Source organism: Populus alba, chromosome 1, assembly GCF_005239225.2.
Source record: "Populus alba chromosome 1, ASM523922v2, whole genome shotgun sequence".
Lineage (NCBI taxonomy): Eukaryota > Viridiplantae > Streptophyta > Magnoliopsida > Malpighiales > Salicaceae > Populus > Populus alba.
This window is the reverse complement of record NC_133284.1, coordinates 37,686,465-37,830,643: the sequence shown is the minus strand read 5'-3', so window position 1 is coordinate 37,830,643 and position 144,179 is coordinate 37,686,465. Positions and strand designations below refer to the sequence as shown.

The 144,179-nt window shown below is 30.0% G+C and overlaps 8 protein-coding genes across 11 annotated transcripts; 4 read left to right on the top strand and 4 right to left on the bottom strand.

The window, feature by feature from the left end:
- Positions 1-4,078: 4,078 nt before the first annotated feature.
- LOC118058127 (AUGMIN subunit 6) lies at positions 4,079-14,237 on the bottom strand. 3 transcript variants are annotated; one of them, XR_004689102.2, is made up of 15 exons: positions 13,938-14,237; positions 13,792-13,848; positions 13,583-13,677; positions 12,915-13,065; positions 12,020-12,145; positions 11,773-11,929; positions 10,560-10,620; positions 10,190-10,478; positions 9,048-9,173; positions 7,709-7,864; positions 7,350-7,602; positions 6,724-7,194; positions 6,155-6,222; positions 5,959-6,027; positions 4,079-4,406 (listed from the first exon to the last, which is right to left on the bottom strand). XR_004689102.2 is itself a non-coding variant. In XM_035070833.2 (14 exons), the coding sequence occupies exons 1-13, from the start codon at positions 14,154-14,156 to the stop codon at positions 6,182-6,184; spliced, it is 2,202 nt and encodes a 733-aa protein (XP_034926724.1). In that variant the 5' UTR covers positions 14,157-14,237; the 3' UTR covers positions 5,748-6,027; positions 6,155-6,181. The 3 variants fall into 3 exon arrangements, 2 of the variants coding, with proteins under 2 accessions (XP_034926724.1, XP_034926723.1); XM_035070833.2 differs by lacking the exon at positions 4,079-4,406 and having other exon boundaries at positions 5,748-6,027; XM_035070832.2 differs by lacking the exon at positions 4,079-4,406 and having other exon boundaries at positions 5,748-6,222; positions 13,938-14,236.
- Positions 14,238-48,399: 34,162 nt separating this feature from the next.
- Positions 48,400-53,905, top strand: LOC118058125 (glucose-6-phosphate 1-dehydrogenase 6, cytoplasmic). The gene is made up of 16 exons (XM_035070826.2): positions 48,400-48,560; positions 48,830-49,055; positions 49,153-49,238; positions 49,501-49,546; positions 49,628-49,814; positions 50,464-50,621; positions 50,707-50,775; positions 51,015-51,073; positions 51,390-51,426; positions 51,716-51,787; positions 52,073-52,220; positions 52,394-52,489; positions 52,703-52,773; positions 53,028-53,143; positions 53,324-53,369; positions 53,452-53,905. The coding sequence occupies exons 2-16, from the start codon at positions 48,882-48,884 to the stop codon at positions 53,617-53,619; spliced, it is 1,533 nt and encodes a 510-aa protein (XP_034926717.1). The 5' UTR covers positions 48,400-48,560; positions 48,830-48,881; the 3' UTR covers positions 53,620-53,905.
- Positions 53,906-58,968: 5,063 nt separating this feature from the next.
- On the top strand, positions 58,969-63,344 carry LOC118058123 (F-box protein SKIP14). Its single transcript, XM_035070822.2, has 2 exons — positions 58,969-60,045; positions 61,631-63,344. Exons 1-2 carry the CDS (start codon positions 59,332-59,334, stop codon positions 62,156-62,158), a joined length of 1,242 nt encoding a protein of 413 aa, XP_034926713.1. The 5' UTR covers positions 58,969-59,331; the 3' UTR covers positions 62,159-63,344.
- Positions 63,345-68,286: 4,942 nt separating this feature from the next.
- Positions 68,287-70,883, bottom strand: LOC118058122 (F-box/FBD/LRR-repeat protein At5g22660). Its single transcript, XM_035070819.2, has 3 exons — positions 70,188-70,883; positions 69,128-70,110; positions 68,287-68,627 (listed from the first exon to the last, which is right to left on the bottom strand). Exons 2-3 carry the CDS (start codon positions 70,013-70,015, stop codon positions 68,439-68,441), a joined length of 1,077 nt encoding a protein of 358 aa, XP_034926710.1. The 5' UTR covers positions 70,016-70,110; positions 70,188-70,883; the 3' UTR covers positions 68,287-68,438.
- On the top strand, positions 69,241-89,599 carry LOC118058120 (cytosolic Fe-S cluster assembly factor NBP35). Of its 2 annotated transcripts, XM_073403733.1 has the most exons (4): positions 69,241-69,245; positions 85,793-85,844; positions 85,929-86,030; positions 88,477-89,599. In XM_073403733.1, the coding sequence occupies exons 2-4, from the start codon at positions 85,808-85,810 to the stop codon at positions 89,406-89,408; spliced, it is 1,071 nt and encodes a 356-aa protein (XP_073259834.1). In that variant the 5' UTR covers positions 69,241-69,245; positions 85,793-85,807; the 3' UTR covers positions 89,409-89,599. The 2 variants fall into 2 exon arrangements, with proteins under 2 accessions (XP_073259834.1, XP_034926708.1); XM_035070817.2 differs by lacking the exon at positions 69,241-69,245 and having other exon boundaries at positions 85,649-85,844.
- Positions 78,631-82,133, bottom strand: LOC118058121 (WAT1-related protein At3g28050). Its single transcript, XM_035070818.2, has 7 exons — positions 81,896-82,133; positions 81,710-81,775; positions 81,452-81,565; positions 79,924-80,158; positions 79,673-79,831; positions 79,419-79,570; positions 78,631-79,172 (listed from the first exon to the last, which is right to left on the bottom strand). Exons 1-7 carry the CDS (start codon positions 82,084-82,086, stop codon positions 79,001-79,003), a joined length of 1,089 nt encoding a protein of 362 aa, XP_034926709.1. The 5' UTR covers positions 82,087-82,133; the 3' UTR covers positions 78,631-79,000.
- A 9,339-nt stretch (positions 89,600-98,938) lies between the features above and the next one.
- Positions 98,939-106,208, bottom strand: LOC118058144 (glycosyltransferase family 92 protein RCOM_0530710). The gene is made up of 8 exons (XM_073407314.1): positions 105,769-106,208; positions 103,915-105,461; positions 100,783-101,264; positions 100,494-100,579; positions 100,239-100,390; positions 100,048-100,097; positions 99,730-99,804; positions 98,939-99,626 (listed from the first exon to the last, which is right to left on the bottom strand). The coding sequence occupies exons 1-8, from the start codon at positions 105,896-105,898 to the stop codon at positions 99,116-99,118; spliced, it is 3,033 nt and encodes a 1,010-aa protein (XP_073263415.1). The 5' UTR covers positions 105,899-106,208; the 3' UTR covers positions 98,939-99,115.
- Positions 106,209-135,761: 29,553 nt separating this feature from the next.
- On the top strand, positions 135,762-137,515 carry LOC118058148 (myb-related protein 315). The gene is made up of 3 exons (XM_035070859.2): positions 135,762-136,368; positions 136,482-136,611; positions 136,779-137,515. The coding sequence occupies exons 1-3, from the start codon at positions 136,236-136,238 to the stop codon at positions 137,374-137,376; spliced, it is 861 nt and encodes a 286-aa protein (XP_034926750.1). The 5' UTR covers positions 135,762-136,235; the 3' UTR covers positions 137,377-137,515.
- The last annotated feature ends 6,664 nt before the right edge of the window (positions 137,516-144,179 follow it).

Genomic DNA, 144,179 nt, shown 5'->3' with positions numbered 1-144,179 from the left:
TGCAAGGAAAGTTACAGTGCTTTCCTCACATATTATAACTGTAATTTTTAACCAGCTTAATATTAAAAGAATAAAATAAAAAAGATAATTTTTGGAGGAAACAAAAACGAAAACAAAGAAAACCATGTAGAGAAACACTGTAGCAATCAACAATGTTTTAAAAGAAAAAAATTACAAAACTAAATTATTAATTAGCTCAATATAAAAAAATTTAACAAATATAATTTTGAAAAAAGAAAAAAAGAAAAACTAATTAAAAAAAACACCGTAGCAATCCACAATATTTTAAAGGAAAAAAATTACAAAGCAGAATTTTTTAACCAGTTCAATATTTAAAAAGTAAAATCAATAAAGAAAACATTTTAAAAGAAAATTAAATGGAAAAAAAGAAAAAAAAAAGCAAAGTTGGAAAAAAAAAAGAGAAAAAAACGAAAAAAAAAATGAGGAAAAGTTGAAAAAAAAATGAAAAATGCAAAAAAAAAAAAGAAAAAAAAGAAAGAACTGTGGATTACTGTTGTAATCCACAGTGATTTAGGTGTGGGGGAACAGTGGTTCCCCCACACCATTTAGATAGTGTTATAATTGTAATTGCCCTAGCGTTCACACAATACAAGATATAAATCGGTTTGGTTAGTTTCATCTAAAAAACTAACCAAACCGATTTATTTATTCATTTTTTAATCAAAACCGAAACCGATCCGAAACCGGTTCAAACCGACTAATTTTGGTTCAATTCGGTTAATTGAAAAGAAAAACTGGAAAAAACCGATTTCATCTTGGCCAAACATATCGAGCAGGTTTTCTGAATCAGGAAGCCAGAAAGAACAAGATTCAAACGAAAATTTGAAAAAAATAATTATCACAACATCCATTACAGTAATCGCAACATGAATGACAAATCAACAACCTTGTAAATAAATATAGAAAATAAATACATAATAGATCTACAGAAAAAAAAAAAAAAAGTAAATAGGGACAAAAATTAAGAGATAAAGATTGAAGAGGGGGGCTCCAGAGCTGCTATTTGGTTGTTAATCCATGAACTTAGTCGACTATACTTAAAGAAAAGGATAAAAAAAATTGAGAGATGAGAGATAATGATGGTTCGTTCACCATATCTACTTTGGGGGAGGAGGGGGGTTGTGCTTAAAGCCTTAAGAAAAGAATGAGAGAGATGAGAGATGAAGATGTTGAGGGGGGGTTATGAGAAAGGTTGAGAGATAAGAGATGAAGATGAGGGGTTGTGAGAAAGTTTGAGGGATGAGAGATGAAGATGGGAGGGGGGGCTATGTTGAGAGATGAAGATTGAGAAATATGGGCGAGAAATGTTGAGAGTGAAGATAAGGGTGGGGGTTGTGTTGAGAGGTAAAGATTATGAAACATGGGTGGCGGCTAAGGTTTAGAAAGGAGAAGGGGAAAGCTAAAAAGTAGGTATTTATAGTACTATTGATTTTTTTATTTAAATCGGTTTGATTCGGTTTATTCGGTTTCAGCCTTTTAAAACCAAAACATAACCGAACTGGCTTGTTTTTTAATTTTTCTAATCGATTTTTTTTACGATTTGGTTTTTTTGGTTATTTTTTTTTTCTGTTTTTCTCGGTTTAATTGGTTTTTCAGTTTTTTTTCTCACCCCTACCCATGTCTTTGTTCAGGCTTGATCAAATAAAGTGATACTCTTTTTTTAGGTTTCTTGGATATTGCTTTTGCATATTCATCCTTTAAAACCTTTCAGAATTATTAATGTTTAGACAGTTTGCTCAAAGATTGCATTTATGTTTTAGAGTATGTTTGACAGTGTGGTAGCGGTTAAGGTTGTCAAAAACGTTTTTTTAACACGACACAGAACATTCAATTTAAACTCAACTCGTAAACTCGAATCGTAAAATCAAAAATAAAAATTTTTAACTACAAATTGTAAAATCGAAAGTAAAATATTTTAACTAAAATCGTAAAATCGCAAGTAAAATATTTTAAACAATAAAAATATCCAAACATATTAAAATACATAATTGAAATAAAATTAAAATAAACAATACAAATGCCTCCACTAATAATTTTCTGACAAAACTTGCAGTGCACTTTTCTTGAATTCTTGTCAACATCTATGCCATATTGCCATCCCATGTCAAGTCTATTGCCACTTGTAGTTTTTTTAGAAGCCATGTATCCTACAGTTCAATACATTATTCACAATGAGAAAGCTACGGGTATGCTGCAAACTTTGTAGCAATCACAATTCACAGTGTCATTTCGCAGAATGACACAAACAGAATGCAATTAGTGACAACCATTCAACCAAAACAGCCCTGGTGTCAATCACAAATTCACAATGAGAAAGCTACGGCCTACGGGTATGCTGCAAACTCTATAACAATCACAATTCACACTGTCATTTCGCAGAATGACACAAACATAATGCACTTTATGCAGATTATAAAATGAGCTTTAATATCACAAAGGCACAACGCCTCCTTTTCTGTTGGGAATTAAGCTTTCAATGCCTTTTATGCAGTTCAAGCTTCACAAAATGGCAATAAATTCAATGATCACAAGATGGGTATCAGGAATGGGGAGAATCACAGAAATCAAAAGCACGGTTATTCATCAAGCCCGGTGATCAAGTCACAGCAAAGCAAGCAACATCAAACAGAAAAAAATTCACACTTCACAGATTGCAGAACTTCAGCATGCCCAATTGCCCATTGCCCAGATCAAACCAAAAAAAATTCCCCCGATAGAAGCAAACCACTTAATTAAGCAAGATCACAGCATACCCAAATAATTTTTTGTCTCTAATCACTTAATTAGACAGAAAAAAAAAAAACAAAGCTTGGGATTGAGAATCATTGCTTACCTTCGTCTGGGACTCTGGACGACGTCTGGGACTCTGGACGATGGAGGCAAGGAGAGTGTGAGACAAGGAGTCAGGGACGATGATGAAGTCACAGACTCACAGGTGAGGAGTCTGGTTGTCTGGGGACCGTGGGGTGACCTTGAGACAGTGACGAACCGACGAAGTCGCAGGACTCAGGAGGGTGGTCGCCTGGTCGGGGACTTGGGTGGGAACTGGGAATTGGGAAAGAAAATAGATTAGTTAGTGTTAGTGCCCTAAATTCCTAATGCCCTGAGCCCCTGAGTTAAAATCTGTTTCATTTCTAATTTTCCATTTACGCCGCGTGACATTGCATCTAACTCGTGGAATCGTAACGTTTTTAACGGTTTTGTGCGAGTTTGACCCGGTTTTGTGCGAGTTTGACCATTTTCGAGTTTTGCTTCCGGTTCAACACGTTTTACTGGTTTTAACTCGTAAAATCGTACGATTTTACGAGTTAAAACGTGTTTTTAACAACAATGGTAGCGGTTATTTTTTAAATAACTTTTTGTGCCGAAATGCATACTAATGATATTTTTTTATTTTTAAAAATTATTTTTTGACATTAGCACATCAAAACGATCCAAAACATACAAACTGTATTAAATTTTTTTAAAAAAATTTAAATTTTGTGGGAACGTGGTTTCAACCGCATTCCCAAACGCTTCCTTAATTTCTATTACACAAATCAACTTATAGAGTCCCGTATATATGCATTGGGCATTTGGCATTGTGTTTGAAAAAACGTTTTTTGAAAAAAATTTAATTATTTTTTACTTTAAATTAATATGTTTTTGATATGTTGATCTCAAAAATAGTTTTTTAAAAAATAAAAAAAATATTATTAGTATAATTTTCTGCGTGAAAAACACTTTAAAAAGTAATCACAACCACACTATTGAATATGTTATCAAATTGTTTTATTTATTTATTATTAAAGCATAAATATGATGTTACTTCGTCCTTACTTTGAGCTCTTGATGTGGGAAGCCATAGAATATTGTTGTGCTAGCTCTTTGCTATAACCTGGCTTGTTGACTTTGAACGTTCAAAGCTGAGCTAGCTTAGAACCAACGGAAAAAAGGAAATTCTTGCGATGGAAACTGATGCCTCTGTTTTTTATATGCCTCTGTTTTCATCTCCCCTGTGTTAATTTCTTATGTTTGCTCTATTTCGATTGGATTGTTTTGGTTTACTTCTAGTGCTGTGCATTGCCCTCCATGAATGTCAACTTTGGCAGTTCATATCTCATTTTTTATTTAATTTAATTTAATTTTGTTTTAATTTTAGGTGGTATTCACGCAGCTAGCTGACTGTTACGAAACTCAAATGCAGGGACAATGACGAAGCTCTATTGACGTAGCATCTATACACGTGCGAGGACTTCTTTTTGTCGTTTCATTTGCTGCAGCAGCACTGTTGTCGAATTCCTTCCTTTCTTTCAGCAACCTCTTCTGCTCAAGTTTGCTTTTACACTTCTTTTTGTGTGGTGACTGGTGCTTTTGGTTTGAAAGTCTCTTACTGTTGATTGTACCTTTATTTTAAATTGATATTAAATAAAAAAATCATTAACATAACTAAATATCTATCCAAAAAAAAATATAAACTAAGATATTTCACGTAACATATATAATTTATTTGATTGTATTCAATAACTTTGTTTATCAATATCAATTTTTTTAATCAAATGATAATAAAATTAGACATATCTAAAATTAATTGAATAAAATCAAAGAGGTAAAAACATATCCCTACACTTATTATAAATAATGTCCAAAAATAAATCTTAAATATATAAAAATAAAAATTATAGATGAAGTGGAATAATCTTTTAAAATATTAAATAAAATATTTAAAATAACAATCACAATTTATAACAAGCTAAAAAAAAAAACCAGAGAGAAATGATATTAATTTAAATATAAATAATAAAATCATTTAATATATATATATATATATATAGAAAAAACATGATTTCTTTTTTAAAAAACAAACTTATAAAAAAACAAAAAGAAAACAAAGAGGCCAAGCCAATGCCCCCCATTAGAAAAGGCCTGTGCACATACTCTTAATTTTTTAATGCAAATGTTGTCTTTCCTAATATTTATTTTTAAAAAAGTTGTAGATTACACTTCTAGTTTTCTCATAAATTCAACCACTAATGACCAGAAAAATAAGATCAATGTTTTTTCAACCCAAAAAACCTAAAATACTAAACATAATCTAAACTCATGGATGACCTTAAAAACTACAAATTCAAAATCAATACAAAATAATTTTTTTTTAAAATAAAAAACCATCCAAGTAAAACTACCCTCAACAAAAAGAACTTGTTAACACTAAAATCAATTATTTTAGTAATTAGAATTAATGTCACAGCCATTCTCTTTTTCTACCGCTGAAATATAATGATCTCTATTTTGAAAAACAAAATTAAAAAAATAAATTTTTTTATCAAAATTAAATTGCAAAAATATTAAGGGATCAAATAGGTAAAATATATTAAATTTTAGGACTAAAATAAACTTTTTATAAAAACATTGAAACCATCAGTTATTTATATTGTCTTTTCAACTTCAGCCTTTCATCTTTAATTTTCTACTTGGATAAATTTGATTCAATTATAACTTTGTCAATAAAGAATGCAATCATAAAAAAAAAAAAAAGGTTCAAGAACTAAGATGAAAAAAAAATGAAGACGAAGAGACTTTTGTGTATGATAATCCAAGAGATAAAAAACATGGATATCCGCAATCGAAGAGACGTCAACTTCATTGGCATAAACTTCATGAATAATGCAGGGACCACTTGTATATTTACAACAAATTTTTACCTAAAAGATGCGATCACAATCACATTCCATAAATTAAAATACTTTTTCCGGACAACAAATTCCATATAATTTAGCACCAAAGACATTGTAAGATGTTCCAGGTACCCTAGCAGTACTGGTATTCTCTATACATTAGATGATTGCAAAGAAGCATCTCAAACAGTAAAGAGTTCCAAAAACAGAATATCATGCATTTCAACAAACAGGATGGTATAGCTGAAGGCTAGAAATTCAGAGTCTGTCGGGTGCAAACCTCTTAATTATCGTGGACAGGCACAAATGGGAGGGACTTCAGCAACCTTGGATACTCCACAGTTGAATCCTCAAAAAAAAAAAAAAAAACATATCCAATAAAAAACAGTAAATGAGAAAGGAAAACTCGCATAATGATTACTAGTTCCTGCTCTAATACACAATCAAATCCGTTGTTATACAAATCTATCACATACATAAAGAACAATGCTGAAAATTCTGACTCAAAGCTCCATCAAGGCCGTTTCAGTTTCTGAAAGTGGAGCTGCAACAAATTTAAACAAACTTCAAATCAATAACATGTCCCAGTTTGGAAAAAGATCCAACATGAAATTAAAAAATATGAAACAAGAAAAGGCAAAAAAAAAAAGAGGGAATATTTGTAAAAGGATCTCTAAACCTTTCTGAGAAAATGAGGGTCTCCAGTTGATAAATCCTCATTTACATAATTTTACCTAGATTCAAACAGAACTCTACCACAAAATAATTATAGTAGTTGTTTTGTCTAAGCATAATTAATCTTGGACGTTAAAAATAAATCAAGACTGGAATAATGGATTGCTGACCATGCAGCAATGTGACACATGCTAGCTTAATTACAGCAAATTGATGGCATATTTTGAGATTGAAGATCTGAAATTTTCATAGTTGATGGCATATTGAACACAAACTGCATCTAGAAAATCATTCAACAATAACTCATAACCAGATAATTAACAAACATATAAATGCCTATAACACAAGTGTTTCATCCACAGCAACGTACCAAGTAAGTCCTCGTACAAATCTGGTACAAGGGATGTATCTAACAGGAAAGGAGGTGAGAAAACTTGATCATGGGGTTCCTCAATGTCATTGAATAAGCTCTGACCATCAGATATCGCACCATTTGATCCAGCAGCTGTGAGGAAGCCATTTATGTGGTCATAGTCAGTAAGTGAACCCAAATCATTTAAAATTTCCGGTAATTCTTTGTACTTGCTTCCAGCATGGCCATCTCGAACATGTTTCTCAAGCAAATCAGAGTTCATTTGAGATACTGAAAATCTTTTACTTCTTGTTGAGACTGCTTTTTTTTCTGGGACAAAAGAAAATCCAGGCGATGAAAGAGGTAAAAAGAAGTGCTCAGAACTTTCATCAGACTGACTGTCGTGAGATGATTCTGAGTTGCAAGATTGCATTGACAGAGCAGCTTCTCTTACAGATCTCTTTAAGTTTTGAACAAAATAATCTCCATCTACAAATACACAAAATCAAGAATCAAACTCTCCAACTAAAGCTTTCAAAAACCAAAATTCTTTAATTGATAAATGCAAGGGCGCCTTCAGCATGCCAATAAGTGTGATAACATATGCAGAGGGATAAAGCAGGTGGCAGAGAGAATTAGCAAACCTTGCGATGGATTATCTAAACGATTATTTGATAAAGGCTGGTCCAGAGAGTTTCTTTCAGATAGATTTTCCATTTGGATGGTTTGGGGAGCTAACATTTGTCTCTTTTGCAAATTTGCACCTTTTCCAGAAGAGTTTGGGGTCAAACTGAATAACTGGGGTAGCTTCAAAGCAGGGGGGCTAGCAGATACCTTGTCAAGCTGAACTGTGGAAATTTTTGAAGTCACCTCTGCAACATTATCGGAGCTAGTTTCCTAACAGTTCAGGGGGGGGGGGGAGAAAGAGAACTCAGCTTTACATGATGAGTTATTCAACATTGGGCATTTTATTTTGCATGAACTTATCATTCATAAAAATTACCAAGGTCCTTCCACTGCTTTGAGCTTGTATAGGTGAGGTTCCACGATGCTTGGCCATTGGTGGCTGGCTGGAAGAAATATTATTTACTTTCTCTGTACACTCTGATATTGAATTTTGTATTGTTGGAACAACTTCATTAAGTTGGTCAATAAGCCCCTGTGGAAAAAAGTATTAGAGTGGAAAAATTATTCAAGATGGCCTCCAGTAAGTAGGAAAGCCTTGTGATCTCAAGAACATGATGCAAGTGCTCACAAATGATAAAAACGCAATCTAGTATCATCCCATTAAGACAATAGGGTTCTTAACATCAGTAATTCAGCAAATCTATGCCAATTTCGTTTATATAAAGGACATGTGTTGCTATTCATCATTTTAAGGGGTGAATACTCGTGGTTGAGGTTTTGCATCAGGGAAAGGTTTTGTGCACAGTCTAGTAAGTTTCAACACTTTGAAAAAGCATGGATTGGGTTCTTAACATCAGTAATTCAGCAAATCTATGCCAATTTCGTTTATATAAAGGACATGTGTTGCTATTCATCATTTTAAGGGGTGAATACTCGTGGTTGAGGTTTTGCATCAGGGAAAGGTTTTGTGCACAGTCTAGTAAGTTTCAACACTTTGAAAAAGCATGGATTGGTCCTCTCCTTTGCTGCAAAAAAATAATGGGGATGGAAATAAAAAAAATGAACAATGACAACTACTGTAACTCACTACTCACTGATGTCTGCAACAAGGAGTATCCATAACACTTGATTATATCCATCTTCTAAGTTATTATGGCATGACCACAAACTCTATGAGTCATTAATGGGGATGGCAATTTCACCCAGACCCAATGGATACTGACCTGAATGGGTAGGAAATTTTTAAACCCGATCAGGTGGTCAGGTTTTGGGTTAGGTATGGATATTGGTCTGCCCGACCCAAAACAAATAAATAACTTTTAAAGTTTTAAAAAATTACATCTGTATTGTATACCAAACTAATTATGTACTAAACAGTTGTAAATTATAGTATTTGAGTTCAGGTTATGGTTACACGATGGGTACTCGAAACCTAATCAAGTTGGGTCCGGGTTATGGATACCTGAATGGGGTACTTATCATTATGATGCATGCTCATTCTGTGAATGAAAGAGGACATTTAAGGAGGTATAAGCAACTATCTTGTTATCAATGCACATCACAAGAAAATAAAACACAGGCACGCAAATACCCAACATGTCCAGTGGCATTAAGCCATCATCAAGCTGAAACTGCAATTGTTAAATTGAAAGTCAAATTTGCAGTACTTCAGAGCTTACTCAAAGCTTGCTCAGTTCACAAAGATTATTTCATACCTGAAAACTACTCAGGTGTTGCTGATGTTCTGCAAGAGTTGCAGCTAAAGATTCAGCATGGCCACTAGTACCACCATCGAGTGCGCTTCTTAATATATCTGGACCTTCTCCATCATTAGCTTTTGCCTACAAAGCAATTGTTGCCCAATAGCAGTTCACTACATCATCAATGATAATTGACAAGCAAAATCCAATCAACTTGTAAGTTCTTGGATTGAAAATTCATAGACTTCTCTAATTCATCTATACTACCGTTGCACATCTGTTTTATACTTCTCTTGTATTAAGACATTTTAATGAGAAAAAATTGATTTTAATAATCATTTTCCATAACAACCACTTTCTTTCTCTACAGTGATATTCTTATCAAAGACAATTTTGTCGAATTCTCACATAATATCTGGAAAAACAAAGCAAATAAACATTAGGAATACTCAACAAAAGAGTGGAGGAAGTACTCAACAATATACTTTGCACATTTGCTTCCAAAGTAAAAATAGTACGCCAAAGAGTCAAGTTCTCACACAAAAAGACACTGTTCTGTATAATATAAGTATATGATCTACAAACAAATAAGAGAATATTCCTGTTTAAAAAATAAATAAATAAAAGCATCATCTAATAACAAATTGCTTCCATATATGAGTCATCCAGAGCAAAATCTCCAGCATATATGAGTCATCTAGAGCAAAATCTCCAAAATCTGAGATTCACTTATGATAATGCCATCCAAGAATGACAAATTGTGTTCTTTTCCAGATCTACATGCTCTTCCAACCCACTCAAAACAAAACACCTTGATAAATAGGGTGCACGTAAATCACAGAATAATCAGGTTGTGTCCATGTTGTAAAGAAAATCAACATAAGATTGCTAAGAACAAACATCAAACATGTCTTGTTTTCACCTAGTAAACTCAAACTTAGTATTGCACAAATATCTACAACCTCAAAACTTTGCAATACCAAACTTTTAATACATATATATAATCTCAATTTTGCAACACACTTTTAATCATATGCCATATAGCAGTTAATCATTAGCAAGTAATGAAGGCCTTGGCTTGGTATGCAGAAGGCATCTATTTTTACAAATTACCAATTAAATAAAGGAGCTCATGACCAGACAAAGAAATAGAATACCAGAAGAAGTGACTGTTTATGAATACGTTGCAATGCGTGTGTCCAACGCCTTATAATTTCAGCTACATCAACAGTGGGCTGGACTCTTCCACCTCTATCATCCACTCGAGAATGCATCTCATCATTTACTTGTAGATGGGATGAATCCAAACTGTTCTTCGACTTTTCCCTATTTCCATTAACATAAGATTCATCACTATGTTCTTTGTCATCTGAATGTTCATCTGAATAAGAAACCTGAGAGCTCTGATCCATAGCAGAGAGCAAAGATGATCCAGAGATGCGATATCTGTAAAGGAATATTACGCACGACGAGGAATAAGATAAATTGACATCTTCAGAATCTAGCACAATATACGATCTTAATTACCTATGCTCCCGATGAGCTATCAGGTCCTCAATTGGCCCTGAAGCAAGAACTTCATGTTGACCTGTAAATAAAGGTACTTAAAAAGTTACGGGAATAGCAGTAAAGTAGCAGTATATGTACAGTTTAAGCAGATATTAGCATCAAATTTTAAGAAGCATCTAATTAATGTCACAGAAATTTTAATCAAGAGGCCACACATTTTTTTGGGTAATAAGTGATTAAAAGTAACATAAGCAAGCTAAAAAATATTTTCATGTGCATATAAAGTGAAAGCAAGTGTAACAAAGTAAATGATAATTTCCTTTGATTGAAACTGATATCCAATCATGACAATGAGAGCATGAACAGTTTGGATCAAACTGTCTGTGACAGTCAAACATAGGCAAATGAAGGGAACAGTATTCATATACAGTTAAGGTATATGAGGTTGGATCCATCCCAGCAATGTTTTCTCTGCCTTTTACATATGTTTTTGAAAATGCCCATGGTAATCAAGAATCGGCAATTAGATTATAGGAGAAAACCATGTAAACAGACTGTTGAAATCAACATAGAAAAGATTAAGATTAGAAATTTACAAAAAAAGAAAGGTAAAAATCTTTTTAAGAAGTACAAGTTATGGCTAGTAGACATGGATAAATTACTCTTTAAGTAAAATGTCCAAAATAAGAAGATATAAACTCCAAAAGCGTATTTCCATCCTTTCTGACCATCCACAAAACTACTAGAAGAAAGAATAGTTTCAGAAAGCAAGCCTCAAAATCAATTAAGAGTAGATTTAGATAATCTAGAAGTCTATTTATTTACCTAAAAATCTGCAGGTCAAGCCCTAAAGGAATGACAAACTCGACCATACATGTTTCAAAGCACAAGTACCATGTCCATGGTAACTACATATCATCGTGGTATGCATCAAAATGTAAGTAATGAGTACCATCATGATAACAGAGAGGTACAGAAAAAATATGAACAGTGACCATTTGTTAAATCAACTAAACTCACCATCAAATGGAAACAACTTACTTAGATGGTAACTACTCTTGTAAACAAATGGAAGAACTTAATTAAAAAAAATTCATTTCAGAAGAAACCAAATGACCATCTCAATTATGGCATTATTTCCAAGAAAATCCTAGTTTATATATTCAAACAAATAAAATGGTTCAGCTTTTGTAAGAAAATAAAAAAGTAAACTTTGTTAATTTTGACTTACCTTTTCGAGCAAGTATAGAATCCCACAAGCGAGTAGCCTTTAAAACTAAATGTGAATTCTGGCTAGAACTTGACACTAGATCATCCCACAGTTCACCTTCTAACTTCACTTTGTTCCGCAAGTCATGTAGCTTTTCTAACTCTTGCTGCAAATAAGCCTGACATTCAAGTTTTCAAAAGGAAGTGTGAGGAAAACAGGCAGCTGCATCCTAAATCCTTTACAAGAAAGTAAATGAGTTTCCCATTACCTCTTCTGCACAAAGACCACGAAACTCAGCAGTCATCTCATGAGCCAAATTTGACCACATAGCCTGTCTCTGTACTGCTGTTTCTGCATTTTTAAGAAACCTCCTTCTTTCGAGAGCTATTCTTGCCTGTTTAAGGGGAGATTTTCAAATCACTGCTACCAAAATTGAAGTATAGTTGTAAATGAAATGTGTCAAAAGAGAAACTAGGGCAAAAGAACAGAAAACAGAGTACTCCTTTCTTAAAACCTTTCCAGCATTTGAATTGTTCACGAACATGCAAAGTTTAGAAAAGCAACCTTGAATAGTTCATATGGATTATAACTTATGATAATGGTAATTCACCCAAAAAGGAAACAAAGAAATGAAACTGCAGAAAAATGAATAGTCTTCCAATTTCTATCCAAAACTGCAATTATAATATGAATACAGATCATTCTAAAAGGAGAAAAAATATGTAACTTGGAAATTGTCAATTATGTTGTCCTTTTACTTTGTGTCCACATTGAGATCCACATCCAAGAAAGTTTCTATTGTATACTGAGTGAGAGAACCATATGAGATCTCACCTCTTTGACGCATTTAAAAAAAAACTGAGACCCATAGGAGTTCTGTAAGAGGCTTCTTAAAAAATCCTTTCCAAATTATGACCCACTTATAGTTACAGTTTAACAAAAGACGTTTCAACCTTTACAGAAGTGTTCTTTGATGTCAGTGCATTTAGGATCTATATACAAATGAAAGAACAATAGCTATGCATGTATTGCCTGATTGAAAGACTTTATAAGTGGATTTATACACCTTGATCACAATTTCAAATATCGCATTGCCTTTGACTGAGAATGACCTGAGCTTTGATAACTTTATACATTGATAAAGACCATGAAAATAGTATTACCTTCGTCACAGGAAGCAATGTAGCTGCATGTTGGAAGGCTACGTCTGTTAATGAAGCAGGAAGTGGGTTTGAAGCAACATCAGCAGCAAATGTCCGTCTGTGAACCTCTCTCAAAGCATGCAAAGAAAGTTGCCACAAGAGTTCAACAAATCTGCACATACATGAGAAACTTTTGCATTAAGCCAAAAAAAAATATCACTAAAGTTCTACACAATTCTATGCTCTAAATGGATGCCTTGAAAGTCGTTTTAAAAGGCAGCATTATGAACCAATTACAATTGTAGCAACTTGTGCAAGTAAATTTTCTTGATTATTTCACAAAGATACAAAACCCATTCAGAATATATGCACTCAAGAACATGCCAAAGCATATGAGTTCTCACTAGGAAACAAGCGTTCCAAGTCATCAACTTGCTTATGACAGACACACATTATCCTCTAGCGCTCCTATATATGAACAGAAAGCATCCATTTTACTAAGAAACCCAGATTCTCATAAGACAGCAGAACTTAAAACCAATACTGAATTTAACTTGACCCAACTATTTGGCTAAGTTGAGAGCAATGCAAGATGAACACATTTGGTTTATCTCTAGTTTCGTTTCTATAATTCAAAATTCACTTTTCAAAATTTTTTAAAAAAATTGACCAAATATCAAAAAAACTACCTCGGTCCACAACAAGTAGCAAGGGAAGAAACCCTTGAATTGCTCCTTGGAAGTGCCCCTTGCGATTCAAGCTCACTGATTATCCCTTGCACAACCTAACATTTCAACCACAACAAACAACAAAAGAACAAAAGCAAAAATAAAACACAAAAATAAAATCTAAGCTTTGCGGAAAATTCAACGAAATCACAACTAATCAAGTTACTAACCTTACGAAAATCACGTGACTGAGCGGAATCAAAAATCGGCCACACCTTATCAAAATCCTGACAAGATCGATCGCAAAAAGAAATTATCAACACTTGCATACAAGGAAGGAACATTATATCTAAAAAGGAGAAAATGAAAATATTACTTTGGCGGATTGAGCAGGACCGCGAAGCGAGGAGAGGATGAAGTAAAGAAGCTGTTCACCGAGTTTAGGGTTGGAGTGACGGAAAAGTCCGACCCGCGGAGTGCCATTTGATGAAGGTCCGAGTCCGATTATACTCGGATCCAGACCTAATAATAAACAGTTTGTATACATTGCACTCTCCAACTCTATCTCTCTCTCCTTCTCTCTGTCCATCGTCATCTACAAACTACAATCTCTCTCTCCCTCTCTCCCTCTCTCTCTCCCCCTCTCTCTTCGATTTCTTTCTGGTTGGTTTTTTGGTTTTTTAAAAATTAGAACTTTTATTATTTGTTTTTTCGACTGAGAGTTTTCTTTTTTGAACTGAAGGTCCTTGAGGAGTTGTTTATTCACGAAAAGGAAGTGAGGGGAAGGGGAAATGTTGCAAATTTAGGAAAAGTGAAAGGGTTGTTTGAGATTTTTGTTTTCATTTTTTTGAAAATGGGACCCGGAGAGATAAAGGAGGTCACGTTAGAGAGAGTTTGGACAGAGCTTGAGGGGAGAGGAGGCTGACGTCCGCTGATTAATTATTTATTAAAGTGATGCTGCGTCTTTGAGCTCTTGGCCGGCCATCTTCTAGCGTGGTTGAAAATGGGGTAATAGTTGTTTTTTAAATAATTTTTCATGTTAAAATATATGATAATAATATTTTTTTATTTTTTAAAAAATTATTTTAACATCAACACATCAAAACAATCCAAAACATAAATCCACATTAAATTTTAGCAAAAAAAAAAGTTTGAATTTTGTGGGAACGCGATTTGCACCGCGTTCCCAAATGCCCTCTTCAGATAGTTATTGTCCTGATTTTAGGGCGTGTATGGTATTGTAATAATTTTTGTAGTTGTAGTTTAAAATAAATAATTTGATAAAAAGTATTTTTTGTGAGATTGATTTTAAAAAAAGTTGGTATTTGGTTAAAACTGTGAGTGAAGTTATGGTTTTAAAAAAATCAGTTTCTTGTATTTGGTTAAAAACTGTGATTGAAATTGTGGTGGAAAAAAAAAAACAATTTTGTGTTTAGTTAAAACTGTGGTTGAAATTGTGGTAAAAAAAATAGTTTCTTATGTTTGTTTAATATGCTTTGTGTTTTAGATTTGATTTTAGAATTACTTAAAAGGATATATATATACACATAAATATAATTACAAAAGATAGGTGTTTTATAATTATGATTACATAACGAAATGAAAAATCCTTATACATTAATGTACTTCTTTATTGTTCCATCAAATTATTTGTAATTTCATCACGTACAAAATCCATACGTGAAGGCCTCTGTGATCCTTGAATAGTTTAGCGATGAACAATATCAGGTAAAATGTCATCTAGAATAAAATTGGGATCGCAATCATACTCAGAAAAAACTGCATTGTCTTGTGATCTCCTTCTAATATAGTTATGTAGTGCTATTGATGCAAATACAATCTCAACTTGTGTTTTGTATGGATAAGCAGACATGTTTTGCAAAATTTTCCACCTTTATTTCCATACCCCAAAAAAACATTCAATCACGTTATGTAATGATGAGTGTGCACGATTAAACACTTCTTTCCGACTACTTGGTTGTCCACGAAGCCTAAATTCTTGAAAGTAATACCTCTCGCCTTTGTAGTGACCCAAATACCTAGACTTGTTTGGATATCCAGCATTAACCAAATAATATTTTCCTGCAAATAATTACAACATGGTAATTAATAACAAAAGTTACAAAAATTATTATATTCCTTCAATTACTATATCTTTAATTTGGTCAAAATCACAACCTTCTGGAGGTTTTGGAAATTTGATATTGTTATTGTCAATAGCCTCAAGAAAAATATATGCATCGTGTGCATTGCCTTCATATCCTGCCCACACGAACATGAATTGCATGTCAAAACCACAAGCGTTTATGACATTTTGTGTTAGTACACTTTTTCTTCCAATAAATGGAATTTGATTTTCAGATGATATGCATGCACGAACATGTGTTCTATCAATTGCACTGATACAATTCTACAGGCCACAAAAACATTAAGTACTCATAAACATTTATAACATATTTCATACTCATTTAAACAACTTAATTAAACAAAAATTCATCTTACCTTGAAATGTGGCATAAATCTTGGATTCATAGCAATTTCTCTTGGTGTGCTCATAAATTGTGGATCTACTGGTTTTATGACTTCCATAGCAAACAAACATGATGATTTAAGCACTTCTTTAAAACATCTATTAATAGTTTCGCCTGAATGCTGGAATCTTTCCTACACTTGTTTATTTGACGCCCCAACTGCTATTGTAAATAGAAACATTGCCACCTTTTCAATAATGCTCATTCAATGCACAGACTCAACAAAGTTGTTGCGTCCATCTTGAACATGTTAACACTTCGTTTCCAATGACTTCTTAAAACCTCCGTCAACCAACGCATCCCTATGTTATACAAAACCATACATGGTTCTTTATACATATAATTAAGTTTCCATCACTGTGGTCTACAATATGGTTTATTACATTATCATAATTACCATTGAAATCCCCATTAAATATATCGTTAAACCGTGAATCATCCATAACTTCAATTACATGTATACAAAAAAAAAAATTATATGTTGTTAATAAAAATATTTAAATAATTAAATATCATTCAATAAAAAAGAACTATCAAAAAGTTGGTGTGACATAAGTTTTTTCATACCTGTAAAGCCAATAAAAACAGAGAGTTCCACTTGCTTGTATAAAATGCAGTTGATGTTTGAGAGGTGTGTTATGAAGTAAAATAGTTCTTTGAAAGTTGGCTTACAAACATTCCTCTTTATATGGAAAAAACTCAATGTTGTTTACGTCTTGTTTACAAGTTATTTAGCTTTCAACATAAATACATTATCACATGGACAACATTTTGACATGTATTTTTTCATTTTGTGTTCTCATTCTATTATTCAAGATTCCTTAGCCCATTTTTTTTTATTTACTTATCACTGTGATAAACAGATCACAACAGTGCAAACCGAAAAACATGTACCGAAATCATCTAAAAACAACAGTAACTGAGATTCAATTGACACCTCACAAAATAAACACAATTTATATATATGAACTCCAACAACAACTGTACCAAAAAGAGCATGTATTCCAATTGAATCGGTGACAAATCCGGTAGCTCAAACAACAATTACAATAGCACAAACATATATTTCATACATTGGCTCCCATGCACACAGTAGCTGAAACAATATTCACAACTCACTTGCACACAGTAGCTGAAACAATCATTTTAACAGCAATGAATAGCATTAACAGCATTAAAAAATAAGACAGTAGCTTCCATCAATCCTCATAACAAAAAAGAAAACAAATGCATATTTTACACCTTACAAGCACATGGGAGCTACACATGGTATATCAATTAATTCCAGCTTGACAAATAAGGCTACAGCTCCCATCACCTTATGGCATAAAAAGAAAATAAACCAATATTCACACAATAGCTGTACATGGTATATTAATGAATACAACTTCACACACAAGGCTGCAACTCCCATCACCTAATGGCAGAAAAGAAAACCAACAAATATTCACATAATAGCTACACATGGTATATTTCAATTACAGCTGAACACACAAAGCAATAGCTCCCATCACCTCATTGCAGAAAAGAAAACAAACAAGGCTGCACATTGTATATTACAATAAAACAAGCATTTTAACAGCAACACTCAAGATTCAAGACCTTAAGGGAACAACACAGTGAAGGAAAATTACCAACCAATTCAATCCAAGGGTCACCTATTTAACATTAATAAAATCCGAAGTGACAGTTTTCATTCATCAATAAAATACAACATTAAAAACCAGTAATATTCTCATACAAGTATATTAGCTCCCAAAAAGCAGTTTAATATAAATATAATAGTAAACAAATTACCACAAATGGAAATACTCGTATATCTCAACACGAAATGTGGAAGAATACAATGACTCGGATAAACTTCGGCAATTGGAAAGAACTCTTTTTAAAAACCAGCATCCCATTATTCTGCAACAATAAAATAAACTTGTATAAATACATTAAGAAAGTGAACATAGTTAATTGATTAACAGTTACGAAAACAAAATAATACCATGTCAACTAAGCATGTTTAATGCATGCATACATTTGTTGCAACCATCTCAACTTCTGCTCCTTATCACCCATACTAGCCTATATTTCTCTTTTCCTTCTTAAACTTAGATACTTTGTAGCAAAGTCATGGAACTCATCTTCAATTAAAACTCTAGGAATTAAGTGTAGTTCAGCCATCACCTCGCGAATATTATAGCCTTCGCGATCCATATTAACAAACATGGAATCACTTTTAGTCTACATACTCCTAAATAGTTGATTTCACCTTGATAGCAGCTGAACACCAATTCCAGACGTTTTCTTCTTTTTACCTCGCACCTCATAAGGATCTCGTTCTTTTTTTTTTGCCACCACTTTTTGTGTTATTGCTGCTAGACATATTTATCCCTCCAACCATTTGAGTTATGTCAGTCTGAAAATCTGGAATCACATCTTCCTCTGAATCACCGCTTCCTTCTTCCAAACCATCACGATTAATGTCAGCATTGCTTGTACCAGGATCGATATCACTGCAAACAAGTACTCTTGATGAAAGAGCCCATGCAAACGCTGCAGTTGTGACAATGTTGGAATACATTTGATCAAATTTATTCTTCAAAGACGACTCAATACCAACATGTCTGAATTTTTTAGCTCCTCTAATTTCTTGCATATAAATAAAATCAAGTATTGAAGGATCAAGACCAGTAAAATTTTGGTGTTGGAATTTGACAATAATAAAAAACATTGTTAGGATGACAAGGAATGTACTTGAATTTTTTGTTTCCACCACTTATCGCTAGCTGAAATTATGCATAATTTACTATTCCAGCCAACATTAGTTTTATAAACCAGCTTATTCCATATCCTCCAATCCTTTTTGCATTCATCCCATTTGTTTTTCAATTGTGTTTTAGTGAATGTATGGCCAATTTGTTCTTTGAATGATGTTATAATAAATTTCTACCATGTTTTATCGAAATGAGTATTAGGTCTCATTCCCATATCAATTGCCTTAATACATATATCACAAAATATATGCAACATTTCTTTTATCCAAGCAGCCTTATCGAAAGATTCAAGAACTTCCATGATATCTTTTAACACATTTAACAAAAGTTTAAAATCAATCAATGATATCAATTACATTATGGCACATGTATATATCGTGGACTTAACTAATAATAAAACACTCAATGTTCGACATTTACAAAAGTTGTGTGGTTAACAACAAACATTGACCATGCATTTATTTAAATGAGAATGTTCCAGTTAATTTGTAATGAAAACTAATTGAAACCCATTAATTTTCAACTGTTCAGAAAACTCAATTTTCGCCATGATATAATATTTGAATTATCAAGCAACACTTCATTGTCATCATGTTGTTTGGATGCTAAAAACAGAGGGGGAAAAAACAAAAAGTCAAGAATTTATTTCTATATTCAAAGTAACACAACTTTCTTTCGCAGCATGCAAGCATACAAATGCAAACTCAAAGTTTTGATTTTGACTTCAAAAGTAGAAATAAAAGTAATCCTACACGACATGCGAATAAGGCACTCATTACGATTACTATAAACACATGCACAGTAAAGAAATCTACAGTTGCTCAAACAGAAACAACATCAATATACATGGTTAACATATCAGACCATGAAGAACAATGCATAAATAAAATTTCTAAGCATCATATAGTTTCTAGTAAACAAATAATCCAGCAGCAGCAGCACTATCAGCTGGTAGTAGACATCAAAAACCAAACCAGATTTAAACAAAGAAAAACACTAATTACACACAGTACATAGACCATGAAGTAACACAGAAATGTAAGTTCAGCTTGAGTAAAAAAAAATTAAGAACACACAGTACAGGTCATGAAAAGCAGTACAGAGAAGCAATGAAATTTGCTATAAATTCAAAACAATTGACGAAGGCACAGTAAACAGAAGACAAACAGCAACAACCATGAAATTTGTAGATCAATTCAACAACTGCAGAACATGTAGTAATTGATCATGCAGCTGCACAAACATGTAATTTTTTATCTAAAAAAACAAAAATGAAGATGGAGATAAAGCAGGAACTTACCTCAGTCTCTCTCTTTAGGTGTCCAAACCAGCACGGTTCTGCAGCTTTGTTCTGCAAACAGATACAATGAAGACCCAAAACAGAAATTAGATTTTGAGCTACATTTTAAACAAAATTGACATGAGTAACGCATAATACACAGACCATGAAGCAACACAAAAATACAGGTTTAACTCAAGTAAAAAAAAAAAAACACAGTATGGGTCATGAAAAGCAGTACAGAGAAGCAATGAAATTTGCTATAAATTCAAAAAATTTGATGAAGGCACAGTAAACAGAAGACAAACAGTAACATCAATGAAATTTGTAGATCAATTCAACAAATGCAGTGTTAACAGTAATCGATCATGCAGTAGCATAGACATGCAATTTTTCATCTAAAAAAATGAAAATAAAGATGGAGATAAGGTAGGAACTTACCTCAGTCTCTCTCTTTAGTCCAAACCAGCACAGTTCTACAGCTTTATTCTGCAAACAGAAATAATGGAGACCCATAACAGAAATTAGATTTTTAGCTATATTTTAAACAAAATTGATAAGGGTAATGCACATTACTTACGGGTCTCTCGCTCGTGGACCTTTCCTAGCATGAATCTGTTGGGTTTTTCTGCAATGGTAACAATGAAGGGACAGATCGGTGAAGGTTTGTGTTTTCGATCTTCGTTTAGAAAGAAGAAGGGACAGAGGGGAAGAAGCTTGCTCTAGCATCGTCCTGTGCTTTGGTGGTTTTTTGGTTAAAATAGAAACGGGGTTTTTGTAGCAAGAGACGAGAGAGGGGAACAATTTGGGGAAGGAAATTGGAGTTTAGTAGATCAAAATTGATCTACAACTGTAACAGAAAAAATTTGGGAGGGTAGAGGATCGTAATTGACCGTGATAATGGGAAAGTGTCAGTGGTGAGAGAGAGGTAAAACACATAAAGGAACAGTGTGGGGAAGGTAAAAAATGAGAGTTTAGATCAATGGTAACATTAATCTACAAGTTTCTGTGAACAATTTGTTGTGAGATAGTGTTTGAGGGTGACAGATGGGAAATTAATTGGGACAGTTGGGAAAGTAATGGAAAATTGTTGGTGATGAGAGAAAGGAGAAAACACAAGAAAAGCAATGCGTAATTGCTTTTAACAGATTGGAGTTCAACCTCTATTTGAATTGGGACCCGCGTAAAAAAAAATTGTGGTTGGTGGTAACCAAACATGTGTTAAACTGCTTTTACTTTCAACCGCACCAGCATATCCAAACACCATCTTAATTGATTAAGGGGAGAAATTGAGGTTTTGAAGCTCAATTAAAAAAAAAAAGAGCCAGTATGTTTTTTACTCAAAAAAATATTTTTGAATTTTTTGAATTTTGAATTATTTTTTGAATTTTAGATTATTTTAATGTATTGATGTTAAAAAAAAAAATATTACTCTGATGCATTTATAAACAAAAAACACTTTAAAAAATAATTACTACCATAATTATAATTATACCTTTTGAATCATTGTTAATGTTAACTTTAGATGTAAACAAGGGGTTGGACAATAGTAAATTCCTAACTATATATTTATTTTTGTGGTTCCATTTGTTCTTAAAGTACTTTTCATACTAATTTGATATGTTAATGTTAAAAATTAAATAAAAATTTTGAAACAAATTATTTTTTTAATGCATTTTTATTTAAAAACATTTTTACGAAAACAATTTGCATCATATAACCAAACTCACAGTTATTCATCTCAATAAAGAATTTGGATTCACTAGAGAAAATCTATGTCTTATAACTCCATTTAGAGTGGTATATCTAGTTTTAATTTCAACATTGTCATTACTAATTTTCTTGACCTATGATTTTTTCATATATTTGCAAAAATAAAAAATTTAAAAAATATATCATCAATGAAGTTCAATCAATTGTTGTTGTTGTTGTTTTTTTTTTTTTAAAAAAAATAATGTTCATTTTTTTTGTGTGATAAGATAGATAAATGAAAATAAAGATAATAAAAAGATATGTATATTGGATGGAATAAGAGGAAAGAAAGAAAAATGGGGTACTAAGATGATGAGGAAGTATAAAATAATAACAGAGGTTATACAAAAGAGAAAAATAAAAATAAATATCAGAAAAAAAATAAAATTGAAAAAAGAAATCCTACATATTATGAAGAAATTTTTTTTAATTAATTAGAAATCTAGAATAAAGAAGAAAATTATAGAAAATTTTCTAACATTATTTTTCAGTTTAGTTTTTTATATTTTACAAAATATCTCAAGCATTATAAATAAACTAGAGCACAAACATTATAAGTATCTACACAAACAGAGATGACGAGAGAGACTATAGCAAAAGCATTAATCAAGAACAACAAAGAGAAAAAACAAAACACACATCCTAACCTCCTAGATTCACCAAAATTATCAACATCCTCACTGTAAAAATAGTATTTAGGAAGGAAACAAATATAGAGTCAGCTTAGAAACATAAAAATACTATCTTTAAGATGTTTATTTGTCCCATATAAAAATAACAGCTCCAAGATACATAAGCCCTTTAAAAGAATGAGAAGATAAGACCAAGAAAAGAATATATATTTTTATTGTATTTAGTTTTCTATGTAGTAACAGGTTTTTATAGACTTGAAACAATATGACTATATATAAAATAGTATGATTGTTCATAAAAGAGTTATACTTTAAATAAAACTAAATAGCTGCTATTCAGTTTTATCTCAACAATCACAAATTAATCTCACCAACGTTTAAGTTTCAAGTTTCAAGTGCCATCTTTTGATATTATAAATATCTATATAATAACATTAGAAAGCCTTCCACCATGACTTAATTTACTACACAATATAAACTCACACTTATAAATATTAGGAGGGAGTGTTTTTTTTCCGATGTGGAATATACTTCTTTTCTTTCTTTATTCATTTACAAACTACACCAACACTCACTGCCACTCATTGTCGCTGTTGGATTCTGACCAATAGTCTCTCCACAAGTGTCGAACCACCTACTATTCTTTCCACATATAGCATTGTCAGACCAGCAACGACAACAACAATGACCACATGACATAAATTAACAACCTTGAAAAATCAGTGTAATGTGAAAGAGGAAGAGCAATAACCATCTTTCGTAGCCCTGATTTCTCAGTACATGAGGAGTTGATCTATATTGTTGGTGAAGGAAGAAATAGGGAGAATATGAGTGGTCGGTTTGTAGGTTGACACACCTACCTAACTTGCCAGCATATACAAATAACGCCTGCAATCCAACATATTCTTCAACCCGTGCAGCTTACACACCGACATTGTTTATCTTTGTTCTAGTAACTTTGGTCTAATTCCAGCCAACTCACTTGACTCTTGTTGGTCAATTTTGAATCCCAATGTATGATTTATTGATTTGAGAAAATTTATAACCTATTTGTTATTTTTTGACTCATGAATTCGTGTTTGGTTTGTATGTCGTTCGTTGTATTTACTATGTGTGCTATTTTTGCTTGAAGTATACTTATTTGTGCTAGATAGGTTGTGTGGAGTTATTTGTAATAAATATTCTATTCTTCTTAGCGCATGGACATATTCATGGGACTACATTGAAACTTGCATTGTAATGGAGTTTACATGGATTTTATTGTCTAATATATGTTGGTTACTTATGGACTTGGAGATGGTATAATCTTTAAAAGGTTATGTCTCTAAGAGCATGTTTGGGGCTACGTTTGCAGCTGCGTTTTGCCCAAATTTGAAATTTTTTTTTTTAGCTAAAATTGAGTTCGGTTTGTACCTTTTGGATCGTTTTGATGTGCTGATGTCAAAAAAAAATTTAAAAAAATAAAAAAACATCATTGGCATGTATTTTGACATGAAAAGTTATTTGAAAAGCAACCGCTATCACACTGCCAAACACGCTCTTAAACTTTGCTGTTCGAAGATTGTGATTTCCTTAAAAAAGGACATGTAAATAAAATTTTGTTTAATTAAAAGAGTTGTGTTCCCGGAAAGTTGAGTTTTGTCTGCAAAAAAAAATATATCAAGCATAACTTTGCTTTTCTTTGAAAAATACATAAATAAAATTGTGTTCTTCTAAAATAAAAATATAGATTATGTAATCAAAACAAAAGGGGAAAAAAATCCTTATTTACCAATTACAGCTCTCTCGGATCTTGCTATACCAATTAGACTTTGATGTTAAACTTAGATTCAAAATCATTATCCCGAGGCTTAATAATTAGTTACCTTTACATACACATACACGTGTATTAGTTTAGGCAAACTCATGGTATATAAGCATAATTGATATTTTTATAATTAAAAATAAACATAAAATACCTTACCTAGGTAGAATATTTTAGGATGATTTAATTTTTTTCTTTAATATACCGAGTTTTTTTACTTAGAATTTATCAAAAATAGATAAGATTTTTAGTTATTATAAAACTAGAGAACAAATTATTTTTTTTCTTATGTTTACCTAATTTAAAGCATCAAGTTGTGAAACTATATGGTAGTAACTGGTACTAGTATAAAATAAAATATTTATACTTTCAAAATAAAAATTATAATTGAAGTAAAAAATAAATTAAAAAATAAATATATTTTACAAAGATATATAAATATTTTTATCATTAAAAACAAATACAAAATAACTTATTTTATGTAGAATATTTTTGGATGATTTAATTTTTTTTTAGCATAATAAGCCTTTTACCTAAAATTTCTGAAAAATAGATAAGATTTCTAGTTATAATAAATTTATATTTCTTATGTTTTTCTAATTTAAAACAGCAAGTTGTGAAACTACACAACTAGTTGTTGTATAAAATAAAATATTTATACTTTAAAAAAAATAATTGAAGTAAAAAATAAATTAAAAATAAATATATATAGAATATAGAATATATTAAAAAAATAAATATTAATAGAGGTGGGGCTGCCGGTCTAATCGAAACCAAATAATCTAACTACCCAGCTTGCTGGGGCTGATGTCAATGATTGGACACTCATGGAACTTTGTTAGGACCGATCAAAACCGGTAAAACCCATCCAAACCTGATTGGCTGGACAATCAGTGCACCTTTGACCTGTTTTTTTTTTTTTTTTTTCTAATAAAAAATAAAAAAAGAAGTTAAGGGTTATCCAGAAAAATAGTAATGCTTTAATTCTTTAGGAAATTGGGGTAAAAAAAAAAAATATTTTAGTGCATTTTTTCGGCTCAGCTTTAATTTTCTAGATTTTACTAGTTGGCTCTCTTTTTTAAGTTTCGTTCTTTCAAAGTTTTATTTTGTGTTCTATATTCCAGTGGTTTATTTTTCTGGGCCTGTTCTAGTTTTTTCAAGTTTTCTAAAAAGATTTAAAATTAATTTTTTTAACTTTGATATATATATATATATATAAAAGAATACATTCAGTCGGTATATGTGGGCGTGATGGCCCTTGAAATGGTAATATTAGCTTTGCTTAGGCGCCAAATAATCGCCAGAAGCTATTACAAGAGAAGGCAAGTGGAGGAGTAAAAAGAAGGGATGTTTGGTGGGGATGTTGCTGTTCATGTGGGACTTTAAATTATCGGACATATCATATTCTTTTATCGCCTCTTCTTCTTTTTTCCCCACGTAATGATGTCCAGAGCCGGCCAGCCAGTTAACTTGGCCTCTTTATGTGCTCCATAAGCTTAAATCAATTGCAATTGAGAGGCGTTTTTGCGTTGTCACTTTCTTCTTCTTCTTCTTTTTTTTTTTTTTTTTGGGGGGGGGTCAGATTTTTTTTAATTATTTTTTTATGGTTTAATTAGATGAAATTAGGCTTGAAATTGTGATAAATATATATATCGAATTAAAAAATAAAAGACCAAAAGATAAAACATAGAGAAAAAAATACTTAATCCTAGATTTTTGATCATTTCTATTTTGATCTAATTTTTTTTTTTTTTAGTCTTTATCTTTGAGAAATAAGAGATAAAGCCATATGAAAACAACAAGAAAAAGAAATAATCATAGGTTTAACCACCTTTTCATGATGAAATTCATGCTTTTGTATTATTGGGTTCATTCGACAAGAAAAGTTTAATAATAGTTTTTTCTCTCTCCAAATATCCATAAATGTCTTGATATTTTGGTTAATTTTAGATATTTTGATGTTGGTAAATAATTTATAACCAATTTTTATAATAATTTTAGAACCCCCAATTAAAATGACTCATTACCAAAACAAAACTATATTGACGTCCAGATCTTTTTGAAATTTCTAGGAACAAAGTGTATAAAGAAAACTCAAGCAAAATATTATGACTAAGGTTATTTATTTTAGTTAACAAAAGATCAATAATTTCTATTTTAATTTTTAATAAAAATAAATTCTTATTTTGAATTCTTATTTTTTAAATCAATCTTTTTTTATACTTTCTAAAAGCTCTAGTATTAAAAATGATAATTACCTTCACCACCTTATGTATGGTTGTTTTTTAGGTATATATCATTCAATTTTATGAGACTCTATCAATAACTACTTCAAATCTGGTATGTGAATGATACTTTTCATGTTTGATTTTTATAGTATCAATAATATATGGAGTAATTATTCTTGAAGTATCTTTAGATTTCTCATCATGTATGAATTTTATAAAAAATTATTTTATCTAAAAAATAAGAGTAAATCATGTTTTTGAAAGTGTTTTGAGGTTTTTTTTTTTTTTTTAATCTAAATATCCTTTTTTATATGTTTTCAACTACCATAGTGACTTGAATATGAATTATAACCCATCAATAATATATCATTTGCTATAGTAAGGAATGCATTATCTATTATTTAAAAAAAAAAAACAAATAAGAAACATACAACAAGTCATCCAATTCTTTACAAAAAAAAAAAGCCCAAATATGTGAGCTTATGTTTTTTTTTTAAAAGACTTAGATGTGCTCTGCCATCCAAGTTAGACCTGCTTGTCTAACTTTTTTTTTATTTTATATATTGACTTTTTAAGGGTTTTATTTAAATTTTTTATTTATAGAGTTTTCAAGTTTTTTAATTATTAATTTTTAAAAAATTCTTTTCTTAAAAAAATATTGGTGTAGCGAGTGACATTTTCATAAAAAAAAAATTATGACTTATAAGAGAAAATGTAAATATATAAGCACAAAGAAGTTTAAAATAATTTGTTTTTAATTTTATTACATTAGATATTTGAATTGCTAATTTGGTTTTCCTTAAAAAATATCTATAACAAAATACATAACATAATATATATGTGCAACCAAAGTAATTATTAAATATATATATATATATATATATATATTTAAATTGTTAAAATATAATTATTTTTCTAAAAACAATATTAAAATATCATAAACAATATATTCACCACTTGAAATGCATAGGCAAAAGACCGATTAGAGCATCATTTAATTAATTTTAAGCTATAATGACTAATTAAACAGTCTCAAGATGATATAAAAGCTAAATTATAAATAACTCTTACTTGTACATTTTAATATAATGAATAATTAATTTAATTTTGTTCCACAAGCATGCCTTGCCTAGCCTTTTTGTTTTTTTTCTTTTCCCTTAATTTTAGCCTTTAACATTATATTTTTATTTAATTCTTATTTTCAACTTATTATTTAATATTTATTTAATTTTAAATTGATCTTTATTTTTTTATCTATTTTTTCATCATATAATTATTATTTAAAAAAAAAACTATTGAACCAATGGAGTTCATAACCCCAAATTATAACTTTGGTAAGTTAATCCTGATTTACTTGGATTAATCTTATATATCATTGTTTTAATATTTTTTTAAAAAAATAAACAAGGATTTTTTATGCTAGTTTCTTTTATTTGACCAGCAACTAATCATCTAGTAATGGTTAGATAATTAATGATTCTGTGAAGAGTTTATATCCAATTAGTCTACCTGTAAATCTTATCCATTGTTAGTTTTTTTTTTTCAAAAAAAATATAAAGGTGATAAATTTGAAAGTGTTTACCTAAATATTAAAGTCACTATTTGTTATTCAATATACTATAGAACTGAGTGTTTCTTTATATGAATAATGAAGAATTTTTTTTTTTTTTTTTTTTTACCTCTAGTGTAAACAACATGTTTATGTTTATGAATTAGACTTCTTAACATATTCTTTTATTTATTCCAAAATTAACTTGAAATTTCACCTTTGGGGTAGAGAGAGTGATAAAACTAGTTAAATGACTATTGTGCAGTTTAACATAGTCAAGGGATTATAATTGAAGATAAATATACACTTCTGCGCTAAGAAGTTCAAACACATTAAAAAAAATTTCTAACAAAATATATATTTTTTATTTTGATAGTTAGATTTAACTAAAATTTTACTAGAACATTTAAAAGACCTCATTACTATATAAGTTAAAGAAGATAACTTTATCCGAGTTCACATATCCAAATTTGGACCGGAAGTTACTACTTATAATTTTTTTATTGATTTGTTATATTTAGATTTTTTTTTAGAACTTTCAATTTAATTAGAATTTTTCTGATTTAAATATTGTATTCAATCATCTTTATAAATTATTTTTAAAAAAAATATTATTGAATTTCAAACTTTTAAAAATGTATAAGAGTTTTTTCATTATTTTTTTTAATAGTTTAGGACTATAATTATATTTTTGTATTAACACCACATCCTTGAAGACCACTGTCATAATGAAGTTGGCACTCTCAGTAAGTGTTGTCTCATTTGTCTAAGTAGTTGACGAGTTTTGTACTTTCACCTTTGATAGACCGACTTCAAATTTAACTTTTATTCTTGTTTGGAATACGAGTTGACATAGTTATTAAATTCGGTCCGGGATTCATCCGGCCAAAGGATCATATCCTGAGTTTTATAGGTCAATCCTGGTTAACTTGGACCAACTAAAAAATTTACTCATTTTTTTTTTTGAAAGCTGTTGACAATAGATTCAACACCTAAAAAAATTAATATTTTAATAACTTTGTAATTTACTCTCTTTCTAGTAAAACATGTTTCCATATTTCTTAGCCAAATGGCTTAAATGCCCCACATTGCAATATATTTCTTGGTCAATCAAAATATTTTTAAGGAAAAGCACATAAAAAGCCCTAAACTTTTCCCTATCTCTACCAAATAAAACAACATGCCCTGCTCCCCCTGGCTTTAGATTTTTTCTCCCAAAGCCAGCTAAAGCTTCCCTTTTTGCCTGGCCAAAGTAGCTGCCATGCACAACTCACTATCAAAAATTGAAAGATAAAAGACATTCCCTCCTTCTTCCCCAACCACCTCCGTCTCTTGGCCAAACCAGAGTCGCCGCCCACTGACATAGGAGACCAACCCGACAAACATCGTCTCCAGCTTCTCCCATCTCTACTAAACCAAGACCCAGCCTCCAACAACAGCGTCCCTTACTCTCCTTTCCTCTCTGCTGCTATTAACAACAACTCATTGTACAAAAGATGATGAAATAAGAAGGGAGGTCGAAGGACATAAACCACATTTGAAAAGGAAAAAAAAAAAAAAGGGTCTCGTCCGGGCTCGCTCAGGTCATGGGTCGACCTACCAGGTCGACCGAGTTTTGCCATGTTGCTGCACTAGCCAGTCTTTTAATAAACTCGAATTGGTCCAGGTCCCGGGTCGACCTGTCGGGCTGATCCGGATTTAATAATTATGCATGTCAAGAGTCTAGTAGTTTTATAATTGATAAAAAAAAAAAATCCAATTTTAACATAGAGTAATAGTAATTGACTAATAAAGTGTTGTAGTTTTTTTACATCTCAATTATTATTTTTTTTAAAATTATTTTTAATATTAACATATCAAAATTATTTTAAAATATAAAAAATAATTTTATTTTTATTTCTATAAAATACTATTTAAAACACAATTTCAAATAACACCTTGGAACAAAAAGAAATAATATTGATTGAGTAGTAGACTGCTGAGTAGCCTAATTACTGTCGGTTTCATAGAAATGAGAGGTGGGTAGGTTATCCCAAATTATCGGCAAAATACATTTCCTTCACAATTCCTACACCTATCTGGAAGAACCCCACCGCACCTGTATCAAGGTCCAAAGCTCAAGGATTCGAAATGATGTTCTTGGCATTAATGAAATCATAACAATACTTAATGGAGGTTATTTCTCGACTTTTTCTTGACATGTCATGTTTGATCTCCAAGTGTATCTGTGCACTTCTGAAAGTTGAGTGCCTGCTCTGGTATAATATGTAACTGGGTTTCTGTTGTCTGATCATTATCAATCTTTTCCGATGTGATATTTAGGAGATGATTCCGCAGCTATCTATTCCGGTCCTTTTCTCCGAGAAGAAGCCATGGCTTTGAAAGGTTTGAATGTCATTTCTGAATCAGCAGCCTGTTCAGTCAGCAACTCTCTCCCCTTTTCCCCAACAGCCTAAGCCTGGTGAGAAAACAAAAAACCCCTTTGAGCCATTTTGGCCAAGAACATGATGAAATGACAAATTCTTCTATAATGATTCATTCGAAATCCTGGCTCTGTTTTTGCTGCATATGATCATTAAAAAATTATCTTAATTTAAAAATTTAAGTTATTAGATAAGATTCTAGTATATAATTAAATAAAGATATTGAGATTCGAACTCATAATTACTTGTCAGCAAAACTTTGATACTATATCAAATAATTATTTTAACCTAAAACCTTAAACTATTAAGTGAAGTGAAGTTATAGAATATAATTTATATTATTCTCTAATAATTATACACTCGACACTCATACAATCCATAATAGAAGGGTTGTTTGTAACATTAACGAGGAAGTGACTTTTGTAAGAGCTCTTCACACTGACAATCTTGTAAATACTGCTCATAATTCTGCCATGCCATGGTTCTTCTGAGTGCCATGCGCTTGCTTCACGGGTTATGTTTTCCATCGTTGATCATGTCCTGTATATTTTTTTTCGTTGTCCTGCGTTTTTTACCCATCCCTTCAATCTTCCCAGCTACATAGTCTGAGCTCGTCACATTATATGCTTCAAGGAAGATGCTTTATTCAGAAGGAATTTCAAGGGTGTGTTAAAAACAGTGTCTGCACTCTCAAAGGTAGGCAGAATGATTATTTTTCTTTTAATTTAGCCCTTTTACATTGTGTGCGTTGTGTTGGAGTGAAAATGAGATTAATAATTTATTTTGATTTGTTATTTTACGCTTTATATGTTATCAAAATAAAATTTCTACATTAGTTGATGCGTGATTTTTTTTTTTTTTAATTCTGCTTGAGTTTCATTAAAATAAAATAGCTAAAACTGTTTTTGAATTTGTTTTTGATATTTTTTATGATATGAAAGGGCACTCTTTTTGTTATTCCTTTCTTGATTTTTTTAAATTTTTTTCTTAAAGTTTAATTAAAATTAATTATGATTGAATCAATAGTATCATATTTGAGATATTATTTAATTATATATCAATCAGTTTAACATTTATTTTTTATTTTCAAATAAGATCCTTTGCGGTTAGCAATCATTTCGTTAATTATTCTATGTGAATTTACTATGCAGATTTGCTTTTATATTTTTTTATCATGAATATTTTATGAAAATAAATTATAATTATTCTATTTTATATTTTTTATCGTGAATATTTTATGAAAATAAATTTCAGGTCATTATAGTTATCACAAATATTTTTTGTTGAATTTCTTTCACTTTTCTATCAATGAAATATGCTTTTATATATTTTTTAAAGGGGAGAATATTACATGAATAGTAAGATTTTGAAGAAAAAAATATATTTTTCCTTTATGATTTTATATGATGGTTTTCATGTGAATATTTTTTTTATAATCGTATAATTAGTTAAAAAAAGATTTCAAAATGTTTCTCAGGTATCATTCTTTTCTTTTTCAATACATGCACATCAAAAATACTAAAATATATAGATTGTCCTATTACCTTTTTTTTATTATTTTCTATCAATGTAACATGATTTTAACTAAATGGAAACCCTTTTTTTTTTTTTTTTTTATCCTTATGTCATATTACCTTTACTTTTTTGTTGATTCTAAGTACTTGTAATTTTCTTATCATACCAAGAACGCAAAAAAAAAAAAAAATTATTGGGAAAAATGTTAATAGGTAAAGAAGAATGATACTATAATTTGTTTTTTTGTCAATAGAGTTGAAATACTTACTTTTTTATATAAAAAATTATTTTATATAATTAAATAAAAAAATTGATGATCTCTTTACATAATACGTTATATATCTTAATATTTACTCTTTTTTTTAATGTACTCTGCTCAATTTTTTATTAGTCATAAAAGTTTTTCATATTTATTAATATATATAATTTACAATTTATTTTATTAAACACATGCATCCAGGCAGGGGTGGAGCAAGAAAGAAAAATTAAAGGGAGCCAAATTAAAAGAAATTGTTTAAAAAAGTTAAAATTTTCATTATTTTATATAAGGGAGGGGCTGGGAAAATTTTCCTTGCAGGGGCCGGGGCCCCTGCTTGCCCCCCCTCCTTCCGCCACTGCATCCAGGGGTGGAGACTAAGGAGGGCTGTAGGCCAGGTTAAAAAACCTTAATAACCCACTTTTCCTTTTAATTTTTACATAGCAAACTTATGTCCTACTTTCCTTATTTTTCACTCAGCAAGCAAATCTAGTATCCCACTTTTCCTTACAACCCAAATTAATTAGCAGTTATCAGCCGCCTACTTTACTTTCCCTGCAACACTAATTAATTAGTCACCCACCTTCCTTTGCAATACTAACTAATTAGTTATCTTTTATATCAAATCTATTTAAATATAAATAATTAATTGGTTCACATGTCTTCCAAATAATTTGAGGTTTTAGCTATTTTTCTTCTCAACAGTATATAATTTTAGCTTGGATTTTGAAGAAGAATCTATACAGAAAGCCGCAAGAGTGTAAAATCATCAGGTAAGAATTTACAAGCCCCAACTTTTTATTTTGAATTCAATATTTCACATTCATTATAATAGATTGTTAGTGGAGTAAACAGTAGACTATACCCTAGAAATGAATGCATGCTAACACACTAGTAGTCTAGTACTAATAATTTACTAGTTATTTCAAAGTTAAGTTCTCTAAATCTCCCAGTAGTTTGCATCACTAGTTTATCCTTGTATATTCTGCATTTCATGAATATTCTATTATGACATTAGTATCTTTTCATCTTGCACTTGAATTCCATAATCCTTTTTACTTGAATAAGTTATAAATTATAATGAAAAATCAAGGAAACAAGAGAGGAAAAACAATGTTTTCATTCTTTAAACCAAATGAACAAACATCAACCAATAAAGGGCATTCTCCTTTCAATGTTGATGTCTCAAATCGTAATGAACAACACCCTTTCAAATCTCAAAGAGTTGAAAGTGATGTTAATATTCTTGAATGAGATCCTGGGTTGCGAATTCCAGTGTGGAAACATCCTATTAATCAACAAGATGAAATTAGAAGAGCTTATATCAAAATGGGTCCATATCAACTTAAGTTAGCAGAGTATCAAAGGACTGAAGCAGGGAGATAGCATCGTCGATTTCAATATACTTGGTTTGATCAATTTCCTTGGCTAGAGTACTCTCCATCAAAGGATGCAGTATTTTGTTTTCCATGTTTTATCTTTGAAAACAAAGTGCCTCGTCATCTTACATTCACCACTGAAGGCTTTAGAAGTTGGAAGAGGGTTAATGATAGGGTTAGATGTGCACTTTTAATGCATGTGGAAAGTCCCACTTCACCACATAATAATGCTGTGAAATCTGTTGAAGATTTAATGAAAGTAAGTAGACATATTGATAAAGTGTTGAATGCACAAACTGTTGAAGAAGTTCAGAAAAATCGATTGAGACTTATGACAACAATTGAAAGTGTTCAATGGCTTAGCTTACAAGCATGTGCATTTAAAGGTCATGATGAATCTTCGGCTTCTAATAACTGAGGCAATTTTTTGGAGATGATAAGACTTATAGGGAGACTGAATGTTGACATTGATGATGTTGTCTTAAAAAAAGCTTCAAAAAATGCAAAGTATACCTCGCCAACTATTCAAAAAAAGATTTTGCATATTCTCGCGAACAAAGTGAGGAAAAATATTTGTGAAGAAGTTAGAGATGCAAAGTTTTGTATTTTAGTTGACGAAGCCAAAAATGCATCAAATAAAGAACAAATGGCTATTGTTTTGAGATTTGTTGACATTCAGGGTTTTGTATGAGAGCGTTTTTTTTTTAGTATTGTGCATGTTTCAGATACTACTTTTTCAACACTTAAAAAAGAAATTTGTGATGTGCTCGCTCGATATAACTTGCATATTTTCAATATGCGAGGTCAAGGGTGTGATGGTGTTAGCAATATGTGTGGCGCATGGAATGGACTACAAGCTATATTTCTCAAAGATTGTCCTTATACATATTATGTATATTGCTTTGCTCACCGACTACAACTGGCATTAGTTGCAGCAGCTGGAAATGAGATTTCTATTTGATTATTTTTCTCAAAATTGACAGCCATTATCAACCTTATTTGTGCTTCTTCCAAACATTATACCGAGTTACATTATGCTCAGGCTATAGAAATTGCACATATGGTAGCTACTGGAGAACATGGGACTGGTAAAGGGGCTAATCAAATTGGTAATTTACATCAAAGTGGAACTACTCATTGGAGCTCTTATTTTGATTCTATTTGCAGCTTAATAGATATGTATGGTGCAACTATTACTGTGCTTGAAAGTATGGTTCAAGAAGGATCTTCTAATTCTATACGTGGAGAAGCTGGTGGTTGTTTGCTTGTGATGAAATCTTTTGAATTTATATTCATCTTGTATTTGATGTGTAAAATAATGGGGATTACTGATTTACTTTGTCGAGCTTTACACCAAAAATCTCTTGACATCTTAAATGCAATGGATTTTGTATCAACTACTAAAGCATTGCTTCAAACTTTGAGAGATGCCAGATTTGATCTTCTCCTTTTAAATGTGCAATTTGTTTGCACAAAATATGAGATTGACATACCACATATGAATGCTTCGTATAAAACGGCTACAAGTCGTTCATGTCAACAACAAGGTTCAGTGACAGTTTACTAGCATTATCATTATAATATATTTAACTCAACAATATATTTTCAGTTGGAAGAATTAAATTCTAGATTCAGTGATGGGACAATGGAACTCCTTGTACTTAGCTCTGCTTTAAAACCTAAAGACAGCTTTAAATCATTTAAAGTTGATGCTATTTACAAGCTTGTTGAGAAATTTTATCCTGAAGATCTCAATGAACAAGAGATGTATTATTTGAGATCTTAGCTAGAGCATTATCAGATTGATGTGATTCATCATGAGAGCTTTCAGAATATGTCTATCATTTCTGAATTATATCGAGACTTAGCTGAAACAAATAAGTCACAACACTATTATTTGATTGACAGGTTGATTCGTCTTGTTTTGACTTTGCCTGTTTCCACTGCTACTACAGAGCATACATTTTCAGCTATGAAACATGTTAAAACTGTGCTTCACAATAAAATGGAAGAGGAGTTTTTAGTAGATTCTATGATGATTTACGTTGAAGGAGAGCTTGTTAAAGATATTGTTTCGGATTCAATCATAGATGAATTCCATTCTACAAAACATCGAAGGATGCATCTTTTATAATATAATTTATTTTTATTTTTATTTTGAATTTTATGTATTTTAAATTTTATTTTTTATATATTTTATGTTATGTATTTGAATTAAAACTTTATTTTTAACTTGACAAATTTATATATCCAAGTGAATAATTGATCTTAAAAAAATAATTTATATATTATAGCCCAGGATAGAAAAAATTCGTCACTCCGCCCATGCATGCATAATCTTTTTGTTCTTTGAAAAAAAATTTGAGACGGAGCAAGTGACTTACTTAGTGCTAAAGGAAAAGTTGTGGGCTGAAGTAGGAATGAGAGGCCCCATTAGTTTGGGCCGGGAGGCCCGAGGTCTACGTGGCAACAAAAATTTGGTGGAGCAGTTTTGCATCCCTCGGGAAGTACACTAGGCTGATAGGGCATGGGCTTGAGAGAGGCTTTGCCTGTCCATTTTTAGAACTGGAATGCCCATTGAGAAATTATTAGGTATACCAAAAACGGATGATTTCACTACTAATTACAAGTCATTAGTATGAACTTTGCTGCTTAATTTTAGTTTTGCTCTTTTCTTGACCAAACATATGCCGCATTTAAAGAAAAGAAAATGCCTAGCCAAGAAGGGAAGGAACCATCATCACAGATTAAATGATTGTTTCACATTGTAGTTTTTCCTTGAAGATGTAGTAAAATAGTATATTTTTTAAAAAAATATTTTCAATATAAGTACATTAAAATAATTTAAAATATAAAAATTAATAATTTCAAGAAAAAAATTCAAAATTTTTGAAAGCACTATTTATACTGGAAATATAAACATACAATAAATGAAGTTAAAAACATTACGTTGTTGAAGTCTTGGAAGGGGACACTACCGCTGTTAAATACAAAGATTATTCACTTATTTATTTATTTTTAGATTTTTATGGTTACTTGCCACGAGAATAGGGTTGCACGTGCATTTACAAACTCCCCCTTTGCAATTATTTACTTTTGAATGGCATTATAAATTGCAAAGCCCCGATTGCACTCATTTACCTTTGAAAGGCATTATTTGAACGGACAAATCCAATAATTTGACTTTGAATATTGGATCAATTTTGATCTTGGAGTGTGCTATCACATTAAACAAACATGGGTAGAATTAATGAATTCAAATAAAATAAACTAAGTTAATTCTCCAAACGGACCAAAAATATCCTTTAAAAGAAAATAAATTCAAAAAACACCTAAGAAGCATGGGCTTGGGTAAGAAACCTGAACCCACGTACCAGGAACCCTAGTGCTCTTGTGGGCTTAGGTTATCATGCTCGAGCCTAGTGTGTCTGGGTCTTGCTAACGCACCCTGACTCACTTTCACTTCTAATGGGCTTGAACACCTTGCTTGAACCCAACACTTGCTAGAAATTTTTTTCCGAACCTCACGTGTGTCTCTCAGTATTTTATACTAATTCAATAAGTGTTATTTTGAGTAGAATACAATTCATAATATCACAAAAGTTAAATTACACTCCAGGCTCTTATCTTCATAAAAAAACAAAATTTATGAGCTACAAATACACCATGAATTTTTCAAGTCAAAGATTCATAATCTCCATTCTCTATTTCACATATATTTTCATAGTATTTATCTCTAGAATATGATTATATCTTTTCTCTCTAAAAAAATAATTATTTAAGCATCAAAATATCTTCATCTCTACTAAATAAGACCTTTTATAAGTACTAATCACAAGCCACTTTGACTTAACAAGCACTAAGTATAAGCTATTAGAGAGAATAAATGAGATTGTTAGAGCCAATTAATTAACCGATTATCTAACTTGAAAACCCATTCCTAAAACACTATAATTTTTTAGGACATCATTAGGTGGTAAATACCCATAGACAATTTAACACCCACCCACCAAATCTAAAAAAAAAAACAATTTAAAACCCACCCACGAAATCTAAAAGTCACAGGATCATTATAACTTTTCTTTATTTTTTCAAAAGTTTCTTCATTTGTTGCTATATCTTGCATTTAGGCTGCCTGTGATTCGTTCAAGTTGGGTGAAGTGTCTTCTTACCCTGTCTGGATTCCATCATACACTTCTTAATTTCTATGTGATCAGAATTGAACGGCCATCTCAATCACTTTTAACAAAAAAAAAAAAAAAAAAAATCTCTTAATCAAAGTGGTTAGGTCTCACCTATCCACAATTATAGTTGTGAAATGCGTTCAACTACCACCAAAATCATGGTAGTTTGGAGAGCTAGCTAATTAAGGATTAAAGTACTTATTTCTTTGTTTATATCGTTAGTATAATGTCAGAAATTAGCCCTCCTCCTGGCTCATGGCCATGGCGATAATATAAACAAATAAATAAAGCCAAAATTATGTTTGGTAAGCACCAAACATAATTGGATGCTGATAGAGCACATGAGGTTGATGACATACCTCCGATGATTCTGGTAGAAGTTGTAAAGCTGATAGTAAACATAATGGCAGCCTGAAAACAAAACGTTTCCGGTGTTAAGAATAGTTGCCTGACTGAATAGTTGCCTGACTGCCTTACTGTTATCCTGCAAAGCAAGGTAGAGGGATAAAAACACTTTAAATTTTAAAGGGATGTATGGTATTTTTCAGAACAAAGAACCTGCAATTTTTGTTCATTTTGTTGAAATGAACTTGTAATCTTATTTCAGTGTAGCTGTTAAAAAGAAGAGTAAAAACAGAGAGAGCGCAACTGAACAGCTTCCTTGTCTGATGTTTCCAATCATAGCTCGCAAATTCTCTTTCAGTACACAAGCGCATGTGGAGGATGTGCATGTGATTTTTAAGGGCTTTCAGATTCAAAGTTTACACAACAGGAACATCCTGCTTGGAAGCCAATTCTCACACCACGATGGGGGTAAGTTTTTATCATTCCTTTTATCTGGTTTCGTTTGTGATGCAAATAAACACTTAAAAAGTTATCAACTCCCAATCTCTCTCTCTCTCTTATTTTTTTACATGTACTTCAACTATAACTAATCCCATGAGTCTTGAAATTAATTATAATATAAAACTTTAATAATTATAAGATTTATGAGACACGAAATAGTAAACTCTACTTCAAATATGTGCAGGTGGTGTTTGCCTTCTTGTTTATAGCCATTGTCTTCATCCCAATCTGCATTGCTTGCTTGATTGGTTTTCAAGATTGGAAATGAGCAAAAAAACCAAATTATAAAAAATAATTAATTAAAATTTTTAAAAAATTAACCAGTTCGGTTCGGTTCTAGCTTTGTAAGCCTAAAATCGAAAAAACTGAACCGAACCAAACTAAACCTAAATCGAAAAAAAACTAAGTCAAACCGGAAAAAAAACAAGTCAAACCGATTTGAACTGGTTTTTATCTTAAAAATTAAACTAAACTGAAACTAATTGATTTAAACTAGTTTTAATTTTTAAAAAAAAAAATTAATTTAATTATTTTTTTTTTATAAAAATTAAATTGAATCGAAAAATAATAACCCTAACATGAGATGTGAACTTGAGTGTCACCTAAAGGCTAGTCGGCACCCATGATTGAAGGATGACAATTTCGGTATTTTGAGTCTCTAATTACTCTTTAGTTATTAAAATAAATATAATAATAAAATTTTAAATAATTAAATATTTTTTGTTGAATTTTTTTTAAAGAATATGAATTGTTAGTGTACGTAATAAGTATAAAGTTTAGGATATAAAATTTAATTTTTCAAACTACTGCAAGAAAGTGAAGTACCGACCAGACCTTAGAAGGTTTTCTTGTAATTATCCATATATATTTTTTTTAAAAAAATCTTACACAACTTACTTTTATTCCTTTCTTCCATTTTCCATTTTGTACCGTACAGATATTATTAGATATTTCAGTCCCCTCTCACTGTAACTTGGATAAAAACTTTTCGTGGCCACGATAATTTTTTGATAGCATCATTAAAATAGCATGCCAGGTTAATTTTGAAGTCTTATAATTTAATTTTCCTTTTAATTTAAATTTTAAATTAAATTATATAATTATTGTTTTAATATGATCTAGTCAATTTTATAAGTCCATGAATTATTTGGTTTATTAATCAAAAAGTGATGTATTTTTTTTAATATTAAAACAACATTATATTAGATTGACTTATGTTTCACGGTTTAACTCGTTAAACTATACGACCTAAATCATGAACTCTACTAAATTTAATAATTTTATTTTTGATAAATTATTTTTTATTAAATTATACAATAACAAAAATAAATAATTGTAAAACTGAGAATCAACCTCATATTAGGATATTTGTTTGCGATCACATAATCTAATAAAAAAACAAAACAAAACGAATTAAGAAGCCAAATTGTTAATCAACCTAAGTTGATGAGTTAAATTCGCAATATGGATCATGCACTCCACATGATTTAATAACTTTATTTTTTTCAAAACTAGTTTTTAGTTAATTATATAACAATAAAAATAAATAATCATAGAAGTATATACTTAATATCATGAAGTTTACTTGAGAATATAATAAATCTATTAAAAAAAATTATGAAAATTAGAGTAAAAATTAACAAAATAATGAATGGTATTATTGAAAAAATATTAATTAAAAAAAAATAATTAAAAAAAAAGTCAAAGCAAAAAAAGAAACCAAGCACGCAACTATAAACGTATGGGACTATAAACCTTTTAAAAATCCCAACGCGAGGGCTTGGGGAAAGGCCACGCACGTGGGTCTTATTTATTATATATTTTTTTATCTTTTTGCATTTTGTCCTCCTCATTTGTTTCTAAAGAAAGAGTGACATAGACCGCACACAGTAACTACTTTTCTAGATTTCGATCACCATCAAGATAACTACAAAATTGATGCTATGTATTTCAACCAAAAAAAAATAATTTGAATTTTCAACCATCCTAACATAAAAATCCAAAAAACTCAACACATGTCGACTCATATATATATATACTAGTTATATGACCGCACGATGTTGCGGATTAATTTTTTTATATATAAAAAATACCAAGAAAAAACTAAAATCTAAAAGTGTTAAGTCTTTCTGCAATGCTATATCTAAAAATTTTGGGTTTGGCTGTAACGCCTAACCCAAAAGTAATATTTATAATATTAATAATAACATTAAACTTGCATGACCTAGTAGGTCTAGCTGCAATACCAGAGTCAATAGCCTTGGATGCGGGTTTGGTTGCAAGGTTGTGTCATAAAAGTATGATAATTAAATAAATTAATTAAAAAAACCAATAGAAAGAAAAAAAAATTAATGAAGAAAAAAAATCTGAATTAACTGGGTTAACTCTTTTAAACCAGGTTAACCTGTCAAACTTTGAATTCGTGTCGTGAAAGTTTGATAACTTAATAGAAAAAAAAATGACGGGTTAACCCAGAATTAATTGGGTTAACCCGTCAAACCAGGTTACCTGTCAAATCTGAGGTTTATGTCATAAAAGTTTGATAACTAAATAGAAAAAATTGAATATTAACAACCTAAATTAAACAAAAAAAATTAATTAAAAAGATTAAAAAAAAACAAAAGACATACGCATGTTACTAAAGAGGAAAAAGAAAAAAAAAATTGAATTAACTGAGTTAACCCGTCAAATCAAGTTAACCTGTCAAACTTGGGATTCGCGTCATAAAAGTTTGATAATTAAATAGAAAAAAATCAACAGGTTAAACGAAAAACAATTAACAAACTAAAATAAATGAATAAAAATTTATTAAAAAGAAAAAAAAGCAAAAAAAACAAATATGGGTTAACTCGTCAAACTATGTTAACCTGTCAAACCCGAGAGTCGTGTCATAAAAGTCTGATAACTAAATAAATTTTTTTTTCACATTAACAAACTAAATTAAACAAAAGAAAATTCATTAAAAGAAAAAAAAAAAAAAAAGCAAAAAAAAAAACTATAAACAAAAAACAAATAAAAAAAGGAAAAAAACTAAAAAAAAAAAGTTTAGAGTTTCACTATGCACAATAAAACAATACTGTTATATAAAAGGCGTGGGGAAAGCTACAGTACTTTCCCCACGCCTTTTAGAGTATTACTTAATAAAAGTTATCATCTCTTGCAATCATTTTCGGTAATTGAAAAATTAGAATCTAAGTATTTTTTATAAAAAATCTTAAATTTTAATTTTTTTCACTAAGATACTCATAAAAAATAATATTATATGAATCTCTATAATCTAATTTTTAATCCATAAAATATGCTCAAATTAGTTTAAAAATTTAAAATCAAATCAAATCAAATTATTATTTTCAGATTCCAATTTGTTTTTTATATATATAATTTAAAACTCAAACTATCATCATTGAATTGTTTGTTTGTTTTTTTTGTTGGAATGTAATCAACTAGAATTTTTATCTCTTTCCTTATGTGACACCTCTCTCTTCTATTTTAATTGTTAGAGATTAGGATGTAAAGAAAATAAAGTTTCATAATTGAAATGTAAATTAAGAAAACTACAAGAATCAGAGTATAGAAAAACCACCTCCTGAACATTGCAAATGAATGATGTTTTGTATGTGTATGAACAATGTTAGTAAATATTGAAACACCATTCTATTTTAGCATTTTATTTTTATTTAATTTGAATTCTAATGTTTACTTGCCACAAGGGGTAAAAAATCAGATTTGCAATTGCATTTACAAAGTCCACTAGCAGTTAATTGCACTTGAAACGCACAATTTAGACCACCAAATCCAATATTTTGATATTCTATTTATTTTTTGTTTTTAAAAATGTTTTTAAAAAAATTAATTTTTTTATTTTTTTCTTTACTTCAAATTGATATTTTTTTTATATATTTTTAGATTATTTTGATGTACTAATATTAAAAATAATTTTTAAAAAATAAAAAAATAACTACAATTATATTTTTAATTAAAAAATATTTTAAAAATAACTACAATTATATTTTTAAATAATATATTGGATCAGTTTTAACCGCTCATTTGCATGCTTTCACTCCCCACTCCAACAACAATAATTATAACTTTTCACACCCACATACGAAATCTAAAAGCAGCAAGATAATTGTAATTTTTCTTCAATTTTTTAAAACAGTTTCATTATTTGGGTGGAGTGTCTTCTTACCGTGTAGATCTGATCAAAAACTTCTTAATTTCTAGTGACGTGTCACCATGTGATCGGAATTGAATGGCTGTCTTAATAACATGTATGAAAAAAATGCGTTCAACTGCCACAAAATCATGTTAGTTTGGAGGGCTAGCTGTTTAAAGATTAAAATATGTTTATTTTTGTATTTTAAAAATATTTTTAAATATTTAAAATATTTTTATTTTTTTGTTTTAAATTAAATTTTTTTTTAGTGTTTCATATCATTTGCTAATATTAAAAATAATTTTTTAAAAAATAAAAAAAATATTATCTTAATACATTTCTAAATAAAAAACAAGCAGAACTATATTTCTAAATACGCTCTAAACCACTACTATCTTTGTTTATATTGTTAGTATAATGTTAGAATGTTAGAAACAGGTCGAAAAGGGACATGCTTGTGATTAATTTCAATAATACCAGGGGCTAGAAGAAACATATTTACATAGTGCTAAATAAAAATATTAATACAAATATACATTATATAATTTTTATTTTTTAAATATTAAAATGATAATATATATAATTAGTCTAGGTTAACTTATTAAATCTTTAATTTTAGTTCTAAAATTATGATAACTTTATAGAAAATAAATCAAAATAAATTATAAATGTCAATTCCTATTTAATCTAATGTTGAAGAATGATGAAATTGAAAAAAAAAAATATTAAATTAAAAAAAAAGTTAACCTGAGTTAATTTGTCAAACCGGCAACCTGAGTCAATTTGTTAAACCGGCAACCTGAGTCATGAGATCGAGATAATCTCATAAAAAAACAAATAAACAAAAAATTACAAAGTCTAATTTCTAACCAACTCAATATTGAATGAATGGATAAAAAATAAATAAATAAAAGAACAAAAAAAAACACACTCAAAATCAACATAAGCTACCCTGTTAAACCTGCAATTTAGGTGATGAGTCCAGCATAACTTCATAAAAAGTAAATAAATATAATTGCAAAACTTCATTTCAAACAAATCTAATGTTAAAAGTTAAAAGTTAAAATTGATAAGAAAAAAAAACTAAATCTACGAGATTGAGGCAACTTCATAAAAAGAAAATTAAAAAACAATATGAAGTTCAATTCCCAAATATTGTAATATTGAACGACGTGATTGATAAAAAAAACTAAATAAAAAAAAATATATTGAATTTTTGGATGATGAAATTGAAAAGAAAAAAAAACTTGTTAAAAAAGACCTAAAAGATGAACCAAGTTAACTCGGGTTAACCTACTAAACTCGCGACTCAGGTCATGGAATTGAAATAACATTATAGAAAACAAATTGAAAAAAATTATAAGTCCCAAATAAAAACAAATTCAATTAAAAAGAACAAAAAAATAAACAAAATTAACTTGAGTCAATCTATCAAACTTATGATTTAGATTATGAGATCCGAATAACTTCGTATAAAAAAAACAAAAAAAAAAAAAACATTATGAAGCTCAATTTATAATCAACTCAATGTTAAAGAATAAAATAGAAAAATTAAAAAAAAAAGTGACAAAAAAATTCCCGAGTCAACCTAGATTAACTTGTTAAACCCACGACTCGAGTCTTGAGATTTAGATAAATTTATATATAAAAAAAACAAAAAAAAAACATGGAACTTTACTTCCAATAAATCTAATATTGAAAGTTGAAATGAATAACTGAATGAATCTATGAGACCGATATGTAACCCAATAAAAAAAAAATGAAATGTGATTCCTAAAATAATTTAATATTAAAAGATAAAATTAAAAATAATAATAATTTAATGAAGAGTAAAATTGAAAACAAAACTAACAAGAAAAAATAAAGAAAAAAAACACTACATTGATGTTAGAGAAGAAACATCATTACATAAGCTTTTTATAATATCATAAAATTTGTTAATTGAAAAATTAAAAGATCATGCATGTGTTTAATGCAATATATATTATTGTTTTTGATAAATCTTAAAAAGAATCATGGATGCTAATTAATGATCGAAATTGAAAATTGATCTTCTTAATAAGAAGTCAAAAATAGATGTACATTCAAGTAATTTGTAAGTTTAAGCTACAAAGAGTCCTATTAGTTAATGGTAATGGTAACATGTATGTAATAATTTGCTAAAAGGAGAAATGAGCTTAAACAGTGGAATCATTTTTAATGATAACTTTTATCTAATTATGTGGTGATTAAAATAAATATTCAAAAGAGTTTGAAGAGTAAATTTTTTTTTTGAGAAAAAGTGTATTTATTATGTCAAAATCCTCATTTCTTAGTTGTGATTTTTTTTCTTCCTATTTTTGAAAACAAGATAACTCAATTTCCAACCTCAAAAACCTTTAATCAATCTAAAAATTAAAAATTAAAAACACTTTATAGACCACTATATACTTTTTTTTTTACATTATTATAAGGAAAAACACCTCATTGAACTTCTCTCTCCAAAACAAACTCAATAACATTAAGATTAACATTTTGTTGTTGTAACGTGAAAAATAATAATCTCTCTCTTAACTCTTTTTTTCCTAAATATTTCTCTCTTGTCTCAACACTCAAGGACTAAAAACCGATATAAATGAAGTTTTAGAACCAAATCATGAGAACCTAAAACTACATGGACTAAAAATGTAAAATTTAAGAACTTCATGGATCGAATTTAAAATAAGGCTGAGGTCAAATAATAGACATCTACATTACAAGGACCAAGATATACATATAAAAACTTTAGGAATAAAATTAAACTTTTACCAAACTTCAAGGACTCAATTGCATTTTTGTCAACATCCAACAGAATGAAATGAGAGGAAAATGGAATTTTAGGAGCAAAATATAAACATTTAAAACTACAAGGTCAAAAAGTATAGAATTTAAAAAATTAAAGGACCAAATTAAATTATTTTTAAAACACTAGAGACCAAATTGAATTTTTATCGATTGAACTGTTGCAAATTTTATGACCAAAATGGAAATACTTAAAACTACATGGATGAAAATAAAGAATTGAAAAATATGAGGGATCAACTTGAACTTTTTAAAATTTTTATGGACCAAAGTAACGACTGCTAAAGTAAAAGTAACGACCGATTGAATAACCAATTCTTTACCCGCATTACGTTGCTGGTAGTATCTCAAGTTAATTTCTAATATCAAAAAATGAAGCGCCTTCATTTTGGATATATTTTTAGGTATCTTGTTTTTTTTTTTTAATTGAGAAATGAAAAGATGTTATATATGCTTAATAAAATAAATTAAAAATAATATAAATTGATAAATTGTTATTAATGCTAATTAAATACTAAAACGAAAAGCTAATCTTCTTACTAAAGTAAAAATATAGATGCATATGCAAATATTCTACATTGACTATTTTTTTTATACATTTTAATTTCTTTTATATGGAATCAAATCTACTTTTTTCGTCATGATTATATAAAAACTCAACTTTTATTAAATTTTTCTGGAGAAGACGAACCCTTCAGAACAAATATCAACCTTTTTATGACAGAAATGTAGCCTTATAGACACTTTCTCTTTCTCCTTATAATTTTTTGATGACTTTCTTTCTCATCTCTTAATATTTAAAAAATAAAACATGAAGAAAATGAAGTTTGGTACCAAACATGAATTGCTAAAATAATAGAGATTAAATGATAGATAACTAAAACTTTAGGGATCAAATTGAAGAGATTTTCATGCCAAAATCTAATGGGTTTGTTTTGGCTGTCTTTGTTAAAGTTGGCCCCTTGCTCTTACTTTTTTTATTTTCAACTACAATTAAACCTAATTTTGAAAAATTAATTTCTAATTTATTTTCAAAAATTTAATGACATTTAGTGTATGCAAGAGGAATCAAATTAGAATAAATATAAGCATACAAAACCTAACAAATCTTGAAATGATTAAATTGTAAAAAATAAAAGTAAAAAAATGCACTATTCATATAAATATTGGAATAATAAAAATAGAGAAAGCAACAATGGTGTATAATATTGCTAAGAGTATAGTTATTAAACTCGGACCGATCCGGAAGGTCGACTCGGGACTAGTCCAAAGGACCAGGATAAGAAAAAACCTAGTTGACCTGTGACCCGGTCGACCTAACAAAATCTAATTGAGACCTTTTTTTTTTTTTTTAAATGTGTTTTTTCTCCTAGCCATAGACTCTTATTTTTGTTTTTTTGTTTTTTTAGTTGATTATTAACCATTTTCAAAGTTCATTATATAAATACTAGAAAAATATTTTATTTTTTCAATGTGAGATTTGAAATTCTTTAATATATATATTCTATATTCACAAGAAAAAAATTATTTTTTCAGTGTGGGATTTGAAGCCGTTTAATACATATATTTTAGGTTTACAATAAAAAATTATATTTTTTCAATGCAGGATAAAAAACCTTTTTTATTTAAATATTTCAACTTAAAAAGGATAACATACTAATATAATATCTTTTTAATGTGGAATAAAAAATATTTTGAAATAATTTTTTAAATTTTATTATTTATAACATGTATAATTTATATTTATATGAATTGTTTTTTATGTTATTTTTTTATATAAAATATTAAAATTTTAAAAATATATTTTTAATGTTTTTAGATTAACCTAGATCGATTGATCGATCGGACTCCCTCATCGAGTGAAAAACTATGGCTTCTTTTCAAATAAAATTATAAAAATCTCTTCAAACCAGGAACCACAGCCGCAAATATTGGCCAGTGGTCAAAGTTTTAAGGTTAATGGCGTTGTTAGGCGGTTACTCTTTGACCAATCAGGTCCTCAACTTTGCTAATATATTTTGAAATCAATGTTTTTGCCTTAGCTATTCATCATTGAAGGGTTGATTCCACTCCTACAGCGTGAACCAGAAAGTCTCGAAGCTGACCGACGCCTAAACTTGTCAGGTAGACCGTATTCTTGTAATGTCTACAGTTCGTATAGTATTGTATTTTTGTAATGTCTATAGTATTGTATTTTCATACCAGTCACTCACCTTTCTAGATTTCACTTTCGGGGGTTGATCCCCCCATGCTCTTTCTTTTAGGATTCAAGTTTTATAAGAGATTTAAAAAGATATTTTATAAATCATATGAACATGTAATTATATTTAATACTTCACATGAGCTTGTTGCTCACACCAAACATTCTCAACGCCAAGTGGTAGATTCCATATATATACCACCAATAACACGTGGTTTTTGATATATTCTCCACCTGCCAGTGTCTTGGATCAAAAACATATTAAAACACGAGCTCTCAAGATCATGATCTAATCCTTTGTTTATTTATTGTACCACTAGGATAAAAACAAGGACATAATTGAAATGATTTGTGTAAAACTGGGTACAGGTCTGAATACAGAGAAAAACTGGGTACAGGTCTGAATACACTACGGCGGCTTTCAACAATTTGGTGGGCACCGCTCTCCTTGTAATACCATGCACTTTTTTTTAACTACTTTTCAAAAGATTTAGAGTATAAGCACAAAAAGACACTCTCTCTCTCTCTGTCCCCTTATGAATTATGATATAAATATCTTCTCACCAACTCCTTGAAATCTCGGCAGAAAAGTTCACTCCACATTCTGGGCTCAAATTTGTCACTTGTTGCTCTTTAGCAGCTCATCAGATTCGATTCATTTCCCAATTCCCAGATTTCAGGTTTGCGTTTCTTTTTATTGAAGATCACTTGAGAGTTTGTGTCTAATATTGGTTTGCTTGATTATTATTTTTTGTTTTGGTAGTAAAAGCTTTTGTTTCATTTCTTTTATATTGCAACTACGTTTTATCTTCGATAAAACTAAGGAAAGGGACTGAATTTTAGCGCTTTTGAGTTTGGTCAAAACCAATAACCTCGGTTACAGGGCCTCTGAGAAACAAGTTTTTAGTATCTCGATTTTGTAGCCAATATTTTTGTGTTACTGAATCAGATCAGGAAAGGCGGTGCTGGGGAAAGGAAGCAAATCTTGATATATCAAAGACATGGGATCCGGTCAGTGGATGGTAGAGAAGAGATCTGGTTTAGAAAATGATTCGTTTCTAAACGAACATGAGACTGCGCCTGAAAGTGGGTGCCTTTCAATTATTGTTCTTGGTGCTTCTGGTGATCTAGCCAAGAAGAAGACTTTCCCTGCTCTCTACCATCTTTATCGCCAGGTAATTAAAGGGAAATCCTTTTGCTTGCTAATAAAAGATACGGTCTCTTGTGAATTTAGAGAAGTTTTATTGATTTTTTTTATGGGATGTTGGGCAGGGGTTTCTGCACTCAAATGAAGTCCACATTTTCGGATATGCAAGGACTAAGATTTCAGATGATGAACTTAGAGATCGAATCCGTGGGTGAGATATCTTGCCTAGCCTCTGTCTTGTGTGCATGTGCTGTATCAAATGTGTTCGTTTTTTACTCCGGTTCTCTGTGATAGAGTAAATAATGGGCAAGGTGCTGGGATTTGTGTAGTTCATAACAGGAAGAAAGTAGGGAGCATATAGTTCATAGATGTACTTTGTGACTGCGGCTATGTTTCAGCCATTTTTTTTTGCTAAAGGTTATTGATAAGTATAATGAATAATGCAAATGACTGGGATTGAACAATCATTTCAGATATCTTGGCAAAGAAGCTGAAGTTGTATCAAAGTTCTTGCAACTGGTTAGTCTAGCACTTTCTATGCATTGTTTTTTTATTAGTCTGTTCCGGCATGCACCACTAAAATCTTTTTTAACTTTGCAGATCAAATATGTAAGTGGTTCTTATGATACTGAGGATGGCTTTCAGCTATTGGATAAGGAAGTTTTACAGCATGAAGTATCAAAAAACAGTGCAGAAGGATCCTCTCGAAGACTATTTTATCTTGCACTTCCCCCCTCAGTGTATCCAACTGTCTGCAGGATGATCAGAAAATGTTGCATGAATAAATGTAAGAATTGCTGATCTAATTTACTTTTGTGGCTTCCAATATCAAATGGAAACATTTTTTGGCCATTAACTTTACAAAGCCCGACGCTCTCTCTTTTACCATATCCTCTTTTACATCTGGTATTTCTTGGAAGAAAAGAAAAGGTACAAGGAGAAATTCATTTGCCTGAATGCCACTTTTGGAATGGAAAAAAACAAAATTAAAGAAAGAAAGATAGAAAGCGAGAAATGCCCTATTTGTGCAGACACTGACAATTAAATTACCTTTTTTGACCGCCTTGCATTTTCTTAAGAATGTCTCTTCAGGGGGTCTTAAAACTTACATTCCAGATTGGCATAACTGGATGCCCCAGTATTATGCACAGCCATCACTGGATCTGCTAATGGTGGAGAATCTTCATATGTTTTTGTTTCAGTTTATCCCCCTAAATGAGATGCTGTTTTCTTGTAGCTACAATTATAACATCGATTCATTTATCCTTGAAAGCTAATTGAACTTGCCATTATGTTTGATCCAGATTTGGTTAGATAAATTGTGCTAGACTTCCCAAAGCCATCGTTCAAGTAGCTGTGTCAATTTTCCAGTGTTGCTGCAGACCAGAACTTCTTGTGTTTATCTTATTGACTGCTGTTCTTGTAATCCTTTCCAGCTGATCTTGGTGGATGGACTAGAATTGTCATTGAGAAACCTTTTGGCAAAGATTTGGAATCTGCAGAAAATCTCAGTCACCATATTGGAGAGTTGTTTGAAGAAGCACAGCTTTTTCGTATCGATCATTACTTGGGAAAAGAATTGGTGCAGAACTTGGTAAGATACATAGAAATATTTAATGCTCATTGTTCATCAACTTTGGTATCTCTTTTTAATCCTTTTTGTTGCTTGGATTTTGTAGTTAGTTCTCCGTTTTGCAAATCGCTTCTTTTTACCTCTTTGGAACCGCGACAACATTTCCAATGTTCAGGTGAGCATCTTTTGTCACTGTGTGCCAGACAAAAAAATAAATAAATGCTAATGAAGAATATGAAATTATAGTTGATAAGTTAATGGTTTGGAAAACACTTCCTAGCTATGAATTTATGGCTTTCAACGATCATCTCAAAACATCAAAGTATGAGTCTTCTTCACCAATGTATCTTATGTTAATTAAAAGCATCAGTGCATCATATATGTCAATCACCATCTCCTTTGTTGCCTTTTCAGATTGTGTTTCGGGAAAATTTTGGAACTGAAGGTCGTGGTGGATATTTTGATGAATATGGGTATGCTCAGTAAACACCAGTTTCTTGTACAGTCCATAGAGCAGGATCTCTTACCAAGAAATCACATCTTTTTTTCCTTGGAAATTGTTCGTACTGTAATAACAAGTAGTATACGAAATTTTACTTTCTTTACGCTGGTTTTTCTTCTAGTTTTTAATTCATATCTTCTTGCAAATTAGCAGGGAAATATTTTCATGAAAATGCAAGGGTTATGGAAACTTTTGTTTTATGTTAATTTGTATTGTTGAGCTCTTTGGGTGTTTTGTAACTACAAAATCAAGAAGTCACAAGCAGTAACCTTGTTTTTCTGCTGCAGGATTATTCGAGATATTATTCAAAATCACTTATTACAGGTATGGGCAATGGGTTTAAGCTGGACTATTATATGCTTCGTCATCTTTTTTGGAGTCTTAATAACCCCTGCATGTAGGAGAAGCCTTTTTTCTGGAGCATTCAGATTTATAAATATTGTCTACTTTAGAATTTGTTTTTTCTGATCGAAATAGCTCAGCCTTGTACTTGGGCATATCTTGTAGGTATTCATTTGAACTTAGGATCATGAGCAAGTAGCACCGGTCAAGAGAAAATATGAGAAAGGAAATGAGTTTCATTTGTGGCTAACTATTGTTCTACTTATCACAGATTCTTTGTCTGGTTGCCATGGAAAAGCCCGTTTCTCTCAAACCTGAATATATTCGGGATGAGAAAGTGAAGGTGAGCATCAATCAGTTTCAGATCATCAACTCTCTCATTTCATAATCTCCTGATTTATAATCTGGAACCCTTTAATGATAATCATGAACCAAAATGCTTCAATTTGTTAGTTCCCTGAGGGATGAAAAGCATTAATTATTGAACCTCTTAGGAGTCCATTTAGACCAAAGCATGGCGTTTAAAATTAATTTTCTGCTGTGCTGTCATCTGTTCCTTCAGAGGTTGATGCTCTGAGTCTTAAGAGTACCCTTTCAATTCAAATACTTATTGTTCAGTGACATTCAGGTTCTTCAATCAGTACTTCCAATCAGAGATGAAGATGTTGTTCTTGGACAGTATGAAGGCTACAGGGATGACCCAACAGTTCCTGATCAATCAAATACCCCAACATTTGCTACTGTTGTGCTGAGAATACATAATGAAAGATGGGAAGGTATATTTACTTTAGGATCCATTTACTCTGCTATTTATGGAACATTTTCACAGTTCAGAGGAAATGATTTCTGAATCTCCTATTTTGGAACCTTAGATATACTTCAGACATCAGATTGATCGAAGAAGCAAAATAGTTTGTTCTCATTGGTGCTTCCATACTTTGTTTCTCAGGGGTTCCTTTCATACTAAAGGCAGGAAAAGCATTAAATTCAAGCAAGGCAGAGATACGTGTTCAATTTAAGGATGTTCCTGGTGATATATTCCAATGTATGACTCTGGAACTTTAGAGTTCTGCATCATCACTTCCTCTGTGGTCCATGTTGATTCCTCTGTGGCTCATTTTTTAGAAGTTATAATGGTTCTTTTTGATAAAAAAAAATAAAAATGTTTACCTACGTATAAAATTGATTCCCTGCTCCCAAATACGTTAGTTTGGTCCCTGTAAGCATCTTATTGCTTGACCTGTGTCTAATTTTGTAGGTCAAAAGCAAGGAAGGAATGAGTTTGTAATACGCCTGCAACCCTCAGAAGCCATGTACATGAAACTTACGGTATGCGTCTAATTTGGTAATTGTATGCAAAGCCTATTCCTTTGTCAAATTGCATGAATGTTTTGTCCAGTAAAATGGGACATTAGAGCTAAAGAGATTCTGCATTACTTCTCTGAAATATCATCCTATGCGTTCCCTGAATTTTAGTTGTGAGCTGAATGCTCGAGACATCATAAATCTTCAACCAGAGATTATACACTAGATCTCAGGTATCTCGGTGCTTGCCTCTGAATTTCTCTCTGCCACTCATGCAGGTCAAGCAGCCTGGACTCGAGATGTCTACTGTTCAAAGTGAACTGGACCTGTCATACATGCAACGTTATCAAGGGGTTCCCATCCCGGAGGCATATGAACGTCTGATTCTTGACACGTATGACTCCTGCCCTTTGGCCATATTTTTTCAACAAAATATATTGTAGTGCTACTCTTGTCGTGAGAGTTCATAAAGATGCTCGAATTAAGTCCAATGAGCTTAGAAGCTTTAGCTTTATCTAAGAACCAAGGATATAAATAACAGAATTGGTAACGAGTATTGATTTTGGTTTTGCAGAATTAGGGGCGATCAGCAGCATTTTGTTCGCAGAGATGAATTGAAGGTAAATTTTGTTTCAGCTTCGTAAAATATCTGGACTGAAATGGGATATCAAAATCTGATGGTTGCTCCATTTCAATCATCAGGCAGCATGGGAGATCTTCACACCCCTTCTGCACAGGATTGACAATGGTGAATTGAAGCCAAAGGAATACCAACCAGGCAGCCGGGGTCCGGTCGAAGCAGATGAGCTGCTGGCAAAAGCTGGTTATGTTCAAACACATGGCTATATCTGGATTCCTCCTACATTGTAGAAATGTAGTCTGGATGGAATAAGCGGCTGTGCAGTTTCCCTAAGAATAGTATAATTTGTAGTTATGAAATGCTACCTGAGGTGTTTTATGTACTGCGGCTTGTCGAGAGAAGTTGCTATGGCGTGTGAGCAGTCTCCACTCGGAATATGTGTTTGTTGTGGTGTGTATAATAAGCACGTGTCTACGTGAGAAAATAAGGAAATAAAATTGCTTCAAGCCGTTGCCAGTGTGTAATGATACTGTAGATTCTCTCTTCGAGCTTTTTTAATAGTTTTAAATTCTCTCTTATGTTTTTCAACGTGGCAAGCTGTGATTAGCCAGCACTTAGGCCATCGTCAATCAATAAATATTATCAATTATATAATGGAAGTTTAAGCGTATTATTTATGCTTTTTTAACCACTATTCTACTGTCATGTATTATAAAATTAACATGTAAAAGAGAAAAACTAAAAGATTGATACGAAGCTGAAAAAAATACATTCTTCAACTCAAAGCTTTGAATCACTATTGTAATAATCTCAAATTTTATTTTATTATATTTGCAATAACATATAGTGTAGGTGTGTGTGTATAGTTCTACTATATCTTTTTCAAAGTTTTCTTTATATTTTTTTAATATCAAGTTATTATCAACTTAATTAATTTTCACAACTTGTAAATAAAATTTCAATATATTCCTATCATCTACGACTTCAATATTTATATATTATCATCAACACAAAAACAATTTCTTCTTTTTCTTTCATATTTCCTCAAGCAAATTAATTATTTTATTATTCGAAAATATTTCAATTAATGGGACAATTAACTTAGTTATGACATAAAACCAACACACATTCATATTAATACAAATCGAACTTAAAATTTAGTTTACATAATCACAGCCATAAGGGTTAAAAAAAAAAACTAATTAAGATACATCAACCATATTTAATTTAGATTTATATGCTATTTGGTTACAAAATTATATTACATAACAAAATATGCATTAATTTTATAAAATTACAAATGCGATATACACTATTTGTCATGATATTGTAAAGTCCCTTAAATTTATATAATACTCAACATAATTAGTTTATATACATAATTTTAGTATTATTATTTTTATATGTAATTATTCACAATTCATAAGTCACATGATTTAATAACACAATATCTTCTCTTGCCAAACTAACACTTGTTTCATTTCTACATTACAAATTTCTTTGATTGCCCATTAACCAAGATACTAGTTCTAGTAACCAAGATATCAATATCTTTATCTTTCCATTAACCAAGATATTAATTTCATTAACTAGGGAATTAATATTTTTGTTTGTCCATTAATCAAGGCACTAATCCCATTAATCGGGGTAACTAGTTTCTCAACCACTCATTAATCAGGGCAATAATCTCATTTAATAGGATAACTAGTTTCTTCAACAATTTATTGTTTATCATATAAGATTACTATACATTTAAAGAATAATTATAAACACAATTAAATAATGCTCTAGTTTTAAGGTATCGAAAACTTACCTGATGTCTAAGTGTGAAATAATCCATTATTATTGAGTTAGTCTTGCGGCCTCTCCTGTACCAGCAAGAACAATATATCATTTGTCATTCATTTAGAATAAAAGTCAATTTTATTTTCCATACATATTTGAAATTCTCAATGATATATACTCATTCAATCATAATACTAAAGTCTTGCATAACTATTTACTCTTTCAAATTATTAAAACATTTATGTTTCGCATTTATACTTTCTAATTTACTTTACTTAACATGCATATTTCTAACTTAATTTCTATTTATCAAGTCATCCTTTTAATTCTCATATTCTTCACACTAACAATTCTATACTCATCACACATCAATCAAAACTTTTAAAACTATTATCCATAATAATAATAAAAAAATCCATAATATGGTTCGATGGTTCTAAAAACCTTATTCCTTTTTATTCATAAATCCAATTTTCATCTTAAAACTTCTCATCAACATCTATTTCACATTTCTATAATTCAACTAGTTATCTTTGGCATATCTCTCACCAAATTCTTCTCTTTTATAATTTTAAGTTCATTAAATATTTAATCACAACTAAATAATTTTATTAAATCCATTCCAATCCATCATATATACATCAACAACTATTAATTACACACAACTTCACAAACATTTATTAAATTTCCATGTTCCTCATTTTTCTTCAATATGGTCGATCCTGGGTCTCTCTAAAACACCAAATTATTTTCTTCAATCATTCATTATTTACATTATCTACAACATATTTCTTCACAATTTCAACAATTTTATATTTTTCCTAAATTTTCTTCTAAGAACCCTTATTCAAAAATCTAAAAGTTATGCCTTAAATCCATTTATTTCATTCAAAATTGTTTAAATAAGTAGAATTCCGTACCCGGCAATAAAATGGATTTCGAAAGCTAACCGGTCAAAGTTTTTTTCACTCATTCAATTTTCATCCTTTTTGTCGTGAGTTACAACCCTAATTTTGTACTCTTCCTCACTTAGTTTCCTCTTAAATCTTTGCTTGATGGATTGGATGGTGTTTTACACTTCATAACTAAAAAATCTTACCTAATTTCTACTTTTTTCTCAAAAATCTTTAGTGTTTAGCTCTCACAATTATTTTATCTCTTTCTCTTCTCTATTTCCAGTTATGCTGAAAATGAAAGGAAGAAGAAGAGGCTGAGTTTTGCGACTTTTAAGTTCAAATAATTATTTTACTCTTGATGAGCCTTTTTAAATTTCTGTTTGGCTGTTAATATTTCACGCAACCTTTCCAAACCTGATTGCCCTAAAATTTTACCCTGTTATAAATCATTATGTTATAAGATTCCTTGTAATATGTTAGCCTGGTTCAACGATTGAATTGGAATTATGTTCAATAGTATAAAACTAGTTGAGAGATGATTTTACACTAAAATCCAAATTTCTTATTTCATCGTTCTATGTATTGTATTAATCATTCCACTAAATTCTTAAGACCATCATCTTATTCTAAAATATATTTACTTTACTTTTTCACCCTTAAGTTCATTTATGGCTTATTCTTGTTTCACAATACCATTATTGGTTTTTTAACCAAGATTCCCACCAATATTTTTTTATATATCCATTTATCGCTAATTAGAAATTTCAATATTCCTTGAACACTATAAAATTTTTAATCGGTGATCACAACAACTATTTTTTAACATTAGTTTATTATAAATTATTTTTATTTAATCAAATTGAAAGCTTACATCATAAGTGATGTAATAGAATTTTTAAGGGGAGATTATTTTCTTAGTTATTATTATTTAGTTTAAGGAATTGTTAATTTTATTTTATTTTTAGCTTATTAAGGACTTTTATTAATCTTCCTTTATTTTCAAGGTTTTTTTAGGTTGATTTTTTAGCTTATTTAAGGAGTTGTAAACTTTTCGGAGAGACAAATTACATCTGAGCTATTTATCTAGTAATAAAAATACAAATTAGGGTTTTATGTGATAACCTTATTCGGCTTCAATTTTGTCTTTTTAGCTTGTTTTTTTCTTATGTTATTTTTATTTGCATTAGTTGATACCCGAACTCAATGCTCTCGATGGCTATTTGCTTTGAAGTGTCCTAAAATAACCATGGCTGGAAAAATATAGTACAATATATTGAGTTCATGTAGGAGGAGATGAGGAGGTTCCCCTTCGAGAAAGAGATGTCCAGAAACTAGTGATAGAAGACATGCAAAGACAAATTGCATAATTGAAGAACTGGTGATAGAAGATATACGAAGATAAATTGAAAAATTAACCTATCAATTGATAGAGGTGAGGAACTTATAAAGACTATAAGAAGAGTGATCATAGATTCATGACTAATTTTAAGAACTCATTACAGAAGTATGATCAAAGGAAGTAACTTCTTGATCAGGATCAATACGATGTTAAAACTGAAAGTTTTGATGATTCTAACTCCTTTATGGATTGAAATTAACCACCAAAATCTTATGAGAATGATGTTGAAGGAGAAGATTTAGATGTAAAATTCTTGGTTTGTGATGTCCATGAGAATGTAACAAAATTAGATATTGTTCTAGAGGTGATTTTTGATGAAATATATTGTGAAGGATGTGCCTCGTATATGCTTAGAATTTTGGAATTGATAAGAGTTGATGTTAATGTATTTAAAATAAGAGTTGTGAATTAGATTTTCAAATCTCCTCCTAACTCTAAGATTAATTTCATTGTTTGAGAGACTATGCATATTGCTGACAAGTATGATGTTTCAAATGAAAATGTTAAGTATATAAAGGGTTGGACGATCGAGACAAGAGTAGTTTAAACTCAAGGATGAGTTCTCTCTAACCTGAAGAGACTAATGTAGAGGGATTTTTTTAGAAGATATGAGTTTTCTTAGTTATTATTTTTTAGTTTAAATGATTAGTAATTTTAGTTTTTCATAATTTATTTGGAATTTTTATTGATTTTTCTTTATTTTCAGGTTTTCTAGTTATTTAAGTTAGTTTCTGAGCTTATTTAAGAAGTGATAAACCTTTTAGAGAGACAAATTATATTACAGTAGGTTTTTTTTGTTATAAAAAATACGAATTAGAATTATATGTGATAATCATTTTTTATTTCAATTTTATTTTTCTAGCTTTCAATCTTTATTGTATTATTTTCAATTACCATCAATTATTATTAAAGCTCCACTTCATTAATTTTTGATTCAAAATGTATATTGAATACTTTTTTTTATAACACGTGTGTTGTTTAAACTAGATCAACCCATATCAAGACCTTTCAAAATTTTTCAAAAATTTTATTTATGGTTAAATTATGTATAGCTATTGTTTTCTTAAATAGGAAGGATAGTATAATTGTTAAATTATGTATTATATTTCTTTCAGAAACCAACAGTAATTAATAATTTTTTAAAAGTAAACAATAGTTAGGAACTCAATTTTGATATGTATTGAGAAAATAAATATATTTGATATATATATTTTTAAAAATTGTATTATTTATGTTTTAGAATAGAAATTTTTTAAATTCAAATTTAATTTTAATCGATAAAAAAATCTAAAACATTGATACCAAATTAAAACAAAGTGCTATAAAAATTATACAAAATTTAGGTAAAGAATTTTTAATAAATATTTAGATCTGATATCTTTTGTTTTGTGATATTAGTTTGTTTAATTTTTCTATCGTCCTTTCTTTTTCCTTGACAAAAAAAAAAAAACATTAAATTCTATTGTTAATAATAATAATAATAAGAGGACTGAGTGCAACAAGCAGGTTGAGTGAATGACATGATGGCATATCAATAGAGACCAAGTAAGGGGAAAATCGTTATTGTCTCACAGTCCGGAAAAGAACTTCCTTCCTTTCTCATTCTTTCTCTCTCTCTCCTATATATATAATATATATATATATATATTCTTACTAGGCTTCATAAATACGGATTAGGTCAAATCCTTTTTAGATTTCTCCTTGCGAAACAATCTAATGTGGGAATCTTTGCTCTGCCCTCTACCCCTCACTGTAAACAACCCTCCTTCCGCTGTTACCTATCTCCCATAGATACAGTTTTATTCTAACCCTTCTTATGTGCAAAGAAGATTGATTTTTTATCTGGGGTTTTCTCTTGATTTATTTTGTTTCGATCCTTTTGGATTTGAGTTTTTCATTCATTCTCTAGTTTTTTATATTTAATGAATATGGAGAGAAACCATTATCATGGAATGAAAAAAAGTGAACCAGAGGGGAATGATGCTAGAGTGGGTTCTGATGATATTGTTGATAGCCCTTCTGGCATGGATATCAAGTTCTCAAGACCCACTGCTTTGTTTCAAGATTTTGATGGGGATTTTGGGTCTTCATTTGCTAAACTTGGGGTCAATGGAGACGAAAAAAGTATGGTTGATGATGGCTTTTTTGTAGATGTCGATTTGTTTTTTAATGGTGCTTGGAGGTTGCAGCCGCAAAAAGGCAACTTGAATATCAGTGATGAGGTGTCGACTCCAGATCATAGTTTTAGTGGATTTGGGGTTGACTGTGGGGTGAGTGCTGATGGTTTTTCTTCGGAAACCAAAGTCCACAATTGGGTTGATTGTGAGAAAGGGAAAGAATTGGGAGGTGAACCACATGATGCATTGATTTTTGCTCTTGGTTATTTAGGGGTGAAAGACCTCCTTATGGCTGAAAGGGTATGCAGATCTTTGCGTGATGCGGTTAGAGGCGATCCTCTGTTGTGGAGGAGAATTCATATAGATCAACCTTTAAGCGAGAAAATCACTGATGAAGCTCTTGTCAAGTTCACTAGTAGGGCTCAAGGTACTCTGCAATGCTTGAGTCTAGTGGGGTGCATTAGAATCACTGATACTGGGTTGATGCAGGTGCTTGAAAGCAATCCAAGTTTAACAAAGGTCAGCATCACTGTGTAATTCTGTTCCTGGATCAATGTATATCGTCAGCTATTTTAACATGCACTTTTTGTACACTTCTATGGCTCTCGTTGATGAAAACTTGTCCTATTGTGATGCTTTCATGTCGTCCAGGGTTGTTAGATATAGCATGAGCATACCGGCTGTCAGTTTCTATTTTGTTCTTCATACATTGTACATTGAGGTGTTTTTTTTTTTTTTTGGCAAACAATAGCTCTGTAGTCTTCATGTGTGCCTCTTTTGTTCTCTGTGCCAAGGGAAATGAATTTTGTCTCACTGTGCGCTTGTATGTGGTGTGCATATTGACCAAGTCTAATATGTTCTGCATTTGTAATCATAGATGGTGTTTAATCTGAACAAGAAGTGATAATATTTTGACATTAATTATTATAATCATTCACGTGAATAAAAATAAAGACTTCTAGGATTGGAATTGGCGGTGTCATTCTATTTGTTTTGGTAGCTGTAGTGTGCCATCTAAATTACAATGAAGCAACATTGTCCCTTTCTAAATAAACATTCTATTTATTTGATAGATGTTAAGTTAGATTATGCTAAGTTTTTTAAAACACCGATGAAGGAATTAGCATACACACCATCTATGGACAGTTTGGAAGAAAAGATTTATTGTGTTGTGCATTTGAACTTTGAAGTTTTAATCTTCTATTTGGGATTCATCCCTCTGCACAAAAGAGGTGAAGACGAGTTTAACCTGGAATGACTCCAGACTTCATAAGGTGCAAAGAAGGGGAGGGGGTGTACTGGGAACCTTAAAGTTTGGGGGTGCCATTCCATGAGACTACTTTAGAAACTTAATCAAAATTAGACAGTTTCATTAAAAAAAACTTGGGTATTATTTGAAGTTTTCAAAGCTTTTGTGGGGCCATCCAAACCACTACATGCATGTTTATTCTGTTAGAAGTGTAGAACTATCATGTGTTATGGAAGTATTAACAGACAAGGGATTGGGACACTGTGCTGTCTCAGTAAATTATGAATTTGTGCTTATCTAGCATATATTGTGTCCAAAGTATCAAGGTTCTCTGTCAACTATTCAGTTGCTTTCTTGGTTGGTCATTTAATTATTTGTAACTGTTAGCTTCTAGAGAGAAGTTTCTTAAATTGTTCTGTAATAATTATGTGAAGCATTAACTTTGCTCCTAAAACAATTCTGTATAGATGAGATATAAAGCTTTTATGCCTTTACATCTCTTCGGAGAATTACCAACTTTACAACAATTATGTCTGTGATGCTTCCTAAGCTTACATCCAATAACAAACCTGTCCTACCGTTACCTTTTTTGTGAACCTGCTACTATATTTGTAGACTTGCTCCAACACTAAACATATTGGCTTCAGAATTTGTGATGGTTTGCTTGTTGAAATTAGCAGTGGAATAAATAACATGTTCAGCTTGCTATTGTTACTGACTTCTATGCGGGCTGTGTTCATATTAACAGTACCCTAAGGTCTTGGAAGTTCATTGTAATTTACTATAGCTGATATTTCTCCATGATTCTTTTTTCTTTCCATTGTAATATGATGACAAATTTATACATTCATGCAGCTTTGTGTGCCAGGATGTGTGAGACTCACCATCGATGGCATCTTGTGTAATTTAAGGGTCCTCAAGTCAGCAGGCACCCTGAGAATAAAGCACATAAGAATTGGTGGGCTCTTTGGTGTAAAAGAAAATCATTTTGAAGAGTTGAAGTCCTTGCTTGGCATGGACCTTATGCATCCAAAAGCAAAAAACCCACAGTTCCATCGTGTTGGACAGTTGTATCCTTCTTGTGATGACGAACGCACAATTGATATTGAGATGTGCCCCAAATGCCAGCAACTGAAACTAGTTTATGATTGCCCATCAGAGAGCTGCCAAGGGAAAGATCAAGCTAATCAGCTATGCAGAGCTTGCACTGTGTGTATAGCTCGTTGTATACATTGTGGATGTTGCATTAAGGATTGTGATTATGAAGAGACCTTTTCTCTAGACTTTCTATGTTTGGATTGTTTGAAGCATCTGTTTAATTGTCAAGAGAAGCCAGAAGTGGTGCTTCCTCTTCTGGGCACGCAATTTCTCACCGGGAGATGAGGTATCATTTTTGCCTTTACAGTGAATAGTGAAGATATCACAGATGCACGTTTTTGAGCTCCTTGCATGCTCTGGGTGCATCAATTATATTACAAATAAGGTGTGTCAACCACGTGCTCTGTTGCCTGGCTGTAATATCAATGCATTTTGACAGACTCTAGTTGCTGCCTAATTTGGCCGTTGAATTTGACTGACTTTAGCTTGGATTCTTCAGCAAGCTCAGCTGTTTTAGGTAGGGTGGACAAAAATAGAAGTGAAAAAAAAAAAAACGATTGGAAAAGATGTGGAATAAGAAGGGGGAAAAAGGCAGGAGTATTAATGAAATTATCGTCCAACTTGAGTGCCTATTAATAAAATGTCATCAAGTGGTTCCTGTCTCAGCAGTAAGAGTGGAAGAGCATCTGTATGTAATGGACCATCTGGTCCATTTGAAGAAACATGGTCGATGATTCACCATTGAAGTTGGGAGACGTTGCAAATTACAAGAAGTGCATACCCGTATTGTCAATCATGGGTATGGAAGCATATATATTGCTTGTTGTGAATTGCATTCTCCTTCCACTTGCCATCAGTAGAGAAAATAATGGTGGTTGCTTTCTATAAACTTCTTATCATTATATTTGATTGAAGGATATGCTCGTCATAAAGCTTTGAACAACATTTCTAGATTATTGTGGCATGCTTTGCTTGCTATCAAATAATATGGTTTGGCTGGAAGTTTGTTTAGATTGCATCTGGCAATTTGAATTATGAGGTTTTAGTTTCTTCAATTCTAAATTTCGATGATTAGGGAATGTTGAGATATCTTTATCTCTACCATATTTGGAGGGTGTTAGCTTTTGTGAAGGCTTTAATACTCCTTGTTTTGTTTATTATAAGCTAAACCTGATGTGGTTTTCAGTTGCTATGGCAGCAACAAACACATCATCTGGCAGGACGAATGTGTTGTTTAGGAACACAGAGTTTGCTCTGCGTGTGTGTTCATTATCGATGTTGATGCTATACATGGCTATCTTGTACTCTCTATTGACCTGAGAAGCTCTTGTAGCAGTCTTGTGATGATCTTTGCATTTCATGCATGTAAGAAACAAAACACTCTTCACTGTAACTTGTGGAAATCAAAACCTTCTGTCATATATCGTCTCGACATTTTTTAAATAAAACCTTCAACCATTGTTAATTTCCACTTTTAAATTGATGAAAAAGAATGCTGGAACATGTGCTAGATATAGGTTTTAGTAGAGATGTTGTTTGGCCTTATCAGCTTGCCAATCTGTATCCTTTGAAATCTTTTTCTACAAATTTTAAAAAATTAATTAGAAACCCTTCAGTTTAATTAATTAGAAATTATAAGATTTAGAATCCTACTAGATGTCATGCATGTGTGTTGCCGCAGGCTTGTGACATATTTATACGTTGTCATGGATTTATGAAAAAAAAAAATATATAAAAATCATATAGAGAGAAGACTTGCAAACTACAAATGTTTTTAAAAGAAAAAACAAAAAAAAACTATAAATGAGTAATTTTAGAAAAAAAAAATCATGTAGGGAAATATTGTAACAATCTAATATTGTTTTTGTGAGGAAATATAGTTGTAATTTTTCAATATGAAAAAAATAAAATTGAATAAAAGACAATGTTGAAAAAATCATAACAAAAAAAAAAAAAAAAAAACCATATGAAGAATGACTGGTAAATAATTTATAATGTTTAAGAAGAAAAAAAAATATAAAGTTAAATTCTCAGCTAGTTTTTATATTAAGAAAATAGAAGCAACAAAGACAAATTTGAAAAAAAATCATAAAAGAAAACAAAAGAAAAAAAAATCATGTAGGGGAAAGAATATAATAATCCATAATATTTTGTGAGGAAACTATAATTGTAAATTCTTAACCAGCATAATATTAAAAGAATAAATTCGATAAAAATAATTGTTTTAGACAAAAAAACATGGTGAAAAACATTGTAGCAGAGCAAAGATTATGTGGGAAATATTGGAGCAATCCACAATGTTTCAAAGAAAAAAAAAATTATAAAGATAAATTCTTAACCAGTTCAATAGTGAAAAAAAAAAAAAATAAGTAAAAAAAAACAAAAAAACATGTGAGAACAGAAAAAAAATATAAAAAATATGTTGGGAATGAAAAAAATAAAATAATAATAATAAACAACAATATAAAACATATAAAAAAAACTACAATACTTTTCACATATCATTTAGAATATTAGTTAATAAATGATTAATAAGTACATCTTATCAGGAGTGTTGATTTCATTAGTGATATTTTTGGGATCATACATTTTATACAATGGGGGAAGAGGATATGAAAATATCTTTCCATGACAAAGATAATAATTAATAATAATATTGAGAAATTACTTCACATGCATGCAAAATATTACTATATTATTAAGGTCATGTAACACCCCAAGCGCGGAAGTAATAATCTACAAGTATAAATATTGAGCTAGCTAATTGTGTTCTCCTTGTTAAAAAAAAATATTAATAATTCCATTTTCATATATAAGCTTTATTTATTATTATTTTTTTTTAATTTTATAGAATATGAAAAATTAGAGGATATATACACACACATATCGCGCACACATGTGGTATGATTCACTCCTCTCGGAGCTCAACCTTTCCTAAGGAAAAAAGAATGTTACTGTAATAATGTTTATTTTTTAAAAGTATTTTTTTTATTTAAAAATATATTAAAATAATATATTTTTAATTTTTTAAAATTATTTTTGATATAATCATATCAAAACGATATAAAAATATATAGTATATATAAATAAATTGTTTTCATAAGTATTTTTGGCCTTGCAAAACAAATAGTGCATTATTGTGGATTGAAATAGTAAAATAACTATTTTATTTTATTTTTTCTAAAATAACCAAGTTGTCTATTGGTTTACTTTCAAGGATAATTTTATATTTTCACATGACTTTTTTTTATTATTAATGTTGTTTGTTGTTGTTGTTGTTGTGTAGGTTAGTTTATGGACAATTTTATAATTTAAAAAATATGAATATTATATAAAAAAAAAATTGTTAACACGTGTGTGTGTTGCAAGTCTTAGTTTGTAAGCTATGAGTGTGGAGTTGTCGATAAAATAAATGTCACCTTCTACAGTGACAATGGAATTCATCTTGGTGTCCCTGTTGTTACCAGGCAATGAAAGTGGGCTATAAGTCATCTAATTTGGTGTTAGTGCCCCCAACACCCCCCCTCCCCCGCGGCGGCCCCCAAATGTTCATCCTCTTTCAAAATCTTAATTCGTTATTTCTTTGTATTTCATCCTTGTTTTTTTGTTGTTAATTTTTTATTATTATTTGTTTTATTTTTAAATAATTTTTTTTTACAATTTCATCATCCTTAATATTTTTATCCTATCAAAATTTAGTCATCTCATTATTTTGATTACTATTTTTTTCACTTTTTCATTTTAATTTTTTTTTATTTTATTATTCAACACTAAATTGATTGAATTTCTTAATTGAGCATGAATCTAGTATTTCAAGGGTTGTGAAATTTAGAGATTAACCTAAAGTTTAAAAGGTTTGCTCGGGTTTGTTTTTTTTTTTTTTTTTAAGCTCATTTTTTTTAGTTTCAGACTTCAATGTTTATTCAGTTGAGAATGAGCTCTATTATTTTTATTTATTTTATTTCTATAGTCACTAATTTTTAAAAATAACCTAAATTATCTCTATTATTTTTACTTTGTCATTCTTTTTTGAATTTACTTTGGTAAATTTTTAAATTAATATTTTTTCCAGTTTTATCTTTCTATATTAGATTGGCTATAATTAATTTTCCTTTTCAATTTATCTTTCAATATTGGGTTTTGTGATTTTTTTTTCAATTTCTTTTTCAATTCATCCTTCAATATTGAGCTAGTTGGAGTTGACTCTGATTTTTTTGTTTTAGAATTTTATTTGTTATGTTTCTTTCTTTGATATTGAGTTGTTTTGGAATTGAACTTCATGATCTTTTATTATTTGCTTTTCATTAGGTTATCTCATTTGCATGATCTATGTCGTAAAATTTGGTTGGCTTGGTTGGTTTGTTGGTTGTATTTTTAATCTTTTTTTTAATTAATTTTTTCTTTCTTTTCAAATTGCATCTCTCTACATTTGATTTGTTTTAGAATTGTACTTTTTTTTTTTTTTATTAGCTTTATCCCGGTCTCATAACCTAGCTTGTATATTTGGCATGCTCTATCTCATGTCAATTTTTTTTTTCTTTTTAGTTTTTTGTTATTGGTTGAAATCTTTGCTTTGTCATTTTTTTTTATGACCTTTTTTTAACAGGTTTCCATTATTTTTTTTTTAAATTAGTCTATTAATTGTTTTTATCTTTTTTTTTATTTAATTAGATTATACTTTTTTTTTTTTAGCTGTATCCATACCTTGAATCATATATTTTTTATTTTTTTAAAACACGCTTCTCTCACCTAAATATTTTTTTTAACTGATAAAAAAAAAAAAAAATACTACAACCCGTGACATTGTGTGAACACCACAGATCTAGTGCTATCGATTGTGTGTACCTGTGTATAATTTTGCTCTTGGGTCAGACGAGAGCTCCTGGGCCTTGTGTAGGCCAACCTAAATTTTAAATTTTTTAGATTTTAGTTTTTTTTATCCTTATATATTTGTTTTAACTATTTAATTATTTGGGATACTATCTAAAATTGATTTTTACTTTTAAAATGCTTTCATGATTTTTCAGTGGTGCACATCTCATCTCAAATACGTGTTAATTATTAAAAAATTAAAATATATTGTTAAATTAGAAAAAGACCATTTGGCATATAAAGAGAAATACATAACCTTTTGCATTGGGATCAAATCCAATAAAATGAAATGTAAGAAAAAAACAAACTTCATAATTATGAATAAAATAGTCAAATGAGATTTTAAATAATCATAATAATGTTAATTAAAAATTTTACAGACCTAAGATGCATGATTCGCAAATTATTTTTTATAATAATAAAACAAATGAAACAAAACACCAAAAAAAAAAATAATTTGAAATGTTTTTTCACATGGACTTGCATTTAGGAAGGAAGCCTCAATGATTAAGAAATTTAATAGTTAATAATTTCTCACTGCAGTTTATATAATCTGGAAAAAAAATGCTATATTTATAGTGATATTTGAAGATATTTTGTGATTTAAACGAAAATATAATTGTTTTATGTGATATAAAAATACCTTAACGATAAAGAACACATCGTACTTTTTAACATAAAGGCAGAGAGGTTCAAGTAGGGAAGAGGATCAGCTAAATACTACTTGTATGTTCATTTCGTGCAATTATCACAAGGGTTTGGTCAACTCAACATAGTTATGGGGTGACCCATTAAATCATCCAGGTTTAATGGATCAATATCTAAAATGATTAAAAACAACAGACCTTAATCAAGTTGATATAACTATATTCAACGCAATTGCAGATTAATAACTTGTCCGAGATTTACTTCCTGAGACTCCAGCTTTGCATATATATAGTAGATTCTTTTTTTTTTTTTTTTTTTTGTAATTAGTCTTTTGAATGTTCAAGTAATTATTATTAACATATTTAATTATCCCATACAAATGGCATATGTACCAAAGTGAAACAAAAATAAAAAGTAGAGAAGATTTGTTTTCAGCACACAAGACGATAGACCTTTCAAATGCTCATGTGAAGCAATCCATAAATGTAAGATCACCAGTAATAGAAATGCATGCCGCGGATCAGAAGGTTCCCACAAACATAAAGAAGCAACGAACTCCTCCGTGATGGAGGTGGTACAATCATCATGCCACATTGACAAGAAACTAACTTCTTGAAAGTCATGCTATGCAGGTGAAGGCTATGTATGTTTGACATTGCCGTTTAGTTGTGTTTTTAAATATTTATGAGTTTTTTTAGCTTTAAATTAATTTGTTTTGTATTTTTGAATCGTTTTGATATGATGATACTAAAAATATTTTTTTTAAAAATATTATTTTAATACATTTCTAAGCGAAAAACAATATACTATACTCCTAATCAGACTCTAAGTATGGAAAGAATAGCCAAAGCTGGTCATATCTAATAAAAAAACAAGCACGATCAAACAACACCTCAAAAGAAATGCCCCAAGGAACCTCAAAAGTCCTTGTAAGAGCAAACTACTTTCAACTCACGAGTCATGATACATGGAATTATATTTTCCCAAAAAGTATAAAACCAAATTCTAAGGACTATAAATTCATATTTTCAACAATAGAATATAACTAAATCCCAAAAAGAAAGTACCTTTGGCTCTTGGCAAGAATAGTATCTGGAGTGGGGGAGCCATTACACAAGTACTTCGCCACTTTTACTGGTATTGGAAAGGGGCAGTCACTGGGATGTGTTAGTTTCAGAGACAATCTACTGAAAGGACTTTGTTGATGCTCTAGTCCAGGCACTCCATTTAAGGCCTAAATATATCAGACATCGAAATAAAATGTTATATGGACAAATTACCATCTCATTACACAACTACAGGGAGACATATTCAATTATAAACCATTTCCCAAAGTGGGAGAGATGCAACACCTTTTTCTACAAGTACACATGTTTGTCATTTGACATCCCATTGAAATACGGATCAATTAAGTACGTAAACAGATGGGGAGACAATAACATTGCATAGTCAAAGTAGCAAGAAAGTCTAAAAGTTTGCTCTTAGAACGTACTTTTAGCAAATTAAGAGCAAACAATTAGTGATTTTACTAGATGCTACAAAAAAATTCCACTTCACATTCCATTTAACTTCTTTGAGCATGATGCCACCGAAGCAAGAATTTCTTACATTAGTTAGAAAAAAAATAAAATTCCAGTGTGGATATATCAAATATAAAACAAGTCAAAATGAGGATTTGAAACCACAAATGAAAGAGGCGCTCACACAGCATATATGATAGTCATCCTGGCATACCTGAATAGTAGAATAAGATAGTGTGGCGGATTGCACATTATAGAGGCCTTGGAAGAATTTAAGCAAATATTGAATGTCCTCGTTTTCCTCTTCATATGAAAGGAAAACATCAACATCGGCATGTTGTAGAGAAGGGAGGTTAATTACTGAGAAATCGACCATGTGAGATTCTTTGTAGCTAAGAAATGTAAGTTTTGGCGCAGAGATTTCTACCTTACAACCCTTGGAGAGACCACCATAACAGTACCACATCGATCTTATTGTTACATTGAGCAATTGGGGTCCTGATATTTTAAGAACCTTGAATCTAGTAAAATCACAACCAAGCAGGGATAAGCTGCTCAAATTGGGAAGACAGTCTGAAAAATCAAAGCAATTGGTAACGAGAGAAAACAAACAATGTTTAAGATGCAAAGTGGTGAGTTTAGAGAAACCAAATGATGTAGTGAAAGTAGCATTCTTGAGTTTTATGGTTTTAAAGGTTTGGCAATTGAGAAGTGCTTGCGAGACAGGAGGTCGTTTGCAGCCCAAATCAAGAACAAGATGACCAACGCCATGGAAACTGGCAAAATAGATAACCCTTTCCTTGAGATAATCATCTATTCTCCCTCGGTAAGAGAAGAGAAATGTGCCAGCAGTAGTGTTATGATTGAGTTTATTCAAAACAGCAACCACAAATTTCTTAAAACTTCTCAATCTACGGAAGGAATTGCTGTTCAAGTGAAGCACATGAACACTAGTCCAAAGATTTCTCCATCCCTTAGCAAGCACAGAGGTTTGGACCGCATACTTGGCATCGAGGAAGGAGAGGATGTGGTGGATAATATGGTTCGGCAAATTACTGAGTCTATCTACGTGTTGAGAACTGCAAACTTTCGGGCTTCTCATTCTCACTTTATCAATTTAATGTGCCCTTTACCAATCATCTCTTAAGCATTTCATCGGACACCTTCACTGCAAATTCAATAACTCAAGTTGCAACCCTAGAGAAGAGTCGATGAGTTTAGTAAAGACTTCACGGAATCAAGATTGTAAGGAAATCATCTCATACCATAATTACCTTCAAGGAAGAGCTCAAAGAAACTCATCTGCACGGCATATCCTGTAAGTGGCCACGCCCAGGGACGGGAATGTTCAAACATAAATGTGGCTGCTTACAAAGAAACCACCAGGGGGAGGTAATCTTTGCGAGAGATTGTTATGGTCAGCAGTCAAGGTAAAGGACAAGAGCACTTTTCCATTTTTTCGTGGAGTATCTAAGAAAGAAAAGCTTGGTGGAGGAGAACGTGGTCCGCCAGGTCACTGGGTTTGTCTTCTTCACATTTGCTAACGTTTCTCCCTTCCACCATTTTCTTTATTTAGACTTTATCCTCTTTGCTTTCTTCACTCAACAACAAAAGGTAGACTAGGTGCAGTGAAATAAGAGATAAAAAGGCAAAAAAATGACCATAAATCACTTTCCTGGTAAAATGAATTGAGGAAGATCACTAAAGGAATTTAAAGGGAATCATGGGATTGAGTGCGATTGGAAATTGATGGGTGATTGCAAGTTGGCTGGCTATGTTTGTAAAGGATGCAGAGCTTTCGAGGGCAAAGTCGGAACAAAAAAAATATCAGACAAGAGTGACTAGTTTAGGGATTAGGCAAAAGCATAACACAGGTTGTTCTTGTTAATGCCATCGTTCTATTTTCGCCAACTGCCATACATGTCCGATGTTGGTGTTCCTTGCTTCTTCCATCTCCAAGTGTATGTGTTTGTACAGCCTGCCCATGCTGGACAGTTTGGAGTTTTTTTCAATGTAAAAAGAATATTATAAGGGGAGACAATTGTTTCTAAAAAAACAATTCAAGTTATTAACTGGATTGAATTTAATATATATATATATATATATATATATATATATAATAAATAAACTAGAAAAAATTGTCAACAAAAAAAAGATGTCTACACAACACAAGAAAAAAAATTTAAGATCTAGATTATTAACTTGTTTAGGTTAAATAAGGTTATTTAATTTAATAATATGGTAAAAAAGAAAAAGAAGCACTAATAGCAAATAAAAGAGAAAAATAATCTCAATAATTAGCTATAAAAAATATAATACTCGAGGAGAGAAAAAAAAAAGTTTGTTGGAGACTCATTATTGCTCCGTCATAAATACTAGTTGACCACCAAAAAAAACTCACCAAGACAGTTTCAATATCATTGTGAAACATACCAAAGACGACATCAAAAGATGTCACACATAGTTTAAAAAGTAACAACCTGAAAAATAAATCAAATGAAATATCATAAAGTGAGCATTTTATGCTTATATCTAATCAATTAATCTAATTTAACTCGAAAAAATAGTTTTTTTTAAAAAAATCTTAATTTAACAAAGAATAATAAATAAATAAAATCCAAGATACCAATAAAAATCCTATAAAAAGCAAGCAAACAAAAATCTTAATCTCTAATTAAATAAATGTCGCAGGATGAGTCTAAGAGAACATAAGTTTAAAAAAGAACAAAAATATAAGTAAACTCAGATAAATCTTCTAAATCTAGATATATCTTCCAAACTTGCAACTCTATAAATCCTAGATTTCGACACAATTATGAAGGTCAATTCCCAATTAATTTAATGTTGAATGATGAAATTGAAAAAAAAAAAATCAATTTAAAAAATTTTTCAAACTAAAAAAATAATAATAAAAAGAATGATGATCAAATCTGATAGGAAAAAAATTAAAGGACGATGAAATTGTAAAAAAATTGAATTTTAAAAATTATTTCAAATAAAAAATTATAATAAAAAGAACGGGACTAAATGTGATAAATAAAAAACATTAAAGGATGAAATTGAAAAAAAATCTAATTTTATAAATTATTTCAAATAAAACAATTAGTAATTAAAAAGAACATGGACCAAATCTTAAAAAAAAAAAAAAAAAAAACAAATTGAATGATTACTTCAAAAATTAAAAAGGTTAAGTATGAGAATCGAGAAAGAGAAAGAGTAAGAGAAAAAAAAATAGAGAAAAACAAAAGAGTTGTCGATGTTAAACCAGAAATTCATTGGTCACACATACTGCCTAAGAATGAAAAGGTCGTCGAGATGATTTGAACACCACCCTAAAAGCCCAAAGAGTGTGGGAACAACCTATGTATTGACAAGTGCAAAGCACGTGTCAACTATTTTTTTAATAATATTTATATTTATTAAATGAATAAATTTCTCCTAAGTCAACTAAATACATACAAATCTTTTATAATAGTTATATATTTTTTACTTTTAAGAATAATTTAGTTATTTTATTATGATGAAAAATTAAAAAGATAAAAAGAGCATATCACCCCTAGTAGCTAGTTAATTTTTTTTTTAGAAGGTAAAAATGATAATTATATTATTCCAATTTATATTGTTTTTTTCTCTTCGTGTACTAACTTTGCTAAGAGATTAGTTTTTTTTTTTTCTTTTGTAACTAGTTGGTGCATCTATATTGTGTCACGGCTAGTATTTCAAGTTAATTTCTAAAATAATAAAAAAAATCATTGCCATCATATTTGGTTTTTGTCATCATAATTGTTTTAATGAAGAAAATAAAAATGACATGTATGCTTAATTAAAATGAAATGAAAAATATATGAATTAATAAATTGAAAAAAAGAGTGGTTAATGTTAATTAAATATTAAAGCAAGAAGTTGATTTTTCTTGGAAGAAGAAAATGATAGATACATGCAAATATTATATTTTGACTATCTTTTTCATTTTATACATTTTTTTTTTATCTTAGAGATTAGTTTTGATCACTATGTAGAAATGATTTTAATTTAAAATATATGTCATACAAATACAGCTTATTTATCTAAAATTTAAGAGAAAAAAGTTTAATAATAAATTGCAATAATATATTTAAAGTATTATTAAATTATAGAAAGAATTCAAAAGATTAATGACTATTTTGAAAATAAAATAAATAATTTTTTAAAAATAAGAGAGATGATATTAATTAAAAATTAAATTTTAAAAAATAATTAATGAAATTTAATGAAAGAGGTTAGCTCGTGCCCTTGGCCAAAAATGAAAAAACTCATGTCCATGCACATAGTGTAGGTTTTTTGGTTTTTTAAGAGTGGACAATGTGTAGCTTGCTATAGTTATTTTATATTATTTAATAGATGACATAGCATTTACTTAAGAATATTTTTTTTATCACCTCTAGTGATTGAAAGTTTCCAAGTTTTTAGACACAAAAAAACAAAATTTTAATTTATTTTCACATTAAAATACATAAAAAAAATAGTCTAAAAATCTCAATAAATACATTTTAAATCTTTAAAAATTCTTTAATCAACTCAAAAATTAAAAATTAAAATGAACTCGTTTCAATTTTTTGGCTTGTTTCTTCATTGGACTTTTCTTTTTTTTTAAAAAAACTCATTGATACCAAGTTTGGTTTTTTTATGGTCAAAATATGATAGGTAAAATACTTTATTTCTCCACTCATTTTTTAAATGATTCTCTTTTTTCTTGACATTCAAATTTTCAGACCAAGATGTAAAAACCAGAAATAACAAGGCCAAATATATATATTTTAAAACTTGCAGGATGAAATTGAAGTTTTCTATCCCTTTTGAAATATAAATATGTTTTTGTTGTTGTTGTTGTTTTTATTAATTTTGATCCTTTTTTATTTTTTATTTAACAATAACTTAAAATCCTATTTCATAAAATCAAACTTTAATTTAACATTTGAATATTTTATGACACAATAATTATGCAAGAAAATGCAAAAAGAAACAAATTTTAACACATAAAACCATTTAAAATAACTTTCAAGGATGAAATTGAAAATAAATAAAGTTCAATGATCGAAATACAAAAAGAAAAAAAATCAAGGACTTAGAAGGAAATAAATGGCAATGAATAATGATGGAAGGTATTACACGTGTGTTGTGTCACAACGATCATTCTCTCGGACAAGGATCTTTGAGATGCGTTAAAAGAATAAAAAATTCTTATTTCTTATCAGTAAAGAAAAGAATGTAATCATCACCAAATATTTTGCTCATTAGAAACCTTAATTAGTCTTAGAGTCTGGATAAGAGGACTGATTATATATTTGTTATTAAAAAAATTAATTTTTTAAATATAAATTTATCATGATAAGAAAAAAAAAAGTTTCAATCCAAGAACAAGAAAAATCATGTCTCAATAGTATTCACATGTTTGAATAAAATAGATCAACTTATATCATGAGCTATTTTTGTAAAAAAAAAACTTTCATATATTAGATTCATATATTTATATTCATAAAGTAATAATATTAATATTACCATAAAACTCTAATTTTATTTGAGAATTATGAAATAATTCATTATTTTTTAAAACATCATTGAAATAATTTATTATAAAATATAAAATATAAAATAATAAATTTGAAAAAGATAAAAGACCATGCGCATCAAGATTTGGGTACACCTAGGCTTGTAAGCCAGGGTCTCATGCCTGGCTTTTGAAAAGATATAAGGTGCTCCTGACCTATAATATAAAAGCCAAGTGTTTTTTGTTTATATATATATATATATATATATATATATATATATATATATATATATAAACAAAAAACACTTGGCTTTTATAAACAAAATACACTTGGCTTTTATATAAAACATACAACATATCGTCAACTTGAAAAAATAACAAGTCATCCACTATACCGAATTCTTGTCACTAAAAATTAGGGTTTGGATTTTATAATTATCAAAACTCAAATTTCAATATATTTTTACTTATAAACACTTAAACAATATCATATAAACCTAAATAATCCCATTTCAACCCCATAACATGTTTTAATTAGTGTAAAAACTCAGAATCACATAAGAAAAATCTTTTAGATTTTGATATACTTATTTTGGCATGAAGAAATACACAAACTATCTTTATTGTACTTTTTTTTTCAAGACAAACCTACTGATATCAAGGTCGACTTTTATTATGGCCGATTGTAAGTCTTTTCAACAACTTTCTCACTTATTTCTCAACTTTTAGAGACTTAAACATGAGAAAATTAAAGTCTTAGGATCAAAATATAATCATAAAAAACAAAATGGATCAAATATATAAAAACCTGAACTTTAAAGACCAAAGTATACATTGATATCAATAGTGCCTTTTCTCTCTAGATGAACAAAGGTTTATGAAAAAAAACACCATTTTCAATGATTAAAAAGAATTAAAAATAATTTTTTAAGAGAACTCAACCTTAAAAGATTTTTGAAAAGATGAAGGGATTGAATTAAAAAAATTAAAAATAATAATAATAAAAAGAATAAGGACCAAACTTGATATAAATATCAAATAGGATGAAGTGCCAATGGATGAAATTAAAAAAATTAATAAAAAAGTAAAATTTAAAATAAATAAAGAGCAATTCAAAGAATGAAGGCCACAATTGAATTAAGAAGAAAATAGAGGACCACTCTTATTTTTGGTTAGGATTGCACATTTTTCGAGAGGAAGAGGGAAAAAAGGATGGGGGGGGGATTCAACTGCTGCTTAACCATTATGAGAAGCTTTACATGTGTTGTCCTTATTGACTCGCCTCCATGTGTACTGTTAGCTAAGATAACAATTACCAGCTTTTGGCCTCTAGAAAGCATAACCTCGTTACCTAAAGGGCATGGACGCCTCCCACACGTGCCAATAACTTTTCTCTTTCCTTTCCTTTTAATTTAATTTATTAAAAGACCCAAGTGTCATTAACCTTATATGATATTAACGAAAAAAATCATAACAAAAAGAAAAAAAAAACACCTTAACCAAAGCTATATATATCTTTTTACTTCTAAGGGACCTTAGTATTACACCGTGCTAAGAAAGATAAAAGGCTAAAAATGCTCTTGCTCAAACAGTTAAAGAAATTAAACTTTTAATGATGCTTTAGACATTATAATATGCAAATAAAATGTCAAAATATCGTTATATGCCCATTAAATCTTGTAATAGCAAATGGATCTCATGGAAAGGACAATTTTTCCCTTGAAAACAAGTTATATGGTTTCAATCATGGAGGATAAAAGGGTGATTTTACTAGGCAAATCCATAGTAAACTGCGAGTGCATGCATAATGAATTCATGATCTCTTTTAACTTTTGTTTTAATGAGTTAATATCATTTTCTTTTTAATGTTCATTTAAAATTTCATAGTACTAAACTGTAAGACAACATTTGGTTACTATCTTAGAATAGAAAAGACAAAGATAATGAAGATGGAGATGGAGGAGACAAGACAAAAAAAGAATACAAAGACAAAATTGTATGGTAATGATATATAAGATAAAATAAATGTATATAACATCCTCAATTTTTTATTTTTGAAATTCAACATGCACTTAAATAATAACGTTGCCATAAATTTTATTTTAAAATTTTTTTGGCAGCATTTCTCTTATTCAATAACACTATCAAGTTATTGACTTCATCAATATCTACATCAAATATCCTTTTATCACACAGTCCAATCATTATAGATATTTTTTCACTGATCATCAGAATCTCATTTAAACTATTTTGATTTGCGTATACTCTTTATACTTATTATATAGCACACAAATATTTACAGTGTATTTTTAATTATCTTATGAAATTAAAGAAATTATAACTATATAATTAAAGGAAATATAAAAACATCACATTCCAACTAATTAAAAAGTGTTAATTAATAAAATTACATTTCATCACACATAAACTAGAAAGTTATTTATAAGTTCAACATTCAACATCATCATTAAGTTACTAAGTTTTAAATCCTAATACATTAATTCAAAATGGAGTTATATTATTTCCTAAACTATAGAAAAAGTGAATTACAAGCACAATCTACTCTATTCTGGACGAGTTTGGAAAAAAAACAATAACACAAAACATATATAAGTAATAAGATACAATATATGCATTAGAAAATATTTACTATCATGATTGTATTTCCTTTTAATTTTCAGTCTTAGAATCTATTAATATCTCCTTTATCATTGCAACACAACAACAAAAAACCCATTTTTTTTTTTATTATCCTTTGATTATCAATACCAAATATTCATAATAATATTAATAATTCGAATTAGTGATTTACCCATACCAACATGTATATTTATCATTATCAACTTCTCCATCCCTCAAATAATTACTCAATTTAATCCAATATCAATAGTTTTGATATTATTAATTACCCTACTTGGTAATTAATTTATGTCGATAACGATATTCATCATTATCATTAGTTACTTTCTTTCTCAAGTAACTAATCAATTTATACCAATATCAATACATTTGATATCATTAATTACCTATGCTTGATAATTAATCCATGCCAACAATGATATTCATTATTGTCATTAATCATTTTTTTTTCAAGTGATGTATCAATTTATTTCGATATCAATCTCTTTAAATATCATTAATTACCTTTGCTTGATAATTAATACATGCCAACAATGAAATTCATCGTTATCATTAATCACTTTCTTTCTTAAGTGACTAATCAATTTTTTCCACTTTTCATAATACTACTATAATTTATCATTCTTACTTTAAATGACCAATTTATTCTCCACTTTCCTTCATATAAATCATTTTCTTTTATCATGATGAATCCATTATGACTGATATTAATTTCTCTACTATCATTAGTCTCCAAGTTCCTTGGATGACTAATCCAATTTCCTTCTTCTACAATCTTTTCTTTTGCTAAATTATTATAATTTAATCCATTGACATTAATATAAAAATAAAACAGTAAATAATCAAAAGATAAAACACACTTTGCTAAATTATTGATTTTAGGCACCATTGTACTTACTTTCTGTACACAAAGGTCATACACCTCTTGTTTATGGCCTTCTTGCAATCACCCCCCCAATGTACCATAACCAACGTTATCAACATAAATACAATTAGGGACCTTGTTTGGCTCCTTTTTTTTTATCTCATAAATATTCAATAATTTTCAATGGATAATTTCATTCTTACACGCATTTTTTATTATAAATTTGATTATTCTTTTTCCAACAATTATCACTTATAATGCTACAAAATAATTAACCCTTTTTAATAGAGTTCATTACAAATTTTTCAATTCTTTTTTCTCAATTCTTCACTTGGCTGGCCTTAAAGACCCCCTCTCCCTCCCTTAGGCATTTATATTTCAACATAATTTAATCATAATTAGTTCAATTAAAATTTTTTTACAAGAAATTATAAGTTTTTACAAGAAAATTTTAGAAATAAAAAATAATTAATATTATTTCTAGAGATATATCTCTATGTCTCATATTTTGAAAATATAAAAATTCACTATAAAATTGTGTGAGAAATAACAAAAAAAAAATTTTATGCTTTCCAAATATATTTTTTTATCTTCATTGTCTCCTTTTCGTCTATCCAAAAACAGTAATCAAATACAACATAGCTATATACTTACATTAATGTTGCAGAGATATAGCCACAGAAAAGAAAGAAAATCGTATTTTATTCCACAAAAATAATAAAAATTCTCTTTTCCGTTAAAAATTGTTTTTAATTGTTTTGGTTCGTGCTTCTCTCCTCTTTATGTTGTATCCAAGTATCATAGAAATTATCCTTTAAAACCTAGGGTTCCGCATCTATGAGTAGCCTTCAAAGAAAGGTTTTCTTGACAAAACTGCAAGACGAACTTGTGCAAGTGCCTGACTATAGCTGGGAGAGTTTTAGGATCTCAATTCTCAATATACAAACCAAGGCCTGACCATGGATGCCATTTTCTTTTCCAAGAACTGGATGGTTGTTGAACTATTTGGCTTTTGCCGTTAATTTTATGTACATATAAAGTCTGTCTGCTCCTACCTACACTTGTTCATCTGGTAGCTTCGTAGCATTGTAGCCTTGTAATAGAGGGACCTTCTGGGCACACGAGGATTCCGGCTTAGCAGCATTGCAATCATCACCCAGCTCTTCTTTGGCTTTCCCCCACATTACGGTGTAAAATCCAATAGATATAATTGTTGCTCCGATCACACTGCAAAATACAGGACAGAGTTTGCAAAAATTCACACGAAATAAAGAAGCTTTGTGTGTTTCTTGCATATATCTCAAAGTTGATGGAGATTATGGAGTTAATTATAATTTAGTTTGTAGCTTAACAAAACCAATCAAAAATCAATTTTCTTTTATGTATTTTCACGCATCTCGATCACGAAGCTTAGAGTGGAGCAAGCTATAGCTGTGGTACTGTGTATAAATCAGGTCGAGAGATTTGGCAAACCTTCCGAGATAAAGAGTATCACCAAGGAACATGACGCCCATCGCAACAGCAATGGCAATCGACAGTGGCTTGAACATTGCTACAAAGACAGGTCCCTTCAAGTGCAGAGCCCATGTGTGAACAGTATTGTTCAGGCATGACCCCAAGAGCCCCTGCACAGCAAACACACACACAAAAGACCGATTAGGGATTAGAAACTATATATATACTGCGGCAAATAAAAGCAAATTGTCTGTTTCTCAATGGTCTCTCACCGAGCAAAGAATGGAAGCTAGTGCTACATTTGGCCGCACTAACCAAGCACTCGAAGTTCCTTCTGTAATTAGTGCTACAATTGCCGCTATGATGCTAACAGTTAGATTGTAAAAGAAGACCACCGTCAACTCTGCCGGGTACTCCTTCATTATCTGTGTCTGTAAATCAAGAAACATTATTCCAGATTCTTAACGCAATTACAGAAGCAAGCGAGAGAAATCAAGGAATGATGTGATACTGTATAGTGTACCTGGAGAATGTACCATAGCGGAACTAGAACATACTCGCCAGTGAGAAGCATGCCACCAACTATCCAATTGCTGTTTGTCGAGTGAAGATGTTGACTGAGCGGAACGGAGGAGGTCGGCGATATAATTATTGGCGGGCCCTTGTAGAGGGTCACTACAAAAGCACCTGCTATTGACAAGATGGTGCCCAGGAGTTTGGCCTGGCTGCTTGTTCTTTGTAACGCAACCCTTTCCATTCTTTGATAGCAATTTGATAAAGAGAGAAGATAATTGTGAATATATAAAAGAAGAACAACTAGCTGTGTTGTGTTGAGTGGTCCTTGAAAGGATACGACTTGGTAAGAGAATCAGAACTTTATTGTTTTTTCAAGTCTACATCCTTAATTCTGGTTCCAACTTGAACGACTCTCATCTCTCAACTTTCGAAAATAATTGAAACCATCCAGCAATTATTATATAGTTTATAGCTTCCTTAATTTATTATATACTTGATAGCTTCCTTAATATATATAATCCAAAACCCAGCAAACATCTTGTCGGGAAAAAAAAAAAACTAGCGGCCCGACATGTTTATAGTTCATCTGTGTGCTCCTAGTTTTTTTAAATAGAAGTTGGGTAAATTTTGATTTTTTAATTTAAAATTATTTTTTTATTTTTAAATTGTTTTAACATATTAATATTAAAAATTATTATTTTAAAATAAAAATACTTTAAAAAATAACCATCATAATTTTTCAAAATAGTAAGATGAATCAATAGTTTACTCTAATTCTAGGTGCTAATACACTGAGAAAAGCACAATTAAGCTCACTTCTTCGATTTACATGACCAGGTGAATTCTTCCATGTATTATATCTCGCTATTTCCCATTTTCTATAGGAAGAACTTTATAATATAATAAGATCTATTTTTAAAAAAAAATATAATCATAGTTTCGCTTGATTTTATATTAGAATCATGAACTAATTATATAAGTGAGAAAAAATAACCTCTCGACAGAAAATTTTTTAACATAAATGAAAAGGGTAGTGTAAAAAGCATAATAAAATCTGATTTTCTTGAAATGAAATTATTAAAGTAAACTTATCGGTCCTTGAAAAGGAGAATCACTTCAATGAAATGGAAAATAATGACAAGAGAGAAAAAAAAAATGATTGCTTTTCGTGCGCGCGCGCGTAGCGTGTCTATTTGGCAAGACTTTTTAATGAATTGTTCAGAATTTTATTTAATCATTTTGACAATAAAAATATTTTCAAATCAAGTTGTTCATATTATCAAGCATCGATGGTCCTCTATTTATTTACTTATTTTCACCCTACGACCCATCCCAAGAGCATCAGACAAAAATAAAGGAAAAGTTAAGAGAGCTAGGTCAAGGAGGGACCGAGGGATCTAACCAATCAAAGAAAAGCAAGAATCTAACAAATAAAAACTAAATCCTTGTAATAAACGAACACTTGCTTGAGAACTGGCTCGGAAGATTAAGCTCCACAAAAAAGAAAACCAGAGCTTAAAAGAAGAGGAAAGTACCTGAAGATGATGGCAAAGATGAAAGTAAAAGCTGGCGTGAGGTTGCTGATGGCTGAAGCAAGAGCTGGTGAGCTATAATTGATACCTGTGTAGCCCATGATCTGAGACGAGCTCCTACTCCATCATCAACCCAACAAATCATCATTATATAAGAAACAGAGAAAACTACTCGCTTGATTCTCACCAAAAGTAAAGAATTCAAGGCTAGACATGAACTTCAATTCCAGTTGGTAGATATTGTGTCAAGAACATGCATACCCTATAAGCCCGAGAAGAGCAATTTTACAGAGTATAGAGAAGCTCAGAGGAGGAAGCACTCTTGATCTGCATAAAAATCAAAGCAACATGACACAGATAATTAATCGATGCATTTTCTGTCAGAAACCAACTATATATATAGCAATTACTGTATTTTAGTAGGTAATTAAGAGGGAATTAATCAACCTGTGGGAAACGAAAGGAGCAGGAAGGAGAACAAGAGCAGCTACTGCATAAGCATAGGGAACGAAAACATGGTAGCTCATCCCTGCCAAAGTAGCTTCTTTGAAAAGTGTGTTTAAGCCAACGTTGACACACTCCATGGTCACCATGGCTGCGAACGGCAACGCCTCCCTGTAGCAGTACATTTCTGCCATCTCTCTCTCTCTCTTTCTCTCTCTTAACTTTTTATCAGGTTATTTTCTGTGTTCCCTATAAAAAAAACCCCGGCGCTATCGTTGGTGAGGGGTGACTTGGCACAATAAAATATTTGGGTCCTACTCCTACAAAGTGCAAGAGGCACGCAACCAAATAAATAAAGAAGAAAAGTGACGCAGAAGAAACAATCCAAAAAAGACAATAATACACCGAATTTCGCTGATTAACATCATGATATAAACTTCTAACTTGAAATCCTATTGTCATGTACTTTTTTTAGGTATTTTTTGGAAATATAAACTAAATAATTTTATTTATACTAATTCTAATTCTAATTCTAAATTGAAAAAAATCATAAACTGAATAAAAAAATAAATAGCGAAAATAAAAAAAAATAAAAACATCATAAAAAATATTTTTCTAAGTTAAATAAAAAATAAACTTCCCTTAAAAATCCTCCTACATTAAAAAGACATGCACGTAGCCAAAGTAAATAAAATAAAATACAAGCAAAAGTACTTCATCAACGCCCATCTAATAGATTTGTTTTAGGTTTATTTTATTTTTAATTTTTAAAAATTTAAAATTAAATTAATATTAACAAGAACTTATTAGTTTTTTTTAAAATAAGTGAAGTTATTATGAGAGTAAAATATGTTTTTAATAGTAATAATATTCATGGTGCCAAAATCATTTGATGCAACTAAAGTTATGTTTGTTTATGTAGTGCAACCATGATGTTTTTAAAAATAAAATTTATTTGAAATTTGAAAATTTTCTTTTTTAGTATTTTTTATCATTTAATATAAAAAATTATTATTTTAATATATTTATAAATAAAAAAAATATTTTATAAAATAATCATGATTACAATTTCAAACACGAAATAAAAATTTGACCTCCCAAATTATCATTGCGCTGCACTTGCTTATAACTACAATTAGCCAAATCTTCTCTACCCATGTCTACTTCTTAGTTCTTACAACGTATACTAAAAAGGCTATGCTAATTTTCAGTAATTAACATTAAGAGGAAATAAATGTTTTCAAATTTAATTTTTAAACTTTTTTTTTTCAATTGTAGTCTTTTACATCCAAATTAATAATCAATTTTTAAAAAAAATGCTAAGAAAATAAAATTCCAAAAATTAGAATCAAAGTGTAAAATAAAGAGATAACTATGTCCAAACTTAAATTGGCGTTAAAAAAAATTCATGTTGGTCTATCTATTTTCCTTTTTCTTCCTTTTCATTTCTTATAGTTTTTTGTCCAAAAGTTATTTTTATTTATTTTCTACCCCTAGATATGAGAGAGAAGAAACGAATTAAGTCATCGTTACAAATAAAAAAAATAAAATTCAGTTGACATTATTTTAATAATAAAAATTATTGATTTGGTGTCATTAGATTCCACTTGATGAGATAAGTTTTATTGGGGTGTTTTTAAACCTTCATCTTACCTAAAAAAATAGATCTAGGTCGAGAGAGCAAATTTTTTTACCAGTTTGATTTTTTATTTTAGGACTAGTTTTTAGAATTTTCCGGTTCAAAATTTGATTAATTTTTTTATATTTTAAGAATGTTTATTTGGTTTTTTTAAGTTAAAATTAGTTGAAAATAATTTTTTAGATAAAAAAAAATAGTTTTATTGACCTTCCAACCACTATAGTACTAACCAGATTCTAAGCTGATAGACAATTCATCATTTGTATCTTTTTTAAAAAAAAAAAAAAAAAAAACAAAGGGCAAACAACAGGCACGAGGGATAGGGTTGATAGGTTGCCTAGCTTTTAAAAAGAAAAAAAAAATACAAGGCTTAGGCGTGTGAGCCTAGGCTTGTAGAACCATGAGTTTATGCTTTGTTATAAAGGCCTGGGTGCGCTAGGCCACCGAGACCTAAACTCTTGAAATTTTAAAACCTTTATAAAACATTTTATGCCTTTTTAGTTCCTTTATTTTTATTTTCAAATTAATCATTTGAAATTTAGTTATTAAACCTTGAGCTTTATTATTTGTTCTATTTTTTTGTGTTAGGTTATCATAATCTCATGTCTTAGATAATATATTAGTGGACTTAACTTAGATTGACTCATGTCTTTTTCCTTGAATTTTTTTTAATGAAATTGATTTATTTTTTGGTGCGCTAGGCTACTTAGACCTAAACTCTTGGAATTTTAGAACCTTCGTCAAACATTTGATGCCTTTTTAGTTCCTTTACTTTTATTTTCAAATTAATTATTTGAAATTTAGTTATTAGACCTTGAGCTTTAGTATTTGTTCCACTTTTCTTTTTGTTAGATTATCCTAATCTTATGTCTTAGATAATGAGTTATTAGTCGATTTAATTAACTTAGATTGACTTATGTGTTTTTTCTTGATTTTTTTAATGAAATTGATTTTTTTTAAGAATTTTATCCCTTAACATTAAATTATTAGCCCTTGAACTTTGTGATTTTTTTTGTGGAGTTATTCTGAATGCAAGTTAGTCTTTTTTTCCATATTTGTTTTTGAAAGACTAACCATATCTTTTTTCTAGCTCATGTTTTTTTTTTTTTTTTTTTTTTAACTTTAGTCTTTTTCTAAGTCTTTTGTTTTAGGTCTAATTTTTATTTTTATTTTTATCATGGTCTCATATTACAAGTGGCGGGTTAACTTGAGTTTGTTTTTTGATTTTTTTATGAAATTGTTTTTTTTTTTCAACTTTATATTTAATATTAGATTATTAGCTCTTGAGCTTTGTCATTTCCCTCCTCTTTTTTTTTTTTTTCGTGAGATTATCCCGAGTGTGGATTAGTCCAATTAACCCAGGTTAGCTCAAGTTTTTTTTTATTTAGTTTTGATTTTTTGTTAGGTTCTTCTTTTGAAAATTCAATCTTTTTATCCCGATTTTATATCGCATATAGTGAGTTAGTTGAGTTAACCTGAGTTGAATTAAGTTTTTTTCTTCAATGTTATTTTTATATATATTTTTTGTTTTATCATTTGATATTAGGTTATTCAACCTTGAATTTTGTAATTTTTTTATTTTGAAAAGTTATCTCGATTTAATATCCTGAGATATATGTTAATAAAATTAACTCGAGTTAAATTTGATTATTATCATCTTAATATTATTTTTTTATGCTAGGAAGAATTTAACTCAACTCACAGCATAATGCAAACCACCTAACTAGTGATAATTAAAAGAAAATCATAACCCATCCAAAGCTTAAGATGTATATCTGTATACACTTTATATTTTAGAATTCAAACTTCGAAGCTTGAGATATTATTATGGCTCATTAATAATAATAATAATAATAATAATAAAAGAAATAGTTCATCAATGATCAAACCACTAACCCTAGACACCATTGTTTCCATTCAAGCGGCGGTCAAATATCTCCACAACTTTCCCCGGTTTACATATACGAGGCTGGGCTTTTCGGCCCTTTTATGGAGCTGGTTAGAGATCTTAATGGACCTTTGTGCTTGGGCTTAGTCCCTTCCTTTTCTTTTTAAATATGCATGCAGTGAAATTAAATACTTGTAAATTAGCCGACTCGATTTTTAGTCAATGGATCAAAATCAAAATTGAATTTGTTTTTTAATCTTTTAAAAAATATCTTGAAATCGAGTGCAACCAACACACGGTCGAATCTTGGGCCGTGTTATATAACCTTGCTTTTATGGTATAACAAGCCGACAACAGTACGCGCACCACATCAAAGCCAACAACAACAATGGAGAACGATGAAATCCCAGAAAACGCCAATGAACGTAGGTGTTTTTTCTCGTCTTTAATTATTTGTGTTTAGGTTTTTAATGATTTAACAGAAAAAAAATGGTGTTGGTTTTGTTTAGATTGCCCAGGTCCTCAATCTGATTTAGCTGGGAAATCGGATTCTTGTCAAGGATGTCCTAATCAACAAGATTGTGCTACTGCCCCTAAAGGCCCTGACCCTGGTCTCTCTCCTTTCTCTCCCTTTTCCAGCTAAAAATTGAAGATTGGTGCATGTGATATTGCTTGCTACACTTATTGCTTTGAATTACTTGCAGTAACAACTTCTTGAAATTGCCTAGCATAGGAAATTGACGCACTCCTTTGGTTCAAATTGGCCCATCTTAATTTCGAGTTCTACTTTCTTGAATAACCTTTGCTTTTACTGTATGAATGGAATTAGCACTTGAATTTCGTAGTTTCCATCTTTGACATACATGTACATATGTTGGTTGTCGTCCAGCATAGGTGACATCGATATAGTTGGTTTCTTAGGTGGTGGAACCTCAGTCTTACAGCTGTTATTGGGCTTCTGATGTACTTTTGGCGATAGGTTCGATGTCAACAGACATGTTGGTGCCTCTATAGTGAATTAAAATCTTAATTACTGCTTGGATGGTGTCTTGTTAGATCCTAAAAATTGAAATCTTAAACAATGAAAAGTTGTTTTGTAACTGAACATTAAGTTGGTAGTGGTTCTTGAATTCTTTTATTGAAGGACTTGGAGGTGTGTGAGTTCCATTTGTTGACTGTTTCCTGTTTTTATTGTTTCTCTGGTATAGATAATGAAATAATTTGTAGTTTTTACTATGCGGAGGAGGGATAAAGTTTCTTGAAGTTTTGATTATTTTAGAAATCTAAATGATAGGCCCAGGATCTTCTTTCATAGCTTTGGATTCTTCATTCTTTTCATTTCACTTCAATGACAAATTATAGGGTGTAAGAGGGGCTCGGTATTTTTTCTTTTAATTTGTTTTCTTTTTAACTTTCTATAGTTCTTTCTTAACAACTGTATTTGGAAAACCAGCGTATCATCCTGGGTTTGAGTTTCTATCTGGATGGCTTTACTTATATTTGTTGCTAGTAAGGAAGCATTGTAGGTCCCTCTGTCCAGATGTTCATTTAATATGATAAGCACGAGTACTAGCTTAGGATCCAAGGAATAGATTCCTTGGTGAAGAAGCGTGATTGGTCCTAATTATAATGGAGTTTATCGAGGTATTTGAGAGAATTTGAGGAAGATAGATTGCAAGGCTCTATGGAGATGTGTTGCTTGGGATATTTAGACAAAATAAGTCTTTTAGCGATCATTCTCTCTCGAGGCAATTAGGATTTGATGGGATAGTTTTCTTTTGGCATCAGCATGAACTTCAGCTGCTGGAATCTTTAGAAGTGTCTTGTTAGTTGATATTCAGTGACATTGGCAGGCTATTGTGCTTTTCTTTTGATTCTTTTTAGTTCTGGAGGGTGCCTTATATCCTCTTTGAATATGTTGATTGTCTCTTTTCCAGTATAATTTTTTTTCTTTAATCAGAAAAAAAAAAATCAACATTATTGGTCTCTTGATGTAAAACGATGAAAACAAGAATGATATTGTAGCTTCATTAAATAGCATACATCACCTGGTTTAAAGTTTTACCCCAATTGAATGAGAGATACAAAGAAAAAGTTGGTTGCTAGGTATATTGCATATTCTAAAACCAGTTGTTTTTGCTCTATGATGGAGGACAGCAATGCCAATTTCAGAGATGTTCAACTGTCTTTCCAGAAAGTTTTAATGGGAGAACAGTTAGGATTTTGTGAAACTGGCTTTTTTCGAAGGGGAATTAGGACTGAGAATTTGCTAAGAGATTTGTTAGGAGAATGGTGAGCGCAAAGAAAGAAAGAGAAGATCAAGTATAGAAAAAGTAGAATAAAAATTAGCAAAAGAAACATAGGCAAAGACAGATGGAAGATCTAGCCATTATGGCCCCTAAACAAACTATCAAACTGTGATTTTATTCCATTAGCTCTGAGGCATTCCTCTTAATAGTCTCGTAATCTTGACTGATGCCTGTTGAGATTTGAGAAAGCTTGAGACCTCAAACTCAACTTAGTGTTTGTCGCTTTTGCAATTGAAATTTAGTTTCAGTGAACTTTTGTAGGCAAAAAGAAATTGAAGAAAGCCTTTTTTAATGGGCTTGATTCAGCGAGTTTTTCCAGCTCAAATTTAGGCTTTTGGTTGAGATATTCTGAATCTTCACTTTTGGTTGACAACTCGTATAAAATATTTGCACTGGATGAAAGAAATCACATGAAACTTAAAAGATGATGTTGAAGTTTTTCTTTTCGATCTGTAAAAAGCCAAAGTCCATGAACTGCCTTGATGAGGATGTATTAGTCTAATGGTTTCAATAGACCACACAAACAGTGCAATCCCTTTCTTCTAGAATCCCATTGGTTATCCTGTCCCATTAAATTGAAGACTTGATTGTATTTCCTATCTCTAACCTAGTCAGTGAAGGAGTGAATTTGTCTGAAAGTGGAAATTGTAGGACAGAGCTGTTCTGATAGTTCTGCTTTGATTTAAATATTTTGTCTCAACTGAAAATTAGGCCCTTTACTTAATATTTGATATATTGGTTTCTGCAGACTTGGTTGCAATTGCTGAACGTATGGCTACTGTGAAGCACAAGATATTGGTTTTATCAGGCAAGGGTGGAGTCGGGAAGAGCACGTTCTCTGCTCAACTGTCATACGCACTAGCAGCAATGGACTTCCAGGTTGGGCTCATGGACATTGACATCTGTGGCCCAAGTATCCCCAAGATGCTTGGCCTAGAAGGTCAAGAAATTCATCAAAGCAACCTTGGCTGGTCTCCCGTCTATGTTGAATCAAACCTTGGGGTCATGTCCATTGGATTCATGCTTCCGAACCCAGATGAAGCTGTCATATGGAGGGGGCCCCGCAAAAATGGGCTTATCAAGCAATTTCTGAAGGATGTTTATTGGGGGGAGCTTGATTTTCTTGTGGTTGATGCCCCGCCTGGGACTTCTGATGAGCACATTTCAATTGTCCAATACCTTCAAGCTACCGGAATAGATGGTGCAATTATTGTCACGACTCCACAACAAGTCTCTTTAATTGATGTGCGAAAAGAAGTGAGTTTCTGCAAGAAAGTTGGAGTCGAGGTTCTTGGGGTTGTTGAGAACATGAGTGGCTTGTGCCAGCGATTGACAGATTTTAGGTTTGCAAAGTTGACGGAGAATGGTGAACAAAATGATATTACAGAAAGAGTTTTAGGGTACATGAGAGAGAAAGCTCCAGAAATGCTAGACTTGATTGCCTGCAGTGAAGTATTTGATAGCAGCGGTGGTGGAGCAACGCAAATGTGCCAGGAGATGGGAGTACCTTTTCTTGGGAAGGTACCATTGGATCCACAGCTTTGCAAGGCTGCTGAGGAGGGTAGATCCTGCTTTGCAGATCAGAAGTGTGGGGTAAGTGCGCCTGTATTAAAGAGTATAATAGAGAAACTACTGGTGATGAATCAGTGGCGTGAAGAACTGCAGCAGATTGGAGAATAGAGGCTCATTAAGTTAGATACTGTAATGATGCGTGCGAGACAGTTTTTCTTTTCTTTCACTTGATTTTTATCAGTGCATTTTGTTTTTCTGAATTTATCTGTTTTGCGAGTTCCTTTATATTTATCTCTGATATACTGACCAATTGAGTTATATAAATTAACATCAATGGCTATAACATCAGTTTAGCAACACTCTCCTTCACTCTCCTTTTGTAGTGTCTTGGCAAATGATCTTTTTCGTTCCAGGCATGAGCCTCGAACAAAGAGGCCAGGTGCAAGAAATTGCACCCAACAGCTCCATCTCCTTCTTGTCTGTTAAATTAAATGCAACTATATATCGTGATATTTATCAAACCCGATGACTCTCGTGCTTTCATTTTCAATCATAATAAAATCTTATATTCTCTTATAAAATCTTATAAGAGAATCACTGGTTAAGGGGTTACTAGTTTGAGGAGAGGCCGATCCTTGCAAATACAAGTCATTCAGATGGACTCTGTGTGGGGTTCGCCTTCACTGAACTTGTAATTCATCTTTAGGATTCTTGTAAAAAGAGTAAAGCAGAAAATGGCACAGAGGAGTTTTTTTTTTTTTTTTAAAAAAAAGGTGAACAATTTCTTAAAAGTGGACAGAATAAATAGGAGAGCTGGGGGGAACCCAACTTCTCAAATGTTTTTAATTAGACCTTCCAAATTAAGGATTATTTAATAGAAAATGAATATTTTTCACCCTAAAAATTATGTATTAATTATTTTCTGGTATATTGCCTTAAAACATTAGCCCCTCGGGAAAAAAAAAAACGATACAAAAAAAAAAAAAGACGTCCATGTTTCAAAATTTTATTATTCATTGAGGGTGCCACCACCTTCATTTGCCAACAAAGGAAACCCTTATATTGACGTGTGACAGTATTTTTAACTTAATATTTTTATGTTTTATAAAGTCCAAAGTAATTGATAACTCAATTAAATATGGGTTTAGTAAAATACCAAACTCAATGTATTTGAGTTCAGCCATTCTAAGAAATTATAGGCGTGGCAAAATGCCAGACATAATATATTTAAGTTTAACAGTGAGCCAATCCCAAAGAACTGTGTGTTTGATAAAATACCAGATCAATACATTTGAGTTCAAGCTGTGAACTGAGCTAAAAGAACCGTGATTTGGTAAAATATCAAACCCAATACACTTAGATTTAATTGTGAGCTAAGCCCAAGCACTATGAGTTTGACAAGTTGCCAGAAGCCAATATACTTATCAGTCGTGAGTTAAAGCTCAAGGCACCATGGAGTCTGGTGCCAAATCCATATATACTTAGGACTTAGAATTAGTGTGAGCTGAGCTTAAGGCAATGTATGTCTGGTGCTAGACCCAATATACTTGTTTATCCATGAGGTGAGCCTCAGGCACTGTCGGTTTAAGAAGTTTCCATACCCAATATACATGGGTTCAGCTATGAGCTGAGCTTAAGGCATTGGAGGTTTGACAACTTGCAAGACCTAATATACATGTGTTCAAACATAAGTTGGGCCCAAGGCATCGTGAGTCTGACAAGTTGTCAAACCCATCTTTTAAAGATTTGGCTACACACCAGACCTAATTCGTCTTATAGATCCATGTTAGGACAATATGATTATATCTTAAGATTATCGCATGATCTATTCATGTAAAGAAATAATCATCTCTTCTACACTTATATGTGTAAAGGGTATCCCAAAAGGCTTACCACATTTCCATTCATTAATGCTCATTAATGAGATGTAAAGAATATTTGTCCCTCGTTAATGATATATAAGAGATCTTTATCTCTAATTAGTATTTGTATTAATGATATATAGGGGATCTTTATCCTAATTATTGTCATCAAAAAAAAATGATTCTCCAGTCCATCCACTATCAAAATGAAAACGTTCAAGGATATAAATACCCCTGAAACTACTTAGGTAAAAGGCTCACTTTTTTTCCTATTCAAAGTTTATATATCTTAACCTTTAAGAGCATTAATCATATATATATAATAATAAATAAAAAACAAACACTCTTGTTCTTGGAGTTTAAATCTCTTTTTTCATTTATTACCATTTTCATTTAAAGTTATTGACTTTATCAATAGAGGGATTTCTAAATCCTAAATCCTACCAAAAGAGACTATTTTACAAGTATCAGAACATCTACCATCGATTATGTACTTCTTGTATAAGAAAAAAAATATTGACTTGAACATTTGATTAACCATTTATCCAAACACCAAATAATCTCATTCCTGAGCATATTGAATTTTAGGTCATCATCATATATACATTACACATTACTTAGAGCTTACTAATTTTCCCTCTAATAGATGAGTTCCATCAACTTTCTTCTTTTTTTATTTCTTTTATTTTTTTAGTTGATTCTTTATTATTCTCCTCTAATTATTTGAAACTAACCTATGAACAAAAATTCGATCAATTATATATTGTAACTTTCTTTTAACCTCTAAAAGAAAGAAAGAATGGCTAGAAATCTTGCTTCTAAGACTAGTTATCCATTCTGATCTTATGATCAAACTACCAATATATAATGAAACTCAAAATAAGAAAGAGGTATAATGATACTTTTTTTATCCACTTGTCTAAAAGATTGTTGTATGATTTTAAAGCCTTTAAACATGTTGCATCTATCTGCTTACCAAAATCATATTATACTTTCTATTCTAATAATTCTCTACTAATAATTTTGATGATTTATTCAAGACTTGCTTATCTTGTTTGATTTTAATACAATGTCAAATTTGCCTAACAAGGTTGTATTTAGTTTTTCAGCTTTACAAATTCCAAGTCCACCATCGTCTTTGCATCGAGTGATCTAATGTAGTTAATTATACAATAAAGTCATGAAACCTTAAGACTAGATTGGGTTTTCTATGATTGTGTGTCTTAGATTAATGGAGTGACCTAGCATGAGCTTGTTGATAAGGTGACTTGACTTAGCCACTACTTAATAGGTTGAAAGGGCGACTTCCACACCTACCTGCAAAAACAAGTCTACTATTAGAATAAAAGACCACTTGATACTTAAGTTAGTAAAATGTAGGAGGAAAATAAGTATGTTGATTAGGAAAATAATGTGAGGAATAGGAAAAATATATGGAGAGGGGAATAGGAGCAAGGGAAATGTAATGTGACTCTATAGCCTTGTGTGGTATGCTCTGGTGCTCTAAATGTAGTTTTGTATTATTAAACAAACTTATATTTTTTTAAAAAAGAGTTGTTGAATGAATTTGTTTATGTGGTAAGCTAACTTATTTATAGACCTTAGTCATGTCAGCTTATTTAGTGGAGAGTGGTGTAATAATAAAGAATACTTACTTTTTATTGCAAGTATGTTTGTTGTTATGTCTTATTGTGCTATTAGTGAAAAGACTGATACTTAAGAGTGATTGAAAAGACAGGAAGTGTCATTTGAGGAGACACAATAGTAGGAGATGGTCATTAAATAGAAAGGTGGGCCATATAAGTTAAGGATAATGCAATGCCATATTGACTTTTTTGAAACTCATCACTATGTATTATAGTGTGTTATAGTGATTGAACTTCTTATGGGTCAAGCCTAAAAAATGATTGTTAGAAGGAACATGATGTCGTGGATGGAGTTGTTAACCTACAGTAAATATGTTTGGGCTAACCCATGGACATGTTGAGTACTAGTCCGTTTAGAATGATGGTGTAGGCCATTCGAGCATGGATGGAATGGCTTGGTTGGAGGTAAAGTTGTGGGGTTTTAACTAAATGGATTGCTTAGTCTCTCTTACCTTTTTTTTCTTACACTGTCACTATGTAAACACCTTTTCCATTCTGCTTTGAAGACTAAATGTAAGACTACATAGTCTTATCAATGTAATCACATATGGATTGAGGGTGTCATAACCCAATTTTAGATCCCCAAAGTTTTTTTTTTTTAAAATCCAAAAATGCTTTTGGGATAAGAAAAGATTTGGTTGAAAAACTTTTAAAAGCCTCAATTGGTGTAATTAGGGGTTCAATTGCAAGAAATTTGAATTTTAAAGAAATTAAGGGGTAAATTGAAAAATTCTAAGACCAAAGCTCAAGTTGGAGGTGGCACAAGAAGTTGAGTATTCAATTGAAAAATCTTCAGGGATGAAATTGAGTGAAGTCCTGAGAATTAGGTTTATTTTTTTTTATAGGGGTTGCTTATGTGATATTAAATTATTAGGGACTTTTGGTCTAAAAAAAAAGGGATGCAACATCATGTTGAACAACATTGTGGATTCCCTCCCACCTCTCAACAACTTTTAAATCTCACCAGTTTTGCACCTAAAAGCCACAAGCCGTGACTCTTGACTTTCCTTTACCTTCAAGATTTATATATAAAAAATACAGCCTTCACTATACTGCTCCAAGAAATATGTTGAAGTAAAGTAGAAGGTTGTTGCAATAGGTCTTGAAGCAATACAAGCCGGAGGTTTTTGTACTCTCCTTAGTCACACTACAAGACAGAGAGGTAATGTCCTTAGAGTAGAAGAAAACTAGAGTTTATTAGTTTTAAATAAGAATTTTAGAGTAAAAAAAAGTATACAAACATATGAGTTTATTATTTAATCAGTATCATAAATTTAATTTTTATTATGTATAAATATTTTTTTATTAAACACTATAATTTGAATAAAATAAAATAAATATTATATAATCAAATTATCATGAATAAAAAATATTAAGATGATTATTATAAATTATAGTCTTGATTTTTTATGAGAAATAATTATAATCTTGATGCATATTTCATTTTTTTTTATAAAACAATTTTTTTTTGCTTACAAAAAATGAATACATTTTTTATTGAAAAAAAGAAATATAGAAATAAAAAAAAATAGTTTTATATTAATGAATGGACCCTAAAATTCTCTTGTTTAGAATTAATTATTTATTATAATTAAATTCAATATAGAGTTCAGTTTAAATTCAATTGATAAATAATTTAAATTCACATGTTTTAAAAGATAGAATTCAATTCATTTTGTTTTTTATATTACACTCATCACCTTCATTTTATTCTTTCAAAGAGGTGTCTAAAAAAAAATAGGGATATGAGTATTTTGAGGAAGCTAATTTTAACGTTAATTTCTCTTCTTTACTTTTATACTATTTTTAGAGATTGAATTATATAAATTCAATTCTTTACTTTCAAAAATGATTTCAAACATGAGATTTCATTAAAATCTCTTAATTAAATCAATTCAAAGGATTCAAACTTAATCTTTTAAGTCCTGACATAGTGAATAGTGATCTTGACATGCGCTATGCTGTAGGTCTAATAAAAAACTTTTAATGTAAAAAAATATATAGGCATTACTAATGCTTTTTCTAATAGCATTTTTTTTTTTTTAAAATCATTTGAGAATTAACCTGATATAATCCAATTAACTTGACGGGTCCAAAAACAACTCGAATGACCCGTGTAAAAACATAGTTTGATTCAAAAATATATATTTAAAATGAGATTTTTTTTTTAATAAATATCAACGCATTGGATCGATTTAGGTTAATAACCTGAGTTAATCTGAAAATCTATATACTAGGTCATGAGACCATGATAATCCTATAGAAATAAAATCAAAATAAATTATGAAGCTCAATTTTTCCAATAAACTCAATGTTAAAGGATTAAATTGGAAAAAAAAATTAATTAAAAAAGGACAAAAAAATGACTTGAGTCAACCTGTAAAACTAACGACTTGAGTTGAGATCGGGATAACCCAATATAAAAACAAATTAAAATAAATTATAAAGTTTGATTTTCAATTAATTTAATATTGAAAGATAAAATTAAAAAAAAATTAAAAAATGACATAAAAGAATTACTTGATTCAACCGAAGTGAACCTGCCAAAATCGTGACTTGAGTTATAAGACATAGATAACCTTATAAAAAATAAACTAAAATAAATCGCAAAGCTTAATTTTTAATTAACTCAATATTGAAAAAAAAATCAATTAAAAAAAAAAAACCAAATTGAGTCAACCGAGTCAACTCGTCAAACTTCGCAATCTAAATCATAAAATTGAAATAACTTTTTCTAAAAATTAAATTGAAAAATATTATAAAGTTCAATTCCCGACAACCGATCTAATATCAGAGAGTATACTTCTAATTAAAAAAAAAATATAAGATTGAAAAAATAAATACTATACTATTTTGAGATGAGATATACAGTAAAATACTTTTCTCATATATATATATATATTCATTCGCTATACCAAGTTGTTCGTTACAAGTTCCAGACCTTCTAGTCTACTTTACTTATAAAGCAATAAGGTACAATCCACATGCCATGATAGCAACACGCTTCTTAAGATAATTTTGCTAGCAGCATCAAGTACCTTCATTTGTATCAATGTCTTTTATCAAGTTTACCAACTCACCACCATGTTAACATACTCGTGGCGAACACTTTTATTAATATCATCTAAATCTCAATAATTTTATTATTTTTAAGTTTTCTCAAATGTGACACGTATAAATTCTTTAAAATAAAATATTCTATTATTATAAACTTTATAAACTTTGCTGGAGGATGAATAACTTAAAAAAAAAAAAAATTAACGTTCGAATTTTGAATTAAATTTGTATAATTTATCTTTAGTGTTAAGAATAAAACATTTTGAATCAAAAATCTTAAAATATGAGATGTTAGTTTCCTCTCTTTTCAAAGCTCTTAATGAGCTTTTTTTCAATTATGGTCTCAAGGTAACATGATTTAAAATATAATAAGAAAGGTATTTATAGTTTCTATTTTGGTGTATCAAATTCATTTAACATTGTTCTTTTTATTTATTAAAGAGACCAGATTTTTCTTTTCCACAACTCTATTTTGTTGGAGAGTTTTAGGTGTTGAAAAGTTATGGTGGTATCCTTTTTCTTTCACAAAATGATTCAAACAAATCACTTATAAATTCATTATCATGATTACTCTTTATGTTTATAATGGAAAAACATTTTTTATTTTCAACCTTTTTGAAAACTTTTACGAATTTCTAAATTAGATTTATCTTTTGATTTTAAAATCAAAACTCATATATATCTTGTAAAATCATCAACCATCACAAACATATATCTATTTACCACTTAATCTTTTATTTATTAGTCCAAAAAGATCAATGCGTAAGCAATTCTAAAGGTCTTTTAGTTGAGATGCAATTCTTGCTCTTAAACAAAGTTCTTACTTGTTTGCCTATTTGGCAAGTATCATATAGCTATAGCTTTTTCTTCTCGAGTGCAATATGAGAAAAACTTTGACTAGTTCATTCTTAAGTAGGTTAGAAAGAATGTCCATACTAATATGATCTAGTCTTCTATTTCAAAGAAAACTATTATATATGTTAGCAACAACAAAACTTTCTATCTTCATACATGCATCAATATTAATCTTATAAACATTTTTTTTTTTATTTTCAACAAATATAACTTTGTTATTTTCAAAGATTAAGCAACATGCATAGTAAAAAACAATATTATAGCCTTTATTATATAATTGATTAATACTAAGCAAATTATGCTTTAAGCTATTGACAAGAAAAACCTTTTTTTATTGAAGGAGAAGATTTAACTCCAATATTTCTAACTATACTAATATTTCCTTTTGAGTTATCTCTAAATATAATTTTTTCACCGTTAATTTTGGTAATGCTTAAGAACAAAAAATCATCTAATCATGTGTCTTGAGCAAACATTATCCAAGAACCACTTTCCATATTCTTTTGATTCCTATACACATAAAAATCAAGCTGAAGCTTTTGGTACCCATACCTTCTTAGGTCCTTTGTGGTTAGTGGTAATTCCTTTTGGAACCCAAGTCATATTATAACTCTTGTCTTTAAGAGAATATGCATAAATCAAATGACCTATGTTTTTATAATAATTGCATGTATGATTTGGGTTATATGATTGTTTAATGAAGTAATTTTTAAAGATTAGTTAGTAAAGCACTTAGAATAAAAAAAAATATATAGACCACGTTACCATCATTGAATGTATCATTTATCCTTAAATTTTTATTATACATCATTTGGTGCAAATAGACTGATTGCAATTAACCTCATAAGATTCCAATATTAACACTTTGATTAATTGCACTACTAAACAAGGCCCACAAACTAGAAAAACATAATCAAAAATATTTTTTATGAAAAAACTTGAATTTAATGATGAAAGGAAAAACATAGCAAAAATATTGGGAAAAGCAAATGAGAGAAGGTTGAAGAGTTATTGTTTTATGTTAATCCTTTTTTGTTATGATTTTTTAACCAAAATTGATGCAAAATTAATTTTAATAATTATCAGAATTAATTCTCACTATTTTGTCTTAATTACCTATAATAAAAGATAAAAATTGACAATTTATTTCTTAATAACAAAATATTTTTACTTAGAAAATAAAATTATTCAGTAAAAGGAATGTTATTGTTTATCTAAGAAGGTTAGAGTTCAATAAAAAAAAAAAATTTATGAGTAAAAAAATACTTTACAATAAATCCAAACTCGAGCTCGAGCATATGGCTTAAGCCCAAAACCCATTTAGTATACTGTTTCTCTCCTTTAAATATTTGGTGCTTTAGATGCTTAATTTTTACTCTTCAACTTCTTATTATAAGCAACAATTATAAGCTTTCAATGTGGAATTGAGATTTTTAGATTTATAAAAATTATGAACCATGAATTTTTTGAAATTGATTTTTCATCTATTCTTAATTTTTTTTTAAAATAAGTTAATGTTTTATGTTAAAGTATTTTTATTAAAGAATAGTTTTCAACAAAATTTTCAGATTTAAAAATGAGTGGATCTTATTTTTAATTTTAGTCTCAAATAGCCTATTAATTATTTCCATTTAAAATGAATTTCTAACAATTATCAAGTACTCCATTTAATTAGGATGCGTTTGTTTTTGCAATTCTAACTTATTTTTTAAAATGCTTTTCAAACTTTTTTTTTTATTTGAAATTGATGTTTTCTTAAGTATTTTTTGATGATTTTGATATATTGATATATAAATAAATAATTATTTTGATATATTCTCAACTAAAAAAAATACTTTTTACAAAATCAATTATGCATCATATTATCATAGGCACGAAAAGAGCATATGGAATGCTACTTCCTGTCCAATGTTACATTTGTATCCAAGCTTTTTTCTTATTTAATTGGGTCCAGCTAGTCTTTTGTCCAGAAAGTTGGTTTCTAAGGTCAGAATGTTTCCCATACTGATGCTTTACAAAGAACAAGAGAAAGGAAGCTAATTGGAAAATGTGTAAAAATCAAACATATATTTGAGATAAGATATCATGTGCATATCTATCAATTATAAGATACTTAAAAACAGATATATATATATATATATATATATATATATATATATATATATCAAATGTTCCATTAAAATCATGAATAACCTATCAAATGTTCCATTAAAATCATGAATAACAAAACAGTGTTGACAACAACAAAGGAACAGGGAGTTCACAGTCCCATGAATCTTTTACAGCAAGGTCAGTGTTAATATGGCAAACAGATGAGGAGAGCAGTTAGTTGTGGAACAATTGCCAGCAGTAGTGAGTTGGAGTTCATCAAAATGTCAAGGAACTACATTCAAAATATCAAAGGATTTGGTGATACAAACCAAACATCAAAATGTCAAGGAACTACATTCAAGAACTATATAGGCCGGCCTCTAGAATGAATGCTAATGGCGGCTCTAGATGCCATGACTCTCAAGTTTGCTCTAGCTGATGAAAGAGAGATTCCTGACTGCTCTTGAGTTCCCCCAAAAGCTTCCATAAACTCTTCTCTCTGCAGCCTTAGAGCTAATGCAGTATCCTCATCTTGGCTTGGTATTCCTCTTCTTCTCCTCCCACTTGCTTCTCTGCTTACTATTAGCCGCTCAAGAGCTTCTCTTCTTCGCAATCTTTGCACCAATGGAGTATCCTCCTCGTCTTGGTTCCACATATCTCTACTCGTACTTGCATCTCTGTTTGACACTCTAGAAGGCTGAACTCTTGAAGGCCGAACGTTTCGGCTTCTTAAATCATTATTGGTTTTTCTTTCTGAGCTTTGATGCTCTTTCTGGTTTTTCCTGCCCGATGCCTTCTTTGCTTCAACTTCTTGAGGAAACAGAAGCTGTATTGTGTTCCAAAGAACTGTATTCACCGTACAGGATCTGCTATTTCTGCAATTCCCGCAATATAACAAGGTTAATGTCAACAAATTGTCTTAATCCCCCATAACTAAACCTAGATACTAATAAATTCGAAGATAGTAACTGAATTCACCCTATCAGTTGCCTGCACTTTGGGCATTTCCTCCCACATTTATCAGCAGCAGATCGCAAACATTTCTTACAGAAACTGCAAACAAAGAGAAACCACTCCATGAATAAGAATGAAACGATCCCTGCTGTACACAATATGCATGAACATAACTGTTCAAACTAACTCACAACTACAGAATCCCATATTTTAAGCCCTCATCGGAATCAAATAAAGTAACATGCCCTTTAATTGCTCTCCTATAGTAAAATCCAATGGCTAAATGAAGATCCAATTCTTACAAGGAAAGCCAAAAGGTACAAAGTTGTGTTTTCCTTTTACCTGTGTCCACAGGAAGTGGTACTAGGTTCAAAGCAAATCTCCAAACAAATCTGCCAAAAGTACCAAGAGCCTTAAACCTCAATTGAAAAAAAAAAAAAAGTAATAAAGAAAGAAGAAAGAAAATACAGTTGTGTATTTCAGTCGACTAAAGTCAAAACAGAAAACAATACAAGAAAAATATAAACTCTTACAGCACAAGAAAGCTCTTCTCTAAGTTTATCCATGCAAGGAAGAGCTGAGTTTGAGCAAGAAGCATCAGGGTTGTCTTTAGCTAATTTGTCTCCTCCTAATTTATTTTCTTCATCTACAGCAATTCTCGGCTCCGTCTTCTTTTTCTCACTTTCTTTTCACCCAAAACATCAAAAGAATTCAACTTTCTCAATTCTTAGCCATGAAAACTTGGAAGCACAAATAACCCAATTTCAAGAAGATAAAAGGGAAAGTACCTTTCATTACAAGCTCCTCCTCTTCGTCAAGATTTAGAATAGGTACAGGAATTGAAATTGGACTCTTCTTCTGATCCCTCCGCTTCCTAACAGACAAAAGAAAATACTAAGCTTTTCCCCTTTCATTTTTTTTTTAAAAAGAAATAAGAGAAATGAGTAAGTATTTGAAATCAAAGCTAGGATTTCCAAGTTTCGATTTTTCTCATCAAAATCTTCTTAGGAACAAAAGGGGGCACAACTTTAAGAAAATTATTTCTTTCTTTTTGGTGGGTCTTGTTGGAAATAATACCTTCTTTTATTGGTTGAAGGTGGAGTCTTGAAGTGCAAATCGGAGCGTTTTTTATGTTTGAACTGTCTTTCTGGCGTGTCTTCAACAATAAGGCTTGCGAAAAGGATAGATTCTTCGTCCCAACCAGCCATGGCAGCCACGGATTTGAATCTGGGACTGAAAAGATTCTCCATATTTTGGCTATTGTCAACTGGGTTTGATTGCATCCGGACTCTAGGACTCTCCTTTTGTTCTTCACTCACCATTTTGGAGTCTTTCTTGGTTTTTTGATTTGAATCGAGAGAAAAGAATGGGAAAAATCGTTTTCCTTTCTTGAGAGAGAGGGGGTGACTGATGGAGGCTTGGGGTGATTTGTTTCTAACGGTCAAATTTTGTTTGAACTCATTTGATATCGAGGCCTTTGCAACGGCTATAATTAAGGGCTTATGAAGGGGCAAATCTACCATGTGTGTGTCCTTAGACGAGTCTTTGTATTCCGCAATCTCTCACCGTCCATTAAGGATTGAGAGAAAAAAAATGATGCAATACTTTTTATAAAATATGAGTTTTTTTTTTACATGTTAAAATATCCTTATTTGTATTATAATCATACAAATATAAGAATGTCCAATGTAGTTTAAGGAAATAACACAAAATTGAGGTAATTATCAATTTAGAAGCAAGATATATAGTTTAGTAAAGAAAAGAATAAATTATAAGTAATAAATTCTAGAAACAGAAATCAAAATAGCAATTGGGATCTTGTTTGATATTATTATACTGTAATGTATTGTGATTGAATTATTATTGTAATGTATTGCGATTGAATTATTATAATGTGCTATGTTTATTAATGAGTAATTTAAAGACACTTATTTGTTTTTTTTAATTATGTTGACAAAGGTCTCTGACTTTTTTTTTTAATTATGATTTTTTATAGAATTCTTAAATAATTAAAAGTACTTTTGGATGAATTATGATGTATTAAAAATAATTTCATAGATTTGATTAAAAATAAACTATTATATCAAAACCCTTTCCATTTTGATTTGAATTTTTATGATTCTAAATCAAATTAAAAGGAAATATTAGAAACCATTTACTATAATATAAAATGTGTGGCTCTTTTACTATAGGCACATTTACTATTCTCTCTTACATATTTCATTGTTGATTATAATAGTGAGATTTTTTTAAAAATTCAATTTGATTCTAGAATTTTTTATTTGTACCATTAAGACCATTTTAAGCTCAAATTGAAACCCAATTGCATATTTTTTTTTTTTGGATGAGGTTGAATTAAAAAGATAGAGAACTAAAATGAAAAATACAGGTAATATAAGTGATAGATTTGAATTTTTTAAAAAAATTCACTTTCATCTCTTCTATCTTTTTTATCTATTAAGTACTAGTTCTTATAATTTTACACAAATAAATTTTGATACCAAACTTTATCTTTCTCTTTTTTAGTTCTTTTTTGGGTGAAGGAGAGAGAAGAAGTTGTTGCCAGTTTAAAGAAATAAACTTGTTGTTATTGGAAAGATTTAGCCACCAAAATAGTTTATTTTTGTGTCAAAATATTCTATATAAAAGGGTTACTACCATGTGTTTTTTTTCTCTTGAAAACACCTAAAAAACATATTATGAACTTAGAAAGCTTTTTAGTTTTGGGTTGATTTCTAGTTTTGGGGTGGTTTTATGCATTTTTAGAGACCATATATTAGTTTAATAAGGTTCATAGGATGTTTTTAGATGTTTTGGATCAAAATGAGCTTTTGGGTAAAAAAAATAAAAGAACTTTGTATTTCCAGTCACACCAATAGCCGGATACTAGGATTAATAGACAACATGGGGTCTATTGAGATAGAAGATATGTGTTGTCTCTTTTATTTTGACAAAGGATGGGAAGATGACTATCCACCCTATTCGCTTCAAAAAACAAAAAAAAAAAGGCCCACATGCAAGGCATTACTTTATGGACCAGGTGCTAGGTCTGGATTACCAAGCCCACGTTGCATTGTGTGTGTGCATAATTTAATTACTATTTTTTATATGTATTTTTCAAAATAATTTTAGCATTTGTGTTTTGATTAATACTCCTTCTATATGCTTTCTTTGGCTTATTTAGTATTTTTTAATATATATATTATATGGAGTATATTTTTTTTTTATGAAGTTAGTTTGGTTAATCTATAATTTATTTTTATATTTTATATAGATTCAAACTTAAAAAAAAATTTATTTTCTTACAAAATTTTTAATTTATGCAGCCTTACAATATTTTTCTTTTATTTTATTCAATAAATTTTATGTGTCAATTTCTGTGACAAATTATTTTTTATAAATAAATTCATTAAAAAAACAGGGTAAATGATTTATATTGTGATATTAAATATCTTGACTTACATCCATTTTTCAATTTTTCAAGTTTTTTTTTTTTTGTTAATGAATTTATTTATAAATATATTGGTTTATTTGATTAGATAGTTGTATGTACCTTTTGATTTATATGTTAAATTTTTCTTAGAAAATAGCCTATATACCTGGGGGGGTTTTTAAAAGAAAAATTTATGACCCATTACGACGCACATATCAAATAACTAGTACCATATATAACAATTTTTATATTTTTTTTCACATGTTGTTATTATAAATAATTTGTGATTTCATAATTGCAATATTCAGCTTAGATTAATGACAATAATGATGTCATAAGACATGTCACCTAGATTTCACTTACTCAATCTCAACTCAAAATCAATATATTTGCAGTGCTAGAGTACATCAAATTATTGGATTTGGGCAATTGAATTTTCTTTCGATACTAATTTGAATCCGTTTGGAAGCCTTGAAAATAGCAAGCACGCATTGTTTTTATGTCCCCTAATCTACAAAGAAAAATAGAAATAATTGCAACAACGATTTATCAACATTTATACGATCCACAGTCCCACTCCATGTATCATCATCATCTTATCTTTGTTTTTAAGCATATCTGCACAAAAAGAATCCATCTACAAACCCATCCCTGTATTTGTACATCATAATTAACATCAGAAGTCCCATTTCTCTTACAAGTCACGAAGACCCTTTACCCCTTGGCATAATCATCATCCTCGTACTGTTTTTCTGTACGAAAAACCGTGTTCATTAATTTCCATAACCTCTTCCGAGCTCCTCCCATGGCAAATGGTTGGTTAATGGGTCCATAAACTTCTGCAATACCAGGTTCCTGAGCCCAGTGTCTGTCACTTCACAAAACCTACTCGACCAATCTGGTGGCTCAACAGCTCTGGTCCCCAAGCCCGGGGCTCGGTCCTTGGACCCAACATTTTGCTCATTTTGCCAATCAGCCACATAAGTAGCTACCCTCCTATAGAACTTCTCCTTGAACACCTCCCACACTTGATACTTGTAGTGGTTAATAACCAAAACTCCCCTGTCAGCATTTACATACCTAAAACCCTCGCTTAAATGAAAATGGTGCACCACGTTGACCAGTGTGGAATTCAATGCTTCAGGTTTCACTATACTCTTGTGTCTCTCCGGTGCTCCGAGCCGGCACGTATACCCTACCATCACTCCTTGTGGCGGAAGATGCTTGAGCCCCGACGGCCCAAAACTGTAGCACGAAGTACGTATCTCAGCAACGTTATTTCCAGACCCCGATTGATTGCTAATCACATCATGCAAAATTAACCCCAGAGGAGAGTAAAAAAACTCATCCACATCTATGAAGCCAACCCACTCGCACGACTCCCGTGCCCTTAGCGCGCAGTGTGCGAACCCTGCTTCCTGGGTCTTGATCCATGGCCAAACATGCCTAGAAATGTTAAAACCCGCCTGGACCAGTGACTCCATAACATCTTCAATGTCATCATCACTGTTGTTGTCGTAAATGTACCAACTCTGTACTCCAACTTGGGCATGGTACATGACCCATTCTCTTAAGAACCTAGCTTGATTGCGTAGCATGGTGCATATGCACATTTCATGTGGTTTTCGTTCCGGTGGACCAGGTTGGGGCATCGACCGGAGCCCCGGGCGGGCTATGGAGTGTAATGTTCCTCTACCCTTCACTCTAATGGATGCCTTGATGGGGATGTTGACCCTTTGTGGGGCACCCAAGACACTCAAAGGGGTTTTGCACCGTACGATCTCTTGAGCCATTGATATGACCTGGGATCGTAGCAAAAACTTGGGTCTCCTAAAATCCCAGCCGTACACACACTCAAACCTTGAAGCGTTAGAAAGTTTCTCCGGCCGTAGATTCAGCCCCTTGACAAAAACAACTGTAGTATTATCACGGTCTATCAAGGCTTCATAAACAAGCGAGTCCCACTTGTGAGTGGGTCCCGGATGGATATAGCCGCCAGATTTCAAAGCTAGCGAAACAGTGTAGCCACGTGGAGTGAGTGGACACCGTACGATCTGGTCATCGACATCCTTACCGTCTATGTGATTTGGGGGCAGCCTGCGCTGCGACTGGGATGATGATTTATTAGCCGAGCGATAAACGCACAGGAGGTCCTCTTTTGTAAATAGCAGAGACGATGGGGGGTATTTTAGGAAAACTAGAACCTGGTCTGGAAGTATAACTGTTTCACGAATTGATGGTGCCGTAACCGCAGAAGAATCGCCGTAAAGTGCCTCCATCGCCGGCGTCCGCCATGTTGAGACAATTTCCGGGTGAAACTTTTCTGTTTCAAATATATAAAAAAAAACTAATCAAAATTAACACATAGTTAGCAAATTATTACTAAGTAATATACTAAACTTAGCAAGTTCAGTTTTTATTTGGAAAGTTTAATCCTTTTTGAGAAATGAATGATGGCAATGTGCCATAATAATTAGGAAGGTTTAAGGGAGACCCAGAAGGAAACCAACGACACACATCTTAACAAAAAAAAATCCCAGAAATCAAAATTTAATAATTAATCCCAAGATAATTAAATATGTAAGGTAATAACTCAAATAATCAAGAAAGAAAGAAAAAAAGATTATTACCTCCAAAGAAGAAGAAGCGGAAAGTGGAGAAAGTGAAGCCAGAGAAGAGAACACAAGAGAAGACAAGAAAAAGAGTGCACCAAAAGAACCTGTTCCATGAAACAACATCTCGTTTCCTACGGTCTTTCATCGCTGCAAACTCTGCTGTTGCTGCTCATGAAACCAACAACAACAGTATAAATAGCTAAGATGATGCGAAACAAGTCCTCCAAGAAAAGCCTGACCTCGTTGCTTATGCTCATTCATATGGATATATGTATATGTAAATAAATAAGAGGATAGTGTTTTGGTTTATGGGTGTGTGTGTGTGTTCAACTCAGTGCTTGAAAGGTAATAGGAAAGTTATTTTGTGGGAGAGAAAGTGGGGAGAGAGAAAATAGTGAAAGGGGGGTGAGTCACGATGATGGGGGAGAGAAAGAGACGGCTTGCTTCTCTAATCTAAAGACCTTGCCGTTTCTACCGTTCATGTCGGTTTTTTTGCGGTCGTTAATACTATCATTTCTGGGTGCTTTCCACTGTTGCGCTTCCCTTTTCATTAGAAGATGAACAGCCAATATCATGCTGCCACTTCATTGCAATCTATCCTTTTTTGGGCATATTTTCTTGATTAACTGCCCATCTACATGAGAACATTGGATAGATGTTGTGGGTCACCGCTTCCCTAATGAATAAAAAGGCAAAAGAAAAAAAAAATGTATTTAAGAAATTGTAAGATCTAACCATTTCTGCCTATTAATTTGTACAATTACTATATCTAACGGTTATAATTTGCAGTAAGGGCAACTGCTAGACCAAAAGCTTGTATATACCACAAGTTAATTAAGTTTTTCATTATGCTTTTTTATATTGGTTATTCATTTTATTTATGAAAATTACAAGTTAAAGATAATTAAATTTTTTTTTATTAAAATGAATGATCGAGCTAACTTTCATATATCTCAATTAATCTTATAAATCTAAAGTTAATATTATATAAGTCTCCAATAGCATGAGAGAACTCAGACTCGTTACTATTAGAAAGCAAACTCAAGACCTGATTAATTGAGTTTTCTAAATTAAAAATATTTAATTTTATACTATAAATATATAAAAATGTTGTTTTGTGGTCCAATAGAATTTTTTTTAAAAAAATGGCTTTCAATTAAATTTTTTTATTTTTATTATTTTGATGTGATGTTAAAAAAAATTTTAAAAATATTATTTTTATAAATTTGAAAATAAAAAACATTAGGAAGCGCAAAGAGAACGGTAAAGGCAAGCGGATGAGGTGGGAGCAACGTGGTTAGGTGTAGTAGAATGGAAGAAGATGGATACTTTTGCAGCATATAATGATGTTTGATACCTTCCGTGTTAATTAGTGCTAACATCTAGAAAATAAAAGATATGATAGGATATTCAATTACCATCCTACCCCACTGATTCAACTTCCCCTTTCTTTTTCCCACGTGGGTCCCATGTGGAAGCGCCGCGCAGCCTCTAAACTGTGCCACGTCATGTTAGCTGGCAAATGATGCCGTCGTCTTTGAGACGCTTCTCTGGAACAAGAGAAGAAAGAATTCACTGTCCAGTCCCATCCTTCTCGGCTGATCTTGTGGGCGTCGACAGGTTGCCTAGAACTACAGGATGCTTCTCACAAACCTGATGTTACTGAAAGGTTACATTATTTTAATTTTAATTTAGAAATCATAAAATTAATTAAAATATATTCAAGTTAATTTAAATATTCATATTAATCTAGAATTAAATGAAAATTTTTAATTTAATTAAATTATTATATGTGCCAATAAAAGGTATTAAAAAAAGTCACAAAAAAAAGCTAATTGAATCAAACTATAAAGCTTAATTATAAAATAATTTAAGGTTGAAAGATAAAATTAAAAAAAATAATTAAAAATAAAATAAAATCTTGATCAACCCGTGTTAACTCGCTTATCCCGTAACTAAAAGCACATGATTGGGATAATCTTGCATAAAAAAAAAGTTAAAAAAAAGCATGAAAATTAATTTCTAAAAAATTAAATATTAAAAAATGAAAGCGAAAAAAAAAAATATAGGTTTCTTTTATATATTTTCTGATATAAAAATTTCTCAATTACAAATCAAAGTGTTTATAATTGTATTTAATTAATTAAACCGATATTTGATCAAGAAATAACTAAGATTAAGATATTTGATATTACAATACAAGTCATGTTATTAGCTTTGTTTATTAATTATGTTCCTTATAATGTTAGTTTTATTGAATGAAAAAACCATATGTGCCAGTAAAAGGTAAAAAAAAATTGTAAATGAAAGTGACCTAAATCAAACCATGAAGTTCATCTATAAAACAACCTTATGTTGAATGACAAACTGAGGAAAAAAAAACAATGAAAAAAATAAATCTAAGTCAACTCGTGTAAACGTGTTAACCCTGCAACCTTGGGCATATAATTAAGATAACCTTATAAAAAAATTAAAAAAAAAAAGAGCACAAAGACCAATTCCAAAAATAAATAAATAAATAAATATTGAATGATGAAAAACATTAAAATATCTGATCTTGTACAGATGTCATGTACTAAGTTATGCTTAACAACTATGTTTCTTAGAATATTTTTTATTTAATTAAACTATTATATGTGCCAATAAAGAGTATAAAAAAGGTCACAAAAGAAAGCTAATTGAATCAAACTATAAAACCCAACTATAAAATAACTTAATGGTGAATGATGAAACTGAAAAAAATAATTAAAAAGAAAAAAAGATCTTAATCAACCAGCATTAACCCGTTAACCTCATGACCATGGGTATATGATTGGGATAACCCTATAGAAAAAAAAGTAAATAAAACAAGAACAAAGATCAATTCCTAAAAAATTAAATGTTAAAGGATGAAATTAAAAAAAATATTAAATCTTAAAAAGGACCAAAAATTAAATGAGCAACATATTAATCTTCAAAACTCATTATCGTGATCATGAGGTCGAGATTTACTCATAATGAAAGCAAAAAAAACAAAACAAAAATCTCAATAAAAATAATCTCGAGGCATGAAATTGAAGACAAAATAATTCTAAAAAAATTAAAAAAGAAAAAGAAAAAAGAGTCAATCAGGGTTAATACGGTAACCTAACAACCATGGACATAAGATTAGGATAACCACATTGAAAAGAAAGTGAAAAAAAAAACACAAAGATCAACTCTAAAAAAAATAAATGTTGAAAGATAAAACAATTTTTTTTAAAAAAAAAAAAATTAAAAAAAAAAATCAAAGTTAGCCAATGTTAACCCTTAAAATTCGTGATCATGGTCATAAGACTATGACTGACATCGTAAAAGGTAAACTAAAAAAACAAAAAGAAAAATTCTAAAAAAAATAAGGCATGAAACTATAATTTTTTTTAAAAAAAGAAACAACAAAAAACCTAAATTAATTCGGGTTAACCTATCAACCTCATAAATATGGGCATATGATTTGGATAATCTTATAGAAAGAAAAGTGAAAACAAAAAAGCACGAAGACCAGTTTCATAAAAATTAAATATTTAAAGATAAAATTGAAGAGAAAAAAAAAACCCAATCAAAAGAAGATAAAAATACAAAATAAATAGCAATAAAAAGAATATGAACTAAATTGAATATGAAATATAAATAGTAGAGCACTTCTATACTTTGGCCAACCACTTCTTCTTTTTATTAATATTTTATATTTGTAGTAGGTTAAATTACCTTTAAGTTTACTTGATTATAATAAAAAACTAAAATGAAAAGACAGAAAAGCTCATTATAAGGAGGTTTATTTTTTATGGCTTCCTATATTAGTTTAGCTTAAAAAATAAAAATGGCTACAAGGCCCCTCCACCTAAGTTAATATTTTTTTTTTCTTATAAGGCTAATTAATTCATTGCATTGTTAATAATGAAAGTCAAAAGTCATTTTTGTCCCTTATCAATTTACCAATGACTAATGTGTTACTATGTAAATATCGAATTATCCTTTAATTGTTAGGTTAATGGCTTTTTATAGGGTCAAAATAAGGAAAATATTATTCATTGCCACAATATGTTTCCCATATAATTTAGTTTATGTTAATACATACACAATTTAGTTTATTGCCATAATACTTTCCCCGTATAATTTCTTCTAATAGGCCAATAAATGGCACCTCTTATTTGTTTTATTATAATCATAGAAAATCCTCTTTCATGCTTAGTAATATTTTTTTTGGTCAAGAGTTATTATCAATTTGTTTAGAAATACTAGGTTATTTCTCTCACTACATTATCAGTTGGACCAAAATATTTCCAAACTTGAAAAAATAACATCTAGACCAAATAAAACTTTTTCATATTTGTCACACCTTGACATCGTGGCAACCAATTAAAAATTATTACTCAATTGAAAAAATAATAAATATCTAACATCTTGTTCTTTTAGGGGAAATGTCTTGTTCAAGGAGTTGCTACCTAATATTATGGTTACTAGGAACCCTAACTAGTCAACAGAGATTCTATGATACGAGACTGGTTATGTGAAAGGAAAGATACTATCACCCCTTAAACGTCCTACCTGAAACAAGTTGCATTGTTGTTTTGTCTTAAATTGCTAAATATTTATTTTTGTTATGTTCTTATGGTCTTCCTATAATATTCGTGACTTTAACGTTATTGAATATTTACCTACGAATATTTTCAACTCTGGCATTAATAAATATTGCGCAACCCAAAAAGTATGGTATTCTTGACTCTGACACCATTAAATAAATATGAAAAATTCTATATTATAAGAAACAAAAACTATCTTTTTTCTTTTTTATCAATTTTTTTGTTATTTATGCAGCTCGGTCTCAAAACTTAAAAAAAAGGATTGGATTACTGGTCCAAACTAGTGACCCAACTGGCAAATATTGCATGCATACGTGCACAATTCATGTATGCATTCAACAGTGACCAGTTAATTATTTTAGCAAGCAATGAAGGAAACTTACCTGGGCGTGCCACTGCTAGAGGCGAAGTTGAGGGAGATGGTTGGGCGCTGCTTAAGGTTGTCAATCCAACCTCTTCCTATAATGGAGTTGGGGTGTTGTCGTGGAGGAGATGTTCCAAACTATTGCTACACTTGAAGATGAAGATAACGGTGATTAAGGGCTGACCTACTGAAACCGTTTTATTCTCCTCTGTTTTCCTTTCATTTTTCCTCTGGTCTTCTTTTTTTGCTCTCATTGTATGTATTGTGCTTGTCCATTTTCCTTCTCTCTCTACTAGTTCCTTTTACTGAGGAAAGATGTCTACAACCATAGTTGAGGAGAAACAACTTTTGTTGCTCATGGTGGCTGTTGCTCAAGTCACTGAAATTCATGCTTCCATTTATCATAACCCAATTATGGGTTATTCCCTAAAATTTATTTTTTTTTTCAAAATAAAAAATCAAAAAATAATAATAAAGGCTGCCAATGTGAAGAAAACGGGTCGGGAAATCAAGTTCTAATTTTTAGAGGAAATTCAAGGCCTAATTGTACTCCATTATGCCCAAAAATAGAGAAAAAAAAATGTAAATTCAAGGTTAAATTAAATAATTATTGGATGAATTTGCATAAAAATTAAGTGCAAAGACATAATTAAATTTTCAATAGACCAATTTGATTTAATCATGGGCCAAATTAAACTTTAATTATGTTTAAGAATTAATTTGGGTCCAATTGAAGAATTTAATTAAGTACAAGAACTTAGTTATACTTTAAATGGGTCAAATTAATTTTATTTGGGGCTTAATAGGTGAAAAATTAAGTTTAGGAGCCTAATTTGAGCTTAATTGAGAAGATTGAGATTTTAAGAGACCAAATTTAATTTTTTCCAAGTTAATTGATTGCAATCAGGGGCAAAATTGCAAGAAAATTGAAGTTTTTGGGTCAATTAGGGATTAAATTGAAGAAATTGACAACCAAGGATGTTTTTGCTAAATACGCCAAACGATAAAGGTGAAATTGACAAAAAACAAGAGGTGAAATTGAAGAAAATAAAAGTTTAATGGTCAATTAGTGGTTAAATTGACAAAATCTGAGACCAAGGATCATATTGCAAAAGGCCCGTAAATACGGGGCTGCAATTGAAGTTCATCAGGGGCTTAATTGCATTAAATCAAAAGTTTAGGATCACTTAAGGTTCAATTAAAACCAATTGAAAGCTGGGGGACTAAATTACAAAATAGTTAAAATCCCTAATTCAACCTAAAACAGGGCCGTTTTGCGTAACAAAGGAAAAAAAAAGGGGGACCAAATGACACATCGTCTGGTCACTATTCATCATCTTCTTCTTTTACCCAAAAGAAACTGTTTGGTACCTACATTGCTGGTGCGTTTAATGCATCTAACGTTCACCAAATTTAACTAAATATGCACGAAAATGATCCTCTGCAATTCCTCTACAGCGCCATGTGAATATTTCAGTTTGAATGAGAACCATTTGGTGCCAGTGCCAGCCTAAACATGCCCACTCAAGTAGCTTTTTCTGCAGAATTGACAACTCAGGATGCCTACTTTGAGCTAGCATTTGGGATCCTTTCAAACCGAATCAAAGGCTGAAAGTTTTCCCCGGTGCAGACGAGATTACCCTCTTTCACAGCCTATTAATAGAGGCGGAGTTGATAGCCTGAAGGGGGCGAAAATCAGGTCCAAAAATCAGAAAAAACTAGCCTCTTCCCCGGTTTTTTCTGCAACGTCTCTCTCTCTTCACTCTCTCTCTCCACCGTGCCCTCAGCGACCCTATTATTGTCACCACCGGTCTTCTCACAATCAGCTCCACCATAAGAAGCCACCAACTGACAACCAAGAGCCACCATGAACCTTTCTTTCTCCTTTCTGCAACCCCCCTTGTTTTCTTCTTCTTCTTTTGTTTCCTCTGCCTTTGGCCACTAACTTTTCCATCGTTCCTCGCAATGATGCCGCCCGGACCATTAGCTCAACCTCTTGATTATAGCCGTGACCACAGTCCCCGGTAGCTTTCTCCTCCTCCCGTCAAGAGGTTTGGTTGCATGCAGAACTTGAACAGTAACTATTCACGTTTCGACAAATAATTTGCATTGGATTTGGGCCGGACCAGTTATGGCCCAACCCAATTAGCTAAGTCTGGCCCGACCCCAAAAAGGAGAGAAGGAAAATAAGTTGGGCTGGGATCGGCCCAACCTTTTTTTGGGTTTCTGCTTGGCTCGGCCGACATGTTTTAATAATATTCAATTAATATATTATATTATATATTTTTAAAAAAAAAAACAAAAGACAGAAAATTCCAAAAAAAAAATCCAAAAAAATTTCAAAAATCCTTTAAAAAAATTATGATTTTGTCAAATATTTTTCTACCAATTTTGTATAATATCAAGTTGTATATTTACACCGTAAAATACAAATTTGGTATTAAAATACCCGGTTTTCTTCCGAAATGTTTCAAAAAAAAAATCAAAACATTTTAAAAAAAAAAAACAAACATATTTCACTGCATACGGCTAAATCCTAAAATTTTTCCAAGCATATTTTTTCATAAAATAAAAAAACTAAAACAAAAATTGCATCTTTTTCATGTTTAAAAAAAATCCAAAAATGGATATTGTAACCAGTTTATGATTATCGATTAGGATTTGGCCAACATGTCAAAAATCTTTTTCCAATCTTTTTTTAGGGTCTAGATGTAGACTTTAATATTTGCGGGGTGTAAATTTACACGATAAAGTACATCCTTAGGTATTAAAGATACAAGATGTAAATAAATGCGATGCTAAAATTCAGACTTTTGAACAATTAGGATTTAACTTGATAAGGCAGAGACTCTCTCATGAAGAGAGATATGCCTTGAACGTTAGAAAAGACCAACCCGACTTAGAAAAAAATAATCAAACAACAATGCAGCTTATCTTAGGTAGGGTGCACTGGAGATGATGTGTCATCCCCTTGCACAACCAGTCCCTTACTCAGACTCTCGCAAGTTATAGGTTCCTGTAACCATAATACTAGGTGGGGATCCTGAACCTTAATCATAATTTTATGATTAAATCCAAAACCCTTTCCAACACACAACACCCATCATTAGGAGGCATGACAAGAGCCTCCATCGTCGCTAGATGATGTCGCCCTCGCGACACCATTATTGATAAGAAAAGGCTGCTGCTGGAAATGCAGGGGTGTAGCTGATGTTGAACACTATTGTTTCGCTGCCTCCTCCTCTCTTCTTTTTTATGTTTCACTCTTATAGGGTTTCTGATAATGGCCTCCCTCTAGGTTTTCTTGTAATCCCCCTCTAGGTTTCTTGTAATGGCCTCCCTTTTTTTGACATATATTAATATATCTATTTATAGTGCAAGAGTTCTATCGTTTATCAGAAATAAAGTTTCAATCAAACTCATTCTTTTCTTTAATGTTGAATTTGATTAAGAATCAAATTCGAAAGCAGATAATTATCATTATCTTGAAGATAAGGATAGAATGACTAAAATATATTGTAGTATCTAATTTTCACACAGGCTATCAAATCATATTTTTTATCAAAATAAATTTTTAATTTTACATTTTAAACTCCTGTAAAATTAAATTAAAAGCTAATGGGCCAAAATTTGTTTTACAACAATATTATCATTAAATCGATACAACAAATCAAATTTAAAAACTCTCAACCCAACTTTATCCAGTCCGAGTTTTAAATTAAATGGTGTGAAAGTTGCTTTAACATGATCTTATCAACTTTTTTTTAATCCAGGTGATGAACTCCACTAGGTTCAATTTTTTTTATTATATGATAAAAAAAATATAAAAACTCATTCAAAATCAATCAAACATTAAAAGATAAAAAAAAAAAAACCCAACATTGAATGATAGATTAAGAATAAAAATCAAAAGACAAAAAAATCCAATTAGACTTTGTGGCCTTGTTTATTAGTTTTTTAAAGGGGCTATCAATGTCATCCATCCCTTTTTTAAAAATAAAAAACAACATCAAGCAATGTGAAATTTTAGGTTGAAATCCGTATTACAACCCAAAAAATCCACCCCTTAAAATTTCAACCCGTCAAAAATCAGCTAGTAAACAACATACAAACTACACTAAATCGTCTAACATCCCTAGAATAACCTACAATTGCATAATAAAACCAAGTTCAAGCAAATCAAGAAAATCAAAATGGAACTCGGTTTTCTTCTTGAGGCTTGGTTACAGATAAAACCCAAAATAATCGAATTTCTCTAATCAAATAAAACCTTTTAACACAAGAATGATGAGTTTAGTCAATGAAAAGTGGACAAACTAATCACCTTCTCTCTCTTTACTATTTTTAGACGAGTTTCTTTCTCCTCTCTTTAACTCAAGGAGTTTCGTTAATATGTGGTTAGTCGTATATAAGTTTTTTGTTTTATATTTTAGTCTCTTATCTTTCAATTTTTACTATAATTTCTTCTAATTAGGCTATTGAAGCATTTAATTGAAAGAAAGAAAAGGCTCAAAAATAAATAAATAAATAACTTTCATTATTCATATAAATAATGAAAACAACTCCATCTGTTTTAGTTGTTTTGTTAACTCGTTGTGTCATTCATTTATTTTGACAGAAAGAAAGGGACAGGTAATTATGAAAAAATATTAACATCTTAGCTATAGGTGTGAATGAAAGGGGGGGGGGGAGATTTGCATACAAGTAAGATAAAAAAAAAAAAAAAGGGTTATGGTAGCTTGCCATGACAAAAAAAAAAAAAAAAGATTAGTGTTGTTTTTATCAAGTTTTTTTTATATTTAATTTAACCTAATATTAAACTAACAATAATTACTAAAAATATTAAAATGTTGAAATGTGTGCTGGTACAAAACATCTTTATTTGGGAAATAAGATTAAAACTACCCTATTTCAAGAATAAAGTTTTAAAAATGCCTTATTGTAAAAAAAGAAAAACTCCAAATTAAAATACTTTGAGGTAATACTTATCTTTTGAGTTTTTTTTTCCTATAGGAGAATATTTTGAAACCTCAATTCACTAAATAGTGTACTTTTAAACTTATTTATTATAATACAATACTCTTTACAACGTATGTATCGAACACAATTAATTTAATATGACTTGGAAATAAAATAACAATCATACAAGATTATTTCCCAACAATGTTAGATTTCAAAATTCTTTCCCTTCACATTTCATTTCTTTACCGAAACAACTTTAACATTTTCTTTATGGCAGAGTATCACCCCTTGACTCGGGTTTCTTAATTTTTTTTTACCTATATATACCTAAATTTTTAAGTTTTTCTTCTCAATAATACAATTTGTTAAGAGTTTGTAGGATTTATAATGATTAGTAAAACTATATTATATAACATTTTAAGTAGTACTTGAAATTTTTATTTTTCATCAATTCCTATAATGAAATGGTGTTAGTTGTAGCTTGATAAAAGATTAGTTGTTCTCTTAGTAAATTTTCATATCTTGTTATACCAAGTGTAGTATAACATAATTTTTTTAATAACAGATCACTTATATAAGTGAGAAATGTAATTATTTCTTTGAGAATTAAAAAAAAAAAATTATCTAAAGCACTTATGAAATTAGAAGTTGTTCATAGCTAAAATGAACACAATCATAATGATAAAATAAATCTAGGAGAGAGAACTATATAAGCACCATTATTTTAATTTACATAAAAATATTAATAGTTCAATGCATCATATTTATTATGTAGTAGTGTAAATCCAATAGTATTTCACTAAGAAAATTTCAAAGACAAAAGCTAACCATGCTAATATAATGATCCATCAAATAATTGTCTCTCTATAAATCTTTTATCTTTCTAGGCTGATTAGATAATTTTCATTCATATGGAGGATTGTTAGAATTTTATTTTTTTAAAAAATAGTTAATAGGCACATTTGACACCTAAATAAAAATGGAGTCCACTTATTTTTATGGTTAAAACCATATTGGAATTTATTTTAAAAACCATACATCTTTACTTAGAAATAACATTGTTTTACAAAATAAAATGTTATTATTCAGACTATTCATTTATGAGCTAGCTATTTACTAGTAAAATAATTCCTTATGGGATAAAGAATTATTTCATAACAAACTCAAACCCAAGTCCAAAAGAGGTTAGAAAAAAATAATTTTTTATAATCCAAAAAATTATTTTACAAGAAATCCAAAAATCATGCCTATCGCAAGCCCAAGTCTATTTTGTTTAGCCTTATTTTCTTGCTCTTCAACTTTTCACTATATAAACTATAAGTAAATCTTGTATTTTTTCAATGTAGGATTGAAAATTTTGGGTTTCATAAAAATATGCTAATTTAGGGTTCTTTGAGATCAATTTTTTATTCATCTATCATTTGTTTTAATTATGTTAATATTTCATTTCAGAGAACTTTTATTGGAAAGTAATTTCCAATAAGGATGAAAGTAATTGTACTCCATTTTTATTTAGGTCTCAAATGTGTATATTAAATATTTTTAAAAAATAAATTTCTAATAACCCCCCACATGAATATAAAAATTATCTAACCGATCCAGAAAGATCAAAGATTTGTCGAGAGATGATGATTGGTAGATAATTATACTAGTATGGGTAGCTTTTATCTTTGAATTTTTCTTAGTGAAATACTACTAGATTTACACAACTAAATAATGAATATGATGTGTTGAACTATTAATAGTTTTATGTAAATTAAAACAACAGGCCTCAACTTCTTGTCCCAAGGTAGCCTTTTTTTATTCAGCAAAATTTGGCAATTTTACACCTAACTTTGGATCGATGATGAGAAAGCTGCAGGCCACCAAATCAATCATGGTTTGATCCTGATTGAAAAATAACACCTTCTATACAAGATCTATGATTTTTTAGCTTCAATAAGCTCTCATTTTCCATGATTAATCCATGAAAAGTGCACTTACAATCAACCATTTTCAGTCAAAGTTCAGTTGTGAAGTTCCTAATTTTTTCTAGAAGCTTAGACAGCTTGTTAGACATTAAAAAGTAGGAAAATAGAAGAAGAAGAAAAGGTAAGAATCATCTCCTAACATATCAAAGGCAAAAACAAAAGGAAAAAATCTCTTATGATCTAGTTTTAAAAAACCACCTTCAAAGCCATAAGTGATTTCACAATGACTTGCCTTTAAAGGTTATTAATGGAGAATAAATCATAGAGCAGAAAAAGAAAGAGGAGATTTTGAAGAGAGAAAAGCCATAAAAAGAGAAGAAACCTTAAGAAAAAAAACCAATCCAATAGTACCAAAAAAAAAAAAAACAGAGAAAGTAAAAGGAAAAAAAGGATATTGTGTTGAAAGAGGTTAGAAGCTCTTGGCAAATGCCATTTGAATTTGCTCAAACCCAGGAAAAAAAAAAGACAAAAACTAATCACAATCATCATTTGAGGGTAAGTAATTCAACTTGATGGAAAGGTATAACTCATTGAGAATACCCATCCTCTATGCATTTCAAGCTTTGATTCTTTCATTCAAGTATTGTTCATGATGTTTGTGATATGATTAGACTATGTTTTGGTTGGTTTTTAGCATTTATTTTCAATTTTCTTTAAATAAAAGTTTGTGATATGATTAGTTGTTTTGTTGTTAATCGATTGGTTTATGATGTTTAATGATTGATTAATAACATGGTTTTGATGATTGAATACTTGTTTTTGAAGCTTAGACATCTTATTTATAGTTCGATGGTTATTTGCAAAGATGGGACATATAAAAATGCTTGTCCATTCTAAAAGTTTTTGTTCAGTTTTAAGAGTTCATATAGATTATTTTGATGTTGCTTGTGATAGTAAATGAGCTTTTAGATTGATAAAAACAATTGATACATATTTGAATGTTGACAATGGGTTATAGACTTCGATATATGTGTCTTACATTTTTTTTGTGCTTCTAAAGGTTTAAGTATGTAGATATATGTGTATGTGCTTCGTATGAATAGGCTTTAGTCATTTATTTTGGGTGTAAATGCTTTTTTCTAGGTTTAAGCTTTCATGGGCATTTTGGGTTGGCGTTTTTCAGATGAACTTTACCTTAAGTTATTGATTTCGGTGTCTATTTGATTGATGGTTTTATATATTCATGCATGCTTGTTGGTCTTTAATCTAAGGCTTTTACGACTTAAAAGCATTGATTTAATGGCTTTTGATTTTCATTTTTGTCATTTCTTTTTTGCATAAAAATCAAATAATTCTGGCTTTTGATTGAGATATAGCCCTAAAATCTTACTTGAATCTTCATTTCTCATATGTCCATGCCATCAATTTGATATAATAAGCTTTGTTTTTGAAGTCACGTTTCTAGGTTTTATCTTTGTGTTTTTTATGTTTTTCGTCAGATTCAAGCGAAAGTTTCATTTGATCCTTAAATTTTTATTATTGTTTCTGGGCTTTTTATAGGCTTAGGCCTTTGGTCTAGGAAACCCAACTCATATTGTTAGGTTGAATTCATTGTTTATAAGGATGCATTTAGCAAGATCATTTTTTGTTAACGAAAAAAATGTTTTTTTTTAATGTTCGTAAGGTGTGTTTTTCAAACACAACTTTAAGATATTTTTTAAGCCTCTGATTTCTGGTTAAAAGCATGTTTGGTAAACACTCCTTACTGGTTTTTTTAGCTATGTTTATTTTTTTATTTTTTGTGTTTTTGTCAAACAAACCCCAAACAATTTTTTTTAAAAAAAAATTCAAGGACTATTTTTAAATTATTTATGGGTCTCTCATATATTTTTCTAACCATTTTACTTAATATCAGGGCTATAGATTTATATTGTAAGATACTAACTCGATATTAAATATACTTACTTTACTTCAAAATTTCATAAAAAATACAAAAAATAAAAAATAAAAAATCTATGTTTTGAAAACTATGAAAAACAAATACATTTTTATTTATGTGCAAATGACCAAGTCTCTCAAAATAAATTAAAAAAAATCATATTTTTATAAATAAAAAATACATGACTTGATTTAGAGTCCATAAATATAAAAATTCAAGAAAAATAGTTTTCTTGATAACTTTGCATGTATTTTTGGATTTAATAACTAGTTTATGAGATCCACGAAAACTTGGCTTACAGTTTAAAAATGCCAAAAAAACATTATTTAGCTTGTTAGAATATAAAGGATTGCAAACTTATATGTAAGACATATTCTTGATATTAAAAAAAATATAAACATATATTTTGACATTATAATTGTTGGCTTTTAACTTGATAAGATAAAAGTCTCTTTACCGATAAGGAGTTTTCTTAAACCATAAATAAGCCAATAATTAATAAACACAACAATATCTTAATTTATATCAGACAAATAAACAATGCAGATTACTTTAAATATGGTATATTAGGAGTGATATATCACCTCTATACACAATCAGTCCCCTTAACCAAACTTTGAGATCAATTAGAGTTTCTATAAATCAAAATACTATGTGGCAACTTCATTTTTTTTTAATGATAAAGGGCAAGAATTCCTTGTTTTTTCCACCCATCACCACAAACATCCTACTTGAGGAAAACGCTATACACGTACAATAATTTTAAATATTACATAATGGTCTAGTTTGACAGATTTGCCCTGACCAATCCTAATCTACTAAGATTTTTTATTCAAGTTGGATTCCTAATGCAATTAGTACATGCACTTCTTAGTTTCAATGACTTTTACCAATATGTTTTTTCTAGTCCTTTACTTGAGATTATTCTAAAATTACTTTATTTAGCTTCTTTTTACACTGTGTGCCTTCATAACATTGTTAAATATAAAATAAGTTAAATAAACTATTGTAAGATATAAGACATGTATAAAAGACTAAGAATAAGGTACTAAGAAAATAGAATAATATGAGTTTATAGAATGTTTATCGACTACTATTAGGCATGCCATGCTAATTTGATAAGAATGTCTTACATGATGGGTGACATAACACATATACTTTCAACATAAAGCAAAATCATATAATATTGGCACTTAAGAGAGAAAGGCAGTTGTTGAGAGAAAAAGGTAAAAAAATATAGTTTTTATCTTAGTTTATGGAGAAAAAAGAAAAGCAAGAGAAGAAAAATATTCTGGAGAATTAGAATGGTGTGAGAAAGAGTATAGTTTGAAATTTGTCATTGATGACTAATCATAGTTTTGTAAAAATTAAAAATGTTTTCAAAATTTATTCTTGGCTTACTTTATTTTAGTTAGATAATTATATAGTGCCAACATAATAGATGTCAATGGAGTGAAAGGGAACTAACACCACTTTTAATGATCAACAATAATAAAAATCATAAGAGGATAAATGGACAAAACTCGAGAAAAAGTTTTTTCAAACCTGGGGAGATCGATGTAAGAGATTTTTCCCTAACATGTAACCTTATTTTAAGAAGAATAAATTTTGATCCGATTACTAAGTCAGACTAAAAGTTTTCTAGGAGATTCTAAATGTTTTATTTTCTATAGGGTTAAAATCTCATAGGCATCTAAAATCAAGAAGACCTTCAAATAAGACCCATAAGTTAACATTTGGGATTTGCCATATTTTTCTAGTTGATTTAGGATTCTTTTTCCTATTTGATTTTTATTTTATTATTATTTTTTATCTATATTGAGGATGTTTTTTCCTAGTATATAAATAGCCTAAAAGATATGTAATATTGAATTTTTATTAGACAAATAACGAGTAATAAAATTTTAAATTAGAGTTTTATGGTGATGACCCTATTTAGTAGTTGTTTATGATGATTAAAAAAAGGATTGTGGTGGGGTTTTTGTCCACCCGTTTTCACTAAAATATCCAACTCCATTACTTTCATTTGCATCCGATATGGTCAAGTAAATAAATATCTTAATTTGGCAGGTAACCTAAATGTTTTTTTTTCTTTAAATCGATTTTAAAAAAATAAAATTGAAGATTAAAAATATTTACATCTTCATCCACCAATCATGAAACTATAAAATAGAGTATAAACTTCAAATCCATGTATAAAATCATAAAAAAAAACCCTAAGTGAATCATAGGATAAAAACTCATAAATTACATTAAGAAATAAAATCACAATTCTATAAATTAGAAATAAAATTATGGATAGGAGTTAAGCCCTGACATTAGTTAAACCGATGTAATCTTACTCTCTTAATTTGAGTTTGATCAATCAGATAAAATATGCCTAATGGATTATGGTATTCCATTTAGGAAGTGTTGTGATTGTAATATTTATAGATAGTTTTAGCAGTCTATTAGAGGCCTTTAACTATTAAGAAGTAATAAGTTATTGAAAAATTACAGGTTGATGAGATAATTAATAGAGGCAACTTTCAATCTAACCAAAATAATATAGGGTTGTGTTTTAGAAAATAAAAAATATACATTCAATATGAACTGATAGCTAAACAAACCAAGGTTAGGGTTCTAGTTTTTAATTTTGGTGTTTTAGAAGTAGTGAGTTAGGATATCAAACTTCTGAATGCCACAAGCTAGAGAGTCATTTGCATAAAAACTTATTGGTAGAAGAACATAATGAGAATGTAAGTTATATTTTTTTTATGATTCAAATGGTAATGAGTAGGTTTTGCAAGGTGATTGTGGTGCTACTTTAGTCATCTAAAAAAGCTTTCTTGCTCCCAAAGGTGATTCGGGTAAGGATTGACTATACGTTAGTTTCTTTTATTCAACAGTACCATTAAAAACAAGATTTGTAATTTGATCATCGACATTGATAGATGTGAGAATATGGTGTTGATTGAGATAATAAAAAAGTTGCAACTCAACATAGAAAAACATCTTAGGCTTTACAAATTGAATCTGCTAAACTAAGACAACAAGGTAATCATGGACAAACGTTGTCGTATTTTGTTTTCTATAGGCAAGAGATATTTTGATAGTATTTGGTATGATATGGTTTCTATGGATGTGTGTCATCTATTATTAGGTATGTCATGTTAATATAATAAGAATTTCATACATGATGGGCAACGTAACACATATACTCTTAATAAAAAGGAAAATCACATAATATCCACACTTAGAAGAGAAAAGTAGTTGTTAAGAGCAATTATATATATATATATATATATATATATATATATATATATATTTATCTTAATTTATAAAGAAAGAATAAAAGGAATAAAAGAGTAAGATTGTGGAGAATCCATATGGTGTGAAAAAAAAGCAGGTATGGAAGAAGTCATTGACTACTTATAATAGTTTTTAAAAACTGAGAATGTTTTGAGAATTGATTCTTGATCTACTTTATCTAAGTCATTTAACTATATAGTGCCAGTATACTAGATGTCAATGTAATGCATGAGAACTAACTCCACTACAAATTGATTGACAATAGCAGGAGCATAGATAGATGGTACAGAACTGGAAGATGAATTCTTTTCAACTTACAGAGATTAATGCAAAATATTTATTTTCTAACATAAAACCTTATGTTAACATGAGTAATTTTGATATAATCATTGCATCAAACTAAAAGTTTTCTAAAAGTCTCCAGAGGCTCTATTTTTTATATAGTTAAAATTTTATAGGTATTTAAAGAATAAGAAGGCCTTCAAATAAGGCTTCAAAATCACTATTTAGAATTTGTTATATTTTCCTAATTCATTTAAGATTTTTTTTTCTATTTGGTGTAAAAGTGTTATAATTTATCTTTATCTTTATCTTTATTTAAGATTTGTTTTTAGTAAATAAGCAATGCAAAAATGATGATTTTTATTAAAAAAATAACGAGTAATAGTATTTCAAATAAGGTTACTATGGTAGTGACCTTATCTAGTAGAATTTTGTATTATTTATATTTATTAGCATTTTTATGTTGTTTTCATTTGCATTATATGATAATCAATAGGATTGGACTAACATATTTTTACCACTTCATACTAAAATATCTAACTCTACTACCTCCATCTACATTTAATCTCGTCAATTCAAGGAATTTCTCAATTTGATAATATCTAGGTACTTGATTAATTATTTTTCTTGAAATCGATTTTTAAAAACGAAAACCAAAGACTAAAAGAATTACATCTCCATCAACAAATCATGAAACTATAAAATAGTTAATAAACTTCAAATCTATGTATAAATTCATAAAAGGCTTAATCAATCATTGGATTAAAATTCAAAAATTATATTGAGAAATAAAATTACAATTCTATAAGTTAAAATAAGGTTACAAATTATAGGGTTGATGGGTGGGTGTTGAACCTGCACCAATTAAATAGGAATGAATTTTGTTCACCTTTTAATTTGACCTCAATCAAAATCAAATAAATTATGTCTAATGGATTGGATAAAGTTGCCATCCCTAAAAATAAAAATGATATAGTTTAGTTAAAACCTATAAAAAGCAATCAAAGTTACACAACGTTTTTTTATTCATATAAAATCACTAATCAAATTATTAGTTTCGATTCTTTGATTAACATGTTTTCAACTTGCTCTACTTTGCAATGTTTCAATATTATTAACTTCCGTTATTTAATTTCATGTGTTTCAAAAAAGTACATCAAAAAACTTCTACAAACGATGCGTTTTGTGCATAAATATTTATTATATTAGTTTTAATTCGGCTCTCTCAAAAGAAATTTTCTAGTTCCACTAGTTATCAAAAGGGTATTTCAAACCTTAATGGAGGTAACGAGAAACAGAGGAATAAAGAGTTCTTTCTCGTCAAAAGACTGGAAAGTTATATAAAAAAAATAAAAAATAAAAAATAAAATCGGATTGGACAGGATAGGGCCTAGCTCAAGGCTGCTGCTGTTGCGGATATGGTCCAAAATGGGTAAGTGCAGAGCCCACATGGAATAAGGTTCGAAATGGACCGCGTTTCATGATTTTGCCCAACAAATCAAGAGCTAAGCTTTGTTATTTATATTGTTAAGAACAAATTATCTAGGAGTACTAAATCTTTTTACTAACTTTTGCTTATTAAGTAACATGAGACAAGGAAAGAATTTTAAATTATGAAATATAAAATTACCATATTTAATTGGGATAATTATAATTATAAAATTGAATCATTAATAAAACACAAATTGGGTGATGCCACGTCACTTGGTTAAAAATTATCGTAAGAACATCAAGCAGCTCTAGCATTATCCAATCTATATATATAATAAAATAATAAAAAAGACTTGCTAGTAGTAAGAATGAGGGTATAAGGAGTTAATTAATTTTTTAAATTTTATAGGATATGAATTACTTTTAAAGCGTGTGTTCTAAATTTCAAAGGGTTAAAATCAATATTCAGAGAAATGAGAATCAAATTTCAAAGAAATGAAATTAATTAATAGTAATAGCTTATGAATTAGCTTTTAGTGAGAATTAATTAGAGAATGGGAAATGAAATAAATAATTATATGGGAGACTATTTTGTGATATTCTAGAGTGTAAGAATCAGTTGTCACATAGAAGATATTACGTTTCAAAAGTGTCTTTATTATTGAATTTAATATTTTTTTATTTATCAAAAAAATCTATCTCGTAAAAAAACGCTTAAACACAAGAATTTATGAAAATTCAAAATTAACTACAATTATTAGCAGTCCTGAGTCACTCTTCATCAATAGAGATTCCAATGGAATCCACGAAACATTCAAAATTCAAAGATATTAAACTAGTCATTTCATATAAATTTTAAAATTTTATAAATAATAATTAAATAAAAGGTTACATTTTAATTCATAATCTACATCTTTCGAATATATTGTTTTATATGCCCAAGTGAATTTTTTATATGTGCAAGTGATCTTAGCATATTAAAGGTGTTTGGAAATGTGGTAGTTGTTGTTTCTCAAATTATTTTTCACTTGGAAATATATCAAAATAATTTTTTTAAATTTTTTAAAAAATTATTTTTGACGTCAGCACATCTAAATGATTTGAAAACATAAAAATATTAATTTGAAACAAAAAAAAAATAAAAAAAATTTAATTTTTTTCAAAACCACTTTTAAAACGCAAAATCTGGGGTGATAGCAGGGGCCACACTATCAGCATTTTTCCTGAAACATAGGACTTGTCGTGAACCTTCCTATAAATTATCAGTTTTTTTATAAATAAAAAAATTAGTACAACAAGTTCAAAATTTTGGTAAAATAATAATACTTTCATCATGTCGCGCTTTTGAAACATGAATTTACTAAATGTCATTATCCCTAAATGCAATAAGATAGTTGTCGTGCTTTAAAATAACGATATTTAAATATGTCATGTTTCTGAAGCGCGACATGTCGTGAAATCTAAATGCCTTCCTAGATCAAAGAATACAGAGACGCAATAGCTCCCTCTCTCCAAAATGATGCCCTCAACCATTACCTATCTAAAAAACTCACCAAACACCCTTTTTTTTTGCCCTTAAAATACCAAAAAATTTGAACTCATCTAGTCTCTATGCATTCTTAGAAGTTTTTTTTGTTAAAATCAATTGTTGTCATTGTTATCGCCGTCATTGTAGCCCTTTCTCTTGTTTTACAAGCATGGTAAACAAATTACATTGCTATGAATTTGTGTTTAGTTTAGATGAAATGAAATAGTTGTTTAAGTTGAATTTAGAGTTTATTGAATTAATGATAAATTAGTTATAAATACCATCAAATAGGGTTGATTTGATATAGTTGAACATGAATATAAGTTAAATTAATTATGAATTAATTATTTATATTAATTATATGTTGCATTTAATTTTGCATAAGTTGTCGAATTAAGGATTTTGTGTGGATTGTTGAAATCAACTAATAATGTACTTAAATATGCTTGATGATTTCATGCAATAGAGCATGAATGTGATAGAATTGTGATGAATTACATGTTGCATTGGATTGTTTATAAGTTGAAGAATTTGGTATTTTCTTTAAGTATTTTAATTTGCTATGAATTTGGGCTTGATTTAATGCAATTGAGCATTAAAATATCAATATAAATAATGTTTTATTTTGCATTAAATTTTGGGAATTTGGTTAAATTTGGTGTAAATTTTGCCAATTAGGATTAGGGTAATGTAATTTAGTTAAAATTACATCCAATTGACCATAATTTGATTTTTTTTAAGAATGTTTTATAACACATATATGTTATGTCATTGTGGTGACAATATTGTTCTTGATGTGAATAGTAGTATCACATGCAATGACGAGAAAATTTTGTTATTAAATGGTAATATAGACATGTCATATGTAGAGATAAAAGAAACAATTTATTATGGATTTAGGTGGAATTATAATAATATTGATGTTGAAATAACTTTGAGGTGTCAAATTGGTGAATGACAATATTATCTTTTATTGGTTGTGTGTGATAACATATTGGTCTAACTTGGAAGTTAGAAAAACATTCAGCAATAAAAATGAATTAGTTAATGCAGTTAAATGGTGATACATTGCACATTCAGTTGAATACTGAGTTTAATGGTTAAACTCTACATTTGTTCATTTATAATATGTGAAAGAACCTGCATATAAGTTGTATTTGTATGGAGAATATCATAAAAGATTAGATTCATTTGAGATAGAGAAGTTAAAAAAACCATGCACATGTGTTTCAATCTTAAAAAAAAAAAAAAAACTATCATTAGCTTGATGCAAATTTTATTATTAATGCTATATTAATCATTGTTATGAATAATCTTTCTATAACAGTTGTAAGCATATAAGATGAAATAAAATTTCATTACAAGTATAAAATATCATATGACAAAGCATGGATTGCAAAATATAAGGTGCTTGAGCTTCTTCTTTTTTAGTTCACATAAAGAGTCTTTTGAAAAATCACCTAGGTTGTTGTTGGCAATAAAGGAATCAAAACCTAGTATAATAGTTTTTTTAGAGAGTTTTTTAGTCATTTGGACTTAGTATTGAAGGATTCAAGTACTGTAGACCACTTATCAATGTTGATGACACACATTTGTATAGGTGATATGATAAGAAGTTATTAATTGCAGTTGTTTCTGATGCATATAATGTGATATTTCCTTTATGAAGAAAATAATTTTAATTGGAGATGATTTTTTCTTTGCTTACATAAATACATTACTAGTGATATAACATGTATATGTATAAAATTAGATAAACATGCATGAATAAAGAATGTAGTCGCATAAATTTGGGATGAACCTATACAAAAAAAAAAAAAAAGATTTCTAAGGATGTGTTATGAACTTTCAAAGCATAAATTTAATTTTTGGTATGAAAGAATCTGTAAGTTGGACTGAACATATCAAGAATGACTTGAATGAAAACCAAAAGAACAATGAGCTTTATGTTGTGATGGTGATCATATGATAATTAATCTTTCAGAATCATTTAATTATATTTTGAAATGTGCTCGAACAATGCGTATTTCAACTCTAGTTCAATTGAAATTTTATAGGTGTAATAGTTATTAGGTCTAGCAGAGATGTGAAGCTAATGATTTTATTCAACATGGAATAATTTGGACTTAAATATGTTATCTACCTAATCTTATTTTTTTTTTTAGATATCATATTATAAGCTTGTTTTAAATAATTCAAATTGAATTGATAACGAGCAGGGATAAATTAAAAGATCATACTACATTTTTGTTTGACTCTGATCAATAAGTGTTCCAACTCAATACCTTTATTAAATCGAGAGCTGTAAAATAAATCAAAATGATAATAAGAATGAATGATAGAACATGCATATATGGTAAATGACAGACATTTCAACGTTCATGTTCACATATTCTTGCATGTAATGTTGAGAATCACTTAGACTTTACATAGTTTGTCAATAATCATTACATGATTCAAAGCTACAGATCAACATATGACATGTCATTTTATCTGTTACCAAATGAGTTTGAATAGAGTGATTACATTGGACCTTAAGATGAACCATTCTTATTTAGAGGGAAATTTGGGTATGATCGACGAATGTTTATCCGTTTGCACAATGAGATAGATGCAAGATAGGGTCATGCACATTATAGGTATGACATAGTCAATGACGGAAACCATAATAGAAAAACATGTCATGATTGACAACATATTTATGATAATACAATTGTATGACCAAACATATATTCTCATTATGATATTTTTGTAAAGCATATTTAACTTATCTAATTTCATATAAACATTAGTATTATTGCATAGGATGTTGTGCATTCGAGGCGATTGATCATTTGTTCATATTGAGCTTTCATATTGTGATGAAGATGATATTCACGGACATCATGACAATGACATCCATAGAGAGCATGACTATGATCATGAAGAGCATGAGTCATAGTACATGTCTACCAGACTCGTTGACACTTCTGCCAGCAGTTGCAGGATAGACATCATTAAAGGATATTTTTATTGATATTGTAAGAATATTTAACTTTAATATATTTTTAGTGTACTTAACATTAAAGGTATTATATATTTATGTCTTATATTCTAAATTGTTATGAAGGATGAGATCATGATTTATTGTTGTATACTTAAGTGTAAGAGAATATATGGGCGGGTTCAACCATATTTTTTTTAGGGAGGTTTTTTTGTATGTTAGTTATCTAGACAACAACAAGCTTGATCTTTGATTGATCTATGCACTAATTGAGTGATGGAGATGTGAGACACACATTTTAGACTCAGGAAAATGATACTAACAATACAAAATATATTGATTTTGCTTGAATTGCCTATTGATAGACTAGTAGTCACATCTATCAGTGTTTATAATTAGATTGAGTTATGCAAATGATCATTTGGATTGGAACCCCTTTCTAAATTGAAGGGGATAATATACATTGCTCATATCAGATAAGGCAACAGTTCAACTCTAGACAACACATTCTAGTGAACATCAATATGAGTAATGCTTTTGCACATCATAAATCATCAGGGTAAAAATAATGATTACAACTAGTTAAATCATTATAAAGCTTATATCAGAGTGGAATGCCTAAAGGAATGTAACATTTATAGAGATGCATTATATAATTACAAATGAAGAATATTTGATTTGATACATGAGTATCACATGTCGGGTCATTACTTTAGATCCGAACAGGTTCTTTCACCTGAATACATGCTTAGCATATTCAAAATATTGTAAGTAATCAAATATTTCTATAATTAATATATGTTAACTTGGATTTTATATATTGATATTTTAATTTAACATTAATGTTTTTCATTAATAGTAGGTTGGCTTCATGATATGAGATGGTCGAAAGGTTGTATCTATGCCATGTAATATTGACAAAAAAATAAAAAAAATAAAGGATACACTTATGCGTTCTAGTGGTTCAATATTTTGCCGCACTAGACTTGATACTTTTGGGAGAGGTTAACTTTTGATAATGTCATAATAGAGGACGAGGCCACTCAAACAAGGGCAAGAGCTAGATCCAATCGTGCTATATATGATTTTTTTTTTTTATTTGCATTCCAAGGGCTACTTGTAATTATGAATAGTAAGAATTTATTGAGTTTAGTTAATTGTGGTTCTTCGCAGGTTTTTATAAGTAAGATAAAATTTTGGATATAGTTTCTATATAGGAGAAACTATGCTTAAATTTTGTGAAAATTGAAAAACTCTTTAACTCTCTAATATCATTAACTAAATTAGATGTTAGGTTAACAAACTAAATGATAAATCTCATAAGAAATACTTTTTTTTTTTAGATTTAGATGTTGTGAAAATTAATTGCTGAAAGGCTATTAGGATTTAATTGATGTTGCAGTTCCACACCATAACATCAATTAAAATTTTATCGTGGTTCAGAAATATGATATCAATTAAATTTATATTATGATTCTAAACTATAATATTTAATTATATATTATGTTTATAATCTGTGACTACAATTAAATATCTTCATCCAAAACCATGACATCTAAAAAATATACCATTTCACCAAATTTTTTTGTTTTCATATTAATTCGCCTGTTCTTTTTATTTTATAGCCTAATGGCCAAATTTGTCCTAAATGATCTTCCTAGATTCCAATTCTTCCCTGGCTACCTCAATAATTAATAATATTCTTCCATCCATTAGAAAAAAAAACATTAATCTAGTTGAATATGTGGTTCCCATGACATCAACTTGAACACCAAGACAAATTAAGGTTCTTCTCCTTACTTCTGTGGGCTATAAGCTTCTTTTTTAGTGCTATCTCTGTATTTCATCAATCATTTTTCTGTGTCTTCTGGGAATTGATAGGAGTTTTCGGCTAGTCTTTCAATATGTCATATGTCATTTATCATCTCAACACGCTGTAAGTGATTAGCAGGGATCCTCCATGCTCTTAAGATTGTCTGCTGCAAATGTTCTTGGTTCTTGACTTTTTTTGCTCAATATTATCGATCAAGGATGACAGTGATCGTGATTGGTCTCGCACTTCCAAGTTGCAAGAGCTAGGTTGCATAGCACTTCCTGCTCCTAGTACTAGACAAGAAGAAAATTCGTTTCCAGCAGGAATTTTATACATAAATCGAGACAAATTAGCAGAGGTAAAGCACCCAAAGATTACAGAAGAATATTGGGATTAACTGGTCATAAAATTAAAGTCTTTGGATCAGGATATCGTTTTTAGTACAGAACTATTTGGTGGGCCGCAATATGCATGCTAAAAGTCAAGTTATTTTTTTAATATAGAAAAATATCATGAAAACTTTTAAAAATATATAATTAGAAAAAAAAATAAAAAAAAATAACGATAAAATTAGACACAAATATTAAATGCAATAAAATATTAAGAGATAAAATTAAAAACAAAAATAAATTAAAAAAAATAACAATTAAGAAAATAAAGATCAAATTGGATATAAAAATAAAATAAAATAAAATATTGATGGATAAAATTGATTTTAATTAAAAAACCATCAAGAAAAAATACTAAAAAAAACTCAAGATGCTTTATGTTTTATACTTTGAAGAGCAATGTAATTACTTCACTATATAATCAAAGTATTAAAAGACTAAATTTAAAATCCCATGAACTTCATTTTTAATTTTTTTTATAAAGATATTTAATCATTTCACTATATATTTATTATGTTAAGAGATCAATATGTCCATAATTAATATGATAATAACAAATTAAACTTATTAAAAAGATTATTTTGCCTCTAATAACTAGTTAAATAATTTTATTTGAGAGTAATAAAAAGATCATTTTAACTTTTCAATTCATAGTAATCTAGACATAGATGAAACATTATGCCTGTTTTATTTGTTTTTATAGCTGTGTCTTATTGCATAATGTTAACAACACAGGTAGGGAGGTGCTGAGCAGCTAGGTTCAATTTTTCTTGGAGAAAATTGGTCTTTGGCATTGCAATAATATTCTTTAGTTAAACCCACCTTGGGGCAGGCATGACAATAATATTCTTTAATTAACCTACCTTGACGCAAGTTGGGTTAATTAAAGAATATTATTGCCATGCCAGAGATAGTATTCTCCAATAAAAACTTGACCAGACGTCATGGGTTCGACTCCCAGCTCTACTTCTGTAATGATACCATAATTGGTTATTTTCTCTCTATTTTTCATGCACGTCACAAATCTATAAAATTTCAGAAGGAAAGCATCAGATGAGGAAGTATATATATTATAGAAAATATTGTTTCTTTGTTTTTAATTCTTCAACATATATATATATATATATATATATATATATATATATGAGAGAGAGAGAGAGAGAGAGAGAGAGAGAGAGAGAGAGAGAGAGAGAGAGTGTCAAATCAAAAGCTAATTATGAATAATCAAGTTAGCTTTATATTTATTTGTTTTTTTTTTAAGAAGCCAAAACGTTTGAGAGTTTTTTTTTTTCTTCCTCTTAAGGTATTCCAAAACAACCAATTTAAGTATACAAATTTTGTTCAAGTTTTGCGTGTAATTTTTAAGTTTGAGAATAACCTTTTACATATAAACTAATTATGAATTTACGAAAAAACTTTTTCATATAAACTTATGAATTAAATCAAAGCACATATTTACATCCATGCCTTTATTTCCTTTTCCTTGGTACAAGTAATTATAAGGGGTGTAACTCAACTGATTAGATCTTAAATTTGTTTTTTAGAAATCACCAGTTCGAGTCCTACAAACCTCGAGGTCACTGGAGGCTTACATGATTATTAACTTCAGAGCCTGTGGGATTAGTTGAGATACACCCGAGCTGATTCGAACACTCACATTAATAATAAAAAAATATATATATCAAAAATAAAAATGCTATGTTTGTATTATGTAATAAGTTTTATGAGAGAATCTATTAAATTATTGTGTGTTTGGTATTATAACACAAGATACTTTTAAAAAGTATATTTAAATTAAAAATATATTTAAATGATCTTTTTTCATGTCTTTTTTATATGATAACTATCATAAAACTTGAGGTAGAAGTCTAGCATGGACCAGCTTGCAATAATAACAAAACAATAACAATTTTTAATTAGACATTTGCGGTCTTCTTCCACAGATTCTTTGGACACTTACTTAGGAACACAAATTCAATCACAGTACTATAGTGCCTCTTAAATATTAATTATTTAGGATCAAGAAAAAAAACGATGCTTTCTCCACCCCGACAAGAAGGAGATCGAAGTTGGTTTCTGCGAATCTGACCGAAATAGACATATTCTCATATCGCATGTATATACATGAACCAGAACGCAATTCTATGCTTTTAAATTGTCTGAAATACATCATCGCATCATTTTATATACTTGCGACCAGGAGGTTCAATGGAAATGAAACTCTTCCATTGTTTTCTAATATTTATTAATCTGTGATTATTGAATTTCATCAACAATTATTGCTAGCATTGTATTGAGTTGAGACAAAACTTTTGTCTACAAATTGTTTAAGCAGAGATAAATTGACATGGAACATTCAAAGGAAAACGTGCCCTTTTCCTCTTGTAATATAGTATTTCCTTCTTGCTGAAGATTGCTTTCTTGGTGTCTAAAGGTTGTTCTGAAACGCCCGCTTTCATGATTTTTGCCTTTGGGATTTGTATCTCGGGATCATATGTGACCCATGCTGTCTCCTACTTAATTAGGAGACTTATGATTGAAGGTATGCCCTGCCCCTGTAATGCCTTCCTCCATTTCTATCCGCGGAACCTTCATTATTTTCTTTTTCATTGCAAAGAAAAAGCCCAGACTAATGATATCTTGAAAGAAGAAAGACATTGACGTCAATTGAGTTATATCCCCTCAAGGGCTCGTCATTAATTAATGTATATACTCTAGTCTTAATTAACAAGTATACTTACTTGTATTAGGTTGTTGATGAGTTCATCGGTATATCTTTTACTAAAAAAAAAATATTAGATTAAAAAAAACTTAAAAGTATAAATTTTTTAGAACATAAACACTCTCTAGTGAAGACATGTTGGGTATGATGCTAGTCAAACTCAACCATGATTGGGTTTGACAGTGTATCAAGCCCAGAATATTGGGTCTGATGTTGGCCAAACTCAGCCACTCTTGTGCTTGGTAGAGTGCTTAGCCTCGAGCGTTGGGTTTGGCCATTGACCAGACCCAGCAACGATTCCAGGTGTTAGGTCTGGCACTAGCCAGATCCAACCACAAATGGGCTTGGCAGAATGCTTAGCCTGGATACATTTGGTTTGGTGTTGACCAGACTCAAAATGATTGGGTATAATACTATCAATTCTATAGATTTTTTTATAAAATTATAAAGAAACTTTTTTTTTTCAACAAATAAGGTTAATTATACAAGTCTATACTCTATCAAGATCATTAGATGTATTAAGTCTTTCATAACTAGTCATTTTTTTTTTAAAAAAAAATTTTTTAGCTGCATAAAATTAGTGGAATATAGCTTACAATGTAACTCAAAATCATAAAAATAAAGTTACATTTTAGCCTATTTTCTCCACAAAATAACAAAACTCATGGGTTATAAATACACCATAAAACCTTCAAAATAAAAGTTTAAATCTTCATTATCTACTGCATATATATTTTCAGAATATCACTCTCTAGAATATTATCACATCTTTTTTTGTCTAAAATATACTTATTTAAGCATCAGAAAACCATCATCTCCATCAAAAAAGATCTTTTACAAGTATTAGCCATAAGTCAACTTAGCCTAACAAATACGAAATATAAGCTACCAACCATCTTGATTAAGAAGAATGAATGAAATTAATATAACCAACTGATTAACCGATTATCCAACCTAAGAGTTATATTTTTTTGATGTTCATCAGTTGTATACCAAAATAATTAAAAAATAAATAAATTAGTGACCATGGAATTATCACCTCAAAGTATTAGTTAAGGAGAAACCATTTTTAAGGTGAAAGTTAGCTAAGTTGTATCAATTTTATAAATCATTAATTTGTTTGAATCCAGAATTTATAATCTCAAACCTTTTTCTCTCATGGAAAACAGATAAAGTTTCTTAAAATGCATAAAGTACTCTTCACTCTTGGATACTTGTAATGATCACTGGACAACTTATAGGCTAATTGCCATTGGTTGCGATTTCCTTTTTTCTGGATTTCGGCAGAGTACAAAAGAACCTTAAATCTAATTGGATATGCAAGCAAGAGATCCATCTCTCAAGTTGAAGGTGTTGGGCATGAATAATATTGCCACTTCTTGTTAAATATATTAAAAGGCGATCTATATATTAAGCATCTAATTAAGGTAATAATGTCGTTGTTCTTCGTTCTTAAGTATTATCTATGAAGAGTTCAAAACATAACTAAAGATTCAATCAATGGACTTGTATATAATATATAGCGTCTTATTACTATTGTCACTTGCGTAGTTTTCTCATTAGATTAGTTTAAAACAAGCAAACATTGACCACCGAAGGTAACCATGTCTTGTTTGCCAATCTACCTATACTGGTAAAGGTCAAGGTTGCAAGTTGCAGCTCGAGGAATCCATCAATGAAATTTTATGACACTTTCACATTAAGAAGAAGGAATCTCTCTCTCTCTCTCTCTCTCTCTCTCTCTCTAAGATGAAATGAGTTGCCCCCAACGACAAAAAATGGCCAGCTTTTAAGGGGCCGGATAATCCTTCAAGTCTTGTTAAGTCTTGTTATTTTTTAGGGCTTAACCAAATTAAAACCCAATATTAGAAGACTTTAGCATCAAAATTAATTAATTTTGTCAACGAAGACGACCCACGTCTGGTTCTTCTTTCCTGTACAGTTTTTTCATGCTCATCAAGACCCTTTCCATTGTCTCCTATAAGGGTGGCGCTGGTGGCCATTTTATAATTATACACACCCTCCATTCTTTTTAAGAGCTCTCAACTCCTATATGCTTTTCCATTCAATCATTTCTCTCCCCCCTCAAACAACATCCTTCTTTTTTTTATGTCTGAATGAACTGGCAGCATCTTTTCTTGGATTATAAGTTTCTATTTATAAAGGGTGGTGTCCCTTTCACTTTTTAGCTCTCGAGTTATTTCTCAAGCGTCAAGACTAGCTTCCTAGCTTAGCTTAGCTTTGATCATCACTTCAGGTTGGCAAAAATGGGAAGGCAACCTTGCTGCGATAAGGTTGGATTAAAAAGAGGTCCATGGACAATTGAGGAAGATCATAAGCTTACGAACTTTATCCTCAACAATGGTATTCAATGCTGGCGAATGGTTCCTAAGCTTGCAGGTGTGCATCTCTTTCCTTTTCTTTTCTTTGTTTCAAGCATAGCGCTGATGCATTTACCAACTTCATCATAGCTTTAACTAAAATGGTAGCATTTTGGTGGCCTGGTTTTGAAGGTTTGCTAAGATGTGGAAAAAGCTGTAGACTAAGATGGATTAATTATCTGCGACCGGATCTAAAGAGAGGTGGTTTTACAAAAATGGAAGACAATCAGATTATCCAGCTTCATTCACGTCTTGGCAACAGGTATAATATTAATGCTTTCTTGTTTTTCGCTTTCCCTCAAGATTACTTTCAAGAAACTTTAATGCAGGGTCATTAATTAATTATTACGACAGTTACTTGTTGATGGATTTTTTTTTTATTTTCTTGTTTAATTACTAAGACGTTTGGGAACACTTAATTTTGTGTAGGTGGTCTAAGATTGCTTCACATTTTCCGGGCCGCACAGACAATGAAATCAAGAACCATTGGAACACTCGAATTAAGAAGAAATTGAAGGTTCTTGGTTTAGACCCCGTGACCCACAACCCCATTGAACAGACAGAGAAGGATGTTAGTGGTGAGGAGGAGGAGGAGACAATTCAAGAATCTGTTTCACTAAAAGAACAAGAGGAAAGCTTGGAAGTCAAGTCAGAGGATCGTGACCAAGCCAAGAGTGATCTTGTACAAGAAAGAGATCAGAAACTTGAGCAAGATGAATTTAAGATATTGGATGAAACTGATGAAACTGATCTTCTGAAGAGCTATGAAATGTTGTGTGGGAGCTTGGATGTGGGCTCATGGATTAATCAAGAAACCAACACATCTACTTCTTATAGTTCTCAAGAATCCAATAACCTTTCAGCTGGAGAATTCCATTCCATTCAAGAACACTCTGTAAGTCAATGGATTGAGAGTGTGGACTCTTTTCTCTCATGGGACAGCTTCACTCATCTAGATGAAGATCTTTTCTTCCTGGAAAATAGCCAATGTAATTACATGAAGCATTCGGTCCCCAAGCGCCTCTAATCTCATTATCACTCCAGCATTTAACTCCCATAAAAGTTAATCAGACGGTGTTAGTGATTTGAGTGCTTCTTTATTTAATATGAATTAAACCATTTATTTTAAACAACTCAAGTTGTTCTTATTCTTTGCCTTTTCCTTTCCTTCTTTCTGATGATGAAAAATTTAGTGCAATATGTTCTGTACATTATTGTTTTCTTGTTCTTTCGCCGTCACAGGGACATCTGAGCCACATCTTTTGAGGCAAAAAGCTTGATCCTTGCCCGTAGTTGTTATGAGCTATGTTAATTACTTTTTTCTTGTCTCCTATACATGCATGCAACTGTAATAAAACTATCATTGGAGTCATATATAGTTCTCATTAAATGTAATTCTAAAAGTTTCTATGGGGTTGGATTTAATTACTTTTCCTCTTTTTTTTTAGAATTAAATTCTTCTTTTGCTGGATTTAATGATTATCATCCTATCATTGATTATTATTGAGCCTCATAACCAATCCCATCGTGGATAGTTTGCTTAAAAACCAATTGAAAAGAGATTTAATCTCGAGAAAAAGTTAATTTTAAATTACCTTGATGTTAAGATTAAAAAAATTAAACCCAATACTTGAAATGATTTCTTTTTCTTGATAGTAAAAAGGGTCGACTTTTCGAGTTCATTTAAAATTTAAAGTTTAAAATCCTATCATTATCATCTACAAAACGAAAGCAAAGTCAGATTTGTTAACAATATATTTTTATATAAATAAATTTTTTGTTGAAGCAATAATTCTTTGACTTCTACTTTGTCTAATTACATAATTTCTTGCAACTAATTAAACTAAGTTAGATTTGTGAGTTCACAACTACGATAGAAAGCAACCCTGCAAACTTTCATATTTGGTATAAATTCAATGCTTACTTGCTACGTGAGAAAATTTATTTAATGGCAACATGATATATACAAATCCTCTTCATTCTGAAAATGAAAATTTATACCATACATATTCCTCTAAAAACTTGTGTAAATTTCTCATGGAGGTCCTATATTCATGCTAGTGGATGCCGTATGTGAAGAAAATATAAAAAAGAATCGGTCCCATTTCAAAAGAGAGTCATGAAAACTAGTTTTTGTTTTTATTTTTGACTTACTTGAGCATTGTAAGGCTTGATCTTCGCAGAAAATATTTATAGGCAAGTAGATAGAAGGAATCAAATCAATCATTATATACATGATGCATGGTAATGCTTTGTTTTTTATGTATCGTTTTCACCATACACTAAACTATAGCCAGTTTAATTACTGATAATAGAATAATTCGTGGACTTTCTCTAATTAAGATTAACAAATTGAACTGCCTGAACCAAATTTCTACGTGATTTTTAGTTGTTTCACCTTTGTAAACATGTCGGGGCCAAGATAACTGGAGAATAGATCGTGCTGAGCACTGAATCATGCAAGATCTTGAAGTGTTCTTGAGACTAACATGTGCATGCATCCTTTGCATAGAGATCAAGGGATTTTATATATAGAATCTGGCAAATCAAATCTACCTCTGGAGGGAAAATGAGCCTGCCCCACGTTATATGCTGATACGATCTCTGGCCAGCTTTATAATTGATTAAGTTAATCATAAATTTGATTCCTTTGTTTTCTGTCTCAAGAACTTGAGAGGTTAAGGAGGAAACAAGGAGTGCTAATTAATATTTCCTATTTAGTTATAATTAGCAGTTCCGAATGGATTTATGATGCTTTTTTATATCATTCAGCCACATCACGATTCCGAATGGCAGATAATAATGTCTCAGAAAGTCTCTTCAAGTAGAGGCTATGATATCTGGTACAATTATTGAACAGACAAAATATCTCAGTATATTTGCTTTTGTTTTAGTTCCATTAGAAGATTTTGAATCAAACTTTCTCTTTCAATCAAAAAATTAATAAAAGTTTTTTAAACTTATAACTTGAATAGATCTATATTATTTTTTTCTTAATTTTTATTAAATAAATAAAAATAATGAGATTCGAACTCGTGACCGGGCTGTTCATCAAAACTCTAATATAATATTAAAAAATCATTTTAATCCAATAATTTAAGTTATTAAGATGAGACTCCAAGATATGATTTATGTTATTCTCTAACACTTTCTTATAATTCCTCCCATTTATAACTAAGCATTTTTTGGTGTAAAACTAAAATAATAAACTGAACTATATATCACAACACTACTAGAAAATTAACCTGATATAAATGAATACATTAATAAAATATTTTTATTTGTAAATTATAATGAATTTTTCTAATTATATCGTTGCAACATTTATCCATAAATATCACATATTTATCGGTGAACATCACGGAAATATTTCCCGATAAATTTCCTGAAGTTAATTAATGGTTGGAGAAAGTTTTGAATTCAAATCTTATAACCCTTACTTTACTATACGATTCACTTGTATATTAAAAAATAAAAATTAGAAAAGCGAAAGAAAATACAAATACAGTTAAAAAGGCCGCCACAAATTAAAGGAAGTTACGAACAACGAGTCGTTGCTGTCCTCCATTCCTCTATTCTTTCTTTTATACTTTAAAGGTTTCTTTACTGTTTGGTGGCTTAATGTCATCCATGTATTTTACCTTTTCTCCATCACCATATCTTTCTACTAGTTGGTGTTGCTTACGTAGTTAAAAACTAGACGTGGATGCCATGTACGCTACAGGGCTGAATTTTTTTTATGTAAAGAATATTATTCAAGTCACGCATGCATGTTTTTTTTTTAAAAAAAAATCCATGATTATAAATAAGTTAGTTTTATTTTAATTAGGTAATAAAAAAATTAATAATGACAGCAAATAGATCAAATAAAAAACAAAGTGATTAGGACAACTTGAAAAAAAAAATCATTTTACAAAAAAAAAACAATAAATCTCAATTTCTAACCAATATATATGAAAGAACGAGATCATTAGGTAAAAAAATAAAAAAAATGGTATGAGTCAACTCGAGTTAGCATGATAATTAATCTATAACTTCGGAGTAATAAGTGTCGAGCCAAACCTACGGTTCAAGTCATGAGATCAGAATAATCTGATAGGAAAAAAAAAATCACAAAGTTCATTTAAAAAAATTGAATAATGAAAATGAATAAGAAAAAAAATAATGTCAATTTGCGATAACTTCTCAAATGTTTGATGAAATTATTTTAAAAAAATCAATTATACAAAAGAATCCAAAACAAAAAAATATCAATTAAAAAAAAATAAATATCAAAATTGAAACAAAATGTAAATTAGAGGAGAACTACAATTTTTTTATTAAAGGGTGAGATTGATAAGAAAAATCATATCAAGCATAAAGACAAAAAAAAAAAAAAAAAAAACAATCAAAAGAATAAGAAACAAATTAAAAAAACAAATTTATCACAAGTTAAGATTGAAACGATGAAATTGAAAAACAAATAAGAATTTTACAAAACAACTAAGAAAAAAAATTAAAAAATTAAAAAAATAAAAATCAAAGTTGAAATCTCAATAATATAAAAACAATTCAGAAATTTTGAATGGTCAATATGGAAATTCAAGGAAAATAAGAGAAAAAAAAAAAAGCACCGATGAAGACAAATCATCCCCACCATCATTGTCACACCAACAACCCATCAAGAAGAAGACACTGTTTTTGACTCCAACAACAAGATGGAAGTGAATATTTGACCATCAAGAAATGACACGTGTATTACTAAATACTGCATACTCCTCCCACACAATTTCACATGCATTATAAAAACCAAACATTATAAGTTCCTACATGTCAACTTGTAAACTTGATCAAAATTAATCAAAGATTTAAATGTACTAATGAATAAGATAACAAGAGTTAAAGTGAATTTAAATGGGTATACATGTGTTTAAAAAAATAAAACTTTTATTTCATATAATTTTGCTATATCTTTTGTGAGAACTTTTCCTTATTTTCTTTAAAACAAAATCATTTAATTGCTTTTAACATAAACAATTGAGACAAAGAACTAAAAAAAATAAAAATAATAGGTATTACTAGTTTACTTCCCACACTACTTTACGAGTTGGACTAAAAAATTTTGAATATAAAAAATGAATATCAAAGCTACAGGGGGTTCAATGATATTTCATTAAACTAGGTCTAGCAATCAAACTTGAAACTCCAAACTCAAGTCTTTGTCAAGTTTGGGTTTTCAGTTAAATCATATAAAAGTTATCTTGATGTGACTCAATCAATTTGACGGGTTTCAAGATCAAAAAAAAATAACATAAAAAACAAAACTAGATATATGGGTTTAAAAGCAATCTAAACGATCGTTATAAAAAGGTTTCAATTAACAAAAATACAACTCACTTTCCTCTTTTATTTTTAACATTTAAACGATGATGTATTAGATCGATTTCAATCAACTCAAGTTAACTCACCAAACATATTATTCAAGTTAACATCTTTCTTTTTTTTAGGTGGGTTTTTCTCTCCTCTCTCTAACTTAGGGACTGAAATATAAATAAAATATATTTTTGGATCAAAATAAAAATCCTCATTAATTTATGGTCAGTCATAAATTTTCTTTGTATTTTGTATTTTAGTTTCATATCTCTAAATATTATGATTTTTTACCATAATCTCATGCCTAATGTCTTCTAATTAGGCTATAGAGGGTTTCATTGAAAAGAAAATTAAATTAAATTATATATATATATATATATATATATATATATATATAATATATATATATTAGTTAAGGTGAGGTGCATGGTTTACTTCTCGAGCCTGTTTAGTATCGTGGTTGCAATTATTTTTAAAGTGTTTTTTGCTTATAAATATATTGAAATAATATTTTTTAAAAAAAAAATATTTCTGATATCAGTATATCAAAATGATCTAAAAATATATATAAAAAATATTAATTTGAAGCAAACAAATTTTAAAAAATCAAATTTTTTCGAAAAGTATTTTTAAACCACAAAAAAAAAAAAAACAGGCTCTTCATTCACGTCCTTTAAAAATGGATTATATCTCAATATAATAGCTTAGTCTCTAAACTACTTGATAATTTTTGTTTGATTAGATTAGTTGATTATGGATGTGATCAATTTTTGTGATAGTTGTTGATATTATTGTGATTGTTTTGAATTTTTATTTCTTATATATATATATATATATATATATATATATATATGAAGAATTTTGACAAAGTTTATGATTTGAAATGTACAAACTTAATTGAAAAATATTGTTAGAAACCAAATTATATTTTTTATTTTAAAAATATGATAACTAAAAAAATTTCAATTTAATGGCCTTAGTGACTCCAACATATTAAAAGATGTGATGATAACAAAAATATAATGTATATAGATAATATTAGATTATTTACTTGTGTTATATTATGGTCAGATTAATTTTTTTAAATATTAAAAAATATTTAGATATTGCTAATGTATTTTCAAGAAGGAAAAAAATTTAAATTATATAGAAATTGATTTGATATGACTCAATCGACTTAAAAATTCAAAGGTAACTTGGATAACAAAAAAAAAAAAAAAAACATAGTTTGACTTAAAATAAACTTCAAAACAACATCTTTTTAAAAAAGATATTAAAATGACAACATATTAAATTGACCCAAGTTAACCTAAGTTAACATATAAAATTCAATATCTGAGTCATGAGTTTGTGATAACTTCATAGGAAGCAAATAAAAAAACATACAGAAAGTCTTATCCTTAATTAACCCAATGTTAAAAAATAAAATTAAAAAAATATTAATTAAAAAAATAATTAAAAAAAAAAAGAGCCAGTCAACCTAGGTTATTTTTCCAAACCTGGATCATAAGATTCACATGATTCAATAGAAAAGAAAATCAAAACAAATTATGAACCTCGATTCCTAGTAAATCCAATGTTGAAGGATGAAATTGAAAAAAAAATCAATTAAAAAAACCTAAGTCAACCCGGGTTAATTCATAATTAACTCAAAATATTAAAAATGAAACTAAAAAAAAATCAATTAAAAAAAAACCTTAAAACCCTGAATCAACTGATTTAACCCACAAAACTCATGTCTTGAATTATAAAACTGAAATAACTTTATACAAAATAAATCAATATAATTTGTGAAATTCAATCACTAATTATTCAAATGTTAAAAGATAAAATTAAAAATGAAAAACAAAATTTAATAAAAAGAGGAAAAAACAAAATGAACAGTACTCATGATCTTTTTCTTCCTTAATTAAGATAAAAAAAATAAATCATAAAAGGAAGAATAAAAACCCAACGAAACATCCATGCTCGCTTATTGCAGTCGGCATTAAGCCACACAAGAACAAAAAAACCGATAATAAAGGCAGATAGTCTAGCTAGAAAGAAAAATTCACAAATACTTCGAATATAATTTGCTGAATTAAGTTATTTAATTAGTAGCACAAGATCCTAATTAAATAAAAGGATTAAGCTTCCAATTTTGATTTCATGAACAACACCGTATCATAATAGGATTTTATTATTAAGAACTTGATGAGTCAACTAATCAAATTAATGATTTTCTCATACTTGGATTATATCAAATTAAGCTCTAGCTAGCAGCATATTCCTTAATTAACTAGGTTCATCGGCAACTAGTAATTAATTAAAACAAACAGATGGCTCGGGTCAACCTAATATATAATAAAAGAATTAATCAAACCGAAAAGAGGAATAATTTTATCACATTTGATTAATAATACATACTTGTCATAGTTTTGGCTTCATCTGCGCCCGTGGAGTGTGAACAATATAACTATACAAAATAATTTAATTCCC

Excerpts from the sequence above, each read along its gene's own strand:
- LOC118058121 (XM_035070818.2), bottom strand. The coding sequence starts at position 82,086 with ATGGCAGAAATGTACTGCTACAGGGAGGCGTTGCCGTTCGCAGCCATG. Across the intron at positions 81,776-81,895 it reads GCTCCTTTCGTTTCCCACAG|ATCAAGAGTGCTTCCTCCTC; the intron begins GTTGATTAATTC and ends ATTTTTATGCAG. Across the intron at positions 80,159-81,451 it reads ATCTTTGCCATCATCTTCAG|AATGGAAAGGGTTGCGTTAC; the intron begins GTACTTTCCTCT and ends TTGCTATCAAAG.
- LOC118058148 (XM_035070859.2), top strand. The coding sequence starts at position 136,236 with ATGGGAAGGCAACCTTGCTGCGATAAGGTTGGATTAAAAAGAGGTCCA. Across the intron at positions 136,369-136,481 it reads AATGGTTCCTAAGCTTGCAG|GTTTGCTAAGATGTGGAAAA; the intron begins GTGTGCATCTCT and ends CTGGTTTTGAAG. Across the intron at positions 136,612-136,778 it reads CATTCACGTCTTGGCAACAG|GTGGTCTAAGATTGCTTCAC; the intron begins GTATAATATTAA and ends AATTTTGTGTAG.
- LOC118058144 (XM_073407314.1), bottom strand. The coding sequence starts at position 105,898 with ATGAAAGACCGTAGGAAACGAGATGTTGTTTCATGGAACAGGTTCTTT. Across the intron at positions 100,391-100,493 it reads GGAGGAGCTTGTAATGAAAG|AAAGTGAGAAAAAGAAGACG; the intron begins GTACTTTCCCTT and ends TTGGGTGAAAAG. Across the intron at positions 100,098-100,238 it reads GAGAAGAGCTTTCTTGTGCT|ATTTGTTTGGAGATTTGCTT; the intron begins GTAAGAGTTTAT and ends TACTTTTGGCAG.
- LOC118058123 (XM_035070822.2), top strand. The coding sequence starts at position 59,332 with ATGAATATGGAGAGAAACCATTATCATGGAATGAAAAAAAGTGAACCA. Across the intron at positions 60,046-61,630 it reads GCAATCCAAGTTTAACAAAG|CTTTGTGTGCCAGGATGTGT; the intron begins GTCAGCATCACT and ends ACATTCATGCAG.
- LOC118058120 (XM_073403733.1), top strand. The coding sequence starts at position 85,808 with ATGGAGAACGATGAAATCCCAGAAAACGCCAATGAAC. Across the intron at positions 85,845-85,928 it reads CCCAGAAAACGCCAATGAAC|ATTGCCCAGGTCCTCAATCT; the intron begins GTAGGTGTTTTT and ends GGTTTTGTTTAG. Across the intron at positions 86,031-88,476 it reads CCCTAAAGGCCCTGACCCTG|ACTTGGTTGCAATTGCTGAA; the intron begins GTCTCTCTCCTT and ends TGGTTTCTGCAG.
- LOC118058122 (XM_035070819.2), bottom strand. The coding sequence starts at position 70,015 with ATGAGAAGCCCGAAAGTTTGCAGTTCTCAACACGTAGATAGACTCAGT. Across the intron at positions 68,628-69,127 it reads TATCTTATTCTACTATTCAG|GCCTTAAATGGAGTGCCTGG; the intron begins GTATGCCAGGAT and ends TGATATATTTAG.
- LOC118058125 (XM_035070826.2), top strand. The coding sequence starts at position 48,882 with ATGGGATCCGGTCAGTGGATGGTAGAGAAGAGATCTGGTTTAGAAAAT. Across the intron at positions 50,622-50,706 it reads AAGAATTGGTGCAGAACTTG|TTAGTTCTCCGTTTTGCAAA; the intron begins GTAAGATACATA and ends TGGATTTTGTAG. Across the intron at positions 51,788-52,072 it reads TTCGGGATGAGAAAGTGAAG|GTTCTTCAATCAGTACTTCC; the intron begins GTGAGCATCAAT and ends AGTGACATTCAG.
- LOC118058127 (XM_035070833.2), bottom strand. The coding sequence starts at position 14,156 with ATGACGATGGACAGAGAGAAGGAGAGAGAGATAGAGTTGGAGAGTGCA. Across the intron at positions 11,930-12,019 it reads GTGGTCTTTGTGCAGAAGAG|GCTTATTTGCAGCAAGAGTT; the intron begins GTAATGGGAAAC and ends CTTGAATGTCAG. Across the intron at positions 6,223-6,723 it reads TTTGTACGAGGACTTACTTG|CTCCACTTTCAGAAACTGAA; the intron begins GTACGTTGCTGT and ends AATTTGTTGCAG.